This window comes from Rousettus aegyptiacus, unplaced genomic scaffold, assembly GCF_014176215.1.
Source record: "Rousettus aegyptiacus isolate mRouAeg1 unplaced genomic scaffold, mRouAeg1.p scaffold_m13_p_7, whole genome shotgun sequence".
In the NCBI taxonomy this organism is placed as follows: Eukaryota; Metazoa; Chordata; class Mammalia; order Chiroptera; family Pteropodidae; genus Rousettus; species Rousettus aegyptiacus.
The window spans coordinates 41,004,052-41,148,230 of record NW_023416310.1 but is presented as its reverse complement, the minus strand read 5'-3'; the positions used below and the strand labels follow the sequence as shown (position 1 = coordinate 41,148,230).

General features: G+C 39.2%; 3 protein-coding genes, 1 long non-coding RNA gene and 1 pseudogene across 7 annotated transcripts; 2 read left to right on the top strand and 3 right to left on the bottom strand.

Annotated features, from left to right (window-relative positions):
* Positions 1-25,652: 25,652 nt before the first annotated feature.
* Positions 25,653-85,635, bottom strand: AFTPH (aftiphilin). Of its 4 annotated transcripts, none has more exons than XM_016159836.2 (10): positions 85,359-85,486; positions 60,410-62,361; positions 49,320-49,471; positions 47,314-47,440; positions 46,867-46,923; positions 43,934-44,056; positions 38,360-38,420; positions 36,766-36,849; positions 32,791-32,914; positions 25,653-26,786 (listed from the first exon to the last, which is right to left on the bottom strand). In XM_016159836.2, exons 2-10 carry the CDS (start codon positions 62,327-62,329, stop codon positions 26,642-26,644), a joined length of 2,793 nt encoding a protein of 930 aa, XP_016015322.2. In that variant the 5' UTR covers positions 62,330-62,361; positions 85,359-85,486; the 3' UTR covers positions 25,653-26,641. The 4 variants fall into 4 exon arrangements, 3 of the variants coding, with proteins under 3 accessions (XP_016015322.2, XP_016015323.2, XP_016015324.2); XM_016159837.2 differs by lacking the exon at positions 85,359-85,486 and adding an exon at positions 72,944-74,366; XM_016159838.2 differs by lacking the exon at positions 36,766-36,849.
* Positions 77,586-77,704, bottom strand: LOC118606106 (annotated as a pseudogene).
* Positions 81,318-86,430, top strand: LOC118605508 (WAS/WASL-interacting protein family member 1-like). The gene is made up of 3 exons (XM_036225051.1): positions 81,318-81,363; positions 84,789-85,680; positions 86,128-86,430. Exons 1-3 carry the CDS (start codon positions 81,318-81,320, stop codon positions 86,177-86,179), a joined length of 990 nt encoding a protein of 329 aa, XP_036080944.1. The 3' UTR covers positions 86,180-86,430.
* Positions 86,431-100,752: 14,322 nt separating this feature from the next.
* LOC118605474 lies at positions 100,753-112,620 on the top strand. The gene is made up of 3 exons (XR_004952176.1): positions 100,753-100,851; positions 111,576-111,778; positions 112,376-112,620. It is a non-coding gene; the product is annotated as an uncharacterized LOC118605474 (long non-coding RNA).
* Positions 112,621-134,764: 22,144 nt separating this feature from the next.
* LGALSL (galectin like) lies at positions 134,765-141,931 on the bottom strand. Its single transcript, XM_016159842.2, has 5 exons — positions 141,706-141,931; positions 140,836-140,907; positions 140,596-140,684; positions 139,779-139,956; positions 134,765-137,874 (listed from the first exon to the last, which is right to left on the bottom strand). Exons 1-5 carry the CDS (start codon positions 141,739-141,741, stop codon positions 137,731-137,733), a joined length of 519 nt encoding a protein of 172 aa, XP_016015328.1. The 5' UTR covers positions 141,742-141,931; the 3' UTR covers positions 134,765-137,730.
* Between the last annotated feature and the right edge of the window lie 2,248 nt (positions 141,932-144,179).

Sequence of the window (144,179 nt, the reverse complement as noted above, 5' to 3'; positions counted from 1 at the left end):
GCTGGGCCCTCTGTGCTCACCCTCTCACTGATCCACACAGTTGTTAATTAGGGGTCTGTGTGTGCCTGTAGGACTCTGTCCTGCATGGCATGGACACATTGCATTGCTGTCCAGCGGAGCCCAGGCCACATCGTGGATCGTTGTGGAGACACTGCCATGCCGAAATCGTAGAAATGACCTGTAGCTCTCTTGGGGCTGGCTCAGAAGGGAATGAAGGGCCAGGAATAGGTTCTGGTCACAAATCGTAGCAGTCGACATCCCTGACCTGTCAGACCCCTCGGCGGGGCCACAGGGAAGAAATGAATGGGCAAGACTGGATATTTGGCTCCCATCCACCAAGTTGATCTACGTGGGTCATAACAAGACAGAGGACAGAACCCTTTCCAGCTAGAAACAACTTGTCTGCTGGCCAGTAGCAGCAGGAAGACTACGGCTGGGACAGCTGTGGGTGAGGGAGCCCACAGGTTCATCTGTCTTTTCATTCAATTAGCCTTCATTGGCTCATCCCCAGTGTCCCCTTCACAGTAGGTAGCACCACCACTCACCTATTTGATGAGGCCAAAATCCTTGGAGTCCTTCTTGACACCCTCCTTTCCCACCACACCCACTGTATCAGCAGACCCCGTTTATTCTGCCCCCCGGATGCGGGCAGGACCCACTGGCATCTCACCACCCACCAGCACGATCACCTCTCACCAGGATTATCACGCAGCCTCCAGCCCAGCTCCCGGCTCCCACATCATCTGGATCATCTGTCTTCAGCAGAGCCTCCAGAGTGATCCTTTAGAAATATAAACGAGTCTTGTGCTTCCAAACATGTGCACACAAATCACCAGTGTGAACTTGTGAAAATTGGATTCCCGTTCAGCAGGTCGAGGGGGATGCTGAGTGCCTACGCTGCTAACAAGCTTCCGGGAGATGCTGGTCCACAGGCTGCTACTGGAGCGGCCACACGTTGGTGTTAGTCTCGTGCTCCCGGTGCTCCGCTGGCTTTCTCGGAATAAAATCCCAGATTCTTGTCATGGCCTCTGTGGCCCCTGTACCTCTCCCCTCGCCCCTCTCACTTTGCTGCAGCCCCACTGGACTTCTTGTTCTTCCGGCAGCATGGCTTCCTTGTGCACACCTCCCTGTGCGTGACTGATGCTCCTGTCTCCCTCACTGGACTGCAGAGACCACGAGGGCTGGAACCGGTGCTCTGTGAGGCTATATCCCCAGTGCCTGGCATAGGCTGAGGGAGTGGACAGACTAGAACCCACTAGGTGCCAGGCTGCAGGAGTAAAGCAGGTTGGCATCTGCCCTCCAGCAATCCACAGTCTGTTTCCAAGCTTGGTTCTACATTTGTGCTTGCTGCTCCCTTCCCTTCTATCTTTGTATTTCATCAAACTCTATGAAACTACTATTTTTGTAAACGAAAAAATAGGTACATGTGATTACACACGGTTCCACCTCACACATCTCACTCCTTCTCATCATCCAAGTCTCAGCTCAAATGCCACCTCTTCGGAGTGGCCTTCCCTGACCAGCACACCTCGAGCCAGGCACATTACTCTTTTATTTTCTCCATGGCATTTATCACCATGGGAAATCATCTCATTTATACATTTGCTTCCTTGTTTCTTTCCGTTTTCCTTCTTCTAGCGTATAAACTTCCTGACAGTCACACACATTGTCTTGGTCAAAAAGCTCCTCGGAGACCAGATGGGCTGGAGACCCCAGATACTCGTATCACCCTAAGGAAGGGGAGGCCACCCAAACCCCAACCACCAAAACGTGACTAACATTATATTCTCAAACAGCTTTCTGACTGGAAATGCAGCCTCATTGACCTTGCACAGAACAATCAAGAAACATGATATTTTCCCCCGAAGTGTTGAGGGCCAAATTTAAAACCTCCACAATCATGTGGTTGAACTGTAGCATGGATTATTCAGGAAAGGGATTCTACTGGAAACAGAGGGGACTGGGTGAAAACCAGCTGTCCCAGCAACACCCATTCATTTCCTTGCTATCACCTCCTCCAGCCTGTCCCCCGCTCAACAACAGAAAAGCTTCCCTTAAACTCCACCATGTTCCTCCAGCTCCTACTCTGATCCACAACCTTTAGTGGCTCCCTATTGCCCCAAGGAAATATTCAAACCCTTTCCCAGGCTTGCCCTGTTTTCTCGTGCTCCACCAACTCTTCCAGAAGTCCCCTGCCTAGGACATCTTTCCCTCCCTACTTTCCAGACCCTGCCCATCCTTTGGCGCTCAGCCCCACGTCCTCCTCTCTATCTGCCTGTATATACCAGATGGGGAGGTGGGAGGGGGAGGGCGTCGTTTCCTGTGAGTGCCCCTGTTAGTTTGCTCACAGGGTTTCTTTGATGATTACTAAGGCCTGTTTTAGAGTTCAGGCTCCAGAAGAACACGGACTGAGTCCAGGGACTGTGAGCCTGAGCTAGCCACTGAGTGGGACTTGTTGGAGTGGAGACCGAGGGCCTCTCAGTGGGAGAGGACCTTTGTCTCCTCCATGGTGGGGCCCGATCCCCAAGAGCACACCAGTTTGAAGAGGGGGGTCAGCTCAGAGAGCCCGTGAGGGGAATCCATGTGCATTCCCTCCTCCCCTTCTCTCCCTTCCCCCAGTGTGGAGCCAGCGGGGTTGACTCAAGTGGCAGGAAAAACGTGCCCCCCCCCCAAGCTGCTGCACATCTGTGCCCGGACAAAGCCAGCTATTAATCCTAGCTTTTGTGTGAGTGTTTGGGTGTTGAATTCCACTTGGATCTGCCCGCTCTTGGAAGGGGAGATTGGAGGGGATTTAGTGACAACAAAAGGAACCCACCGAGGGGAATGGGAGGAGGCCAGGGGAGCTAAGAAACCCAAGTGCATTCACTTCTAGCCCGGTGAGGTCCTCTGGGAGCCCAACTTCAGCTAGAGCCTAGCAGGGCTCCCAAATTCCCAGGGTCTGAGTCACAAAAGGGGGCCACTCCCCGGGAGAAAAACAGCAGCTTCGCAGGCCTGCCTTCCACTCCAGATGTCTCCCGGGGCCTGGGCACTCCTCCTGACACTGCCTCTTTCTGACCCGGGCAGCACATCACCCAGGGGACTCCAAGGGTGGGAGACAGGAGATGAGGACCAGGCAGAAGGCAGGAGCCCCAGGGACTGAGTCCAGATCAGGGAAAGCCTCAAGTCACCAGGAGTCCCCAGCTGTGTCAACACAGCAATAAGGCCAGAGGGCCTGAGGCAGCAGGCTGCCTGGTGGCCCGAGTTGGGCTTTCCAGAGGGATTTTGGGCACCCCATTCCAACTAAAAGCTCAACCTCCAGGGAATCCAGTCCGCACAATCCTTAACTCTGGCTCAAACATAAAACTCTAGGAATAGCCCAGGACAGAGTCACAGAATGTGTGTGTGTGTGTGTGTGTGTGTGTGTGTGTGTGTGTGGTGGGGTGGGAGGGAGGTGGACCCCTTAGAACATCAGGCAATTCTGAAGGGAAAGATCTGCGGTCTGGGCAGGTGCTATTTGACTAGTTTAGTTAGCAGACGCTCTGGCCTCTTTTCCAGATTGCTAGGAGAGCAGCCGGCGGGGGAGAGGGGTATGAACTGAACCCTCCTGTCTGCCTGTGCCCTTTCTGCTCTGTTAATTTCCCTTTTTTAAAAACTAGTGTCCCATCTGTGGGTGCTTGACTTCAAGGCTCCCGCAATTGTCAGGTCACACCAAGAAGTAGAAGCGTTTTTTACTTTGTGTGGTGCGGAGACACACGCAGAGCTTCGGTCCCTTTTTCTTACCCAATGTGAAGTGTCTGGTAACATCATTCACTCATCCAAGTTCTGGCTTAGCTGCGGGGCAGCAAATGCAAAATGTGGCTGCTTATTGACACTCGTGTGCTCAGCTAAACTTCCAGGCTTATTTAACTATGTATTTTCTAATGGCTGTTAGCACATCCACCGATGTTTTAGTCTTTCTACCTTAATTAACTCTAGGAATAACAGAGTAAATTCAAGTCCTTATTCATTCATTCACCCTTCCCCTTACTCATTCAAGAGAGGTGAAGTCAAGGCTGGGCCACCAGGTCCTCTGTACTAAAACCCACAAATGTTCTCCCAACTCTTTCCTAGTCTTCAGGGAAGGGGGTTTGGGAATCACAGGTGTGCAACCTGCTGCGGTAAGGCTCTCTCTTCCAACACTGTTTCTGAGGACCTGGTCCCAGGTAGCCCCACTCTGGGGAGTGAGGGTGGGGAAGAGGTGGGGCCAGTTGCTGCCTCCAGGGACTAAGGCCTTCTCTGGGTCAGGGAGTGGGCACGGCTCCTCTGACTCCCAGATGGAAGAGTCTAGAAGACCACAAAACCATTCTGTTCTGATTTTGTCAGAGGGCATCTGCACTGTTGCTTAGATGCTTCTCCATGCCTAGGTGACAGGCCGTGGCCTCGACACTGACTGGGGACTCTGCACCTGGTGGGCACCACGCTCTGCACTGCAGGCCTCAGTGACCTCAGTGGGAGCTTGCCCTCTGGGCTGACACTGACAGGCGTGGAGGCACAAAGATGGTTATGGGGACCGGAGGTGGCTTTTAATCCCTAAGTCCCACATTGTAAAGAGCAGGGGGCCGTGAACAGTGGTAAGATGAGTTCAGAGGCCTTGGGTGGCCCTGATGCATCACCAAGTGGACTGCGATAAATGGAGTTACTGTAGGGAGAAGCGTCAAGACGGGGCACCGGTCTCTGAGGGCATTTATAGGGTGGAGTGACAGGGCACATGGGGTAGGAGCTGAGGTAGGGAGCCCTTGTAGCCTTCAGGTAATAGGTCCAGGCACAGAGTCTAGGAAGGCCTCTGGAGTCCCTAGCTCTGGGGCTTAGCTTCTCTCCTTGGCTTCCCTCCTGAGATAATCACAAGGGCCTCCATGGGGCTCAGAACTGTCAGAGGCTCCCTGTGGGCATCTGCTCATCCCTTGGGCAGAGAAGGACCTGGCTTCCCAAATCAGAAATATTCAGAAATGCCACTGATTGTCATGTGCCAGCTTCATAACCACCCACGAGGTCAGCACTATTATTATTCCCATTTTATAGCTGTGCCCACCAAAACTCAGAAGTCAAAGGCCTGACCCAGAGCCACGTAGCTAAACAGAGGGAAAACCAAGACTTCAAAGCCAAACTCTTCTCTCCTCTGACAGGACTCTCTCAGACCTCTGGATCCTTTTCTGCTTCCTCAACTCCACCTTCCTTGGCCATTTCACAGCCCAGCGATGTGGGAAAGGCCTGGAAGAGAAGGAAAAATACAGTCTGAGCCCCTATTTTGGCTTCTTGTTCTACAATGAGATTGCAGAAAGGGGGACGAAGGGTCAGGGGATTTTCTGGAGATTTTATGGCTCCAAGATGTTGACCCCTCCCTTCCCAGAAGAAAACACAATAGCAAATTTTGCTCTGGAGAGTAAAATTTAAATTAGAAAAAAATTTTTTTTCCTTTTGACAGAAACAAGTACGACCTTTGTAGGGCAAAGCTAGAAGATATAAAGGAGCAAAAATAAAATAATGGCCATTGTACTTCTCAGAGGTGAAGACAGTTAAAACCTTGCATGTATTTTTGTAATTTCCTTTCTAAGTTCAGGCACAAACACACACATGCTTTTTTTTTTTTTAATGAAGCAAAAACGTTATCGCTATAATTCGGAAATTTCTTTTTTTCACTCAATAATTTATCTGGAAATCTTCCCAAGTGGAGACATATTTATTCATCCACCATATCATATTTTGTGGCTGTGTAGCATTCCATTTTATTTCTGTACAATAATTCATTGAACTAACCTAATGTTAAATGTTTAGGAATTCCCAAATTTTCGTTCCTGCTGTGTTTAACAATTCTAGTTAAAATCTCAGTACATCCTATCTAGATTCTTGAAGTGAAATTGATAGGTGGAAAGGCGTGTGCACTTTGCCCAAGTGCCCTCAGGAAAGATTGTAGCCTTTTTTTGAGACCCTCCCCCCCTAACTTGCCCCCAAAACACATATATAAGCACATCTTTGCTCTTCCTGGGAATATTCTTTCATTAAAATAAAGGTTGACAATTTGATACATGAAATGTTATCCATTATTGTTTTATTTAGCATTTCTTTAATTATTAATTGGGGTCAACAGTTTTTCATGTGCCTATCAGCCATTTTTGTTTCTTCTCTGTGAACTGCCCATTTATATCCTTTGTCCATTTTTCTATCGGATAGTCTCATTTAAATGAGTTGTTCTCAACCCCGGCATATTAGAATTACCTGGAAGACTTTAAACAATGAAAGGAAGAAAAGGAAGGAAGGAAGGAAGGAAGAGAAGGAGGGGGGAAGAGAGAGAGAATGAAAGAGAGGAGAGGGGGAGGGGCTCATCATCTCAGAGTAAATATTTGGTGGAGCCTGGGTATCAGTTTTTTTAAAGTATCCTTGTGCTTTTAATTTGCAGCCATGGTTGAGAACTCTTATTATAAATTAAATTTCTCCCACTGTCTGGCTCCAAATGTTTTCATTGCAGAATCTATTATTTCTTTGACACCCAGTTTTCTCTTGTGAAAAATGGGTTGTAGAACTGTAAAGCAACACAACACCTCCCTCCCAAATTCTATAAATCCCATCAAGGAGGCCAGAGTTTCAGGAAAGAGGGTGAGGCAGATGCTGTGGTCAGGCTCTCTGCCAGGTGGATTGGAACAAATTAAAAGAACGCCCTCAGGCAATTAGACTTTGCCTGAAGACAGCCTGGGCTCCAAAAGGAGTGGACAAAGCCTGGCTCCTATAGACCACTTTACTTCCCTATCGTACCCACCTTCGGGTGCATAGCAGTCATGCTCTCTCGGGGGCTTTCGGGTTTAGAATTAAAGTCTTATCTGAGGCATTTTATCTTCTTTCAGATGTCAGCATGAGAGGGAAGTGTAGGCCCACCAAATTGGGTCCTTCAAGAGGGAAACCAGTCCCCCAGCTCATAGGCCTGACCCGCCCCTCCCCCCCGTCGCCCCTCCGCCGCCCCCGTCCCCGCCTCTGGCTCCCCTACTGGAGGATATGGGAGTGTTCCCCGGGTGATGCAGGGGCTGCCTCTATGACCTTTAGTCATCTCGTGGGGTTTATGACATTTTTTGAAAAAAACCTATTTTAAATAATTTCTGTTAAAACCCAGGGGATCTGTCGCCACTCCCCTCCCCCCTCCCTCCCCCCCCTCCCCCGCCGCCGCCCCCAACCAAACACACACACACACTTCTGCTCCATTTAGTGCTGGCCAAGTGGTCCCACCTTGGGGGACAGGAAGGTACGAAAGGACCTTTCTGGTGATTCAGTCAGAAAGGTTCCTGGAAACCCCCAGGCTGGCTCGGTGCCACTCAAGGTCGCAGACTACTGAGGCCTTGCAGAGGACTGCAAATGTGGGTCATCCAGGTGCTGCTGCTCCCCAAGGTGGAAGCACATGGTTGGCTACTCGAATCCTAGTCCACTTGGGGCTACTGTGTGATTCTGAGCCTCAGTTCCTTCATCTGTAAAATGGAGATAGCGATGCTGATGTTGATTGAGGGTTGTAGAGAGGACAAAGAAGTATGTAGCAGATCAGCAGTAAAGGCCAGGAGCTCCACCTACGCCCCTCCGCGCCCTTTCCCTACTCTCATCAGTCAGAACTAAGGGCTCCAAGTCTAACTCTGGAAACGCCATCCTCATTGTTTTCCTACAACCTCCACTTACTCCCTTGGTCAGGGGCGGAGGAGCGCCCCCCTCCGCGCTCTCCCCCCGCCCCTCCCGCCGACATGGTTTCCAGGCCTCCAGCGCTGAGCCGCGAAGCTTATACCAGACGCTGCACCCCTCCGCCTGCGCCCTGCGCCCAGCCCAGCGCTCTGCCACCGCGCCCCATGCCCTGGGCAGTACCTTCTCTCCTCCCCTTGTGAGCCTCATGCTCGCCTCGCCCCGCCCCCCACTGGTTCCTTACGACCTTGTGCTTTGCTTCCTAGACCTGATCTTAAACTTTTTACTGTAAACCTAATTTTTATTGAGCACTTACTTTGTGCTATGGTCCATGCTTCATCCCCAATCTTACTTATTGTTCACAGGAGGCTTTTTGTTATCCCATTTTACAGATGAGGAAAGTCAGCCTAGTTCAGAGTAACTTGCCTAAAGTCACAGGCATTACGGAACAGAACTAGACTCTGATACCACCGAGCTCTGTGTTTGGTGTCATATACATTGACCTTCTCCTATGTGCCTGCCCCTAAGGAGCTGAAATCCCGGTAGAAGTGTCTCTCCCTCCTATGAGCGTCCTCTGCACCTCGCTGGTCTCTTCAGGATTATCCTACCCTCCCTCCATTGGCATTTTCTGGGTACCTCTTAGCTCTTGTAACCATGGGCCCAGGACAGAAAATATCTTTGTATCTAATTTATCATGTTTCCAATACTGTAGGTATTTAAATTGTTTTTCTAATTCTGAAGTAACCTGTATTCATTATAGAAAAAAAAAAAAAAAACAGATAAAGCAGAAAACAAACATCACCTATGATATCACTACCCAGAGAAACCTTGGTTAATGTTCTGGTGAATTTCCTTCCAGGTTATCTACCTATTATCTATCTATCTATCTATCTATCTATCTATCTATCATCTATCATTCATATATTTATACATATATTTGCAATTTTACAAAGGCAATATGTATTTTGTGTAAGGCAGACATTACACAAGACCATTTTCGATGTGGCTTTTAAACCTTATCTTATGAGTAATTGCCATGTCAGAGATTCTTTGAAAGTGGAATTTTTGGTAGCGATAGCTTGTTCTCTTGTGTGATGGTGCCTTTCCTGCTGGTTCATTTTCAGCCTGATTTGTCCCATAGGAGAAATACCTAAAGTGGATCTGTTGAGACAAAGAGAAGGGATATTTCTAAGGCTCCTGATACCTCACAGTTGGCTCTGAACAAACCCCCGCTCTCTCTAACCCTCTCTCACCCTTACCCACCCAGGTGCACCCACTGACCAGCCAGAGGCCCTATTTTTAGGGCCCCCTCTGAGTCCCTGCACCTTCTGCCTTTTCAAACTGCTCAGAAGCAGGTGGAAGGAGTGGGTAGCCTGAGAGATAAAACCTGAAGGACCTGGCCAAACTATGCCCACATCTCCCCTTCTCTCTCTGATCTGGACTCCATCATCAGAATCACTCCTTTGGGTTAAGGGTAGTGTGGCTCAAAGGTTGCTGATTGTGAAATGGACCTCCAGTTGGAGACACTCCCACTAAGCCACAGCCACTAGGTTCACCTGCTCTGTTATTACATAAGCAGCACAGACTTGGGTCTTGAGGATTGGGACACATTACAGAGTTATGCATGTTGAAAACGTAAAAATATTGAAGAATTTTCTAGGGAAAAAAAGACAAAATATCACAGCCACGTCTTCATTTGTCCAGGTCATTTTTCTAGGTCAAGGAAGTCTCTTCCTATGAAATGGGAATGACCTCTAGTAACCTTAGATCAGTATCTTCGAATGTATCCCAAACCTTCTTGGACAGATTTTCATTCGGCCTATAAATGACACCTATAAAGCAATGGCTCACGTTCTCCAGCAAAAGGCTGGATAAGTAAACCACACCAGCTGCAGTGAGCCCCTCTAGGCCATGAGCAATAGAGTCAGAGTGCTTTTCCAGGTCCATTGTAAACAATTTAGGATTTAAAGAGACTGCTAAGTGGATCAATTCTTTCAGGAAATGTGTGTCAATTTCCAAGTCACTCCTGGTCATCATCCAGGAAAGACAATTTTCTTAAAGAACCCCAGGGCTGCTTGTAGGAACACGTCTCCCTGCCTCATCAGTCAATAATCTGCAGAGGTGAATGGCTGCACAGAACAGCCTGCTAACTGAGGAACAAAGACAGGATCGCTGTTGTGCTCAAGGAGGGCGGTGTGCGCTCCTCGACAGAGCTCGACAAGGCCTTGTCCGTGTGCCAGAGCAGAGGAGATTCTCTAACTTCAGCAGTCGCGACCGTCTCCTGCAGGCCTGTGGCACACCCTGGTGGCACACCCCTTGCTGGGGCCAGAAATTCTGATTCAGTTAGGTCTGGGCTGGCCCCAGAGTTTGCATTTCTAACAAGTTCTCGGGAGACGCTGGTGTCGCTGGTCCCAGGGCCCCACTTAGAGGACGCTTGCCCAAGAGGTCGGAGGCAGAGACCCAGTGATGGCGCCCCAGGGGGACGGGCGGGGTTCAGACCCCAGGGTAGAGCAGGGCGGAGAGTGCGGGCGGATGGAGGGAGGTGCTGTCGCAGGGCCTGGGGGCCCGGGAGAGGGACTCGGAACCGGGCGCTGGGCCCGGGAGAGGGTGGCTGCGCAGCGGATTGGTGGGTTTCCACGGCGCGGAGCTGCAGCCACCCCGCAGGGTCCGACGCTGTAGCCAAGCGGCCCGGCTGGTTGTGGAAGGCGGGGTGGGGGTCATGGCACAGGGAAAGACGGGGAACAGCGGGACCCGCGGGGTCAGCAGCGGGGCTGTCCCGTGGGGGCGCTGCCCAGGGAGAACCTCCTCCTGCCACCTGGGGCGCGCCGGCTGCCACCCTTCCACACCGCGCTCAGAGCCAGACCCTCTGCGCGTGGGCTTGGCTTCCCTGTCCTCTTGTGCCCCCCGACAGAGGAGGAGCGGGAGTCCGACGCGCCGGGACAACGGAGCAAGGAGGGGACTGAAGTTTCCCTCTTGAATGTCCAGACCGACTGGGTCCCTGACTCAAACCCTTCTCTTCCCCAGCTACCTGTCGTTGGAGCGCAGGTCTCCCTTTCTAGTCCTCAGGGGCAGAGAGAGGCTTCAAACGCACCCTCCCCCTCCCCCAAGACCGCTGGCCTCGGGTCTAGACCTGGCTTCTCCCTCTAGAGCTGCTCTTCACAGCGATGTGACCTTTAACAGCCTACTTCACCTTCCGGGGCTCAGTTTCTCCTTGTGTAAAGCAAATGGGTTGAAGTGGGGAGGGCGGTTTCTGGGGCTCCTTCAGTTCTAAAGAGCTGTGATTCTCCACTTGACCACCTTAAATGGCAGATGATGGGATGGGGTCTAGTGCATAAATGAGAACGGGGGTGAAAACAGGCAGAGGCTATGAGGTGGTGGAGGAAAGGAACAGGGGAGGCAGGAGAGGGAGCATCCAAGGAACCTTGGCCAGCCTAGCCCTGCAGTCCTGGTCTCCAAGAGCCAGCTGGCAGAGCCCCTGGGGCCTACACCAGGAAGGCCCCCATGGGAACCCCCTCACTATCTGGTGCCTGTTTTGCAGTCACATGTTTACTAGAGGATGAAGGAACAGGAAGGAGCGTGCAGGCCGGACTGGAAAATCCAGCTGGGCAAGAGACAGCCCTTGGCTGTGCCTCACACTGGAGGCTAAAGCCCCCATGTCACGCGCCCAGCTGGACCTTGGGGAGCCGGTCCAGCCACTTGGCTGCCATTAAGCCGAGAGCTCCTGAACAGAAAGTCTGCTAGCTTTTAGCTTTGAGGCCGAACACATGTGGTTCCAAGACTGTGTGGAAAAGGCATTATTTTTAACTTAAATTCATTTTCCTATAGATTAACTCTGTGAGTTCAAAACATACAAGCTTGATGGCAGCTTCCAATACATTAACCTAACTGCCTTCATGTCCTCCCCAGTCCACCCCTGCCCCCTCTGCAGGAAGGCAAAGCTCCCACAAAATGTCCAGATGGTCCAGAGAAGTATATAAGACAGTCTGGTCACAAGTGGCAGAAACAGCCCCTCCAAGTAGCTTAAAGAGATGTGTACATATACAACATAAAAATATATATAGCATTATATATATATGTGTATATATAGATATATATATTTGGCTCACAAAATCTAGGTAAAGCCTAAGTATTTGTAGGAAGGTCAGGGATGTGGATGAACCCTGAATGTGATAGGACTGTCCAATGGCAGCTCCCAAGCTCAACAACTTAAAATCTTACTGGCATTTTTCTCCAAATATCTAGAGCAAGGGAATCCTTAGCAAACGATATAGAATATTTGAGTCAACTCCACTGGAGGCCTAGGTCCCGGGTAGGGCTCCTCTGGCCCTGATGCTGTACGGGACATGGGGGCAATGTCAGGGGACATGGTGGATAATGGCTCTAAGACACAAAGACTCACACCCCACAGCACTGATGAAGCCCACACAATTCTCAGGCTGGGACCCAGCAGCCAGTTCTGCCGGAGAGCTGGGACCGGAGGGGCGAGGCCAGCCTCCACGAAGTGTCCAAAGCCCTTGTGTGCAGTGGTGTGGGTGTGCACTGCAGCTCCAGGGGTGCCATAGACTCTGTGAAGGCGCCCCCTGGAGTTGTGCAGTGCACAGTGCGTGTGGTCCTGGAGGGATTCCTGTGGTTATCCAGAACAAACATTCAGCTCTGTGATCTTTAGAAACATGTTAGAAACGGAGCTTCCTGAGGTGTCTGCACGCACATGGCCTCATGAAAGAGAGGTCAGGCAATGAGATGGTGACTTGATTTCTCTGGGGGGCACGCTGCACTCTCCGTGTGTGATACACTGCACTGGCCATTGCTCTCAACACGAACGAAAGCCTTACCTCTAGCCCCATCTGCCATGAACCCCTGAGAGCTGCCTTGCAGCAGCAGGGTAAATTCCGACAGTGGACCAAGCACTGGATTTGTATTTAGAAACCCCCAGTCTCTGTGACAGAGGAGCCACATGACCTTGGTCAAGTGTCACTCTAAGGATTGGTTTCTTAGCTCTGAGTAGTAACAAATCACCACAAACTAGGGGGTTTCAAACAATAGCAATCTATTTTCTCACGGTTTTGGAGGCCAGAAGTCCAAACTCGAGGTTTGGTTCCTTGCAGAAGCTCTGAGGGAATCTGTCCAAGCTTTTGGTCATTGCTGGCCATCCCCGAGTTCCTTGGCTTGCAGACACAGCACTCCAATCTTTGCCTCTGTCTTCACATAGCCTTCCCCTCTGTGTGTCTCTTCTTCCTTCCTCTTCTCTTTTTTTTTTTAAATTGAATGAAATTTAATTTTTTACCATGGTAAATAAAATATGTATAGCATGAAATTTACCACTTTAATTATTTTTAAATTGCAGTTCCATGTCATTAAGTACATTCACTTCCCTTCCTTTTTTACAAAGACATTTGTCATTGAATGTAGAACCTACCCTAATCCAGGAAGGTCTCATTTTGAGATCTTTATCTTAACTATATCCGCAAATACTTTTTTTTTTTTTTCAAATAAGGTTATATTTACAGGTTCTGGGGAGACATATTTTTTGGGGGGGGTCACCAGTCAACCTGGTATAGCCTCCAAGCCTCAGTGTTCCTATCTGTGAAATGGGAATCATTGTACTTCCATCTCTACCTCCTTTGTAGGATGGTTGTGGGCACTGAGGTGTCATCTTGCTGAGGCGTCAATGGCAGTAGTAGACCTGACCCATCTTGTAATTGTGTGGCCCCTAATGAGCCAGGTCTCCACATGGCCCGAGTTCTGGCACCATGAGGATTCCCTCTGCCCATGAGAGAGAGGCTTTTCCAGCAGAGCTGTAAGTAGGCACCTGGTCAATGAAAGTTGGACAACAGGCCTGAGGGGGAGGGTTGGGGTGGGGACAAGCTGGAGAGGCTGCCTTGCTAAGTAAGCGCTCTCTAACCACAGAAGGCACTCCTGTAGGACCCCTGCGACTCTGATGCAGGATGGGGGATGAGAGTGAGAGTTAACCTTGAGAGCCGGGCTCCATCCCCTCCTTCATAAGCCACCTCTCCTGCTGTTCAGGGGGCTCTGGAAAGAGGCAATGCCATGGGGCAGGGACCAGGACTCTGGCTTGCTGGCCTCTAGCAGCTGTCCCTCTGGCACATGCATCTGGCCTTCCAGATGCCCACTGCCCCCTTTCAGACTCCTCTCCAGGTTACTCCAGCCCAGAGTGACCTCTTGTCCTTCTGAATTCCTCTGACTCTTCTTTGGTTCTCAACCCTCATAGCGGAAGGTGTGTAATGCACAGGGTGACCTTGGCAAATTGCCCAGTCTCGGTGTTATCACTTGCAGACTGGAGGTTATCATAGTAGATACTTCAGTTTTTGGTTGTGAGGCTCAAATGAGATAACAGAACTTAGAGGGTTACATAGGTACATGGGCCTGGAGCCAGGTCCTCTGGGTTTAAATTCAGTCTGCTGTGAGCTTTTGGGCAACTTACTTAACCTCTCTGGGCCTCCGTTTTATCATACGTAAGGCGAGATGAGGATAATGGTACCTATTTCATAGGACTATGGGGAGATTAAAGGAGATAATACACAGAAAGCACTTTGAAGAATGCCTGCCACTTACTCCGTGCTAGGTAAGAGCCAGCTCTTATCGTTGTTGTTATAGAGTCTAACACTGTGCTGTACATACAGGAAGACTTAAAGAAATAATGTAAGAAAAAAACAAATTAAAATCCAAATACTCCCAACCTGCCTCCTCCCATTGGGCCTGATTTTCCCAATTAGCCTGAGCTTCTGGATAGAATGGGGGCACAGCAGGAGTTTGACACAATTTTATTGGTTCACTATTCAAAAAGCTGCCAGGTGCAATCTCTGTGATTTTCTACCTTTTTTTTTTTTTCTGGTGGTGGTGGTGATGGTGGAGGGAGGGGGAGGCGGTGTCACAAACTACATTTGGAAACTGACGAAAGCTACACAACTTCTCCAAAGAAAGGTGCTCAGAAGTAAATGTTCACAATACGTTGCAAAGCTTCAAGGGATCCCTGGACCCCCTGAGGGCCAGGGTGAGATGTCCCTCTAGATGACATACCCTCCCGTTTGTTGGTTTTATCAAAACGAAAGCTAGCCCCGCTCCTTCACTCATCAGTGGGCAGCACCCTGGCTTCCACCCTGGCTCCCAGGCCCCCCAGTACCTCTCCCAGGCCCCCTGGCTCAATGCCACTCTAAGCCACAATCCTTGGCTAGGAGTTGAATACAGCACCTGTTCGGCATTTGAGGGCTAAAAAAGAAAAAGAAAATAGAAGCAGACTCGACTTAAAAAAAAAATCAGACAGAGAACTCATCCTCCCAGCCAAACACCATAATTCACAGAGCTCTTATTTGCCGAGTGGGACTAAATGGTATTTATGGCCAAGAGGGCCTGGACTCACCCTGAGTCGAATGATTCAGGAGTTGCCCAAATTTTGGCAGCAGGAATGACTCAGGGCCGGGAAACTGGGCAGCTTGCAGGGAGAGATTTTATTGTTGTTATTCACAATGATGTGATTTCTTCTCCTACTTAAAGTAGAGTTTCAGAATTTCAGTATATGTTTTTGGAACGATAATCCAAACAATATGTTTACTTGAGGTCAATTATATGCTTGGAATTGGCCTTTTTGCTGTGGGGTTCATCCATCCATTCATTCATTCATTCATTCAAGGTTTATTAAATGCTTTCTTAATATGAGAGGGTGTTCTATGCACCGGGGTATTAACAGCGAACAAGGCAACGAATGTCCCTGCCTTAATGAAGTTTACAGTTTTGTCAGGAGAGATAGATGTCACAAAACATGACAAATGTATATTGGTTGGTAATGGGTGCTGAGAAGAAAAACACGGCAGTCAGAGGGCTAGAGAGGACTGGGGATACTATTTTAACTAGTGTTCAGGAAAGGCTTTTTTGAGCAGAGGCCTGAAGGAGTGAGGAAAGGAGCCATGCAGAGGTCTGAGGAAGGTCCTGGGAAGGAAAGAGGGCCATCCAGGAGGTGGCCATTCCTGGTAGAGTCTGGACAGTCCAGCAGGACTGATGACTCACAGGGCCGGTTCCCACAGTTGGGGTTTCTAGATGCCCCCAGTCTTCTGCTGGAACCTTTTCTGGGACACATAGGTCCTTCCTGGATGTGTGCTTGAGTCTCCCTGCCATGCTGAGAGCACCCTAAGGGCTGTTTCTTCCTCATTCTTCTCCCTCCCATTGTACCTTTGTTTTACAGAGCCTAAAGAGTTCTGCTGAAAGCTGGATGAAGTTGGAGACATCTCGAGACATTGACCTTTGAAAAGGCTATACTATTTGCTACAGACAATGTTTGTGTCCCTTGCCCGCATTCATATGTTGAAATTCTAATGCCCAGCGTGGTGCATTAGGAGGTGGGGCCTTTGGAAGGTAATTAGGTCATGAGGGTGGAGCCCTTATAAATGGGATTAGTGCCCCGGAGAACTCCCTCACCCATTCTGCCAACTTAGGACACAGTGAGAAGATGGCTGTCGATGAATCGGGAAGCATGTTCTCAGCGGAACCCAGCCAAGCAAGCACCCCGATCTTGGACTTCCCAGCTTCCAGAACTGTGGGAAAGAAATTTATGTTGTTTATAAGCCACCCAGTCTATAATATTTTTGGCAAAGCATTCTGAAAGGACATGAACCCTATTAGAAGACATATAGGAGATAAAAGGACGTGCTTATTGACACCAGGAGAAAACAATTAGATAAATCCAGAATGTGAGACATTCTATAAGAAAACCAGCCTTCTCTTAAGAAAAAATCAGTGTAATGAAAAATGAAAGAATGGGAGAAGTGTTCTGGATTAAAAGGAACATACAACCAAATGGGATGCATACTCCTTAAGCAGACCCTGGTTTGAACAATCAAGCTTTTATAAAAGACATTTTAGGAACATTTGGGGGAAATTTGAATGGACTGGCTTTTAAGTGGTATCCATAAATTATTAATTTTCTTACATGTGAAAATAGTATTAGCAGGAAAATATCCTTTATTTTGGATATTATATTGATGTGTGGGGTGACATGTAATGATGTCCATAATTTATTCAGGAAAGTAAATAAGTAAGTAAATAAAATATAAGCTATCTAAGGTTCATCATGGCTCAAGGGAAGAGAATGAGATGATCCAAGGGACATGGTGAACCTTCTGGGCTTAGGCAGCCCAGCCCCAGAGTGCTTGACAGATCCCAGGGTGTACACTCTCCATGTGATCAGGGACGGAGTGTGCACCAGCACCTGGCACATAGTAGGTGCTTAATTGAAGTTGAAGGAATGGATAGTTTTTGTGTGGTTCACCTCTTAGGTTGGACTGTAGCTGAGCACCCCCTCCCAACGTGCTTACACCCTTCACCCATCCTTCAAGCCCACCACAGGACAAGTAAAAATAAGGCATGGGCGGAGTGTCAAGGGTCACCTTTTATGGAAATGCCAGGAGGGCCCTCAGGTCTCTCTGGATGATCGCCGGCACTGCTGCTCCCTACTTCCCCTCCCCAAGTGCCCTCAGCATCTCCTGGAAGCCCTGTTATGGTGCTCAGTTATTTCTGTAGCCTCTTGGTTCAGGTCAAGAGTAAGTTGTTGATAATCAATAAATCATGAATCAGGTGTTGCATTTTAAACAGCCTGCACCCTAAAAGTCTCCCAAGTCAGGCGAGAAACATTGTAAGAACCCAATAAGAACCTGGTGTCAGTACTACTACTATTACTACGACTGTGACTACGACTGAGACTACTACGACCACTACTACTACTAGCTAAAATTTATTGAGCACTTAGTATTTCCAAGTATCATACTACGTTATCTCCTAAGAAACCTGTTTTGGTATTTTTGACTTTAATTCCTATCCCATTTTACATGGTTCATAGTCATACAATTAGGAAGTGGCGGTTCCAGGATTCAAACTCTGTTGCCTCATTCCTGCTTCTCTTTCAGGAGGGATGTTCAGGCCACACCTTCTGTGGCCCTGGAAGGCTCAGGATTCCTTTGTCCTGAGGCTGGTGAATGCTCGAGGACAGCCGCCTGGGAAAGCTGGGAGCCACCAGGGCACAAGAGCTGCAACTCCAGTTACGTCCTTTGTTCCCTACCAAGCTCCATGATGAAATGTTTATCTGAAATAAGAGCTCATGCTCCCTCTTTCACCATCCTTCAGAAGCACAATGAAAGACAGTGAAAAGCCAGGCAGATTGACAAGTGTCACCTTGTATGGAAGTATGTAGGAGGACCCTTCCCCAGGGGTCAGCCCAGGGAGGGTACGCACCATGGTGTAGATAGACCCTTCGGCGGGTAAAGTGGTCTTGTCTTCAAGCACCTTTGGCTTTCTGGTTATTCATTAGAGGAAGCGGTTCCTGGCAGGACCCCACTAGCATCTGAGCCAGGATAGACGGCCCTTTCTTGTCTCTGTTCCTCTCTTGGGACTGGGTGCCTATCCATCCCCGAGTTGATGTAGGCCAATATTAGATAAATTCTAGTTGTCACTGGTGGGCTCTGCCTAGATTTTCTACCTCTGAATGCACCTTTCCAACAGGTATCTGGTGACCAGGGCCCATGAGCTCCTTCCTCCTTGCCTCACAGATGTTAACCTCCAGCGGCAAAACCAAAAAAAAAAAAAAAAAAAACCTGGGTAGGAAAGAGGAGTCCAGATTTCACTGAAAACGAAGCTTTCCAGAGCTGCTGACTAAGGAGTTTTCCCTTCCAAACATCTGAAACAGCAAACAGATTGTAAATTAAGAGGGAGTTACAAGATAGTAGCTGGAGGGAAACAGGCCTCCCTGTTCTCTGGGTTCTAGCTGTTGCCGCACTGACAGGACCCGAGCAGCCAGGGAAGGTGATGAAGCGGGTGGGGGAGAGGGGGATGGAATGGGATAGAGGTGCTGGAACGGAACAGGGGTGCTGCCGAGGCGAGTATCGGGTCACTGGGAAAGAGCTCAGGGCTCTTCTCTGAGCCAAGGGAGAGCAGTTAATTCTGACGCGAGGTGGAACACTGGTCTGTGTCACTCTCTAGAGCCAATGAATTAAGGACTCCCACCCAGATCGAGTTCAGGCTCCCAAGGTAATTTAGCAAAAATAAAGTGAAACAAAATGAACCCCACTTGATCGGTGCTTCCCCTGACCGGAGCATCAATCGAGGAGCTAGACGGTTCTCGGGCCACACTTCCCTCTCCACACTGAATCAAAATACTGCTTTCAGTAAAATGTCTATCCAGCTGAGGTTTGAATTGATATTAAAAGAAAAGCCCCCAGTATAGCAATAATCCTGCTGGATTTGGGGTCCCTGGGCCATGATGGGTAGCCTAGACCTGGAACCTCAAAGTTAGGAGCACCATCGACCCCCTCCGCCCACCCCTCCTTCCCCACGCCATGCCCGCACCACCTCCAGCCCCAACACGGAAGTCATGCTTTGGATAAGAAAAAAAAAAAACAAGGTGGAGTAAACGGGATGTTGAAAGCAGACAGGTGGCTGGGCAGGTTTCAACACGGAGCATGCCTTCAGGGCCCCTTGCCATGTCACTCGAGTTTAACTACCATCAGCACAATGTCTCCTTTCAGGAATGTCAAGCTTTATCTGAGGACTCAAGAGTATGGCCATCTGAACCCCTGTGAGCCACACGCAGGCCTTGCTCAGGGCCCCAGAGGCATGGGCGGGATGGTTGCCGGTTTGGGAGGCTCCTGTAAAGTTGTGTGCTTCTCATCTAGGGGCTACCAGGTGGTATGGGCTGTGGAGCTGTGTTCCAGGAGCCTCCGAGATCCCCCCCCCCCCATATTCACAAAACAGGGATTTAGACAACAAACAAACCCAAACAAATAGTTTTTGGCAAAAAGGAAGCCCCATGGGGAGTGTATTGGTGTTTGGGGTTGCTTCAGAGCTTGGGGAACTGAGCTGGTGATTGATAAAATAGGATATTTTTGGAGAGAAAATTCAGATGGGGCTTGAGGAGGGGTTCACCATATTTGCCAAGCACAGATTCTGGAAGGATCACTGCCCATTTCATGGAGGGTCTCACGCAAAAACTTGCTAAAGAAGCAAACAAGGCGGAAATCTGCCCATGGCGAGGCACCGTGCCAGGGACCATTGGACAAGCCTGACCCAGGCTTGCCCTCAAGGAGCTCACAGCCGGAGGGAGAAAGATGAGCAAATTGGTCATCATTAAGTAAGACGACAGGTGCTGCTACAGCCCTCATCGCGCGGAGAGGCTGATACTCTGTAGTTAAGTGTTCAGCCTCTGGGATCAGACAGACCTGAGTTCCAGGCTCTTCTGCGTCCTGAGTGACCTTGGGCAAGTTACATAATGTTCCAGGTCTTGGTTTCCTCACCAGTAAACAAGAGATAAGTACAGTTCAGGTACCTCTTAGGGAAACTGGGAGGATTCAGAGAGAGAATGTGTGCAAAGCTCCGTGTCTGGCGCTCAGGGGTGCTCTTAATAAGTGTCAACTAGGCTCATTCTGAGTGTTCTACTATCAGAGAGGTTTGCTAAGCACTCTGGGAGGCTGGAGAGCGGCGTGTTGGGGGTTGGGGGCAAGGAAGGTCCAGAAAGGTTCCCAGAGGAAGGTGGCACAGGCTGAATGGTGAGAGCATTTCTGGGAGAGGTGGTAGCCTGGGCCACCTCCGGGGTGTTTGGTCACTGGCAGTGAGGAGCTGACCATTCAGGTAGGAAACCAAGGCCCAGACAGAACAAAAACCCCAGGTGCTTTGTGACATGCCAAGAAGTTAAGGCCTTGTCCAGAAGTCATAAAGGTACCGTGAAGGATATTTAACAGGAAAAGAGTGCTGCATTGTCGTAATGGAAGATGAGATGGGAAGGGAGGAAAGATAGGGGAAGATGAGTGTGGGGGCTGTTACAGTCACCATGTAAAAGACTCAGGGGACCTGAAGAGAGAGGAAATAGGTATTTAAGAGGTACAACTGATAGAATTGCAGAACCAATAGGACTAGGGTTGAGGAAGGAGAGCAGGCCAAGAGTGAGTTTGAAGGGCACTTAGTGGAGAGAGGGCTCACCAAGGCCAGGAGTATGGCAAGGGTGTGGGCAGAGGGTGGGAGGCAGATAGGAGCGTGGATTCGTGGTAAACAGGCTCAAAGCCTGGAGTTCGTGGGTTGTCTGGGTGGGGATGGCCAGGGGCCTGTCAGAATCATGATGCAGAGCTCCAGGGAGGGGCAGGAATGGGGCTCTTGACCAAGAACATTCATTATCTGTTTTGATTGAGGATGCCAGCCAGATAGGAAATACTATGGAGAAGACCCAAAGAGTCCTTTTTCTGAGGCAGACACAGCACTGATGACTCAAGACCTCATTCTCACTCCTCGAGCCTGTGATCTTTTGTAACCCTAGTAAGTGACCCTCAGGAGAAAGACAATGGTACAGGAGAGGAGCATGAGCTTGGGTCAAAAGGGTAAAAGCCAAAGGAACTAAAGACACAGCTCACGATGTGTTTCAGAGTATTCATAAGGTGACCATTGTTTTAGTCCCTAAGTCTGGTTTTGGACAACCGAAGGAAATGAGCAGTTTTTGAAAGAAGTAAATTTCAAATAAAATATGGTGTGAAGTGATTTGAAATGCTGTCCTCAGAGTTAGTCCAGGCCGAAATGATAAGTTAAAATGATGGATAACTGAAATATAAGCTCTATCTTAAGGGCAATTGAGCATTCTGGAGGCCAGGCTGCCCTTTTGACAAACTGTCAGGAAGACAGCCACATTCTCCTGCCATCAGCCTTTTATCTGCGTCATCAGATAGAAGTGACGTAATACTGACCTGGATGAATGATGATCCAAAATATTTACTTAATGCTCACTATGTATCCATGATTTTTTTGGGTTATCCTCATCTAATCTCCTATCCCATTTTATCTTCTATTTGTTTTATCACCCTCATGCTTTTTTTTCTTTTTTTTTTCCGTAGCCCTGGGTCACAGAAATTTTCAAGCTGAAGAGGTGTGGGAGATCATCTGTAGAAATGGTCAGGATGGCCCATGAAATACCCACAGGTGTAGTGGGACTGGATTTGGCCAAACTTCACCTGTTCCTAGGTCTGTGGGCAGGATGGAGAAACGAGGGTATCATTGCGTTGAGAAGCCATATGCCTAGTCTTCCTGACACACTGGAAGGTGAGTTGCAGAGCTCGCACTGGTTAACGTTTGTGTCTGTGATTTGGATCCTGAAACTTATTTATCCATCCGTGGATGACAACGCTGAGGAAGGAAGGAGAGTATGCTAGGTGGCATGATTAAGATTTGATGAGATAGGCCGAAACAATCATCTAAAGCTAACAAGTTGTAAAAGGATAAATGTAAAGCTGTTTTTAGATCTAAAAACTCAGTGACACAAATAGATTATAGAGAAAATCTGGTTTGATGGCAGTTACGGGGAAAACGTTGTTCACACAGTGAGTTAAAGAGGAAATGTTGTTGCCATATACAGTAATGCAGTTTTCAGCTACATTTAAAAGAAGAGCCTAAAATAAAATAAATATGAGCCCCATGCCAGTAATGAGGCAACATCTTGTCCAGTCTGGGGAGCACATTTAGAGGCTTTTTTTGCAAATTGGAACAATGTTCAGAAAAGAATGATGTATATGGGAAAGACATGGAAATCATGTCATCATAGGAGACCTGGTAGAAGGAGGGGACAGGTTACATGATAGGAGTCTTTGGATGTTTATGGAAAAGGAATTAGGTTTATCTCATGCAGCTTGGAGGGGATAACTTAAACCAACAAAGGGCAGATTATGGGGAAGCAGATTTTCACTCAACAAAAGTCCTAACGATCAGAGGTGGATGGGGTTGGCCGTGGGAGATTCTGAGCCCACATGAAGTCCCTATGAATGTCAGGCAAAGGCTGGACTGGCCACTCATTTTGAGGGGAGATGAAGGAGGGTGTAAATGAAAAAGCCGAGAGTCAAGAAAACTAGATTCAGGTCCTGCCTCCGGTTATAGATGTGTAATGTGCAAGTCGATCTCCTTTTCTAGGCTTCAATCTCTCAGCTCTGAGAATTTAGTCATCATTGGCTTTGAAATTATGGTAGCAATGGAAGCCTTTTATCATATGCAATCTCCTGCAACTCCCCCTTCCGCCCCAAAACGTAAGTCCAACGTGTTACTGCTGGACACTCCTCACCGCAGGGCTGTCCTCCAGAAACGCTGCAGCAGGGCTCCTGGGAATGGGCTGCAAAGGGATGGGCCAGCCAATCTTCCAGCCCTAAGATTTTGTGATTTTCTAAGGTTTCTTCCTATTTTAGTTTTCAGTTTTATAGATTTGAACCCCTCATTTATTCATGAGGTACCAGAGACTTAGAAAAGGGATTTATCCAAGATCTTATAGCTGATTCGTGGCAGAATTATAACTAGAACACACAACTCCTAGTCTGATCCAGTGCCCCTTCCTCCACCAGGCTATTTCCACCTTCCACTCATGTTTTCTCTTAGCATTTGTCCCCCCTGAGGTCCTAGAAAACTGTGCTGCCCTCTGTGAATTCTTTCCCCCTTGGAAAATGAACAGTAAGGCAACAGATCCAGTCTGAAGCATTGTTGCAGCTTGAGAGTGATCCAGAATTTGTTTCTCTATGTGTTTCTTTAGCTCACTGAGACTGTTTGCATGGGCTGAGAAGTGAAAAGTAGCTGTGGCTCAGACTTCTGGTTGTCCTACATTATCTGTTCTCTCTTTCCTTTTGGATTGCTGCCCAGAATAAATGTATTTCCCAGTCTCTTTTGCAACTAGATATAGTGCTGCAACTAAGTTCTGGCCAATAGAGTGTGATTGGAAATGTTGCGTATACTTTACGGAAAGTGTCTTTGATGAGAGGGAGAATGCCCTTCTTCCATAAGGCTGGAATGTAGGCATGGTGGTTGTACCATCAACAGCCACCCTGGATCATAAGGTAGAAAATGTGTGTTGAGAATAGTGGAACAAGATAGTAAGAACTTCAGTCTCTGATGATCCCATGAAGCCTCTTTACCAGCCCGACTATTTCCTCTTGTCTTAAAGGCAAGAGAAATAAGCTTCTATTGTTTAAGCCACCATTACCATTTTTCAACAACTCTGTCATTGATCGTTAAGAAGGAATTATTTTACATATCACTAAGAAAAAGAAACTACTGCCAAGTAAATGGGTACCCCATCCAATTGCATGACACATTCCAATTTCAGAGAAGTTCCAATGTGACAAAAATGAGTCTTATTACATGAAATGCAGTATTTTGTTACTCACAGCCAAGCCTAATCCTGATTCAAGAAACATCAGGGATAGAAAAGATGTCAAGTTCTATATAAAGAACATGATAATCACGTAGAGGAAGAAAACGTTTCTATATAAAAGAATGACTCATAAAAATAGTGACACATGACTCAATTTAGGGAAGTTTCTCCTATACTTCTCAGTCTGGTTTGGATTAACTGGGGAATTATGTATGGCTGTTTGGATTTGGCCATCAAGTGAGATGAGATTTGGGGATGAGTGAGCTGGTTTTAAGATGTCAGGGACACAAAAATGAATGCTAAACCAGTCTTCACTGTGTGATTTGGCTTTTAGAGTTGCTGACTCCTTGATTTCTTCTCCCTAACTCTGCAGGGTGCTCCTAGGTGACTTTGAGAAAGACAAATGGGTGGCTGATGACCAAGACAAGCTTGCAGCCGACAGGCTCTCCCTTAGCTGAGATCACGAGATGCTCAAAGCTTTTCTCATACCAGTCACTGCTACTGCTTTCTGGGGCAATTTGAGCCCTGGTCTGGTGCCAAAAGGAGGTGAGCACTTTTGGTCCTCAAGACTAGAGCGATGACTTTAACCTATGACAATCCAGTATCAATGTACTGTTGTGATTAAAACGTTAAAGGCCAGAATGACAAAGGGAAATCTAGCTTATCCAAAAGTGGTTTCGAGAGGAAATGTGCATTCTGTTAGTCATTAAAGCAGGGTTACTTTCATGAGGAAGGTCTACTAGACTATTTGAATAATGTAATAACTTTTGTAATCTTTAGTGCTCCTGTTTCTAAAATCTACCAGGAGTCCCAGGGTCTTCATAGATTTTGCTGACTCCATGCGCTATCATTTATTGACTGTACTAATGTGACAAGTGTTTTACATTTATGATTTAATACATCAACCCCACAGGTAGGTAGGATCATTCTCATTTTAAAAGATAATATAATTAAGGCTCAGAGACGTTGATTAACTTCTTCACAGTAACACAGCTAATAAATGGGCTCTGAACTTAGGTTGGTGAAGGTTGCTATCACAATTTAATTGTACTGTAGAAGCAGCCCTTTAAGCTTCAGTTACTGAAATATGTAAAATTCTGCTGAGATTAATTTTCTCCTTCCATTGAGAAGGTCACTGGGCACTGAAGACTTATGACTATTCTGAAGGAAAGCCTTCTCTGAAAAAGACCAAAAAAAAAAAAAAAAAAAAAAAGTTGGGGAAACAGTGAGAGATGGACTGGAGTGTAAGCATGGTCATTCCAACCTGTACTTAAATTCCACGCAGGCAACTGTTCCAATGGCCCGTGATCACCTGGCAGCACAGGAAATCTGTCAGTGATGGAGGCGCACAAAGATCCACAGTAACATTTCCATAGCAGATAAGGTGCTGGGCTGTTGGGCTGACTGCTTATTTCTACTGAAATACATCATGTGACTTTTTTGGGAAGCAATATTTAATGACAATATTTTAATATTACTTTTTAGAAATTTTCTGCTCAGCTAATTTCATGCATAAATTTTCTTGGAAAAGAAAAAAAAATCCCTACAAATCCCTATTTAACCTTGCCAATTCTGATGAAGATACATTATAATGAATCATGGGAATTTCTTTTGTGATCTCATGTTCTACATAAAAACAGCTCAGCTACTAAAAGGACTGAGCCAATTTGTATTGGCCAGATTCAAATTCTTCCTGGTTTTAACAAAGTGGAAGCCCTATTGAATGATTTCCTCTAGACTGAAATACATTAAAATGGAATAAAACGCCACATCCAAATTCATTACATTTCCCCCCAGATACCAAAGTACAAAGACACCAGGCTAAATTTCTTTTAAATTATTTTATTTTTGTGTAAGCTAAAAGGAAATTTACACACTGAAATCTCAAAAGACCTTGGGCATGCACATTACCCTTGTCAGAGGTTCTTCTACATGTCTCTCTTTTTTCCATAGGAATTTCCCCAAACATTTAAAACCCATAGTTTTTACTGTATATACAGCCTAAACCATAGCAATCTATGATTATGTAATTTTACACTGTGCAAAATCTTCAAAAAATAGTGGTATGAGAGAACAAAAAAATCAGTAACAAGTAAATTTCATTTTAAGACATTCATATAATTTGGTCCTTCTCCAAACCAAACTGATTTAAAACAGACACAATTTCTTTAAACCCCTCCAAATCAAGTTCTGACAATGATCCAGACCCTATAACAAAGGAGTAATCAATGAAGTACCTTCAAAAGGTCAAACAGCAATATACCAGATTGAGATGTAAAAAAATAGCACAAAAATGTTAACAAAAGCCAGATCTGAAACAAACTTACCACACACAAAATAATAATAATAAAAAAAAATTAAACAGGGACTTCGGAGCTTATTTATGATAGCAAAGGTAATTGAGATGATATAAAAAATTAACAGGACAGTCAATGCAATCTGAAAAGACTGAAGGGGATTTCACAGACAGTGGAGATTTGAGTTTTTAATTTTCTTTTTTTATTTCAAAAGTTTTGTAAGAAGGACACCACCAGTGTATTTCACAAAGACATAAATGTATATACCCCAGCAACACAAAAAGAATAAATCTTCAAAAATGTTCACCCCGATTATTTACATTTTTTCTAATATAAATTTAGGACTTCAGTATGTAAATAAATATACATTACTATGTATATCTTTCTAGTGCGGCTTACCAACAAATCAGCTGAACTTGAATTTTTTTTTTAATTACAGCAGGTATGCTTTTGATGGTAGAAGAGGGATGGGGGGAAGGAAAAGCAATTGAAACTGTCCAGTTTACATCAGTTATTAGTCTGCTTTCTCCTGGGAGCTTGTGGAAGGTGTTAAGGTAGCTGGGAACATCAACACCTTGGCATGCATAAACGTTAAGTCAGGAAGGCTAGCAATCACCTTGATGGCTTCTTCACTCAGGTGCTCTTCTCTTTTCGGTTTCCTATTGATAAATGAAAAAAAGAGAAGTGTGTTAATGTGACTTTGCTGTAGGTAAAATGGGAGAAAATCCACTCTAACCATAGTTAGCAATCTGTGAGGACCTGAGTCTCCTTTTCTCTGCCAGTTCTTGAATCTCATAAAACTGTTGTGTTGTGTGCTTCCTGTGCCCTATTTATGTATGTTAATTATAGCTAGGCACATATGTACAGATATTCACATGTACCCATGTACATATAGCTCACAGCTTTACTCAAGGCTAGGAGCATCTCCCCAGGCATAATTTTAAAATGTTACTAAGCAGAAATATAATTCAGAAGACCTAACAACACTCCGCCCAGCTGGATTTCCCCCTGCTCCCTGTGAAACTACCAAAATTACCTCAACATAAAACAAAGTATGTCTGGCACAAGACCTTGTAAGCCATTTTAACCTCAGGCGCTCTTCATCCCCAAGGGGGAATTCCAGGAGAGAAAACCCTTAGCTCACAACCCAGTCTCAGCCTCATTGGGACACAGAAACCTGGTCCAGAAGCAGCAGCATTAGGGCTGGCAGCTGATGTTGAGGATGTACATGGGCAGGAAGGACCTAGAAAGAGGGCCAAATCCTGTGGGTTCTCTAGATGAAGTACATGTTACTACACTGGCCCTCAGTACTAGAAGTGAGCAGTCTGGTGCCTAGTACATATATGAGGAAAGCTTGGTGACCCATGTCTTCCCAGCAGGTGACCCACGAAAAATGCTAACTGAGCTTCAAATATAGCTCAAATTGAGCATGTGACTGTAATTCAACTTTTATTTTTTCTAGGGTGTTAAATTATTGAAAGAATAGCTGTAGTCATAAAGATATTAATTTTAGATTAAAGTTCATTTAAAATTGTTGACTCTAAAAAAAAGTCCAATCTCTTTTATGGTAAAAGATATCTGGCACTCTGTTAGGTGTGACACAGTTATTTCTTCCACCTAAATATTTTCTTTGCCCTTGGGATGGGAGCAGGAATTCAGAAGATAAAACAAGAAAAGACAGATTCAGACTTTATTTTATAAGTCAACATTTATGTTGTTACCACTTTTGAAAGCAGGCTGAAATCAAAAGATTCTATAAAATTACTGAAAAATCAAACATCAGACTTTTAGGACCCAACTTTTTCAATGGAGGGTCAGCTTTAGGCACACAGACCATCAGCAGGTCAACCAACACTGAGCTCAGTTCTAGGGTTTCTCAGGTGAATGGAATAGCACTCCAAAATTTTTCTGATTAAAATCTTCATTTAATTGCACTTAAATGATGGCAAAATGATGAGGTGGTTATTTGATGGGGAACTGGATATCTGCATCATTCTAAACTAAAACCAGATAAGTCGACTTTTTGGTCTCAAAGTGAAAAACCAAATTACATAATGGAAAAGGTTAGCCTCTCACCAATGATCAAACTTAGCATCACTAATGATGGGAGTCAACATGTTGTATGTCTTCTGACATGATATAACACCTATGATGTATTCTAGTCAAAATGGTTTATCTGACTCCATCAAAACTTTAGATATAATTTCCAGTTTATGTGAAATAACAGGATTAGAGAAACATATTAAATACTACTTGAAGGAAGCAAATAGACAAATACAGAGGTTGGGACATTCTCCAGGACAACTGGATTGATCTTTTTAATAAGCTAGTGTTATTAAACCGAAAAATAAAAGGACTGAGGATAGACATTCTAGGTTAAAAGGGACTTAATAGCCAAAACAGCCACATACAATAGTCCAAGATTGATTACTGGTTTGGACAAAGCAGAAAGGACATTGTTGGGGAAATCTGAATATAGCCTGGGTTTTTAATGAAATGAAAATTTACTGAAATTGAAGTTGGAGATTACTGATTGCAAGAGTGGGTTCAATGCACCATGATCTATCAAATCTCATTTTTGGTTAAAGCAACACACATACATGTATATTTGCATAGAAAAAGATCTGAAAGAATATGTACTAAGGAGTTATAGTGATCTGAGTGATAAGAATGTAATACCTAAATTTAAAAAATTTTGTTTACCTGTATCTTCTAACTTTCGATGATATATCTTATGGGTTCTATAATGATAAAAGGTTATTAAAATACTAACAAAATTGCACCTAAATGTATTTCTTTCCTCATTTGTGGAGTGCAGTTGGGGTGTGGGAGAGTAGAGGAAGAAGCTTCCACTCAAGGAACAGTAGGTAAAGATGATTCTAGGGTTTCTACCAATTGCCTTATTTTAGAGGCATTACTTGAAGGCAATATGAAGCTGTGTTTAAAAATAAAAAAGTTTACATAATTGTTTGTGCATTTATCCGTAGTCACTGCACACTGATGTGATCTAGTTTTTCTAAAATATAAGAAGAAAATGTTAGAAGAGAAATTGAAAATTAAAAGTTACATATTATGACCTTTATACAAAGCCACAGGCAGTGACCTAATTTTGATTTATATTCTGTCTAGTTAAGATTTATTCTTTTTGTCAAAAGAATACAATTAATAGTCTAGAAATACACCCACACATTTATGGTAAACTGATTTTCAACAAGGGTGCCAAGACCATTTCATAGGGGAGAGAACGGTCATTTTAACAAACAGTGCTGGTACAACTGGATATCTACCTGGAAAAGAGTAAAGTTGGTCTCCTATCTCGTATCATATTAAAGAACTCGAAATAGATCAAAGATCTAAATGTAAGAGGTGAAACTATAAAACTCTTAGAAGAAAACCTATGTGTAAATTTTTCCAACCTTGAGGTAGGCAATGGTTTCTGAGATATGACATCTAAAACATGAGCAACAAAATAAAACATATATAAATTGTATATTTCATCAAAATTAAGAAACTTTTGTGTTTTTCAGGACACTATCAAGAAAGTGGAAAAAAAAACCCACACGATGAGAAAATATATTTGCAAACCATATATCTGATAGAGATCCAGAATGTGTAAAGTATCCAGAATACGTAAAATTCTTATAACAAGAAAGACAAATTACCCAATTATAACAATATAGACCAAAAAAAAAAAAACTAATAAAGGATGTGAATAGGCATTTCTCTAAAGAGATACAAATGGTTAATATGCACCATACATGATGCTTGACATCATTAGCCACCAGAAAAATGCAAATCAAAATGACAGTGATATATCATTTCATACTCACTTGGATGGCTATAACCCAAAAGTCAGACAATAACAATTTAGTGAGAATGCAGAGAAACTGAAACTTTCATATGTTACTGGTAGAAATGTAAAATGGAGCCACCACTTTGGAAACAGTTTGGCAGCTCCTCAAACAGTTAAACAGAGTTACCGTGTGACCCAGCAATTCCATTCCTAAGAAAACTGAAAACATCTGTCCACGCAAAAACTTGTACATGAATGCAGTCAGAAAGTGAAAACAATCCAAATGTCCAGTAACTGACTAATGGATTACAAAATGTGGTATATTCATACAATGGGATACTATGCAGCCACAAAAAAAGAATGAAAAGTACTGATACATGCAACAAGATGGCTGAACTTGAAAACATTATGCTAAGTGAAAGAAACGAGACCCAAAAGGCCATATACTATATGATTCCACTTACATGAAATAATCAGAATAAGCAAATCCACAGAGACAGAAAACAGACTAGTGATTGCCAGGGGCTAGGGAAAATGGCAGATAGACAATGACTGGCTAATGGGTATGGGGTTTCTTTTTGGGGTGATAAAGATGTTCTGGAATTAGACAGTGGTGACGGCTGTGCAACCTTGTGAATATACTAAAAACAACTAAATTATACACTTGAGGAGTGTGAATTTTATGGTACATGAATTATATCTCAATTAAAAAGTTAAAAAAAGATGTATCCCTTTTGACTAGTTCTTTGGGCTTGTATCAACTTAAATTAGAGGTCTATGGCTACTAACTAGCAGGTCATCCACTGATTAAAATTAGGAAGTAATTTTTCTCTATATAGGAAAAGGTAAGCAAGAAGATGAAAGTATTTTAAAGCTAAAAACTTGCATGTCTTTAAAGAGTAAGTCACTTTCATAACCTATGTATTGAAAGAGAAGAGCATATGTACTTTCTCTTACACGTGCAAAGGCACTTGACTTGTGAATATTTGCACTTCTCACCATTTTCAAACAATTGATTTCTCAAAACATAAAATACAAAGCTGGCAACTTACTTTCCTTTCAATTTATTGGTTTTAAATATGAAGCCGAACAGATACTAGAGAGTTAATTCAAAGTAGCTACAACACTGGTCCTAGGATATATGTTATAGCTTTATTTCATTCCATAATAGTATAAAATAAGGGAAAAAATGAAAATAACTTCTTAAAGTGATAGGAGTTAGAAAAGTTCCTAGTGTACAGCATGTTTCAAGGATGAGTTAAAAAGTTAGGAGAGCAAGTTAACAACGTGGTTTAGAGCTCCTCCTAATGGCCCAAGGAAGGAATTTGCATCGTCGAGATTTCCAAAATTAGTTTGTTCAGTGACACTGAAGAGGAAAAAATACAGGATTGTCCTTAGATAAGACTGTCGGAAAACAGCAGGGTAAAGCCCAGACAATAGAAGCATTGGCGTTTTTGTTGTTTTTAAAGCTAAATGTACACTAATTTTGGCTAATATGTATATAAAAAAATAGATGAAAAATTTGTATGAGAAGAATTACAATTTGAAAATATGATTTGGTAAAAGAAAAAATTAGGAAGCAAGCAAAACATCCATAATGGTTTCATTTACAAGTAAGTTAACTTAATAGCAGGCTTTAAGAGTGCCAGGCAGTGTTACTACAAAGAAATAGGGGTAATGAGAACAATGGTGGGAATCTGTGGACAAACGAGAATGTGCATGCTACAAATCCATTCCAGGGAAAAGTTAAAGGTATCCAAAATTATAAAACAAATAAGAATAGCTTTTCACAATTATAAGTATTAATAGTATTAATATTAATTATTAATATCTGTTGAATGAATGGATACTTAAGTATACATACATTTTAAAAGGCAATGTGATGATTCAAGCCAAAGTTTTAAGACAGGTGAGCATTTATTACTTTCAAGAAAAAAATCCTTTTACATGAATGCTTTTCTACAGAATAACTGATTTAAAAGATTAATCTGAATTTGACAAGTAAGTTGAATGTTTTTATTCAGGAGAAAGAGCTAAAATACTTCTGCCAAAATGGGCAACTAACAGGTAAATAAATATTTCCACTTTAAAATGCTGATGTTTCATGGATTTGGGAAAGCAGAGCTGGTATGCCAATCAACCAATACTTGCCTTTGCAGTAGTGATTTATTGGCTCCATTTATTGACTAGTTTCTTCTTAGAAAATGGTTTATTCTTATGGCTAACATGTCAAAGCAATGGCTTATTCAAGTGCTTAATTATGTAAAACTAAAGGTTTCCTGATACCAAACACAAGGCCCAAGTGACATTCCTTCTATCTGGTTCTGACACTGGGAAAAACTGCTTTTCTAAAGTCCTGAAGGGGATCCTAGAAACCTTGGTAAAGCAATCAGAGGTGCTGCGTGTCAGTAAAAATTCAGATAATAAAATAGTGGCTACCCCCTGCTCTACCTTAGTCTGGAAATGGAAAGATTCGCCCAAGTGACTCTGGGAGTGTGAGACTGGGTTCTCAAAGATGTTCTTCTCAGTAGGTTATGAAAAAAAACGGGGGGGGGGGGAGTAGTTCTATAATGGCTTTATGATCTCCATACTTAATTAGAATTTTTTTCTACAAAGTTAGGGTGGGGGTGGGGGGGGGAAACCACATCTGTTAGCCCCTTCCAGTCTCATGAAATAGCCCTGCTCTAATAAAGTTCATAGTAAACATAATTTGATACTATTTCTTTGGAATTAGAAATCTATTGGTTTTTACAAATATCAAGTGAATTTTAATACAATACACTGAAATACTGCCAACTTATGTGTTTTACCATTTGGGCTATTTTAACATAGAATTCAAAATTAGGGTGTAACGAGCACTATCTGTTTACCTGGTGGATGTGCTTGTCTTCTCTACTGTGGACATGAGTCTTGCAAATGCATCAGTCACTTTGAGGCTTGAAGTGGAGATTTCCAGTTTAGAAGTTGTTAACTCATACAACTCTGGATCCACACCTTGTAGTATAAAATGACAGTCAGTGATGGCAAGCCGTAATAGGTCACTCAATAGCCACAATCCAAGATGCAAAAGGCAATTATTCTGTAAACATCTGAGTCTTTTATAAACACATCTGTACTATTGCATTTATTTTTTAAATTATAAGTTCCACTTTTCAGAATTTTTATTAAGTAGGAAAATACTTTTAATATTCCACTTTGATATAAATATAGCCCTTATCTAACATAATACCATCCAAGTACTAAAAATTCTATCTGCTATAGAAAACTCCCTCAATTTTGTATTAGTTTACACTATGAAACAATATTTTATAAAGAGAATACACTGACTTGTTATATGATAGTATACCTCAAATTTTAAACTGACTGATTAATCTCTTTTGAACTTTCCTCTCCTCCTACCTCCCTTACCATTTTTCTCCACTATTTTCTTTCACATCAACAAGTTTGGAAGCTAATATAATGTTTCAAATGTAATTTGGTTAGTTTAAATATTCTGACCATCTGAGGACATATTACTCAAAGCATCAAATTATTACTAAAGATAAATCATATAACAAATTGTTCTTTCTTTAGGTAAGAAGTGGGGAGGGTATAATACTCTCAGAAAAGTGACAAAAAGAGAACTGCTTTTAGACAAAATAAAAATTATCTCAAGGGTTAATTATATTTCCATAGTCTCATATCTAAATGCAGTAGCTAAAAGTTCAAATATCGTTAGAATTCAAAGTGAAGCTATGTTAGAGGATTAGACTTACTGTAAAAGCCTATAAAATCCTCCCCTTATCTGATTTCACTAAAATGTACATATATACTTTTGTATTTCCTTTGACTGGAGATTTATATTAAATATGACTATGAAAACACTGTAAAGAACAATTAAATATTTCTACTCAAGCCAAACTTGGGGTAATGAAGATAACCAGATAAAAAACCTTTTTAATCCTACACTCTCTTTGGTCCAGCAAATCAGATGAAAAGTTCAGCAGTTTCAGGGTGTGACAGAAAAGAAGGCTTTAAGGAAGGATGTCTTATAGCTTCATCAATCTTTACTTATTATTTCTAAAAAAGCCCTGATGATGAGCTGATAAAATTACATACAAATGTAGATATTAATATTTACAAGTTTCCCCGTTTCAAAATATTTCAAGGTTAAGAAAAAACTCAGGAATTGCCTTCTATTAACCAACTTTTCAGATAGATGGCTAGCATATGTAAACATTGATCTCAGATGTTTACAGAAATCAAACAAGCAAAAGCGGCTTCCACAGTTACTGTGTACAAGGGAGGAAGGCTATAGAAAATGTTGACTCTCCCAGGTTCTTAATATTTCATTAAGGTACACTTTCAAAATATATTTAAAAGGTCTTTTCTTTGTATTTCTATAATAATTATATAGTTTGCAATTAAAGTGTAAAAAGTTATAGATGCCTGTAAAGGGACCAAATGAACCCAAAGTACCACCTTTCTTCACTGTGAAAAGTTAGAATCCAAGTAAACACAAATTTTAGTAGCTGTCTAATGCATAATGCAGAATAAACAACTACATTCTAACTGGCAACAGGAAAGTACTAATAAAAATTTCATTGGGTTTGTACAATACTGGCCATTTGGCTGTCAAAGAGCAAAGTGGGAGATTTTAAAAAAGGAACACACAAAAAAATCAACCTCCCACAGCCCCAAAGACTATTATTTAAAAAATAATAAATAATAAAAAAAGAGTACTATGGCTATATTTTTCAAAAACAAGATAGCTACCTACTTTATACTAATCATTAAGAGAGTAATTTTTTTAAGGAAGTTTTTCTTAACAGAACCTTAATGAGGCATGGTTTAGTTATGTAACTAAAGCTAGCCAACCAAGTTCTATGCCAACCTCCTAAGTCTCATACACAAAATAATTAAATAACTGCAAGCTAAGACAAAGTGACTTTCCCAGAAACAAGTCAGAAAAAGTGGAAGCAAGTGGTGAAATGGAATACTAAGGAAGGTATTGATACCTGTAGCACAGTGGTAAGTTTTAATAAAACCCAATAGCAATCAAAAGAAGCCAAAGCTACTTTATAGTAATCAAATTTATACAGCGGCTAGAGCATTTTAATGAAAATAAAGAACAAAAATATTTAAAAGTTTCCAAAGTAATGGGGACCGCATTTGACCATGCTAATTTCACTTCCATTACAGCTCTAAGCTTCTGAAACTGCTTGCTCTTCTTCTAGGAGCTGTGTACACTGAGCCTGGTTATCAGGTCATTTCTGTACTTCTTTATATGGGCAGATTATTTGTGCTCCTATGAATAATTTTTAACTGAGTTTGAAATATAATCAAAAATTAAATTTAAACCAGGTTTTAGGCATCCAAAAATAGTGACCTCATTTAAATTATAATATAGTTCATGGTAAAACAAAGCTGAGAGCAAATTAAAAATAAGAACTTGGTAATTCATTCTTGGGAATACAGTAATAAGGAAATGGATATACAAGCTCCCTCCTCTCCTCATTAAGTATTAAAAACAACTAATTAGCTCACGCAGGTCATTCCATAGCTCAAATGTATTTAGAAGTAATTTAAGTAAATAGTGAAATATCATAGATTGGTTTTTCACATGCTTGCAAACTTTTGGAAACAATCAACATGATAACCAGGGGCTTAGATTTGAGGAACCCAGTTCTTCTACTTAATGGTTTTGGAACTTCCTTATAGCAGGATTGGATTTCCATAAGCAGACCTTGCAGAAGGGCATCCACATCCCAGGTTAACTCTTAGCTGACTCTTTTACTCTTCCCCATTTTCCATTATGGCACCTAAGCTGCTAGAAGTGGGTAGCAGGGCTATCTAGCTGAATAGAACAAACCCAGCAAATTCTCAGAAACCAGGCTGGCTGTGTAACTGACCACTAGTGGGGACACAGAGGAATCCTCACTAAGCATTCTGGGCATCAGCATCTATATAGCAACCCAACGGCTGTCTGGCTGGTGATCAGGGGGCATGATTACCTAATCACAAATTGAGATGACAGAGACTCATTAAAATCATTTAAAATAAAATGTAAACATAAAAATGCCATTATATTTTAGTCTTTTATTCAGTTAGAAAATAACAAAGTACATTAGTTCTTTGGTCAATGAACTGAACTGTTGCAGGTCTAAACATTAATTTAACAGGCACTCCAGTAAAGTTTAATTTCTAACTTTTAGTATCTCATTGTAATTATTTTCTACTATTCACTTTTGTAACTTTTTCTTTTTCTCCATGGAAAACTGTAACAGTGTACTTTCTATTTAAGAGCTACATAAAAACAGTAATAGTTCTATGTGGGACTATATAACTAAGTGCTAGACTCCTATAGTTTGGGACCTAATTATACATTTAGCAACACTAATAAACAACTAATTGAATGTTAGAATTGGTAAAGGTTCTATTATAACAGGCACTACAATGTAAAGCCATCTTTGTGTACTAAAATATTCTTATCTCTAAACTTATATTTTTAAAATGACTTTAAAGAATATGCTTTAAAAAATAAGCATATAAAACATCACATTTTTTCACTTACAGGGAAAAAAACCCCCTGCCTTTAAATGTCTAAGGACATTAGGGCTATTTTATCCCTAGAAACTACTTTCAGCTCTGAGTAGTACACTCTGAGAAAGCTTTCCTTAAAACACATTTCACGTAAGTCATTTGCTATAGTCAGTTACTAGAAAACAACAATAGATGAAAAAAAAGTATTAGAAAGACATCATAGAGAATACAATCTACTTGTTTCCTTGTTTATAGGAAAGTCAAGTGATGTGGTCATGCTTTTAGTAAATAAACTAGAATTGTGGTTTTAACACTCTGCTGACCTGGGATTGTGGTGCTGCTGCTAGAGCTACTGTCATCCACGGGCCCAAAGAAATCAAGGTTCAGAAGAGTGGAACCTCCACTAGCTTGAAATTCAGTGACCGTGTTGATAGCAGCCACACAGAAGGTAAGCCAAGGGAGGAGGGGTTATGTGTAAAAAGGGGTAAGACACACACTTGAACATGCAGGTTATAATTAGTAGTCATTATACATTTTTAAATCAACATTAAAACAATGTGTACAGTATTAGTTTTCATTACTAAGGACATTTCTGAAATAACAATTTAATTCAATGTACATTTTCTCATGTACAATGTAAGTAATTAACACTTATTAAGGTTTTAGTTAGGAGTTCAGTTCTTTCAATCAAAACTCGAAGCCATACCAGAAAGACCAAAGGGAAAATATATCCGTTAAAGGGAAACAATACTTTAATCTCAACCGAACATTAAATCACTGTACATGCCCAAATCAATATTTCATGTTAGTAATGTTGGTTTCTAGTTAATGATCTTTTAAAATCGACAAAGCTGTCAGTTTTAGGACATGCACCAATACATTAACTTAGTTTAAAATGACATAATAAGGAATATCATAACTGCCCTACCCTGATGTGTAACCTCAAGCTGTACTGTTCCCCTTTAACTCTGAAACAGTAATCAGAAATAATATACATTTTTAAAGAAGTTATTTGTTAATAAAAAGCACGATGATTTGACTAAATAAGACACCAGACAACACCAAAAGGTGCATCCAGGCTTTCCTTCAGTACTGTTATTCAATTGGATGCTTTCCAAATAGCGTAGGATCCTCACTCTAAGGCAAAACTGAGAATGACAGGTGTTTTAGGCAATAGCTCAAACAACTGATGAAGTATGAGGAGTTAAGAGTAATTTTATCTTAAGAGTCCAATTAAAACTGTGGTGTCAACACATTGAAAGACAGTTTTTGTGTGATTTTAAAGACCCCACATTACTGGAATAAGTATCCCCTTTTCAGGAATTTCTCTTAAAGCCTCTAGTGAAACCAATTACTTCTGGAACTACCTCCTACTATTTTGAGATAAGTTTTAGAAAAAGATCATGAAAATCATTCATTTCCATTTGCATATAAGTGCTTTACAAAATATTATTAAATCTGAAAACTACTTTCAGTCAATAAATATGGATCTATTTGCACATTGTTTTTGGTTAAATAACTGTGCTTTGTGGTTTAAAGCAGCCTCTAGCCACAAAACTTTGCATTCAAGAAAACTCTATAAATTAAAACTACAGAAACAAATTTCAAATAAATTGTTTCTACCTAAAATATCATTTAAACACCCTAGATATTTGTAAAAAATAAAGAAGCTGGTTTTTGGCTTAAACTAAAATTTTACCTAGCTACTACTACCTATATTGAACATTAATACTGTTAATAATAGTAATGGCTGGCTTCTTGAGCAATTACTATTCAGAAAGAAAGCCTGAATTTCCAAAGATAAGAATAAGAAGTTATATTGAAACAAAAAAGGAAATCAGCAGAGAGAAGTCTGTCTGAACTTTGTAGCTTTCTTAACTCTAGCTCTGGTGCTAGAGGCTCTACGGAGAGACGTACCATCTAAAGGGTTAGTAAGGCCACTGCTACTCCAGTCAAACTGGACGGGTGGTAGAGACTCCTAGAGTTGAAAATCAAAAAATCAGAATTAATCAGTACAGGTTGTAGCAACATAAAGAATCCTTAAAAATATATATTATAGCAAAATAATTGGGCAATAAAATATCTAAAGACAAAATTGGGATACTTTGCAATTTCAGAAGGTTATCTGCAAATATTAACCCAAACTGAAACTGCAAAATTTACACATGGTACAGACTGTTGACATTACAAAAGTATCTGAGAAATGGAATTATCTTCACCTTTTCAGTATACATTTATGGACTGATTCTATGTCAAGATTTCAATCTATTCTCAAATCATGATTTAAACTATTGGCTTGAGTACACTAAAAACATTAAAATATTAAAAAAAAACACTTTCTTTTTTTACTAGTGTAGTTATTTTAAATGATTAGCCACTTAAAATTTCTTGATAGATAGTATAATTCAATCGAGAAGGTACCGCACTAAAACTGTGGCGTTCTGGGTTACTCTAGACTGAGTAACTCCTAAGTAACTAGTTGTTTGACCATGTATGGTTAATTTCATTGGTCTTGTCATATACAAAATGAGAAGGTTCAAGGTCTAAGGTCTCTGGTTTTTTACAATTTTCAATATTATAAAAGAAATTATAGGCTTGTAAATAGGAACTACAGTAAAAAATAGATTTTTAAAATTTAATTGATTTCTCTACATTAGAGATTAGTTATAATCTGTATCAGAATTTAATTTTTAAAATAATGTACTAAAAAGTATACTTAAACTCATTTGACTATAACAGGTTTTAAAACATTGTTAACTGCCAAACACATAAAGACAAAATGAAATACACATAAGTACAAATAAGATGGATGGTAGTACGAAACATTTTTTAAATGAGCCTTGCTCTATTTTAAGAATATTCTTGATGAGAAAAAATAGCGGTTTTCAGTTTTCTTTTTATTTTGGGGTGCTGTTTACAACACTTACTGAAATAATCTTTTATTAGACTCAGTATTAACATGTCTTTTATTGCTTTCCTGTATATATGTATATGCTTTACTGTAAGGTAGGTACTATTAAAACTTTGTACTCATTTTTTTTTTTCTGTGTAGATAAAGACACTGTTCCTTGTAGGAAAGGAGAATGAATTGGTTATTTCTGAAAGCCTAATACCATGATATAATAACAATTGTCTTGATAACGGGGATGCCAATGATAGGTATGTTACTATAAGCATTTAGTTTCCCCCAAACAAAGTAAGGCTTGGAAGTTGGGGCTGGGGCGAGGGGGGGAGGTATAAGCAAAGCAAAATGCTAACATTAGTGGTTGCCAGCAGTTAGGGATAGCTGTGGGAGTGGGGCAAGGTAGGGTCAAGTGGGGAGGGAACTATTAAGGGAGTGCTTTGTGGTGATGGAGAGAGTTCTGTATCTTGATTGCCGTTGTGGTTACATGAATCTATCCAAGTGATAAAATGACAGGATGATACACATATATTGTTCAAACATCTTATTAATGGTTGTGATATTGTACTATAATTACATAAGATGTAATCATGAGGGAAACTGATGCAGGGTATAAGGCACATCTTCTGTATTACCTTTGCAGCTCCCTGTGAATCTATAATTCTAATGAAAAATTCTAGTGAAAACCTAGTTTATAACCTACTTGAAGACTGACGAACAACATTTAGAAAAGATCTTTAGCTTATCTCAAAAACAAACAAACAAACAAACAGCTCTGGGCACTCCAACAGATTTCATTTATATTATTTTACTTCTAGGTCAGTGACATCTTTAGTCATATTCGACATCAACAAAACCCAGGTTTATGCAGTAACAAAATTTCTGGATAAATGGAGCAGAGCTCTTCCATTAACATGCTTAATTTAAATGATGTCAAATAGCTGGGTGCTCAGAAATATTTTGGTGATTTGCTAGGATTTTACCCTCTCATAATGGTGTATGGCATTTTAAAGACATAGCTAATATTAAAATAATGAGGTACTAAAACATGAATAAGCATTTAGTGGAAGTGAGACAGATGAAAAACTGGATACCTAAGCAATTATAGGCTAATGGCATTGACCAGGCAACTCAAAGAAAAAGCACTAGAATGAAGTATTTTAAAATAACCTGAAGCAATGTAGTATGAACCATTACTGTAGAGACAAAAACACTAAGGAAACAGGTCATAAAAAGAGCAAAGAAAAACAAAAAACAAAATAGAGACTAGAGACAGGAGGCTTGGGTTGTAGTCTGAGCTGATGTATGATTTTGGGTATATCACTTAGCCTTTCCAAATATGTTTTCTTCTTATAAAAGGAGAGCACAATGGTAGATAATAATTTTTTCTTTCTTCTAACATTCTGATTCACATTAAGGAGCCTAAAAGAAGAACTTTGCTAGTGGTGACTAGTTGCTAGCCAGAGAGCTAACTCTACTCAGCAGTGAATAAAGTGTGGTTAAAGCAATGATTCTACTAAGAGGGGAATCACTAATGACACCATGAATGATGTGTCCTTGAAATTCAGTGGATAAAGATTTAAAAAAAAAAAAAAAAAACAAGTAAGAAAATTACCACTACTGCTTTTACTGATAAGCTGCCTTTTCAGGTAAAAGTACAAAAAAAACACCATTAACAGTTGTTGATAATTTATTAAATTCCTAAATAAGAGATGCAATTGTTACAAGATGATTGAGTACAAACTAATTTGGAAGAAATAATAAAAATTCGGTGGGCACCAAAATTGACATAAACAGATCAAAAAGCATGTAGTATAATGAGAATTACATAACTATGCTAAGTTTTAAAGTCAATGTTTAGGGCTGCTCAAAACAAAAACTTTCTGAAAGGAAGGTCTGGTATATGGTTTTTGAAAAAAACAAATCAGGTATTAAACAGATCTTTCCTGACACATTTTGTTAAGCTTCTATCACTAACTAACTGCTATGGCTGTTTCATCTGAAAATTATGATTAGCACGAAGATGTAATAGCATTACTTCATGGCCAAAAAGTAAAGTAAAAATAATACGTACATACCATGGCAAAGAATAGTGGCAAGAAATATTGCTTTCTATAGAGAGAATTTTTAAAATGCATTTCATATGATTGTTAAATATTTTGATCTGAATCACAAGTGTGGAGCCAAGCAAAGATCATACAATTCAGCAATGGAGGTCAGGCATCTCAGCACAAAATTCGAACATGCCTGCTGAAATCTGCAATTTGTGTGTGTGTGTGTGTGTGTGTGTGTGTGTGTGTGTGTGTATGGTAGAATAAAGACTTATGCGGGCTCAAGTCAATTCAGAAATAAGTTTGAACAACTTCCATTGGGAAATATTACTTTGACTGGTTCCTAGAAAAGCCTAAAAAGTAAAAGTCACGAGGATCACAAACTACAAGAAAGTACAGAATAAACCTGTTAATGCAATACTTATATGTGTACTTTTTAAAAAGAGAAATGTGTGCATTAACAGAATAACAGGATGTATTTGATTAATTATAAAATTAACAAGAGACCAAGTTCTGTCTTCTAACAAAAAAGTTAGATATGCTTAAATGGTGTTGCAATTTCTATACTTGCCTATAAATAGGGTGACAGTCATACTTTGATTACAAGTACATAGGAGTGTATGTGTGTGTACAGAGATGGCAGTAGCTGAATACATACATTGGAGCTGCAACTCACTTCCATTAAATTAACACACATTACTTTCCATTAAGTCTTCCATTAAATTAACACACGTGTTTTTATTAGGACATCTAGACTTTTAGTCAAGTCTATAATTCAATTATATCATAAAGATGATAAGTATGAAGTATGACTAGAATAAAATACATAAGATCAACCAAATCAGCAAGGGGTAAAATGACCAGTGACAGTTAATTCTGATAAAATAAGCAATAGTTTATGGAGCTGTAACAGATGGAAATGGTTGGATGGAGAAGAAAAGGGAAGGAGGCAATCAAAACAAGCAACAAATGGCCTCGAGTACCATTTTCGGTAAATGAACCAGGTAGTTATACTCAAGTAACTCTCCTAATACCTAGCCCTGTAGAAATAAGAATGTTGATTAAGGCAGAAGTGGGAATGTGCTATGGGAGAAGTAATTTTGGAATCTCCATAGAAGGACAGGCCTAGGAGAGCGGTTCATAGCAAGAGGACAATGAAAGGAGGATAACTAAAGACAGATTATACCTACTGAAACATTTTGCCCAAGGCACCTTGCCTGTTGTCCAAATATCAATAAAACCAGGCATTTTAGCATTGGGTCTCTTTGCTCACAAATTCAGTGCCAGTAGTAAACTGGCTTCAAAGGGGTGTTTGAGCTGTGCCAAGTAATAAACCACAGTGGAACACAGCAGTAATATCAGATGTTTTTAGAAACACACCCGAAAGTGCAGGACCTTGCTTTATATCATTATTTTCTAAAGTGTGTTCTTTAAAACATTAGTGACATGAGTCTTATGGCTCTCCTCCTCCATTCTCTGCAGAAAAGGGTCCCATAGCTAAGTAAATTTGAGACATTAATTAAAGTTAAATAGAGTAAATCACTACAAGATTCTTCAGAGTCCTTAATGTGTGCTGTGACTGTCCAAGGCTGGTTGCAGGGTACGACATGAAGTATTTCCCAAACTTACTTTACCCTGGAACCTTTCTCTAGTGGAGCTTCTCTGGGGATTAGTATTCAATGGAACACATATTTTGGGAAAGGCTGTCCAAACATACATTTTTGTGTTAGATGTAAATGCAGATGATATTGTGTAAGATATAACTGAAGGTTAAGAAGTGACAAACATAGTTAAGAATAAGTTTTAGAAATGGTAACGTCCTCTTTAAAACATTCCCCCAGATAAAAAGTGAGATAATATGTTTAATATTAAACATATTAAACATATTAGCTTTGATATTAAACATATTAGACTGAAATAAAATTTGTGCTTAAATGTGCCAAGAAGATAAAGAATAAGAAAAGAGAGCTTCCTTTTGTTTTTAATCTATAGAATGTTTTGTTAAATGTCACATCAACTTAAATAACATTTTTATTCGAACTCCCCAAAACAATAGTTTTTGGTGTAATAAACATGCCTAAATTTTATTACTTTATAAAATTTTGCAGGACTCAGGAAAAACACACAAGAGCAGACTTGAAGAGCTGGCATATAAGCAGTATTCCCCACTTTTGGGAAATCCAGCACTTATCAGATTTGTGTATCAGTAATTATTGATCATACAATATTCAAGCTGCAAGGGATTTTTAGAGATGCTTGCTTCAAAGTCCTCATTTTATATGTAAAGAGATTAAAGGTTAGATAAGTTTAAAGGACTTACCATAACCAGCCAGTTCTCAAATTGCGTTTTTTGGAAATTAAAGATAATTTGTTCATTGTATTCCAAGGGATATTACTAAGTAATTGAATCACATCCATCATGAAATCACATTTTAAACATATTTTAAAAACTGTAAGTTATATATTAAGAGAAACAGTGTGTGTGGACATATCGATATCTATGCATGAACATATCTATACAAATACTAATATATTTACCTGGAATTGGTCAGAAGTACATGTGTTCATTTCTGGTGCCATGGTGGTTGTCTGACCGATAGAAGCAATTTTTTCTGCAGCAGATAGTGGTTTCAATGGTTCCTTGGTGGGTTCTAACATACCCTGAAAAAGATACATTAGCCATTAATTTTTTGGGGGGGGGGTGTGGGTATCAACCCATAAACTTCACAAGAAGTTTAATCTTGCAGAAAGGAAAAAAAAGGTCATTTGTAAAGTATTAAAGACAGAAAAAAGAAAAAAAAAACCCAATCCTAAACTATTCTTAATTTTGTTTAGAGAAAATCTTAAAGCATATTTCACAGTATCACCTTTGTAACCCAAATTTTCTGAATTAAGATCTTGTATTTTAAATCACTGTCTCACAAAAGCAAAAGCGTAAGTTGGAGTAGAAGGGATGGGGAGAATGAGGAAGAGGTGAGCACAGCAGTATATTGTATCCAAGCCCTAAGGATCCAACATTTTTATGTTTTAGATATTGAAACTGCAGGAAAGGGCACCCTTCCTACACATTACACCTTGGTGGTGCTTGGAGAAGTGAGGGCTGATTTTAAAACACACCACATAATGTGATGATGTCTACTTAGTGTTTGATCCACTAGCTCCTCTAAAGGATGGGAGCCTTAATACTTAGTTCCTTGAAATGGTGTAGCAAAGAGACAGCCATTTCAGAGGGAAAACATCTTACATATTCCATTAGATATGTTATCAATCTAATAACTTTTTGAGTAAGAAAGGAAGACAGTCAGGATGGGTATAGAAACAAAGGAGGAAAAAAATCAGCATTTTACATCAACACTCTACCAAACCCTAATATTAATGGGTAATAATCCAGGTTAATGGCCTAAAAAAAAAAGCCAAGCTTTTACACATTTAAAAATTATACTTGATAAGCTCTTGAATATTTACCAACTAGACTAAATAAAAGTTTCCCTTTATGAGGGTATTAAAAAAAAAAAATCAAAGCTGCTAAGTTAATACTAGAATCCGTAAATTTCCAAAAAGCAAGTTTCCAGGAGAATCTCCTCTGCTCCCCTTTCCAAATAGGGCTTAAGCTAAAGCAATTTACAGAGTCAATTCTTAACAATGGTGTATGTGAAAGGCTTTAATCTAGCAATTTGAAAAGAAAAATAAATTCATGGTCTAATTCAGTACCATATATAGGCTTTCTAGTGTGCCCCTATGCAAGGAGACAAGGCATGTGGCAATTACTAGTCTTAGCCATTCTAATGTGAATCATCATTTAAACCAGCGATTCTCAAAGTATTCCCCAATCAGTAGTTTCTACATCACCTGGGAAACTTGTCAAATGTGCAAATTCTCAAGCCTCGCTCCAGACCTACTGAATAAGAACTCTGGGGGTGGTGCCCAGCATTCTGCATTTTTAAAGTCTTCCAGCAACTCTGAAGCACAAAGTCCAAGAACTAGTGACTTAAATGATCATTTCTGGTACTATTCCTCCAGATGATATGAAAAGATAGTTAACATCTCATATGTGTAAAGAACCACAGGAAAAATTCAGGTATAATTAAAATTTTCATTAGATATGAAGGAGTAAGTTGCTAAATGTAAGGCATCAATAAAATGGATGAGGAAATAATGTATCTACTAAATCAACACGTTTTAAAAGGTTATATAAAAATGGTAAAATTATTACTAATACTGTAATTAAAGTAGCAAAATAAAACATAAATATTCATTTCTCATTCCTTTTAAAAATTCAAGAACTGGCTAATGTGCTAATCCTACACATAAGCATTAAGTAGGTTACTGATGAATGAAAGCTCCTACAAATCTAATGCATACTTTTCTATTTAGAATGTGACAATAATACCAACCACTTCTATAATACTACTTCTTGAGGAAAAAAAATACAAATAACCAAAAAGAAATGTTACATTAAAGAAATTTTCTGGATTATATTTACCCACAAGAGAAAAGAATGTAGGGATAATCAGGTGTTTTGAAAATACAAGATAACCATTTCCAAAGGAATAAGAAACTGTTAAGAAGCTCAAGCACAGAAAACAAAACTACAAAAACAAAAAGCAAAATGGTCCAATTCAGTATCAATAATTAGAGATTATTTATGGAAAAAGTTTGTAGATTTAAAAAAGGTCAAATTCCACAGCAAATTCGTTTTCACATGCACATAAAGGCCTGTACAATTTAAATTCCATCCCAAGGGTTCCTTGGTTATTTCTTCCTTATTTTCAAGTTACTGGTGAAAAAGTTCAAAAATATTTTGTTTAATAGAACATTTATTCACCAATAACTCAAAGACAAATCCAAAACACAAACACATCAAACTTTAAAATGTGACTGAATCTTGATAAGGAACAGAATGAAAATTTCTCAGTTATTCTGGACTACCTGGCATATCTGGAAAAAAAAAAAAAAAACAAACCAAAATTCAACACATGTAAAACATTAATAGAAAAACTATGAGCTCATTTTCATTTATTATAATTTGGTATTTCCAAGCTCTTATATACACCCACAGTCTCAATACTGCATTATTTAAATTGATCATATTAATTAAACTAAATGTTATCTAAGCCTTCTAATACTTCAGCTTCTTTTTAAAAACAAATTTAGAAAAAGGAAGGAAAAAAAAAAAAAACAGAGAAACTGACCTCCAGTGGTGCATTTTACAAAGTTCTAAGTACTAATATTACTAGAATAAAAATAATTTTCAATCTAAAAATAGTTTGTAACTAATGGAATATAGAACAAAATATCCTCGGATCAAGACTTGAAGGGATTTATGAGACCAAAAAGAGTATTTACTTATTCCTTTAATGTTCCCATACTAAATGACCCTTAAAATACACTTCCATACCATGTTATGTACAATGATTTTACAGAATAAATGCAACAATGATAAATACACACAGAGACATTTTTGTACTTACCAACCCTGCTGCATACATGGGCACTATAACAGGTTGCTTCTTATTGCCCGTGAAGAGCTACACAAATGAGAGAGATAGAATGTATATTTAGAGAATGATCTGTCATACAATGAAATATTTTCCAAAACATGCTTGCAATGCTTTGTTACATATATCGTGAATGACATGCCTACATAGAGTATATTTTTATCTCCTAGTCCAATTCCTTCATCTTATAGTTAAGGAAAAACACTTAAAAGTTTTTTTCTAAAAATAAGAAATGTTGGAGAAAAATTTAGATAGATGTATGTTTAAAAGTTGGCATATTCAAAATATATGAACATTTATTTACACTAATATTTATTTTTCTGAGGAACTAGCTTATCACAGCTTGAATAGAAGTGTTAATGGAATTTAAAAACATCCATAGATTGATTTGAAATTTTTCCAAGGTACTAACAAACTCACAATGTTTCGAGTGTCTATTCCCAAGGAGCACAAAAGCTTTTTGTTGCTATGGGAGCCACCCCATTGATATTTCAAGCCATATGCATCGTGGATATCCTGAAGCTCCGTCCACACATTCAGCAGTTCCCTGTAAAGGTTATAATGAAGCCACCAACAACAGGTTACTCAATAGCTTTAACCATGAATTCTACTTTTAATGTGACTGTGAAATATTATACATTCCAATTAATCCTGAGTCGACATGATTTTTCTGAATGAAATCTAAATGAAATCAACAGCCAATACTTATAGTAACTAGAAAAGTAACTAAGTTAAACTCATTTAAAATAATATGCCAATGACTTAAAATTTAGATAGTATGTTTTTTTAAAATATTAAAACAAAAATATTTAAAAGAAAGAAAGAAAGAAATCAACTAAGCATTCTACCTTACTACAGCCATTTAACATTTATGCTTTCTCCTTGAGTCTCGAGCTATAAAAACACAGTTGCAATTACAGTGGATATATAATTGTGTTCTTTTTTCAGAATTTAAGCATATTCTCATCTACATATGTATCTTTTTCAATGGCAGTATAATATTCTATTAAGACTGATGCACCATCATTTATTTAGCCATAATTCTATAGTTTTAAATAAGTTGTTTGTACTGTTCAGCTCCTACTGTTAGTAAGGCAAGAGTATCTTCCTGTATTTTATAGTATGTGCTGCTGTTGAGTTGTTATAACTTTAGAATGAATTTCTTGAAGAGAGATTCCTGGGTCTAAGAGTATGAACTATTTGTACAACTAGCAATTAAAAAAAAAAAATGCATCCAAACAGTTTTAAGCTGGCAAAACATAAACTTTTTTGTTCCCTTCTCTTCTCAGAAATCACCCCAAAACAAAAATCAGGAAGCAAAAATAATCTCCATCGTCAATGAAATTCAGAGATATTTAAGACTCTTAGTCACAAACACTGGGGTCACAAAGAGAGATGAAGGAGAGACCTGCAGAAGAAGAGAATGCCTCCAGAGAGTAAGGAAATGCAAGAGAAGAGTCCAGGAATAAGAATAACATTGAAATTAAAATGAGAAAGTCAATCTAGACCCTCTAACATCTTATAATTAATAGGAGTTCCAGAAATAAAAGACAATGAAGAGAATGTCAATACAGGAGAATTGCCCGATGCTGAAGAGCAGAAGCCTCCAGATGGAAAGGTTCTACCTGGTGCTCAGTCCAATGAATGAAAAAAAATTCGTGTCAAAGTATTTCATCGTGAGATTTTAAAACACCAGCAACAAAACATCCTACATTACAAATTTAATGTGAGGTAGAATAAAATAAAACTTTATCTCCTATGTATTTTTTTTTCCTCAGGAGGCTATTAGAGGAAGTGCTCCACCAAAATGGGATCTTAGTGAAAGGAATGCCCCAAGACAACATAAGTTTAAGAGGCCTAGACTGAATCCATTCCAGATTGAAAAAAGAAGATGGAGGACCCTAGGAAAAAAAATGGAATGGCCAGCTTGATAGACTTGCTCACAAATAAAATTATATTTAACAGGCTGCTGGATGGTAGGGAAGACTTTGAAAATAAAAAAAGGAGAGGTAATTTTTAAGTCCAGGAACAAGTTGAACTGTAAAGAAAATAGTAGCTAAGCAGTGAACACAACACTATTTACATGATTATATTAATGAAAATGCCAAATCAAATTTAACCGAAACTCTAAGTTTATTGGGATGATAAAGGGAGAAGAGCAGATGTAAGATCTAAATTCTCATCTATCATATAATGAAATCAAAAGAGACTTGTAAGACTGATTAGAATACTGATTAAGAAATATATATATAAAAAAGCTCATACATAGAGAAGCAGGGAGGTTTTTAAAATCATGTCTTTAGATAATAAGATTTTCAAACTTTAACACAATAATGTTTTAGAACCATAATATTTTAAAGATAATCTTATAAATTAAAACAGTTGAAACAAATAAATACACATGCTAACAAGTGTTTACTACTTACCCATTTCCAGCTAAGGCCTCTCTTGTTTTCATGGGCGAGGTGCTTGTTTCCAGCAAGTGCTTCAGGGAAGTAACTTCCTCTTCAGTACCAGGGATAAATATGGAAGGAAAGCATGCTTCGAAAATTCGCTCCAGGCGGTTTAGTAAAGCTTTCTGTATCAAAACACCCCCCAAAGGTTTATTTTCATTTCTCTAATTTTAATAATATCATAATTTTATCATTAACAGACACAAAGACACATACATACGCCCTACTCACTACTGTAAGAGAGGAAAACTACTACCAGTCAGGTGCAGGAAACACTGAGTAAAAGAAGCATAACTACTCACAGAACAGCTGTTTCAAATGATTAAATAATCATGGTGATATAGTGGTGACAAATAAGTGTAGTTACATGCCAAGCACCATAAATGGTACTTTATAAACATTATTTTACTTAATCCACTTGAAAATTCTACAAAGAAGATATTATTACCCAATTGTAAAGTGAGGAAGCAATCACAAAGTTTGAATAATTTGGCCAAAACAAAAACAAAAAAACTAGACAGCATTCACATTCTATCACACTGGGATGTTTCTTACTACCATTCACATACTCTAGATTTAGGAACAAAGAGATGCGATGCTTGTAAAAGTATTATGCTATTATAGTTGAACAAACCTTTTTCTTAGCCATAAACACTTATATTTTGAAAGCCTTTCAGAAATACCTCTGCTGCTAATAGAACAAAGTAGGAAAGAATGTCTCAATTTTTACTGAGAAATTCAATAACTAATTTATTTGGATGATGTGTTATCTTTTAGAAATTCCATTTCTCTACTCATCTATGGTAAGTTCATATGTATTTTTTAATAGAACACTGCTTTTCCTCCAAGCAAAGCCTGTGTGTTCCTGAGTAATTTCACCAAGAATACTGAGATTTTGTATTATTTTCATTAATTAAAACTTGTTGGGTTTAATTTACATTTTTGGGGTACTATTAGGTTTATTCTACCTACAAATGCAACCTACAATAACATTGATTCTCACTTTCCCAACTGCATTTCAGATACATGTAAAATTGAGTAGTAGCTCAATTCACTACATAGACATCAAATAGGAATACAAATTGTTAACAAGTTAAAGCTTGTTGGATGGATAAGTATTCTTCTGAAAAGACACCCAGTGTATAAGAGAACACTACATCATGGTGCTACTTCTTGCCAAGTAACACAACTTAACACTTGATTTCTGCCATTCCGTATAGTCAGCAAACAGAAGAATGAAAACCAAAATATGTTTGTTGTCACAAACATATTTTTCAAACTAAAATCTCTTTTGAAAGCAGCATCAGAGCAAAAAACTTAACACTGCATAGTCTCAGAGTACTCTTCTGTTATTGCTCCAAGTTACTTTAGCGTCTTCTTTATATTCATGTGTGTGATATGAGAAAAGTTCTCAGTATCAATTATGAAACCTACAGTAAAGAGTAAGCTCAAGATCCCAAGGCTTGTGAAACTTGAGTGTGTCAAGGGGGACTGATGCTTACGCACTTCAACAGAGGGAATGGACAGACTTTACTTTTAAAGGGATCAGATAACCATCTAATTGGAAACATGAGGAGCGTTGGCATCTCCTGGGCAGGGAAGGTAAACAAAAATTCACATATGACCAACTTTTATTTCTCTGTATATTAAAACAGAATATTTTTGATATCCTCTTTGTTATCCTGTTAATGGGATAGAAAAAATATTAATCAAGGGAAAAAAGAAATGACCCCAAAACACATTCAATCACATGGGCATAACTACCAGGTCTTTTAAAATTAATGGAATGTACCTGAAGAAATAAAACATCACATTGACCTAATCGACTTGTTTTTATTTCTTCCCCAATCTATTCTCATAAAGAACACAAATTACATGGAAATTTTAAAAAAAAGTTCCATATGTCCTTAGGATTACATATTACATATGATTGCTTCAAATCTTTTGTTGACTTAAGTGGGCAACTTCTTCTACATAGGGCCAGATAGAGAGTAAATATTTTTGGCTTTGCAGACCATCTGTAAACAAATAAGTAGGTGTGTTCCAGTGAAACTTCACTTACTAAAATAGGAGGCAGGATAGATGTGTCTTGTAGGCCATAGTCTGCCAAACCAAGATAGAACAATAAATAAAGAACAAATAAAGATTTTAAAAAACCAGAGTCTACTAACTGAATAGCATTCTTTAACAATTCAACAAGAAAGCAGCTAAGAGAATTAACAAAGAGTTTGATTAAAATTAAATTTCCTCTGACATATTACTTTTAAAAGTATATCAATTGCCAACTATCTACCAGATCAGTTTGATAGTAAAAAGGCATCCTCTAAAAGGAGTTTCTTAGAACCATATTATCTTTTTCATGGTAATAAATAATGCCAAATTTCATTTATTAGTTACTTACTGGTTAATTCCAGTAAGTAAATGGCTGATGTAATTATAATGCTTCACTAGAGGACTGTGGACCCAAGGGGCTGAGACTCAAAAGGTGGATAACCAATTAGAGGATTCAAGACTTGGTACCCAGTGTGTACTCAAGATCTGGTAGCTTTAATTACTACTAGGTTATTATATAAATAACACATATGCACACAGTGGCCTGCTAGGGAATAAAAATGTCAAAACTAGGTCCAAATCTCACTAAGGATGTTTCTCTATCACTATTTGACACTCTAAATCATTTTGAAAAAATTTGTCTCAATCTATCAATTTATACCATACAGGAAATTAAATCAGCCAAATATTTTGCATCCTCCCCAAGATCCTCCTTATTGGATTGGGGGAAAAAGTACCTAATTTAAAAATATCTTCAAGAGCTGCTTATATATAGAACCTGTTACTGCTACTCCTTGTGGATTTTAAACTTCGGAAATTGGTGAACGTTTTGGTTGACTTACTGGCATTTATGACTTAAAGCTTGACCATATTATGAAATACCAAGTGTATAAACCACACATTAGGTACGTTTAAGAGTGCTTTACTTTCCAAGAAGCACAATAAAGTTAAAAGTTCAAAAATGTGATAGAACATAGTCCAAGTAATATGGAAAGTAAAACTGGTACAAGAATGTAACTAACATAATGCTCAGAAATTAACCTACCTTAAGAATAATTTTTCTTGTGACCAAGCAGACATGTTTTTTTCAAGATAAAGACTTCCCAAAACAGGTTATACTCAGACAATATTTTTAAAAATCACTGCTATTTTGAGCATAAAATTTGAGCATGAGATAAAAGAAATTCAAAACTATACTGGTAAAGGTTTGGAGTTTTTTGTTTTAAAAATTTAAATAATTTTAACTGTTTTAAATATATATATAATTTTCCCTCAACACTATCAGCCAAGGATAGTTTAATATATACAACAACCTTAAACCAAATCAGTAATACAATTAATACTGCACCAAAACCAGAGTCAATGAAGTGAAATATTATTTAAACTTGGATTTATTCTACTGTGCATGAGTAAAAAGGATTTATTCTACTGTGCATGAGTAAAAAGGAACCTTATGTTACCCTTATTATATGAACTCTTGTTTCTATATAGAGTATATCTAGCCATATAAGAAGTCTACTCCTGGTTTTGATTAAATGAGGACACTACTCAATTGTTCAAACTCTTTGTAGCAGATTAATACAGAAGAAGATGTGAAATGAACAATAATGTTTATTGACATGTTACAGTACATGTAGACTTAGATTTAAAATTCCCAATGCTGTATTTTATTGTTTGAAATTTAGTGGTAAAAGTCAGACTGGCTGAGCTAGTTTCCCTAGGCAGACAAGACGGCATATGTAAAACAGACAATATCAGTATAACCCAGTCCAGAAAGTGAAGGCCTAAATTCTGCAAAAGATTAAAAGATATTCTCTGAAATACAGCCAGAAACTGCAAAAGCCTGTTATGGTGCATTATAGTTTTATTGAACACTTACACAGTCCTTACGCCATGCCAGGCATTATTCTAAATGTTTTACAAATATCGGCTCATTTAAGCATCTTAAGAATTATATAAGGGAGGTAACAATATCATTACCCCCATTTTCTAGATGAGAAAAATGGAACACTAAGAGGTGAAGTTATTCATCCATGGTCACGTGAATACTACATGAGGAGGCTGAATCCTAACCTAGGAAGTATAGCTTCAGAGTCTGTGCTCTTAACTACGATATTATGTTGTCATCAAAACAGTTCTAAATTCTAAAAAAAATTGAGGGCAGGGACCGTGTCTTATCTTGAAGCTCCAGTATGTAGGTTCCTACACATAGTTTGTATAGGAATGTTAACTATATTAATGTGCAATATATATATTTTTTAAAGACGTACTTCAATTATATTCAAGACTGCAATGGCGTGTATCTGTTCTATTTACAAAAGTATATCTTATTGTAAGACATCTAAATCATTTTTGTACATAGGTTGGATATATTTATGTAATTATAACATGCATAAATAATAATAGTTGAATACCTTTACGTACTAGGTACTATGCTTGATGTTCTACATATATTACTTGATAAAAATCTCCTTAAAAAAAAACAAGAAAGATAAGTATTTCTGTTTTCGCATTACAGATAAAGAAACTAAAGCTTAGGGAGATAAAGATAACTAACTAGTCTGATGCTGGTATGGTGCACAGCAAGGACTTGATTCAAAAGTCAACTCCAAGGCCTACTTTCTTTCCTCCAAATCATTCTTTTACTGACTTTGTAACATTTCTAGCCATTAAAGAATCCAACTATTAACTGAAGTGAAGACTATACTTAAAAAAGCAAATTATTTCATCTAACACTACAATTCACAGTTTTCAACAAAGCAAATTGTAAATTTTTACTAAAGAGTCAGTGCTGTACTCTAAATTAATGTGAGGGTAAGAAATAAATGCACACGCACTTAGCATACTAAATATTTAGATGAGGTTATAATAGTAACTAAATAAAATAACATTCACACCAATTACTTGAATTTTAAATGCCTTTGACCTCAAAGAGGAAAAACAGTCATCAGTTCTCCCTTGAATTTGGAATTAGAAAACTCATGACTGATTAGCTGAATACCAGTTTATGTAACTAGTCATGTCCTTTAATTCTTACAGGTCTTAAATTTAAGCCTGGCAAACAGCAGCGCATTTAGCCATTAAACATTTTAAAAACTGGTACCTCTGATAAATGTAGGGTTGAAAGTCAAATGCTCTTCAAAGCAGGTGCCAGACTCCCTTTTGATTTTCTCTATTTCTGTCTAGTGCTAGGAAGCCAAAGGAAGAGGTCTGCTACTTGCAGAGAAGAGCACTTAGGTTCAGAAGAGTTCCTACTTGTCAAACCTATTCTGAGAATGGAAATTTGCCCAAAGCAGCAGCTTTGCTCTCGAAATAGTTTGGTGAGTGAGTATATAGCCAGAAGTAGAAGCTCTCCCACACAAATTCTCATTTGCCTATTATTCTCACTATTTGCCAAAAAATCCAGTTGGCAACACTATTTCTTTGAAGACCACTTTCCAAGTTCATTTCTGAGATTATTAACACTTACTGAACACGTATGTGTAAAACATTGTGCTAAGCACATTTACATGTGCAATTTCATTTTATCTTCATAATAAGAGTTTTGAAATAAGTACTTTTATTATTCTTTAAGTATGAGGTTCAGCAAGTTAGTGCTGAAACATGAATCTGAACTTAGCTGTGGGACTCCAGAGCCTTGCTTTTAAGCACTATACTACACCCAGGACCAACTTACCCAGTAGGCACAGTGCGTAGGGCCCACAATAATTTTAGGGATTCATGAAAATGTTTTAATACCTAATAGTAACATACTCATCTTTATATCAAGTTATAAAATTATAACTATCTTTTATGGGCAAGGGGTTCACAAAAGTCATAGGCAGCTTTGGGTATACTACTCTCCAAAGGTATACTGGCTTTTATAGTATTTCCCATTTCAGATGTATTTGCTTTCATAACAGGGGCCTTTTTTACCTTGAATGTCTTTACATTTTAATTTTTCTCAAACCAGACAGGATATCTGGGAAAGTGAAAACAATTAACTACCCAATGGTTTAATTCATCAATGGGGGCAAAGCATCATCCATGAATTCATTTATACTCACTCCCAGTTCTGTCATATCTTCTCTGAGGTTGGAGGAAAAAAGCCCTGGATTACATAAGCAGGAATTTTCATTTTACCCACTTGTGCAAATAAATCATATTATCTAATGCAGAGCTTCCCAACTGGTATGGCTTGGTAATAAACAGGTTACAAGTTTTCCAAAAATCTTGAAAGCTACATAGAGACACATAATATTAGGTGTCAACTTGACTGGGCCATGAGGTGCCTAGGCTTTTGGTCAAACATTATTCTGGGTATGCTTGTGAAGGTGTTTCTGGGTGAGATTAACATCTGAACTGTAATACTGAGTAAAGCAGATTATCCATCCCAATATGAGTGGGCCTCATCCAATTACTGAACACAGCTTGCAGACTATAGATCTTGGGGCTTCTCAGCCTCCAAAGTCTCATAAGCCAGTTCATTATAATCTCCCCCACCTTTAGTCCTTCCTTTTCTTCCTTCCTCTATCCATCCATTCACCCACTCACTCATCCTCTTGGTTCTGTTTCGCTGGAGAACACTAATACACCTCTGTTTTATAAATGTCTACGTTGGAGTACAAAAAAGATTAAGTGAATTGAAAGTATTCAGTTTTTCAAAGGGGTGTGTAGGACCAGCACTTAAGGTCTTATAGACTCTGGTTCTTCTGCCACTCAAATGCAAACCTCCTTTAAAGTATCTTGTATTTAAGGTAATTCCTAAAATTCCTTCAACATATTTCTAGTTAGTTTTCCAGAAGTTAATTATTGTCAATAGTTTTAATATTGACAAGTATTAGGTCTTGCTCTAAGTGGATGTATGTTTAGAAGAAACATAAATCTACTGGGTAATTTAATCTTCCATTTAAGAGGATATCTTATGCCTCACCATCATTAAATATTAAATAAGATATCAAGTACAGCCTACAATTGTATATTTATCAATCCTCAAATTCAAGCTACATGAGTGACCATGCTCTTGAAAGACGCTTTGCCCTTTCTGCACAATTTCTGGATAAAGCTAATGAGGTATTTCCAACTATTTTGGAATTAAAGCTCAGAATTTCAAATTTTCTGAGGGAAAAATAACAAAAGGAATTGCTATCCAAGTACTTCAAGTAACAAAAGAGCTATAAGACCAAAATCATAATTTCTTTCTTTTATGAAAAAATGAGATATAATTGACATATAACATTAAATTACTTTCAGGTATACAACAATTTGCTATATGTGTGTATTGCAACATGATCACCACAGTGAGCCTAGTTAACATCCATCATCACAGAGTTACAAATTTTTCTTGTGATGAGAATTTTTAATATCTACTCTCTTAACAACTTTCAAGTATAAAATACAGCATTATTAACTACATGTAGTCATTATGCTATACATTACATCCCTAGGACTTATTTTAAAATTAGAAATTCATATCTTTTGACCATTTAATTTCTTTATTTTGTTGCTTACTTCTGTTTTGTCATAAGTTCAAGTGTTCACCACAGAAAGGAAAACTTGCATAAATCTTAAGCAGGTGATTAAATAAAGGTGAAAAGTAGGATTAGTTATCTCAGTTTGAGAATGTTGACTTCCTGGTGAACAAACCAATAACTTAATCTCAGAATAACATAACCCAAAGTACTAGTGAGTCTTTTTTTCTTTTTCTTTTTCTTTTTTGTAACACTCTTAATTTTTAGAGCTCTCAAAACAAATCTTAATTTTCCTAGTAGCATTTTCAATGATATGGCTAATAAGAAAAAATTACTCATAGCTTCCTTTTCTACAGTCAATAGAAAAAGATTACTCATTAATTAGCTAGCATCTCAAGTAACATCCAGAGCAATATTTTTTGAATTTTATAAAAGCTCAAAGTTAAATGCAGTGCTTATAATATTTACTATACATCTAAGAAAAAGGCATCTTGGCTATTTCAATCAAGGTTTCTGTATGGAACATTAATAGCCAAAATAAAAAAAAAAAGAAGAAGAAGAAAGAAAAGAAAACTGTTAAAACAGTATATATAATGGTTTTCTGGAAAAAAGTACTGCTTTGAAAGTAAGGAGGATTTTGTTTTTGTTTTTGTTTTGTTTTGTTTTGTTTTGTTTTTTGCTGTCATTTTGTTTTGTTTTAAATCTTAGTCCAAAAAGTGAAGAAGAGTTTTGATCTCTTTCCAATTTGGACATAATAGAGATATCACTACTTGTTTTTCTGTACAATTAATATAAGAGAATGAAATATACCAAACTCTGGGTTCTCAGAAAAAAACATTCACTGTAGAGGAAGAATATTTCTCAATAAATGGGCATGTATGGCTCTTACATCAAGGCTTGAACCATCTTGAGGCTTAGTTTGACTAAGAACGTTTTATAAGTTTGAAAGATTTCTTCTTTCTGATTTTCCTCTACCTCAGTAACAAATTATTGCAATAAAGTTGCAATAACTGATTGTCTCTTGACCCAAAAAAGACATATTTTATTAAAATGTTGAGATATCTTTTTGATAGGCTAAAAAAGGAAAGTACTAAAAAAATAGGGACGTGGACAATGTCACACACCAAATACAGTGAAAAGTCAAAATTTGAAATGATATCCACACAATTTGTCTGACTTCACAAAGCAAAGAATTATTCTCTATGTTTGTTTGAACTAACTGAGCTTTGAATTCTAAGACTCTCACAGCATTCTGTTAAAGCTGAATTTGCACAAAACCACTTGATAGTACTCTGTTCAAGATAGAGTTGTAGCATCCAGGTAAGGCTGGACAGGAATAGATCATTAAAAATTTTACCATTAAAAAACCTAACATTTACTGTCATTATACGAGGATTTGTGTGCTGTCCCTAACACTGTAGCAACTGGGAGAAACATTTTAAGAAAAATATTAATAAATCTAATCTGCAGATTAATGTACTTATTCCAAAGATCCTGGAAAAGGAAGAAACTGCAGGCCACAAGCCTCCTGCACAACGGCAGGATAAGAATAAAAGTTACTTTCAATTACTCAAGTTACTTACTCATGATGGGCTTACCTATTTCCCTACCTGCATTTTCTTCTAAACTTTTCTTCCAGTCCCTTTTAATAGTTTCTCCTTTCTAACTCCAAGTTCTGCTCATTTTGCATAACCCATACAGCACAAATAAAAACCTAAGGACTGAGCCAAACAAATCTCAGGAAGTCTTAATGCATCTTGCCATATCAATACAGTTTTTGTTTTATTTTTACAGAACAGAATCGTACTACAAAATTCTTATTTTTTTTGTCAATTTTTTCCCCTAATTTTAAAATTTACTGTCATTTTATCTTCACAAAAGTCCTTTGAAGTAGGGATTATCTCTTTTTTTACAGACAACTGAATTCAGAAGTAACTTGTCCTAAATCATAAAGCTTATAAGAGGCTGAGTCAAGATTCAAACTCAGATCTGTACGATTCCACAAAGTCTATATAATTTATTACCTCCTATATTCAGTTATCAAATTATACATAAATAACTTCGATCAACTCGTATGATGCAGAAAATTCCTTTCTGAAGTGGTCATATTTTTAAGAATTCATTACCTGATGATGTTAAAAGTTTTAAGGCTATAAATTAAAGATCACCTAATACTAGTGTCACCTATACTCTGGTAAGATGAAACTAAACAGGGAAAGGATTAGGTCAAAATCAACAGTGTTTGCTTTGTATTATATAATTAATACGCTTCTTGTTTAAAATGGCAAGCTTTTGCCTCAATAATAAATTCTCCATGAGAAATAATACACATTAGCCAAATCATGTATGTAATAACTGAATTAACAAATTAAGCTATTCAGACACTTAAAGTCAAATGAAAGTTATTAACTGTGCACACCAACTGGTAATACCATCCTCTCAACGATATCTTCATATATCAAAGGCATCAAAGCAATGATGTATAACCATTTCAATTAACATTCAGACTTTAGATATATTTCCAATGAAAATGGTTTGCTTAGTAAAAGATAACTGGAGTAGAGTTTGTAGATTCTGATTTCATTCTCGGTATCTTTAAAATAAGCTTGTCAACCAAGTGCTACATATATCAATTATATATAAAGCAGTTATTTTCAAGTGTTCTCTTCCACACCTCTGGGGCTGAGAAAAACTAAAATTTAGCATATGGTACAACTCAGGTATCAAGCTGTACTTCTAGGGGCTACTTTAGGTCAAAATAAATCGTAATAAATCTTCTCTGAGTCTAGACCTGAAAAGGATAAAAGTACAGGGGCTGAGAGGTAAAGAACATTTTCCCTTACATACCTATGCCTTAGGAAGAGTAATCATAAATGTGCATCTACACGCAATTATAAGCAAATAAATACAACCACAATAAGTCACCCATGGTTGTTTTTTGTTTTAGGTCTAAACCTTAATCCATCTTACACCTTTACCCCGGGTCTTTTAGTAGTTGTCAAATTATGAGTTCTAAATCTGCTTTTTTCAAATTTTATCTTTCAATATCCTATAGCCTTTTAGCACAGGGTGAGGTTTCAAATTCTGTTTTGCTCTCTCCTGCAATCAAAACAATACCTTCAATTTCCCAGGTCTTTGGTAGACGAAATTAAGAGACATTATTTTCTGAAGTTTAAAAAAGTCTTCTAAATCTCAGTTTAACCTTTTAAAATTACTATAAAGGTAAAAACAGAAGAATTCAGTGGAAATTGACTAGCTAATTAATTTTTTACATAAGTGATATTTATATTCATCAAAAAACCAAGTCGATGTATTTTGGTAAATATTAAAAAACTCACTGAGATAAAGAAAAACCTTACCGAGTATTATTATAGGATTGTCTATCTAAGGTTTACCAAAGGGTTGTGAAAAACGCAACTAACCTACAAATCAGGAAACCATTCCATATCATAAAGAGACTCCTTTAACAGGTATCCAGTTTAAAAATATTTTTGAAAAGCTAAGTTCGAAGTCTCCACAGCAATTGATATATCACATAAAAGAGAGAAAATTAGTAAATACCTGAACCGAAGTGGCTGTTTCCTGTAAATGATGACCGGCAACTGCTCCTTTGGAAGTTACTAATGGGACACTGTACATTGTGGGGGTTCCCAGAGTATCACTCTTTTCATCTGTCCTATGTGACTGCCAGGCTTCCTTTTGATGAGATTCAGCAGCCTCCTGGTCTCCAAAAGCAGCCCAAGAGCAACTATCTTTCTGGCCATCCTCAAAAGCATTCCACTCTCCAACTTGGCTAGGACCAGCTGAACTGAAGTCCGCAAAATCATCAGAGTCTTGAAAAGCACTGCAGTCACCTTGAATATTTGGCACAGAATCAAAATCTCCAAACTCACTCTCAATTTTCAGTTTTGAAACAGGTTCAGCACTTGTAGACTTTCTTGCCAACTTACATTCCTCTGATAAACTATCAGAAGTCTGTTTTTGGTCTGATTCGGTAAATATAATTTCCTCTTGGCAAGAAACAGCATTCGTATCCCCAAATTCTCCAAAGTCATCACCTGTTTCACTAAAATGTGGAAAGTGCTCTGAGGATTCTTCAAAAGTGACATCACTCATTGAATCTTGAGTACTAGTAACAATAGGTGGAGTTGTGCCACTGGCTGTACCAAAGTCACCAAAATCATCCTCATTAGTATCATTGCAAGTCACAAAGTCGTTACTACTATCATCATTTTTTACACTTATAGAATCATCCAAAGCGTTTTCTTCTGTAGGATCAATGCTGGGGCTCTGGGAATCAGTAAACTTTCTACTGTCTTCTTTGGAAGAACTAACTTCATCATCAGCATCAAGAGTTTTAATAGAATCCATGCATAGGTCAACACATTTAGTAGTAAATAAATCAAGTTTTTCCTCAGTTTTGCATTGTTCTCTCCTACTGGCTTCTGAATTATCAGCTGAGTCTACCAAACTCCAAGCCTTTGATTGAACATTTGAATTTAAAAATTCATCTGGTTGCAATGTTGGAAGGTCTTGTTCTTCAGTACTGAAACCTCTGTTACTCTTCATGCTTGTTTCTGAAATGCTAACCTGCTCCTCTCCATCAGTGTCTTCTTTATCATCAAAGCTTCTACCCAAAGATGCTCCTTTTATAGAATTCAGTTCATTGGCTCTATTAATTTTATTGTTTTCCTGTATGGTTAGTGCTTCTCTATCATTTAAAGCTGCGCATCCTATTTCTTCTTCTTGCTGTATCCTTTCCTTTTTGGAAAATGTGGCAAAATCTGCAAATTCCTCAGCAGGACTATGTGCACAGTCTAAATTATACTCAGTACTGTGACTGCTAAGAGGCTTTCTTCCTTTTGAATCAGTTACAGTGTCCAGATCATCTGTTCCCTGAGGATTTACAGTTTCCAATACTGCAAACCCATTTGTTAGAATCTCCAGACAAGGAGGCTTTTCACCATTGCAGCTCTCTAACTGTTTGTTTTGATGAACAACATTCATATTAGTTCTAAAATCTTCTGGAGAGAAACTTTCAAGTGTTCCAACATTCTGTCTTTGCTCCACTACTTTACTTAAATCTCTTGGCCTTTCTAAGCCATCAATGGAAGTATCTAAAGTTTTAGATGAAATTATTTCTTTGCTGGTGGTAGAGAGTAAAACATTAGACTGCCCTTTCACAGGAGAAGAAAGTTCAGCAGTGATGTCCTTATCCTTACCATTTTTAATGGACCTAAAGTTTGTAAGGCTGTCTACATTTTCTGAGAAATCATGAATTGGCATAAAATGGTTTGAAGGTACAAACTCTTGCTTGGAACAAGTATAATCTGGTGTATCAAAATCAACAAACCCTACACCAGAAGGGCTAACTTCTGAAAACCCACCAAATTCCCCAAATTCATCATCATCTTCATCCTCGGCTCCATTGTCTAGTGGTGGTGGGGATGAAGAGTACATTCGAATGATGTCTGGCTCCATTCTTCAGTTGCTTTCAAATAATTAATTTACACCTGGAAAAAAAAAAGATTTTTTTTTTTTGGATGGGACAGGTGACATATAATAAGATCTTTAAAAAATTCTCTAAGCTACTGTAAAACAATGTAAATTTACAATGCTTTGTATCTTCTAAACTATTTTTCTCTTGGGTAAGATTACTTTTCTCAGCTATCATAATATGCCAAAAAAAAATAATTTTCTCTCTTGCAGTGTATATTTCCAAGGGCACTGGGTCGTATATTACTAAATTTGGGGATTCCAGAAAATTTCCAATAAACACTTACAAAAGTACATCTATGAAATTCTCTCTAGGGGCACTTGTTCTTTTAAGCTCTCTTTCTAGTTTATAGGGACTCAAGGCTTGCCATATGGATTTATATGAGGTTTATATATATATATATTAAAAAAAGACATGAAAATTTTATCTCTAATAATTGCTACAAATATTTTCTTCACTTTGCTTTTCAATGTTTATTTCTGACCCAGTTGATTTTGTTGTTTTACTACCTTTTTTTAGAGTAGTTTTAGGTTCACTATGAAAGGGCAGAAGGTATAAAGATTTCCCATATGCCCCTGCCCCCACTCATGCACAGCTTTTTCTATTATGACCACTTTCTACTGGATTGGTATATTTGTTACAATTGATGATCTTACATTAACACATTATCGTCATCCAAAGTCCATAGTTTATATTAGGGTTCACTCTTGGTGCAGTATACTCTATGGGCTTGGACAAATGTATAAGGGCATTTTTCCATCATTATAATTTCACTGCCCTAAAAATCCTCTGTGTTCCATCCATTTATCTCTTCTTCTTCCCTGCCCCTAGTAACCACTGATCTTTTTACGGTTTCTATAGTTTTTTGCCTTTTCGAGAATATCATATAATTGGAATCCTACAGCCTATAGCCTGTACACTGTATGACTGGCTTTTTTCACTTAGTAATATGCATCTAAGGTTCCTCCATGTTTTTTCACAGCTTGACAGCTCATTTCTTTTTAGCACTAAATAATATTCCATTGTCTAAATATACCACAATTTATTTATTTGTTTTTATAACTTTCAATTTTGAAATCACTTAGTACTCACAAGAAGTTGCAGAGAGTTATTGTGCATATTCCAACCAGTTCCCTCCAATAGGGTAAATAATGATAGTACACGATCAAAACAGGAAACTGACATCAGTACAACACTATTACCTCTGCTACAGGCCTTGTTTAGATTTCACAAGTTGTTTTTGTGTTGTGTGTGTGTGTTAGTTTTATGAATTTTTATTACATGCATAGATTAGATTTGAGTAACCATCACTACAATTGGGATAAGAACAGTTGCAAAAATAGTTCACTAATATTCATATATATAAAGAAAACTCCCTCGTGTTATCTCTTAATAGTCACATTCTTCCCTAAACCCTAACTCCTGATAACCACTAATCTATTCTCCATCATTATAATTTTGTTACTTCAAGAGTGTTACATAAATGGATTCAAATACTGTGTAACCCATTGAAGTTCACTTTTTCCACTCAGCTTAATACTCTAGAGATCTATTCATGTTGTTGCATGGATCAGTAGTTCATTCCTTTTTATTGCCAAGTAGTATATTGTAAATATGTACCAGTTTGTTTCTCCATGTACTCCATGTAGGACATTTGGGTTATTTTTTTAAAAATATATTTTATAATTACAAATAATTGCTATCAACATTTATGTACAGACTGTTATAAAATTTTATTTAGACATGGGTTTTCAAGGGAACATGAGTTTTCATTTCTCTAACATAAATACCCAGGAGTATGAATGCTGAGTCACGTGACAAGTGCCAAACTGCCAAAGTGTTTTCTCAAATTAAATTTTAAGGAGTCAAATCAATTGATCATTTCATTGGTAATTTTCATCATTACTTTCCTATCATACAAACAGATTTAATAAATTGCATTCACTTTCATTTTACTTTCAGAGTATTTAATATTTAATTTTTAATACATCTAGAACTTATTTCAGTTATGATCTAAAGCAAGGGTCTAAGTAAAATATTTTTTCTAAATAGCCAAGCAATTACTATAATCCCATTTACAGAATGATCCTTCCCATACCCATTAGTTTATCATACTTCCTTTCTTTATACATTTAATTCTTAAATGGAATCTATGTCTTGGTTATTCTGTACTAAAATCAAAAGCACCACAAGACAAACTAACATTAAGAGCAAAGGGAGGATTAATAAACAAAGTCCTAGAATAAAATCAACCTATAAACAATGAATTGGTACCTTCTGCAATTCAGTTGTCCAAACGGACACACGAAGAAAAGTTTGCTAAAAAATTCAACCAGTTTTGCAAGCTAAAAAGCAAAAATCACTTTCTTCCAATTTTCAGAATAAAATTGCATAAGGTCTTCCAGTTTCAGGGAGAAGGTACCTTAAAAATCATATTAATTTAGAGATGAAGAAGAAAATGGGGCTTACTGGTGACCAACTTTCTCAAAGGTTACATAGCTGGTTACTAGAGATTCACTTTAGAATTTTGAAAAAGATCTTTAAGGTCAATGACTGGTCAGTTGCTGTGAGTTACTCTAAAGAAATAAGCTAATCAGGAGAGAAAAGTCAAAGACCCCATTGTAATATGTCTATTTTAAAATTGTCTTCCTTACAAAATTAGCATCATCAAGGAGGAAACAACTGCTTTAGTTCTGAGATACCTTCTTTTTCTGCTATGATTTAAAGAGAAAAAAAAAAACAGTAAAAGATACACATAAATCCTATTTTCTTCTCTTGTCTAGAGTCCTGATAACCTCTTCCAAATGTTTAGTGTACAAGGTAATTTGACCTCTAACACTTTCCCTGTAATTATGAAGTTCCTATTATTTAAAAATATTCAGTTAATAAAAGTGTGGAGAAATGAACACCTGCACACACATACTGATGGTGTGTATATAAATTACTACAAAGCTTCCAGAAGGCAATCTGCCTATACTACACAAACTCTTAAAAAAAGGCGGGGGCGGGGGGAGGATAAAGCAAAATGCTCCGAAAGAATTATTTAAACAAATTATGCTATAACCTTACGATAGCATACTATGTAGTCATTAATATCATGATTTTTTAAAAAAATTTAAAAGCATTCATAATGATGGGAACATGTCAAAAGGACATAAATGCCAGCTCGACAGGGCTCCAACTAGTTAAATTGGTGACAACTTGAACATCAAAATAAAGATAATTGATTATGATCTAATGAATAAAATAACAAACTATCAGTCCTCACAGATAGGAGCATGTAAGTGAATAAATTGAAAGTTAGATGAGGAACAGGATATTGCATACCCTCAAAATAGCTCCTTACAATAAACTCAATTATAAAGGGAAAAACTTTACAGTGGTAAAGCCTGACACTTAATCAAGTGATCAACATGAGTATCACTAGTAATGGGAACATCGAAATCATGTATCAAGGGACAAGATGCAATGAGAACACAGGATCACTTCCAGAACATTCCTGCCAAAAATACATAATCTGAATTGATTCATGAGGAAACTTCAGACAAACTCAAATTGAGCTGTTTTCATCTTTTGGCTACTGTGACTAATGCTGCTATGAACATGGGTATACAACATAGCTTTTTTTTTTTTTTTTTTTTTTTACTTTTTATTTTGAAATAATAATAGACTAAAAGAAAGTTGCAAAAATAGTGGAGTCTTGTTCACCCTTCACCCAACTTTCCCGAATAGTGACACCTTATATAGCTCTAGTATAATAGCAAAACTGGAAATTGACATTGTTGGTACATTATGATCAACTAGACCACAGACCTTATTTAGTTTTCATCATTAAAAACAAACAAACTTGCATTCATTTGTGTTTGTGTGTAGTTCTGTTCAATTTATCGCATGTACACAGATCTGTCTATGGGATAAATTGAACAGAATTACACACAAACTACATCACTATCAGGATACAGAACTGTACCTACTCCCCTGCACCATCACTGTCCCTGAGTAACCATTAATTTGTTCTCCATCTCCATAGTTTTGTCATTTTAAGAGTGTTAAATAAATAGAATCATACAGTATGTAACCTTTTGAAGTTAATTTTTTCACTCACTATATGCCCTTAAAGTCCATTTGGTTGTTGCATGTATGGATAAGTCAATCACTTTTATTGTTGAGTAGTATCCCTCTGTACAGATATACCAGTTTGTTCAACATTCACTAACTGAAAGACATATGGGCGTATTTCCAGTATTTTACCATTATAAACAATATATGTACTACATTAATAATATATGCTATTTATATTTAACTAGTATATAAAGATGTTAAGAACATTCATACAGGTTTTTGTGTGAAGACAAGTTCTAATTTTTCTGGAATTAATGCTTGAGAGTGTGGGTCCTATGGTAGGTGTGGGTCCTATGGTAGTTTTTTTGTAAAAAAAAAAAAAACAAAAAAACTGCCAAACTATTTTCCAGAGTGTTGTACATTTTACGTTCTCATTATATGTGAAGAACCTTCATCTGTGATGTACATTTCCATCATACTTTATATTTGAAGAAACATCATTTGTGATGTTCATGGTCAACATATTGCTTTTTCTAAAACTTTTCATTGTTTGAAAAATGAAATATTTTATTGGTTCAAGGTCTATTTCAAACTTGGATATTAAGGCAAATACAAAGATCTGAATCAGGAACTTTGTAACCAAACCAACAACACAGAAAGTAATTTTTCTTCCTGTTGCACCTTGGCAACGTACATTCACTTTTACTCTTATGTGCAACGGGCTCTATCAGCCTCCCAGACTACGAGCATTTCTATATTTCTCAAAACTGCGTCACCTATTGATGGGAGGAACTTAGGTGCCCATTCCCCTTCAGTAGGTCTTGGCTCTGGCCCAACTCACCCTCTAGAGACCTAAGAGAGTGCCACTCCCAAGTTTCAGCCAAGAATGCCAACCAGTCAGTATGGAGAAGGCCTAAAACCTTCCAGAAAATTCTTCTGTGTCCAGATCAATTCAGTAAAATTAAACTAAAGTTATTATTTGTTGTTAATTGAAGTGTTATTTGTATAAGGAATTTACCTATTAAGTTTGACTTAGACAAATCCAATTTTTGTCATAGAAAATATGGACTTTAAACAGTTATTCCTACTTAAAAGGAAAAAGGGATAGATGAACTACTTTAATACTATTCCTGGCACACAGTCACCTCAATAAATGTTTCCTTATACTCCTTAATGGACTATTTACTCCACAACACAAGAAATCTATAATTTCTTTATAACCTGATTAAGTGCATGTGCGTGTGCATGTGCATGCTCAGGAACGGGTGTTTATTCAACTTGCAATTTATGTCTGCTTATTCTAAGACCACTTAGAAGGGAGAAAACAAGTAATGGGGTATCCGGAAAAAATTCAAGCTATGATATATACGAAGAGTAGACATGAGGGTCTTGTGATTAGTAAATGGAGTATCTTAAAGGTAGTCAGAGCATGAAGATAGAGAATTTGGTCAGGGCTGTACTTTGGAGATTTGTCCATGAGGACAAACATTTTTATAGAGAGACTAGTGGACAATAATAGCCTTTTCAACAAATAGTGCTAGATCAACTGGCTATCCATACAGGGGGTAAAAAAAAAAAAAAATCGTCAATTCTACCTAACATCTTACACAGAAATCAGCTCCAAATAGACTGTAGGCTTAAATGTGAAAGATAAAACAATCAACCTTCTAGAAGATAATTTCTAGAAGATGATTTTCTTGACCTTAGGGAAAGAGAGATGTTTTTAAAAAGACAGAAAGCAGTAATTGTAAAAGAAATAATTGATAAATTGGACTTCATTAAGATTTAAAAACTGTGTTCATCAAAAGTACAACATTGAGTAAAAAGGCAAGCACCGCATGGGAGAAGATATTTGTAATACATGTAACTGTCAAAGAACTCATATCCAGAATACAAAAAGAATTCCTACAAATCAATACAAGACAACTCAATAAAAAAATGGTCAAAATATTTGAACATGAACTTCACAAAAGCATGTCCAATGGCCAATAAGTATATGGAAAGTTATCAGGGAAATGCACATTAAAACCACAAGAAATAACTACACACCTACCAGAATGGCTAAAATTAAAACAAAACAATTTTAACCATAGCCACTGATGGTAAAGATGAGAAGCAACTGGGATTCTCATACTTTAATGGTGGGAGTGTAAACTGGTATTCCCATCTGGAGAACTGTTAGGCAGTATCTGCTAAAACTGTACCAGGTATATATATATACCCCACAAAATGAGGACATATATGCACTGAAAGACATGTACAAGACTATTCGTGACAACTTTATTCTTAATTTAAAATAATCCAAATGTCCATCAATAGGAGAATGTCCATAAACCATGGTATATACATACAATGAGATACATGGTAATGAAATGAATTATTATTACAGGAAACTACATGGATACTTATCATATAATGTATGAAAAAAGCCAGATAAACACACCTACATACTGTATTGATTCCTTTATATGAAGTTCAAAAGAGGCAAAACTAGTCTATGGTGGTAATTCAGAATACTGGTTACCTATAGGCGGTCGAAGATGACTGCAAGGGACAAGGCAAGACTGCTGGACACTAAAAATATTATCTCTTGATCTAGGGAGTAGTAACAGGGGCACGTACGTTTGAAAAAATTTATCTTGTTATATACTTAGGATTTGTGCATTTTGCTGTAGGTACGCTATACATCAATAAAAACAACAAATGTTTCTCAGAAAATCAACATAAGACTAACAGCAACTACATTACAAGTGAATGAATATATGTATGACCATAGTTATACATATACCATTCTACTAAAAGTTTGCTTGTTTATACCTTGCCTTATTCTCCGATTGAAGGCAATATATATATACATCTGAGTAGTAGTTAAGATATTGGGGAAAGATCTTGGGTTTGGAGTCAGACAGATCCTAGGTTCAGATTCCAGTTTCCTCATTTACTAATCATGTGACTTTGCCCTCTCTGAGTTTCAGTTTCCTGTCTATAAAAAGGGGCTAGCAGTCCTTACCTTTCAATGCTGTAGTGAGAATTACAGAAAGCAGACCTTTAGTACTTGGCACATTCTGTGTACTCAGTAAGTTATAAACTACTATCACATTTTAACTTTCACCAACTCTGTGGCTCAAATCATAATCTACCCTTTACAAAATCTAAGCCAATGCTTGCTTAGTTGGCACAAACATTCACAGGATTCTGCATATACTTTAAAAGGTCACTGAAAGAAAAGTCACTTAAGAAAAATAATACTAACTATACTAAAGATACATGAAGTTGACTTCATTAATAATTTCTATAACCAATCCTTCAAAAATAGGAAACGATGCCTAAGGTTGAAGGACCAAGACCATAACATTTGAACCAACTCAGGGGACCGGTCTGTTAAAAGACGGAAGTTTTGAAGTGGAACAGGATAATGCAACCTAGGAGTTCTCACTAGTACCTTAAGCAAACTGGCAGTAGGTACTATCCAGATTGAGGACACACCACAAGAATAAAGGCTTCTAAGAAGGTGCCTGGTTGAGATGTAAAGGATTCATATTTCTCTAAGACACAGAGGTCCCTCTAGGAATCTCCCAGAATCGAACATTGAAGAGTTCCTTCCAGATAAGCTAAAAACTCACCAGAAAAACTTTGATCTTTTTTTACAGGGCACCAACTCAGCAGCATCAATGAGGACATCAACTTTCAAGGCCAGATAAGCACAGATTACACAATCTAGCTTTACTGAAGACTCTTCACTCCAAACTAATTTTTATAGGGACTGGGATGGGGGCATGTATGTAAAGAATACAAGGAGAAAAAATGGTGGTAAGAAAAGGGAAAGACAATCAACTGTACCTGAAGTTAAGCTACTGATGTAAATAATACAAACTACAATAGTAAGGTTTGTTTAATGGCTCACACACAAAATGTCGCTACCTTTTTACCACAATATGTCTGAGGTTTATAATTACTTACTTGTTAAATCATTTGAGTGAGTGAAAAAAAAATCTGTATTTCTTTAGAAAAATTCGTGGAAAAGTTACATAAGCAATTAACATCAATTTGCATTACAAATGTTGCCTGCTATTGCAGTAGTTCAAATTATTCAAATCTTTACTGTAATATCCTCACGAGAATTTCAAGATACTATACTATCAAAACGTACTGTCAATGAATCTGCCAAGCCTATATTCCTGCTTGTTATCTTGTCATAAAGAAACAGAAGAGCCCTTCTGAGTCATATGACGATCTGGATTTTAGTTAACTTTCTGATTTTCAATTCATCTACAGATGACTGAAACGTCAAATAAGTTTTCATTTTTATTTTCTCTTTCTGAGGGCTTTGTCCTCAGCACGTTAGCTCAACAGCAGCTAACAAAACAGGGAGAGCTCCTAAAAATAGATGCTTTTTAGTAAAGAAGTAAGAAATATTTTGTTGTTTTGTTTTTAGGACTACCACCCTCCCCTTCAACGCTGGCTGCAAACTTTAAGACTACTTAATCAAACGTCCACAATCTCAAAGCTGAATATTTTTAAGAGATCTCATAGTTCTTTCGAATTTGCCAATTTAAAAACAAAAGCCCAAGATTTCATAGATATCAGCTCTACCAATATGTTACTATGTTCTCAATTGCACAATATGCAGTATTAGTTTTAAAATTTGTTACAAAATAGTATATTCCATGTGCTTTCATTCTCCGCTTACACCAATATCAAATTAGTATTTATTAAATGCTACGTGTCGATACTATGTTAAAAGTATTCATGAATTACCCCATTTAGTCCTCACACTACGCTAAGAGGCAGAAAATATCATCATTGTTTTACAGATGAAGAAATAAAGCTCACAATAGTACAACTAGTAAGCGGGGAATCAGTCACAAGCCAGTAAAATATTTGAAAACTACCTCATTGAAGATATAACTAACTGACAGTAAATGTTAGAATTAAAGAGTTCTCCCTAAAATGTTTGATTGTTCAGAAAAAGGTTTCTGAAACTACCACAAAAACTTGGAAGGGGAAAAAAAGATGCTTACAAGCTAAGATGAAGAACATATAACCAACAAAAATGCCAAGAAGTAACTCTCGTTTTAATATTAATGTGGTAAAAATGCAGCAAATGAAAATAAGTAGCAAAATATCTTTATACCTACATTTATCAAAATGTCAGACTGCCAAAAGTGACAACCAAATTCTCTGTCTTCCTTGTTCTGATGTCAATGAAGATGATTCATAAAAGTAGAAATATATATATATAATGTAAATGACATGAGCAGCAACACAACTCTTCAATGAATGTTGCTAAACAGCAATACGAGATCATTTTATATAAACTAGTTTTCAAAAATCCCCGTTTTTTTTTTACTGCATTTTAGCCTTCTATACAAATCCAGAAGCCATTTTACTTGTGTTTGTATAGTTTCACAATAAAAATTAAACAAGATAAAAACATTAGAAACTGTTTTACTTTTTAACTTGTCAAAACAACTGACCTTATTTGAGAGTTTACTAGTTATTTTTCACAAAAGGTACTTATAACTGAAATCAAATAAATGACATTGGATAACTGTTAATAACAAAGGCAACAGAACAGAAGCAGCAATGAGGATAGCTGCATTAGTCCTTGGAAAACATTTTTCCCCAGGACTCTCTGCTCTTATTATATTGTTGCAGAATAAAATACCCACTCTAATTTCTCACCCTAATATTCCTGAAACTTTACAATCTCAAAGCAGGAACTACTTCAATTTCATGTTCCTTTACTAATATCTTGCTTACATACATGACATTGTCTACAGGTAATCACTGGACATTCTGTTTTCTTTCTCAATTGCTTGCTCAGGGGGCTCTTTGAATTTCTCCATTACTACTGATGCTCTCTCATCAGCCTGTAAATGTTCAGGACTCTTCCATCCTCAAACAAGTCAGAGCAAAACAAAACAAAGCCCTCCTTTCCATGCCCTTCTAGCTCTCCTTCTCACCACCAAACTTCTTGAAAGGGCCCTGTCTATTCACTATCTCTACTTCCTAAGCTCCCACTCACTCCTCAACCCAGCATGATCTGGCTTCTGTCCTATAATTGAATTGCTCTTACAAGAATTACTTTACTTGAGCACAAAAAAATGGAAATGCATAGGCACAAGCATAGGCCTCTGTTGTTGACCATGTGTCCTCCAGAACCTGGCTCATAAGTAGGAACTGAACACATTCCTGTATTAGTGTTCTTGCTCGTGCATTTATTCCACTGACTACTCTTGAACTGACTCCTCCTCAACCTCCTTACAACATTTCTATACCCCTAGCTCTTTTCTCCTAGTGCTCCACCAAATAAGTTAGGAAATATCTAAGTTCAATCTAAGTAAGTGTGATCTAAGGGAGGCTGGCCTGAAATGTGACACATATGAAAGAAAACAAATGCAATCGTTTGTGCTACAATATGTCTGAAGAAAGAATATACTGAAAGGGGTAGTATTCATATGCAAGCTAGGGAATAAAAACAGCTAAAGGACAAAAATGCGTTCAGATATTTTTTAACAGGCCATAATTTTTACCTTTAAATCATGTAAACAGTGAACACTTGATTGATTTGCGGCAGTTTCTCAGCGTAAGTGGATACGTCAACTGTTGTCATCAGAACATGATGCTACTCTGGATGTCCATCTAATTTCCCATGCTCTTGTTCTCTGCTGTCAGTGACTTTCTTTAGTACTTCATGTAAAGTTTTCCACAGATTTTATATTGAGCCGACATGAATAGCAGACATGCTTTGAAAGAAATTTCTTGCTATAAAGATTTAAATTAGCATTCCGGTCAAGACTAATAAGTTAAATAAACCTCAAGAGCCCAGGGAGTTTGGGGGTAAAAATGCCTACCTACTTTGTGGACTTTCAAAACTAAAGACACAACTCTAGTCTGTAACTAAAATATATACACTTTGGCAGGCCCTTACCAGCTGCCCTTCCCTTAACAGTGCTACTCTCTATGATTTTAAATGTCTACCATGAGAGCAACTCATTTTTTAGGAAAAAATGTATCTAGTAAAAGTTATAAAATTGCAACCAAATATACTTAGAATTTGATTATCTGAGCTAATGTGAAAGGAAGCAGACAATGCCTTAAATAGTCTAAAACTCACATATTTGGCCTTAAAATACAACCTATGTAACAGCAGATTTCCCTCACAATCTATGTCTTTGACAAGTGCTGTTAGTCTTACTTTATTTAATTTGTTTCTTGACTACCCATCAACAAAAAAAAAGATGACCTAGAGACATGTGAGGAACAGAAGGAAACCAGATAATGATCCAGGCTTAAAAACAATCATTAATTATTCACAGATAATAACATGTAATGAAATTCCTGGGGTGAATTATCATAAAAGTTTTGTTTGGTTGAAAAATAAAATATAAACACATTTCAAAATTGTGCTCATGATAGTATGTGTGTGTGGTATACACAGGTAATGCCACAAGTAGGTCTACCAGTATCAATAACTTTATGGGAAACTATGGAAGGAATTCCTATGGCAAACAGAGTTCTAGCTGGTTGACTTTTTAATAGTGTTATAGCTTGGTTTAAAGTTTTACTTTCTCTTGAGAGACAGAAAGGCTAAAGGGTAAAAAGAAAAAAAAAAACAGGCAACATTTATTATGTGCAATACACCATTATACCTTTGGTTAGAAATTATTTGAGAATTAGCCTGCCATATAAAACAGAATGTTTCAACCTTTTCCCCCTGTAACCCACAGAAGAAATACATTTTGCATGATGGTCCAAGATATACAAACGTGAATTTTAAAAAAAGTTTCTCCAAACAATATTTACCCTTACTTTCTGCGTACTGTTGATATTTTTAGTTCTCTTTCTCATCTTAAAAGCTGGTCATGATCCCCTGAATTGTTTTTACAAACCTAAATTTATAGACCAGAAATAGGTCACTGCCCAAAGTAAAAAAAAGAGAGAGAGAGAGAGAGACAGAGAGAGAGAGAGAGAGAGAGAGAGAGAGAGAGAGAGAGAGAGAGAGAGAGAGAGAGAAGAATCTGGCAAAAGGGACATTGAAGAATTTAGAGAAAATGATTAAAACTTAGAGTCAACTTCCCCCAAATACTGTTAGTATCACTGAGGTTAGGAAAAGGCAGCGAAGATTCTCCATATAGATGTTGTGAACAATGTGAGGTAATTAAAACAAAAGAAAAAAACAAAAAAGAAAAGCTGTGACATTTGTCGATAGTTTTTCCCTTTAAATTATGTAAGCAGTGTAATTTTGGCAACTTAAAACTTCTGCAGTAGTTCTACTCCGGGTATTTTCCAAGCCATCAACTCTCTGGTAGTCAGTTTTACAAGAATAACTCATTTTACAGTCTCAAAGCCATTGTTTAGTGTCTGCTACAAGAAAAAAATTTTTCAAAATATTTCTGTAATAACTCTTAGCACAGAATTTGTATTGCTCATGTCAATAAGTCTATGACAATTACAAGAACTGTTTGCATATATCAGTTTTGTTCTAGGTTTAACCCACCTCGCAATAATACTATCATTTTCTTTCCTTCTGATCCACTTCTTCTAACTCCAATGATTTCTTCCAGCATATAAGAGGAGGGAACAGAGTTTCTTTTAGAACAAAGAACTCCAGTCCTTGATCTGGTGCTTATAAGGACAAAATATATTCTAAAATCACATTATTTAAATGAACCAAGTAATTTGATAAAATGAAAGTGTTCCTTTTCTGTTTATAAAAATTTGCATAAAATAAAAATACTATTTATTTTTCAAATTCATACTACCCTCAATCTTGGAAGCAAGCCACTTTAAAGATAAAATTAAAGATATTATTGGTGGGAATACATATTGGTTCACATACTCTAGGCAATTTAGTAATATATCAAAACTTTTAATACACATGCTTTTGACTAAGCAACTGCATCTGCAAAAATGTATCCTATAGATGCGTTCATATATGGATAAAAAGATATTTCCATAACAATGTCAATCCTCCATTGTTTTTTAAAAAGCATGTGAAAACAATTTAAAGATCAATAAAGAATAGGGTAAATAAAAAGTATAGCCATTAAAAAAAGATAAAGCTATATGCCTAATAAGGTATCTATTTCTAATAAAGTAGCATTTCTAAGAAGCATTCTCTCTTGATTCTCCTATCTTTTCTTTTTTCTCCTTCAATGGACCTGCTTCTTTTGCCTACCTTATAAATGTTAGTGTACCCCAGGCCTTGGCCTCCCTATATTCTTAGCCCTGAAAGATATTATTCAATTTGTTTTTATACGCTCATAATGCTCAAACCTCCATCTGTGAGCTGCCCAACCTCCAGTTCAGCTTACCCAAAAGCCTTTTTAAATATATCTACCTTAATGTTCCCCAGATTATCTCATACTCTCCAATTTCGAAACTGAAGTTCTCGATTCAAAAAACAAACAGAAACCATTTGTTCCTATAAAATATTCTGATTTTTACGTCCAGAAATCTGAGTATTACTCCTGACTGCTCTCCCTTTGCTAATCCCCTCCCCCAAATTAAATAAACTACGAATTAAATTCTTAACATTTCTTAACTATATTAATACCCATGACCAATACTTTATTTCAGGGCCTCATTATTTTTGGTCAGGATCACTGCAAACCACTTAAAACTCTATGTTGGCTAATATACTCCTTCTTTGCTTCAGCCAGACAAAACTACCCCAACTCCTCCACCAGCACGTTACCTTTAAATTGTCACATATACCATTTCTTCTAATTTCCTATTCTTATCTGTCTGCAGAACCCATTTATTATGTCTTCAAAACCTATTGATGCATGAAGTTTTCTGTGAAGCGACATCACCAATATTTAGCAAGTCACTATGCGATGGGTACTGTGAAAGGTGCTTACTCATACATTAACCAATTTAATCCCAACCATCCATTTTATAGATGAAAGAACAGGTTCAGAGAGGTCAAATAATCTGCTCAAGGTCCCACAAAGAGGAAGTACAGAAAGTAGGGCTCTAACATTAAAGTCAGTGTTCTTATTGTGTCAGGTTGCCAGTCTGAATTAAGCCTTCTTTATATCCATCTTTTTTATTATATTTAACAAAGTGAATCAAATTTGTTTCCATGTTTGTCTCCCCTATTAGACCACAAGCCAATGCTTCTCAATTTTAGCTTTGTATTAATTTTTTAATAGAATAGGTTGGGCCTGAATATTTGCATTTAAAAAAAATTTTTCAAATATTATTTTGATGGTTAGTGAAGGTCGAGAACGGCAATGTTAAGCTTCCAGAGGATAAGACTATCACTAGACTTTATAACTCTGGGGATGACATAATGTCTCTAAACTCACTGCTAAAAGTAAATTAAAAAATAGTACTTTTTCTTATAGTTTTCCTTTACAATTATTTTGATTATACAAATATTTTTTAGTTCTGTCATACACATTTACCTGAGACTATCACTAAGAAATTTAACACTCTTAAGACTTCAAAAACAAGGACGTTACAATATTAAATCTTCAATATCTTTCATAAAAATGAAACTTGGAAAATTTCCTTAAAGGATCAAATTTAAATTACTGCAATAATCCTTGAAACAGATATAATAATGTACATAATTTAAATGTTATACAATTCTCAGAAAAAATAAAGCCACACTTAAAAAATTAATGTTTCACTCACAGTTGACTGTTGAATGAATATGTGAATAACAGTAACAACAAAGAAATTTTTTCCCTTCCAGAAACCAAGGTCACTTGATTAAATTTCATAATTTTTATTTAGATGTAACACTTGCACTGTGCTTCAAGTTAACTTCTGAAACCAAATGAGATAGAAAGCGATCATTTGCTGATTTATTATAATATAGGGAAAAGAGTCTGAAATATGAAAGGAATGAGAAGAAATGTTGATTTAACCACAAATAAAAAGTACTAAATATTCAAACATTCTGTTTGGGTTTCGAGTAAGAGAAAATTTGAATTTGATACCTGAAACTGTTGGTACAAATTTTTTTTTAGAAACAAAGATGGTATTAAAAACATTCAGTGTAAAAAGAGTTAAATTATTTCTTAATAATGATAGGTTCATTACTTATATTTATCTATCTATCTAATCATTTACTTATTTATTTTTATTTTGGGCGAGGCAATCCTCAGTTAACCTCACAGATTGCAAGGACCTTGTCAGTTTACAATCCCTTACTTTTTATGCCTAGAGCACCTGGTCTTCCTAGGTGGTCTCCCATCCAAGTACTGACCAGGCTCAACCCTGATTAACTTCCAAGATCAGACAGGATCGGGCTTGTTCAGGGTAGCATGGCCATAGACGGAGTCATTACTTTTTATAAGTAGCTACTAAAAACAAAAGCCTTAAAAAAATAAATCAATGCTTCAGATTTTGATTGTTACTGCAGCAGAAATATTTTATCTGCAAATTGTCCAGGTCAGCATTTCTGTATCTATACCATAAAGATGGGATATAAACCAAAGCAAAACAGAAAATACTATAGAACATAAGAGATGACTAAGAAGAAAACAACAAAAACACCTAGGGAGGGTAAGTGAGGCAGAAACATTATTCATTTTTTTCATTTAAAAAACTGTGGTTTCATTAAGATGTATGCAAATTTAAAGATCCTACGCTTAGAAGTCTTGCTATGAAAAGTATTCTTTAAAGTCAGCATTTCAAGAACAAAAAGATATAACTTAGGAATGGTCTACTCTATTAACAAAATTGTTAATTTTATTTAACATAAAAATAATTCTTATTTTAAGTTGTTTTGTTAAAAAAAATGAGAAATGCATTTTTAAATGCTTTTTCAGTATTTATGAAGATAATTACATAATTTTTCCTTAGATCTCGTAATGTAACAAAATACCAATACTTGTTTATAATTGTTTTCAGCTTATTCAATATTTAAGGAAGCCCAGTTTGTTTTCTGATGCAGGAAAAAAGTTGTTTCCAAATAAGCATTGTGTAAGATTACTCAATTGCACATGTTGAACAGGAGTATATAACTTATTTGACCTAATTTACTCTTTTCATTTTTATAAGTAGGCTTTAGTAAAAGGCGAAAGATTTATACAATGTGAAGAAAAACCAGAGCATTGAAATTTTCTTATAAGTATTAAACATAACCAAAGTAGCAGTAAAGTTTTTCAAGATTTCATCCAGGTTCCCTTTTTACAACTCACACTCACACAATCTTATTCACCTAAGGATTTAATTGCCACATTCTAGGACTCCCAGATTGATCCCTACAGTTCAATCCTGAAACATGAGCTTCAGTCCAGTCAAGCCAACTTTCTACTAGGTCCTCTCTACTTCAATTCCTCAAGACCTCTACTGAGCTTAACACAAACAGAGCTCAAGCTCTTTTTCCTCAAATCTGGTCTTCTTTCACAGCCCTCTAACTCAGTGAGTGAATGACCCCACCATTCATGCAGTTACTAAGCCAGAGACTTAAGATCTACCCCCCTCCCCACTATCTCTAAAGAATGATTTTTATCTCATAAATCCCTCAATTCTGGAATATCTCTTTCCACTTCCCTTGACTCCATACTGGTCTAAGCAGACTTTTATCATCTAAGCTAGTCTCCTTAATTCATTTAATCATGCCCAACACAAGTAATCTGCTAAGTTAATCTGATCATGTCAACCCTGTGCTTGTGATAAAGATTTTTAAAAAATCTTTAACAAAGTCAATAAGCCAATCCCATCTCTTCAGCCATATTCCTTCTCCCTTCCCTCATTTTTTTCAATGTTCTAACCTAAGCCTTCTTTTGAAAAGCAGACAATAACAATTTTTTATGCCACAAAGCCTTTGCACCTACATTCCTAGTGCCTAAAACATTCTCACATATCCTTCAGTTCTTAGATGAGGGATCAATTCCTCAGGTAAGCTTCCTAATACATTGCTCCCAAGTCCTCTTACATATATTTCTATCAGAGCATGAGAACTGTAGTTAAGTTATAGTTTGGAATCAAACGCTTATAATTTAAAAAATGACTATGCAAACTGTGTACACTGTAAAAAACATAATGACAGGCTTAAATAATTTTTAAAAACCTATTTACTACTTTCCAGAACAGAGAAGTCAATCTTATATTTCTTCTTCATAGACAAATCAGTGCCATGCTCTAAGCAACACTGTCCACTTGAAATACAAGATTTATATACAATTTTAAATTTCCCAGTAGCCAATTAAAAAGAAACACGAATTTAATTACATTTTATTTAACCCAAAGTATTAAGAATATTTTTATTTTAACATGTAATCAAAGTAAAATATTGGCTTTTACAATATTTTAAGTGTATTTTACACTTAAAACATTGGACTAGCTTTATTTCAAGTGCTACATGTGGCTAGTGGTTACTGTACTGGACAACACAGTTCTAGAAAATATTCTATTTCTTGTACTTAAGTAGTCAGAGTTATTTTAAAAGAGCGTTAAACAATTTTAATCTCATATTAAAGAAGGGCATGTCTCACATCTAAACCCTTCAAAAAATTTAAATTATGCAAACCTGCATATTTATTGATCATCTGAGATTACAGAAAGATGACTTCTCTCAACTCCTGCTGACAGCAGTAATATTGTTATTACAATCTTTTGGCAAGCAATTGGTTTTTCCTTTGACTTAGCAACTCCACTTATAAGACTCAGTCCTATGGAAATAACCAGGGACAAAGCCAAAGGTTTACATCCTTTGTGTTCAGAAATGCTTTTCTATGATGGCAAAACTGGAAAACCCCAATCTCTAAAAAATAGCAGAGATAACTTAAAATTCACTGGATGGCATTCTACACAGCCTTAACAATCATGTTTTAAAGAATACTTTATAACATGAGACATGACTATAATTTAACAGTTATGTAGAAGAAAAAATCTATGCGATATGATTCATACATATATGTGTATATACATATATGTATATGAATAACATATATCCATGGGGGAGAACAAAATTAAAAAAAGAAAAAACCAAAATATTAATAATTACCTCTTTGCAGTGTGATGACTGATGATATATTTCTTCTATTATTCCTTTTAATATTTTTTGATACTACTCTGCACTAGGCATTAAAACAGATGGGTCCTTGCCATCAAGAGGCATACCAGTTTTCCTTATACTTTCCCACATTTTCCAAATTTTCTATAATAAGTATATTATCCTTTCATAATCTTAATAACCATAAAAATAATATGGAGGGATGCTAATTTTGACAAATCGGCTATAAAGCGACATTTTGGGGTCAGCTAGGGAAGAATTTGAATAAGGCCTTGAATACTGGTTTAGATGAAAGCTTCCTGACATGGTAAGAGGAGTCTAGTACACTAAAACAAAACTAAAAACCTGAAAAAACAGTATGTTCAATAAGATTCATTTTGGTAAAAAGTGTACATATAGAAACAAATATAGAAAATATGTGGAAAGATACGTACTAAACAGTTAACAGTGGGGATCTCTGGGTGGTAGAAATTTTTGTTTGTTTGTTTGTTTCTATTTTCTATAATGCCCCTGTATGCTTCTATGCTAAAAGACTTTTTAAAAATTATTTAAAAAAAAAAAAACAAATTCATCCACTATTACTGAACTTCTATGATATACAAAACTGCTAGATTCAATAAATAGCAGAACTGAGAAAAAGGAGTCATCACCTTTAAAAAAACACACTAACGATTAAGGGGAACAATGAATACAAAAGTAAAAATAATTAATACAAGGCAGAATATAAATAGCCTATTGAGTAAAAGGTAGTTATAAGGACTCTAAGAAGATCTCACTTGATTGGGAAGAGGAAGAATGATGAAATGAGAAAAAAGCATGAAGGAGAAAGAATTTGAAATGGGAAAAATTTGAAAGTAGATAAAGCATGGGGCAAATGTCAAGGAGCAGGAAGTTACATAATAAAGTTTGGTTTGAATGTAGGATATATGAAGGGAGTGAGGCAGTATTCCAAGCGCCTTGAATTTTCAGAAGGTAATAACTAAGTTTTTGAGTTTAGCAATGGGTAAATTATTAAAGGTTCCAATTTGAGAAACTGTCCTACCACTTCTCATCACCTCTATTGCCACTATCATCTTGTTTCAAACTGCTACCATCTCAGATTAGCTGCATTACTGTAACCACCTCCTAACAGAATTTCCTGCTTCTACTCGTGCCAGACAGATCCTTTTAAAACATAGATTATGTCATACATCTACTAAAAACCCTCCAATGGCTTCCCACCTCACACAGTAAAAAGCCTATGCCACTGGAATTTCTACCAAGTTCCTATGCCACTGTGCTCTCACCCTCTAACTCTGATTACACCTACTGTTTCTCCACTTGCAATTTCTTGAATATTCCAGGCATACTTCTGCTTCTACCACTCTTCCCATTATTCCATCCACCTCCTTCAAGTCTTAAGACTTCTCTGACCCAATCCTATATGAAATAGCAATTCTCACCAACCTCCCACCCCCCGCTCAATGTCAAAGTCTGTGCTCCTCTATTCCCCTAAACTGATTCTATTTTTCTCTATAATACTTAACATCATTTATCATCTCTATATTTGTTTCCATACTCATACACAAACAAGCATGTGTGCACACAAACGTATATAGAATTGAAGCTCCACAAGAGTTTTTTCCTTGTTTGTTCATTTCAGACACACAGAACAGGGCCTGGCATCCAGCAAGTGCTCAATAAGTATTTGTTATATGAAAAAATAGGAAGAGAATACATGCCGTTAGTATTTAGTTGAATGGTTTGTGGCATATTTTAAATATTTACACAAATAGAATCTATGGTGGATTTATTCTAATTTACTTGATTTTCCTCTGGGAACTATTCACCAAAACAGTGCTTGTAAATTAAGCTTTGAACATACCGCCTTTAAATTATTAGCAATTTATCTTTGCAAAGTTTACTTAAGTTAGTTATTTGGAATGGATGATAATGACTAAGGAATGCTAGGACGGAGTCTTAAATCTCCTTTTCTTCATATTTTATTGCTCCCAAACTAATGAGCAATGACTCCCCACCTCCCAGATACTGTATACTTTTACACCTTTTCCCTTTTTCAGGGAACAGATCTAATACAAACCTATGAGCCCCTATCCTAGGGTAAGGCCAGAAATAGAAACTAGGAGTGTGATGCAGGGTTGTTGAGATGGTTGGCGGCATTAAGAGAGCCAGGCAAAGGGAAATTATTGCCAAGAAACCTCAAGAGGGCAACAATACTTAAATACTTTCAAGTTAAAGGTTCCTTCTATTTTAAAAGGAAGTCAACACAAAATGATATTCATTCCTTCCCCATTCTCTTTTAAAACATACTATCCTGAAAAATATAGCAATACTTAAATAGCTTTTTAAAAGAAAAACTTGAACTTTTTAATTATGATTTCATACATACAACAAAGTTTATGTAAAAAATGATCAATAACCATCATCTGGCTCTGCTGAATCTTAATCTTTTTACCAAATCTGCTTCAGATTTATTTTAAAGACAGTAAAGTAATTGTTGAAAATTCATGCCCTCCTAGATCCTTATCTTTCTCCAGTTCTCCAGAGGTAACTTTTATTCTGATTCACTATCATTCCCATACATGTTTTTATACTTTTGCTACATACTACATGATTTCAAGAAAATATACTGCATAATTTTGTATGTGTTAATAGTATATTATTTCCTGTCACCTAAAGCTGTTTGACTTTAGGCGAGTTACTTAACATGTCTGTGCCTCACTTTCCTTTCTGAAAAATGGGGATAATACTATCTACTAGCTTATAGAGTTCTAAGGACTGAATGAATTAATACACCGTAATAAATCACTTAGAAAAGCATCTTGCTTATAGGAAGTAGTGTATATCAGTTAGTAATCATATAAAGTTGCAAAAGGACCTGTGTTTGTGTGTATGCATATATGTATGTATGTATATGTGTGTGTGTGTGTGCGCGCGTGCGCGCATGGACTGAGAAAAGATTAATTACCAAAATGATACATGTAATCCAGATAATACCAGGTATTTTCAAAATAGAATAAAAATTAGAAATACTTTAGAAGTTCAGCCTACTAAAAAAGGAATTGAAAGTGCTTACAAATGGTTGGTAACACTAAATTATAATACAAACATTTGATTTAAATAATTTATAACTGTTTAAAAATACCTAAATACTTAATGGCCTCCTGTTTTGGGTGTAGGGTTGGGAAAGGAGTATAATCTGTCTATATAATGCTATTTAAAGACTTCTTAAACTCTTAAAGGAGGCACTTAAAATTTCACACAAAATTAAACATTATTTGATACTGTAATTTTCTAAATTTGTTTTTAACTAACTGTAAGTAGAACAGATTAACATTTTAAATGATATAATACAATTCGCCTAGATTATAAGATTTTCATAAAGGCAACTAGATTCCATAAAATTTATTAATGGAATCATGGACACATTATCTTTGTTGCAATGTGGGATTTTTTTTTAATAAGTCTCTAGATCAAAACCTTGGAAAACATCAAGACTTAAATGCTCTACGTATTTTGTGAATTCTAGTCAACTTTTTTAGAGCTTTTTTAAGATTTAAAAATATATCCGTGCTTTGAAGATCAATTAATATATCTGGCTGATACAAAAATAGAGGAATTAGGTCTAATGAACATTTACTAGGTGCCACTTACTGGGCTAGATGTTTCACACAGGATCTTTTAATCTGTGTGAAAATACCTTCATGGACAAAATTAGAAGACAACCATAGATACTTTGTTTAAACACGTATACTTCTGCAAAGAGTTAAAAATGACTACTACAAAAGCCAACATTCAAGCCGGGAAAGAACATAAAATGTAGATAAATTGTACAAACTTGATCAACACAATTGTGTTGAAACATTGTTTCCCCTAGAGTTAAGCACATATCTGCGTCTAAAATGTTAACTGAAAGCAACAATTAAATGTAACATTAAGGATTAAACTGTCTCCCCTTCCCATCCTCCAAAAAACAAACAACTCCCCCCACTCCCCCCAAAAAAAATCTCGAGTCAGAGATCGTAGCTAGTTTTTTTAAGGGAAGATTAAAGTTCAAAAGTAAAGTTCTACTTTCTTCTCCTAAAGTAAGAACTTTGCTTTTCATTTATCTTTTCCCTCCCCTGCAGCCTACTAATAAAATATTTACGAGTTAATCCTTCCCTGGCTCCAAAAGACGATTCAGTGGGAAACCAAGCTATAACTGGCATTAACCTACAAGAGAAAAACCTAGCCATTCTCGGTACTTTCCTAATGAAGAAAGGGTCCTATTACCATTCACCCTATACTGTGCCCCTTGCCCAGGCAAGACATTAGCACCTGCCGAACTGGGAGCTTCAAGAATGGCCCAACTTTTCGAACGCAATCCGGGGAGAAGACGCAGATTATTTCTTGAGTAGTGCAAGAAGGAAGCCGGTCCTCTCAGGGCCGTCTCCTCTGCCTGCTGGAAGATTCAAAATTTGCTTGCTTCAGAGACCCTTGGAAGAAGTACACTCCAGTCGCGGCCGGCCTCCGGCCTGGGAGAAACAGGCAGTGTTTACACCTGTCACGAGGAGGGGCGGGGGGTGGGGGGAGAAAGAGAAAGCCCAAGCAAAACCCCAAACTTCTCAGCAGCTCGGGGGAGGGAGCGGCCGGCGAGGAGCTGCGAGCAGCTGGAAAGAGAGGGGCAGGGCGAGTCCGCGGCGAGTGGGGAGGTGGGGACAGCTCACACTTCACCGGCGGGTGCCCAGGGCAGCGAGGAGGAAGCCGTCGGCTTCGGGCGCCGTCGCTGGCTTCCCCGCACCCGCCGCGGAAGAGGGCAGAGCCCAAGCCGGGAGCCCGCAGGCCCGCAGAGCCAGCGCCGTCCCCGCAGCCCTCAGCTCCGCGGCAGACAGGTGCCCCCGGCCGCGGCGTGGGGCTCCGGCGGGTGGGCTGGGTCCCCTTACCCTCGTCCCCGAAGCGCGGCTGGGGGAGCAGACGGTGGCGCTCACCTGGCTCGTCCGGTGCGGCCGCGATGGGCATGGCTCAGGGGCCCGGGGAGGAACTAGCTCCCCGGGGAAGGACCGGCTGTTCCGACGCGGAGCTGGTGAGAGCGGAAGGCAAGATCTTCGCAGCCCTGTCAGCGAAGCAGCGCCATGGACGCCCACCCGGAGTTTCAGCGTTGCCGCGGGACCCCCATCCCATTACCCTCCGCCCTCTTCCGTCGCGGCCGCCTCCACCTCCTCCTCCGCGGAGACCCCCCGCCCACTCCACACACTCTCCCATCATGCAGCGGGGGAACCGCTGCCGCCTGTACGTCACTTCCGGCCGCAGGTGATTAGGTCGAGGCTGGGAGCTGGCGGTGCTGGGGGGACGGGGGGAGGACACTCCAAGGGAATTAGTGTCACAGTAAGCTTACCCCGCGCAGGCGTTGTCGCGCAGAGCGCCGGCCGCCATTTTGGGTGAGGGCAAGTTGCCCTTTTCCTTTACTTCCCTGCGAGTCATCGAGCTGGGGAGGGCGCGGGGCGGGGAGGAGGAAGACGTCCTTCCTCTGCTGTGCAACGAGGCAGCGCTCCCCCCTGAGGGGTAGGCGCTCTTCAGCTGGTTAACGTTAACGTTCAGCTTAGGACCAAGAAAAGCCTCTTGCTCTCCAAATTGCAAAGGGTTTGAAATACAGAGTCGTATCTTCTCCACCAAAAACCTACTGGGGAGCACTGCCCTTTTCTCCCCGAAAAACGACTTTTCATTCACCGTCTAAGTCTCTTCCTCTTTTTAATTTAGGTATCCGAAGAGGAAGCTGATAACAAATAAAGAGGAGATGGTTATAAATTAAACTTAAGATAGGAAGAGAGAAAGCAGCGCCGTACCGACAAATCGTCTTCGAGACCAATAAAAACAAAATCATAATTGGGGATTTTGCTAATGAATGGAGAAAGAGGTCATTTTTCATAGATGCTGTCGGAGACTCTGATGAAACTAAAGAAATCAAATCAACTGCATTTCTCTACCAGAGTTCATAACATCCTTCTATCAGTCTTGAGCAGTTGATCATTTGCATTTTTATAAGCCTTACCACTCCTTTATCATGAAATATTAGAAAACTGGCCACTGTAAAAATCAGACTATAAGGCTACAAAGATTATTGTTATCGTCCAGGATGACGGGGTCTTACCCTGCAAATCAGGAGCCCTGTCGGGGACTCTTTCTGCTCACGGTTGACAAACCTGTATCGGTAACCTAAATGATTTAAAATAGTTACGAAGAGCAAAGCTCAGCTGCTACGCAGAGAAACAAGGATGGAAAACACCCCCTTCAGCCACCGAGAAGTGTCCACCCCTTTAAGTGGAGGAATTACACAATTCAGGGAAGGTACGGACAAAAGCAGTTCATCACGGTTTATCCCGCCTCTGCAAATGTTCTAGACAAATTAACTTGGAGCGCTAAAATAGACCGGCATTTGTCTCTACAACCCAATCACTGTAAGATATATGGAGACTGCATCACTTTAAATTGGAGTATCAATTTCTTTGTTTGGTGCTGGATATTTTTGTTATTGTTCAGTCACTAGAGCGAGAAAAATCTATATGGCTTGTCAAATTTATTCCTATTGTATTTCGCCCCCTGCTGGTTTAGCTCTCGTGCAAGCTTAAATATACCCATATATATGTCACTGTAAATGTTTATTGACCAGAAAGAAAAAAAGTATTTGTGTGTGTGTGTGTGTAACTGGAAATTAATTGATTTCAGATGAACACATACTTGTTTAATCCAATAGCTCTACTATCGGAATAATGAAAACATATGGCAAAATCTTAATGCAGACCCTAGAGTAAGAAAATGTTTAAACTGAAATTTAAATATGAAGGCATTAAAAAGAAAACCCTGATTTCAGAAAAATGTCTTCCTGATTTTTTACATAACATGTAAATGCAGACGCCAATCACTTGAGGACAACAATTAAGAAATTAGCGTCCAACTTTGTCCGTGGAACTTAAGTAGCTATTTGGGCAGCTGACTTGTGAGTGCAATCAATCAAGTAATCTTACACGCGATTTTGAAGACACCATTTCAGTACTATGAAATCATATTATAAAGTAAAGTCTCTATCTCCGAATGTTTTTAAGATGATGAATCTGTGGGAAATATAGTGATTAAAATTTATTGCATTTGGGTCCAATGTGTTTACTTTTAAAAAAAATAATGACTATAACTACATTACCTAAGATTTTGCATCAAGAAAAGAATAAATAAATGACCAATTATCATTTGTTGTATTTACTTTGTTTTTTCCTCCAATGCAGACTTTTTACAAAGTTGTAATTGTAACATTAGTTGATTTCATATCCCTTTTTTCACTTAAATTATGTCGTAAGCATTTCCCCTTATTAACATTTTATAACATCTTAATTTTAATTACATACATAATATTGAATGAAGTAGACATACTGTAATTTATCCATTATTAGTGAATTTTTTCCATCTTACAAATAGTACTTTAATGAATATTTTTTTGCATGTAGCTTTGTCCAGTTTTAGGAATTTTTTCACAGTATAAAAGTGATTGAGCCAAAGGCTATGTATATTTTATTGGCACTCAATCTCATATTGTTTTCCAAAAGACTATCAATTTACAATGCCACCAGTAATATAGAAATGTACCAAATTTAGCACCTCTTCACCAGCAGTGGATAATAATTAAAAGAAAAAAAAGATTGAATTCTACTTTATAGACTAAAGGTTGAAAGGAACTTAAATTCATAATGTTGTATAAAAAATCAACAAACAAGCAAAACCCCAACAATGTGTTCTTGAAAAGTAACATACATACACCTATACCTATGAACAAACTCTATTCAAATCACTTTTTATTCAAAATCATTATGATTTTGTATAAATTGCTTAACCTCTCTGGACCTGAGTCTCCTTACATGACAAATGAGAGAGTGAAACTAGACCACATATTTTCAACTCTATTAGGACAAGTAACTACTGTATTTAGCACAAATATTTCTTTGAGAATATGGCCAATGTTTTGGCCCTTTCTACAGAAAATGCTCACCCCACACATATGCTCAAATTTCTTAGACCCCCTAAGGCTCATTCATGGAAAAGCGTCTGTGAACCACAGCTTAAGAAACCCTGCACAGATGATCTACAAGGTTCTTTTCATATCTAAACATGTTTCTGTGATTTTACTTTATAATCCAGTAAACACTTTCTAGCTAAATAGTATTTTTAGTGGGTAAATGAACTGTGATATATTCATAGATAGATTACTATTCAGCAATTAAATAAATTAGAGCTGTAAATATCAATATAGTTAGATTATAAAAACAAAAATGAATAAATTTTCAGAATGAACAAGAATTTTTCAATAAACATTACTTTAAAAATAAACCAATACTTTTTTATTTTTGGATATACATTTTTATGGTAAAATGTAAAAATATGGACTGGAATTGATATACACAAAGTCATTAAGGGCTAATATAGAACAGGTCAGAAAGCACAAAAGAAGACTATCTGTAATTGCAATGTTTTATATCTTCTAAAAAAAATCTGATGCAAATGTGACAAACCATTTACGCTTTTCCCAGTGTTATTGATATATAATTGACAATAATCATATATATTTAAGCTGTGCACTTGATATTTTAATCAAACCATTTACATTTAATTCTATGTGGAGGGTACACGAATATTTGTTTTATAATTGTGTTACATGTTCTATATTCATTTTTTCTTGGTTAAAAAATAACTTTTTCAGAACTAGTTAATTTTTAACTATTAATTGTGAACAACATCCTAGAGATAGTTCTTGATGTATTACATTAGTGCTAATATCTTAGATTTGCAGAACTTTTTAAAGTGCTTTTAAGTATCTTATCTCTTCTGATTCTTACACAGACCTCTGTAGAGATCATTAATACCAATTTACAGAAGATGTGATCACAGATTTTGGGATTTATACAAGTTTAAAAAATTAGAGATGGAATTAGGGCTAGAACCGTGATCTCCTGATTCATAATTCTTTTCCCATACACCGTTTAGCCTTCTTATTTTATAGAAGAATAATAATATAGTCTCTTCGTTTCCTCATAGGGAAAGAAAATTTGCCTCATTTTATAATTTAATATACTTTCCCCATTTTCCTCATATTTGAATTATTTTCTAATGGAGTTTTTTTCTTCTCAGAATGATTATGGTTAACAAGTGGAACAAACCTTCACTATAATTTAAAATATTGTGGAAATGGAATTTAAGCCATTGAAAAATTTGCTGAAAAAGTTTCAGCAGCTTGAGAAATCATCTAGTCCAAAAGCAATCTCTTCTCCTCCTCCTTTTCCAATTGTATAGATAAGATTAATAATGTCCTAAGAGGTTAAATGACAACAATGTCCTCTAGTTGGTTTGTAGAGAACCAGAAACCAAGTTTTATTTTTCTAATCCAGAGTAATCTTTATTTTTACTTCATATTATTTCTTGTTTGTTACAATCTTCTCTTTTTCACCAAAGCACATAAGAAACTAAAACTATTTGAGACCTAAATAAACTCATTTTTTATATGCTTAGCTGTCTGAGGCCGTAATATAAGATGTGTGGAAGATAAATATTTAGGTTAGATATAAATTATGTTAATCATATGGAATAAAAGTATAGAAAGAAACTTGTTTTATAATAAGAATACAATTAAACTTTTCGTTGTTAGTGTTTTCATTGCTGGTCTGATGGGGATTTCACCATTTTATACTTAGTAAAAGTTTGATGAGCAACAGAAGATTTTGTTTCTTAATCATTCCTACTGGTCTTTCTTGGGCTTGCTTATTAATTTTATTGCATAAATGATGAAAATTACAATTTAATGTGATAATTTCTGGACTACTGGATTGCTAGAACATTCTGGAGAAATATTCAACACATCAGAGCAGTACAGACCTTTACAAGGATAAAGTTTTGAAGGATAGGCTCCTGGGGGTAGGAATTCACGTTAATATGTAACATTTAAGTTCAAGACCTTAAAGACATTTCCTAAACATAGAGGGAGAGGGGCTAATGCCTAAACTTGACTCCTCATCAGCTGGCATTATTAACATGTTGAAATGACCATTACAGAAATAATTGCCTAATCAAATGTACTACTTAAAAAAAAAAATAACTGGAGCTACGTTATTCAATATGGTTGTTGAATATGCAGTTGTTAAGCACTCAGAATGTGTATAGTCTGTACTGAGGGGTGCCACAGGATTTTGAGGACCCGTTACAAAAATTAATGTAAATGATCTCCTTAAAAACTTAAAGGTATTAATTACATTTTAAATGTTATGTTAGATATAGTTGATAAATAAAGTCTTGAAATTTGTTTCCTTTTATTTTTCTAAATGTAGCTACTAGAACATTTTACATCACATATGTGGTTTAAATTCTATTTCTATTAGACAATGCTAAACTGGAGTATTATCTTTGTGAAAAACTTTAGCTTTATGTGGCAGTAAGGTCCAGGAAAATGTGACAGAAATAGTTTCATGCAATGTATACTTGCACAAAGGCAGAGATTACTGTCTTATTCACTTCTATATTCCCAACTTCAAGAGCATTGCCTGGCACATAGTTGATGACAATAAATATTTGTTGAATAAATGATATTTTTTTAAATCAATGGAATGAGTGTTTCTAGAAAAAAATTTTTTTTTACATATTTAATTGTTACTAGCTTTTTTGAGGCTTTGCTACTTATTGCGTTCTTCAGTGGTTTTATAGTTATCCTATCTTTAATTATTTTTGTAATTTGTCTTTTAAAATTAGTTAACATTTTACTGAATACCTTTATGTACTCAGCATTGTGCTGAAGAGCTATAAAGAAACAAGCCTTGGTTCTTGTCCATAAACAAAAGAGTTTATAATCCAGTTAAGGAGACAAGACCAACATACTTGAAACAACTGCCATCTTGAAACTTCCAATTCTACAAAATGAAGAACAATTAAAAACTGTGCTTCATAGGACTGACAATAAAAGTAACAAGATTTCAGAGAAGAAAAAGATCTGCTGAACTAGCTGGGGAACGCTTCACTTCGGATGCCCCAGTGTATCTAATTGGTTCTGCTAGAGGGGTGCTTTGCCAGAGTGCTTCATGCCAGTGCATCAGGCCCGTCCTTCCCCAGCCCCAGCCCTTCCTTACCAGGGTATTCAGGGAGCTTCTCTCAACTCAATGCTTTTTACTTACATGTGGTCGATCCAGGTCTACCGTTCTTGTGCTGCAACTCTTGAATTCTTTTAGGGTCCTTTAGAACCTAGGATATTCTATATTGCTTCAAGAACTTAAGGATAATTCTCTCATTGTTATTTCTTAGGGGCCTGCTACTATTTTCCTCCATGTTTTTAACATATTGCATGTTCTTCTGACTCCGAAGCCATGTTTCTGTGACCCTCGTAACTATCCCTTCTTCAAGTGATTGGTCAAGCCAAGTAGCAGCAGTCCCATGAAAACCACCAGTGACTCTTCCCTGCACCCTTGAAAACTCCTACCAATCCAATGCTGCTGAGCCAGAAGCTGCTTCCTGGCCTAAGCTAGATGTTCCATCAAGACTGCCCCTCACACTCCTCAGCTACTTTGAAGCGCATTGCCCGTAACCAGGCCTGGAGTGCCGGCATTCTGGTAGCTGCTCTGGTTATCATAAAGAGAAGCAGCTTAGTATATGGACAGAGAATTAGATATAAAGTGGAACAGACCCAGATCAAAACCTTAGCAACAAAGTTTGGAACCTTTCTGAGAACTTTCCTTAATTGTAAAAATCAAAACAGGGCCCTTTCCTCACAGAATTACTATCTAGATAAGATGAACTAATGTATATAAGAGATTCCAACACAGAGCTTGGTGCTGATCCCTTAATGCAAAACCCTCCTGACACCCAACTGACCCTTCCCCCAGACCAGTGGTTCAAAACCAGGAGTGATTTGCCCTCCCCTACTACACTCCCACCCCACGACATTTGGCAATGTCTGGAGAAACTTTGGTTGTCACAACTGGGGTGGGGATACAACTGACATCTAGTGGGTAGGGGCCAGGGAAGCCACTAAACATTCTGCAGTGCAGAGGATGATCCCTACAACAGGGAATTATTCAGTCTCAAAGGTCAGTAGTGCTAAAGTTGGAAAACACTGCTCCTGACCATCCTGAAGTTGCCAGTTGCTACTGTACTGTCTTAGCTAATTCTGTCCAGTGTGGCTGCTAATCCTGGTTTCTTCAAGGGTCTGCTACTGCTCCCAAAAGCTTAAAATCAGTCCAGGAAACAAAGGGCCCCATCTACTTTCTGGAGAACTCCCTACTGCTATTTTGAGTCTCTACTGGTGTGTTAGAGCTGAGAAAGACAATAATTCCAGTGTTCTGGCCTCTGGGCCCATATTAAGTGCATCAGACCCTTAATTCTTATAGCTCTGTAGATCCCATGAAGTAAATATTGCTATACTGCCTTTCTTATTAGGAAATCAGGCCAGATTTCTCCCAGAGCAGGCCATGAGAGACTTGTGCAGGGACTCTGCTGGTACCTTCCTATTGTCTGAGTTGTAAGAGGACTTGTCCTCAGACCCCAGCCAAGATATTTGCCTCCCTTCATTAACACCATCAAGATGTGTGCGTCTCCTCTCAAGTGAGTGCGTCAGCCCCAAGTCTAGGGCTGGGAAGCAGATAGCATCCCTGGGAGCTGGCTATCACTTCTCTCCATACTTTTAGTCCCACTGTGATCCTGAGACGGTTTTGCCTCATCCAACCTGGTGTACATTACTTTTGATCACTGCTCCCCAAACTGAAAGTCAAAGACAATTGGACACAATAAGTCTCCTGGTGTGAAGCAATGTGAAGTATACAGATCACAGATAAAACAGGCAGATCACAGCAGTAAGGTGATGGCAGAAGTACACAATATTCGTGCCAAATATATTTAACCTGAATCTAACTAAACTTTTACATTGCCTTCAGTTTACAGGAAATACTGGAGGAACAGGTTAAACAGGACTACAAAGAAACAATTATGCTGATCCAGTACTATTCTACAAAACAAACAACTTGGTCTTTTCAAAAGGTATAATTCTAGATTAAAAGAGACTACAGAGAAATAACAACCAAATGCAATGTGTGGTTTTTGATAGGATCCTTACTTGAATAAGCTAGTTATAAAAGACATTTAAGGGATAATTAAGAAATCTGGATATGGACTGGCATTAAATGATTTTGAAGAATTACTATTAATTTCTACAGATATAATAATGAAATTATGGATATGTATGAGAAAGTCCTTTTTGGAGTTGCCTAAAGTGTCATAATATGTATAATTAAAAAAAAAAACAGAAAAAACCCTATATACAAACAAATAAAGAAAATATGGCAAAATGTTAGCAATTATTGAATTGAATCTTGGTGGTGGATATGTTAGCATTTATTGTACTATTCTTTTTACTTTTCTGCTATTTTAAATATTTTCCTAATGAAAAGTTAAAATAAAAAACACCTGAGTCTACAGATGAGGTCTGGATCTCCCTTATGTTTATTTTCAAATTGCGTAATTCTCTAGGCAATCATTGTCAAACGCATAGTTCTGATTCTGGAGCAGCTCTTGTAAACAGTGATTTTATAAAGGGTTTTAAAGCTGTAGCAAGGAGAAAACGAGCAAGGACTGCAACTTCCAGATCAATTGTAATTAGTTTAAACCCTCTAATATGTACAAATATACTAGAATTACAACTTTGCTCAACAAGAAGCTGTTCTAATGCAGTGTTACTGAGAGAACAGTGGGAATTATATTATCATTAGTAGTGCACTATTTAAGTGGCAGTTCCAGCTGACACTTCTCTGTGACTTTCCAATACTGTTCTCCCTACTTGGAATGCTATTCTTCCTGCTTCTTATAGTGAACAATTGTCTTTTTTTTTTTTTTTTTTTTGAGAGCTCAGCATCTGACCTTCTTCCCTATATCTGGGAAAACTGCCAGTTTCTAAGTCTAGATGGGAAGAAAAGCCTTCCTCCCAGTATAAAAGCTGAAAGTTCCAGGGTGGGGAATTAAAGACAGCTGCAGATTGATTTGTCAATCTTTATATTTTTGAGACAGAGTTTTTCTTGCCCCCCACTTTTTTTTTTTTTTTTTTTGAGTGTGTGCTATTCTGTGGCTTGATCTGACACATAGAATGGGTAAAAGTGGTGCTGTGTACCTTTTCAGGGTGAGCATTAAGATATCTGAAACTTCTGACTTTGCTGCTTAGAACACTCTCTCTGGAACACAGAGACAACATGTAAAGCTTACAACTTCCCTGAGAGCACCATATTGTGGGACGCCCGATCTATGTAAAGAGGTCCTATGGCAGTGAACTGACCTGCTCTGTTCCATTTCTTTCTCACTCTTATTTTTAACTCAACCAAGTAGTGCTCAGCCAGTCGACATTGGCTGATTAAGTAGAAAAGAAATTCATTTAAATGATGTTAGCTAGCTCGTAGAAGGATATTAGGTAGCTGGCTGAGCTCCCAGTTCACAGCTAGCCATGTGAGTGAGCCATCTTGAACATTCCAGGTGAGCCTTCAGATAATTTTAGAGCCATTAGATACCACCTGGAGCAGGACTGTCAAGTTGAGCCCGGTCAACCCACAGAATCTTGAGATATAACTGTGGTTGTTGATGTTTTAAGCCAGTACGTTTTGAAGTGGTTCGTAATGCAGCAATGGGCAATGAAAACAGGCAGATACTTACTTTTCTAGCTTTCTTTGCAGCTAGGTGTGGCATGTGACCTAGGTTTTGCTGAGCAGATTCCTCTCCCCAGACTTTGAATTATGAATGAAGGCCACATGGAAGCAAGGACAACAGAGCACTTTTTCTGATGGTAGTGGTAACAGTTGCAGCAACTTCTGAAGCAGCAGGGGCAGGTTGTTCAATATCCAGGGCCAGTGGCGTTGAATATACCAGCTTCAGTAGCATCCTCACAGGACTAGATCTTTGACATTATTTTGGGAGATGTTTCAGACTGCATGGACTCTGATGTTGGTTCTTGAGTCATCCAGGAAATTCTGTGAGCTACCTAACATCATTTTAATAGACTTCTTTTGTAGTTAATCAGCCAATGTCAGTTTCTGTTGCTTGTGTCTAAGTATTCTGACACGCACCCCTCTTAAACTAGCTGGCTTTTATTTTTCCTTAAGATAAAATTCAAAGCTCAAGAATTACTCCTCCTGGAGGCTTCACTGACATATTTTGCCCAATTTCTTGCTCCTCTTTTAAATACCTACAGTGCCTTGTGTAAATCCATAATATTGCTCTTACCATATCCATTATAATCTCCAATTTCCTAAACTGTGTTTATTCCATTGGTATTGTATCCTTACCAACTGGGAAATAGAGCCAATCTCTTTCTGCTATAGAAACTGCACGGTGTTTGATATAGAAAAGTGATGCCAGGAAGAGGAGGGTATACCTCTGAATACTGTGGCCCATCTCAAGACTCTGAACATGGGTTCAAGTAGATCAATGTTCTAGGTGTCTCAAACTTCTTTCTTCCCTGTTGTTCTCAAAGCAGTTCCTGAAGTGGGGTGAAGCAGGGTTGAATCTTGTGTTATACTCAGGTATAAAAGAAAACCTATTAAATCAATACACTAAGAAATTGAGGTTGGTGGTTTGCAGCCCCTGGGAGCTTTTATGAGCTTACCATGGTGCTTTTATCCTTCCATGAGTATAATGCATGTATGATGCTCAAATGTTTATTGAATGAATGAATGCATATGTCTTGAACGAATGAATCATCAGTGTTAAGACTGTTACCTTCCACAAAAATATGTCCATCCTGATCTTACCAAGCCACTTGCTGAGAGAATGCAAGTTTTCCATCTATTGTAACATGCAACCTGGAGAAGTGTGACTGAAGCTCCCTCTTGCCAGCTCCATCACAGATCAGCAATCCAGATCTACAGTCATGCAGATTCTGAATCTCTAGGCCGCATAGAGCAACTGCTCTCTGGTGGGCTATTTCTCAAGACTTCTTTTAGTGACCCTGGTCTGAAGGTCACTTCCGGATATGCTGACCACCTTGCCATCTGTCAATTTTTTTTTGCCAGTCCAGCCTCCTTCAAATTCAATCTTGAAACTGCTTCTAGAGTGACCTATCTATATTACAAATGTAATTGTGTCATTTATTACCAAAAATACTTCACTAGTTTCTCCCAGCCTGCCTGAATGTTAAAAACAGAACTCTTTTGCTTAGAAAATAAGATCTTTCATAATATGCTCTCAGTTTCCTGTTGTGATACTTTATGTGCACTTAATTACTTGGAGCTCCCTAAACGTTTTTAAGCATGCTTGTATTTTCTCATTTGATTCCCTCTGCCTAGAACTCCCTTCCTTTGTCTGACTGGTTAATGACTGTGAGTCCTTTAAGACTTGCTCAGACATCAACTTCTTTGGGAAGATGACTCACCCATCTCAAAATGCCCTTTTCCTATGCCCCACACCATATGGGGTGACACTTATCATGTGGCACAGTAATAGCTAAGCTCCTTGAGAACAAATAAAGTAGGATTAGGGAATATGAGCTATTGAGGTTAACACATTTAATATTAACCACACTTGCTGTTAAGGTCCAGGGAACATTCAGTCTACACCAGTGCTGCTTAAACTTTAATGGTACCTTGAGTTCTTATTAAAATGCAGAACCTGATTTAGCAGGTCTGGGGTGGCACATAAGATTCTGCATTTCTAAAAAGCACCTAGGTGATGCCAATGGTGCTGATTTGAGGTACATACTTTGAATAGCAAGGGGGTTACACCAATTAAAGGGCACCCTCTTAGCTGCTGGGAATTTTAAGGAATCTAAGGTGTAGTCACTCTTGACAAGTGGCTCATGGTCTAGTAGGGGAGATAAAATATACACATAAGCTAACATACCTTAAGGGATCAAACTATACATATTCAGAGATATTTGAACCACACATATTCATAGAATGGTGAATATGTTTTATGAATAATAAGTTTTATTTTAATAAGTAAAATATTCATTTAATGTTTCAGAGTTTATTATGAAGAAATTCAGAAAATATCTATGCCAATAACTCCCAAGAACCGTTCCAGTATCTGTACCCAAGGAGTAAGTATAAGAATATCTATTGCAGGTCTGTTATAACAGAGAAATAGTGGAAGCAATATGTTTACCTGTAGGGGGATGGGTAAATAAAATGTGGTTATTCACATTTAACATGAACTAGATCTACATGAATAGTGGATACATCTCGAAAACCAGATTGGTTGAAAAAGCAAGTTGCTAAAGGATACATGTAGCATAAACTAGTCCATGTAAATTTAAACATGAAACAGAACATATGCTATTTTACAATATAAAAACATGAATGGGAACTGTTACATGCAAACTTTAGGACAATGGAGCTAGGTCTCTGGAAAGGAAGATATGGGGAGGATGGGCTGATCTCTGGGAAGGGAGATAAGAGGAAGGGTTGAAAGGGGAGGCCTTAGTTTTGTTTGTCATATTTTATTTTTTAAAAAAGAGAAATATCTGTAGCAACTAAGGCATAATGTTAACACCTGCATAATCAGAGGTGGGCAGGACCAGTGATAAGGAATCAGTCCCTTTGTAATCTAAGGACTTCATGCCATACATTCTAAAAGTTAAAATTAGGACGTCCTTAATGTTCTACTGATGCTTGTTCTTCAGAACAGATATTGTGGCTTCCTTTGTTTCCAAATGTATATTTTTAGTTTGTCCTTTCAAATAAATGTTTCAAATTTGTTAATAGGCATGTCATGGGTCCCTGGCCATCTACCAATGCCAAGTATGAATAGGTCTGGTTCTCTACTACCTCTACCTCTAAATCTGCTCTCACAGATAAATAGGGAAAAGGTAAACATCCCAAAACAGAATGAAAAAGAATATTTTTTTTATTAAGTTTATTGGGGCAACATTGTTAAAAACAATCATATAATTTTCAGGCATACATTACCATTTGACATCTGTATATTCTATTGTTTGTTCACCACCTAAAGTCAAGTTTCCTTCAGCTACCATATATTTGACCCCCTTTACCCTGTCTACCTCCCCTCTCCTCCTCCACTTCGCTAGTAACCACTATTCTATAGTCCCATGGTAACCACTAGTCTATAGTTCATGTCCACGAGTCTCTGTTTGTTTGTCCTGCTCGTTTGTTGCTTTTAGGTTTGCATCCACATATAAGTGATATCATGTGATTTTCAACTTTTTCTGTCTAGCTTATTTTGCTTAGCATGATTATCTTGAGGTCTATCCATGTTGTTGCAAATGGCAGTATTTCATCTCTTCTTGTGGCTGAGTAATATTCCATTATATACATGTACCACAGCTTCTTTAGCCAATCATCTATCGTAGGGCACTTTGGTTACTTCTATGTCCTGGCCACTGTGAATAATGCTGCTATGAACACTGGTGTGCAAATATCTTTATAGATATGAGTTTTCAAGTTTTGGGGGGTAAATACCCAGTAGAGGGATTGCTGGATCATATGGTAGATCAATTCTTAGTTTTTTTGAGGAACCTCCATACTGATTTCCATAGTGGTTGTACCAATTTGCAGTCCCACCAGCAGTGTATGAGGGTTCCTATTTCTCCACATCCTCTCCAACATTTTGAACAAAGAATATTAACAGGTTATTCATAGAAGAAGAAAATTCAATGACCAATACACATAAAAAGATTCCCAACTTTGCTGGTTATCAGGAAAAAAAAATATGAAAACCACAGTAAAATATAGTTTAACACCGATAGTTTGCCAAATTTAAAAAAAAAAATTGATATCACTGAATGTTAGTAAGAATGAGTAGCAACAGGAATTCTCATTTTTCCTGCTAGTAGAAATACAAACTGGTATATCCATTTTGGAAAGCAACTTGCTAATATCTAAAACAAAAAAGCACACACACCATGAACCAGTTGCAGCTCTACCTCAGAAGTACATCGCAGGGAAACTCTTATGAGCCAACATAATGAGACAAGAATACGAATGCTGATGCAAACATTGTTTGTAATAGCAAAAAATTGGAAACGACTTATGTCATCATTTAAGAGAATGAATAAATTAATTATGGTTCAATTTTTTAGTATAGAACAGTCAAAATGAATGAACTACATGGAGCTACATATATAAACTGCATATATTTCCTAAATGTAAGGTTGAGAGAAAAAAACAAGTTTCCAAAGGATACATACAATATAATATTATATGTATAATATCTGAAAATCTTACGATATCATTTATTAGTTAGGAATGTTTAACATATATAATAAAAGCATGAAGACATACCTGGAAATGATAAACATCAAATTCAGGACAAAGGTTTTAATTGTCTATGGATCTAAGAAGGGAGTATAATCACGGAAAGGTTACTCAGAGGGCTTCACCTGTGTTTGCAAAGTTTCATATCTTCTAATGGTGGATGCATGGGTAGTCACTATATTACTCTTTATGACATCTTGTATTTTTGAAAGTTTTTTATAAAGAAACAAACCTTCTCAGAAGGTTCAGTCTGGAGGGAGCATGGAGTTGGAGAAGGTGATTAGAAGAGGTAACAGTAGAGTGGTGGCAGGGTCAGATCAGGGTCTATAGAGCTGGCTTGGGCTGCACCTGAGGATCCTGAGGAGCCATTGAGGAGCTTTAAGCAGCAGTTTGGGACTGGCGTGGAGGCTGGTCACAAATTACATGGATGCTGTGCAATTCGAGTGGCAGGCGACAGTGAGTGGGTTAAACTAGGAATGGACATGGTGCCTCGAGGGTCCCTTGCTTATTTCCCAGGCTCCTTTGCCAATTGCTTCTGGGTAGCTTCAGTTCATCTGAGACATTGGTGAGAGGTTGGGTGGAGGACAAAACAGAGAAGCCTAAATATTTCTCCTCCATCGCCTTTACGTGCTTCAAGTGGCCTCTCTAACAGGGGCTGTGCTCCATTCATAGCCCAGCTCCTATGAGAAAGCCTCTCTCTGTGGAGCCACCTCTCACCAGGCAGCCCTGGCTTTGGGCTCTGGTTATCATTTTGTCCTTCCTGCCTAGGGGAGGTGGTGGCTTCTAACTGTTGCTAATCCTTGGGTTGCAGCTCTGCCCTGGTTGGTATCTCAGCTCTTCCAACACCTTGGTAACTAGTTATCTGTATTAAATCCCCCCTATTGATCTACTGTTTCTTTGATTGGACCCTGACTGATATGTAAACTTTTTGGATGTGTCACACTCTGTCTTCTATGGGAAACAGAGGCTACCGTGACAAAATGAGCGAAGCCAAAGGCAACTGAAGCTCTCTGACTGAGGCACTTTTTTTTTTTTTTTTTTTTTTACAAATGACAGAAACTGCTGAGATGAACTGGCTTCTTCCAGGGATGTCAACAACTGCCACCAGTCCAGCCAAACATATCGAGTCACCAAAGGCGACCCCACTGATAAAATCAGCCTTCTTGTTTGAGGAGGCAGCATGATTCTTCTTTGGGAGGACACAGCAGTGGAGAATCAGGTATAGACTAAAGTTTTTTAAAAGTAGTATCTTTTTGTTATTGATCTCTACTATTTTTAAAAATAACTTTTATTGTTATAAATTAAAACACATATATTATAAACATTTTGAATATTTGGAAAATATTATATTTAAAAATAAAACACAACCAAAGTGTCCTATGATAGATGACTGGATAAAGAAGCTGTGGTATATACAATGGCACATTACTCAGCCATAAGAAGAGTGAAATACTGCCATTTGTGACAACATGATGGACCTCGAGATAATCATGCTAAGTGAAATAAGCCAGACAGAAAAAGTTGAAAATCGCATGATATCACTTATATGTGGGATATAAACCTAAAGGCAACAAACAAACAGGACAAACAACTAGAAACTCATGGACACGGACAATAGACTTGTGGTTACTAGAAGATAGGGGAGAAGGGGAAGGGGAGAGATAGATGGGGTAAAAGGGATCAAATATATGATGACATTAAAGAATTACAAAAAAGAAAAAAAAAGAAAGAAAAATCTAACTATGGGAAGATGAATACCCAATGTAAATATATATATGCCTTACTGTTAAAATATAGAGCTGAAACTTATTGGATTTCGTTAACCAATGTTACCATAAAAAAAAAAATTCAAATAAACAAATAAATACTATACAATACAATACTAAAAATAAAAAATAAAAATAAGCAAAAATAAAGCACAAAATCCCCCAGAAGTATATTTTCCATTAAGAAAGGAATCTGTTTTCATTTAATGGAATCTATAAAACAAATCACTTGGATCGAAAATATTTTGTTTATTCACTGTTGTGTTTTAAATGCCCTGCTCTTTGCTGATAAGGAAGCTGAAATGAGGACCTAATGAACTAAACAAAAAGCCTTTGTTAGCTGACTGCTGACTGCTAGTGATGAAGGTCCCAAATTAGAATAAATTTGTCTGTGCACCGATATCCATCAAGGTACAGATTTTCTCATTAATTATAAAGGGATAAAAATACCACTGTTGTCAAACGGTTTTTCTACAGAGCCTTATCTGTGTCAGTATAAACCTGTTACATATGTATGGTCATAAAGACTTGTAATACAGACTTAGACAGTCCTCGGGGATAATAAAACAATTGCAGGAGATGATGTTGGTTCACATATTACCTATTACTATTCACATGGTGATATGCACATGAACTTCCATTAAATTCAAAGCATTTTGTCTTCTCCTCTCTCACCTTTCTCTAGGTTTTTCTTCTTTAAGAAAAACCCCTGTGATTTCTGGTGTTCGAGGCAGCAGACACCAGTTCTGTTATCTTCCTTCTGTAGTGGTTTAAAAATAAATAAATAAAAGTTCTGACAATTTATAAACCTACAACTCACTGAGGAGTTTTATTTTTCTAGAGTGTGATGGAAAATATATATATACATAGTTATATTTAGAGCTGAGAAACTGACTCTAACAAATAGCTGTTGCACCACAGCCCTTTGCGACTTGCAGAGTCACTGGGAGGTCATCCCTTGAGTATTTCCTCTCCTTACGGCAATTATTTCTCTCTCCTTTTCTTTCCTATTGCCCATTCTTCTCCTAGACCTGCCTCCTCCCGGTCTTTCTGAGCCAGAACTTGCTCTGATTGTCCACCGCCTCCACTTCTAAATCTCCTCAGAGTGTGTCTATTCAACCCAATCCAGCAAGATGAGTTTTGAGCCTTAGCCAAACAGACCACCTGTTGTTCCTCAAACATACCCTTGGAGTCTCAAGACATTTATGAATTTTTAGTTTTGTTTTATTTATTTTACAAAGTTGAAATCATCTGATTCCCAAATTGGTTTTGGGCAAATTACTTAAAAAAAAAAAAACCCTCAACACTATATTATGGATATTTCTTCTGTCAATTCACAGAGTGCTTTCTCCCTTTTTTATGGCTGCATAGTACACCATAATGTGCCAACTACAGTTTTAAAAACCAATTCTCATGTCGATTAACATTAAGCTATTTCTCCTATGTTTTGTTGTGACAAATAATGTCATGATTTATTAATGGACTTGTCTGGGGAATAGAAAGTAGAAGGAAAGGAAGGTTAGTAAGTTTGGAGCATGTCAAAGGGCTGCCAGCCTGGTTTTGGATGTGGTGATAACTCTAGCTAGGGAGGAAACAGCTCCAGAGTACATCTGGCTGCTTTGGAAATGGAGTGAGACTGAAGGAGGGAGAAAGTGGAGAGGGCAGCAGAGAAGATAGTACATTGACTGGACTGATGGGCAGCCCTGTTCTTTTCATAATCTCCCTCCTTTTTAGGCAGCCAGTAATTTCTATCAATTACCAACATGATGGTAGAGATACCCAATGTTAACTCATCATTTCCCATCCTAATGCATTAATGAGTGGCTCTTTGGTGCTTTAGTTTGGGAAAGCAGGTTGAGACCAGTTGGTGGAGGGTCTTTAATTCCTCATCAAAGGGTCTAGGAATAGGGAGGCTGTAAGTGGACTGTGCTTAAGTTGTGCTTGATTTCAGCTGTCAGTGCAAAAGTTTGCTCTGCAACTACTCAAGTGTTCTCAGGAGATGAACAGCACAGTTAAAGAACAGTCAGCCTTGGGAAAGAACACAACATATCACCTGTCTGGTTGTGCTTCAACTCAATAGTTTACCTTTATCTCCCAGGGGTGGCCCCATTCTATTCACTTCACTTTATATGTCTTATACTCTTTAACTGCCCAAACAGTGTCCCTACAACATCATCCTTACAGCCCTTGCTGATTCCTTCTCTTCTTCTTCTTCTTTTTTTTTTTTTTTTTTACCATTGGTGGGTTCGAAATGCACACTTGCAGCATCCAGCATAGCTTCTAGAGATAAATACAACTTGGTCCCAAGCCTGACTTTTTCTAAAGCATTTAACCTTACAGTTACTATTTTTTTCTTCACGGAATAGCTCTTACAATCATCACTTATTTGTAGGTTATTTCCCACAAAGCCCATTTTGCAAACCTCAAAGTAATTCTAATAATTATAGCAGTACGTAATATAATATGATCTGTGTATACTAAACTACACATCTGATTGCAATTTAACACCAGTTCCCTAATAACAAAATGCTGCAACTTCTCTATTTTGTCGAGTATATTTGAGTCTATTAACTTAATTCTGCCTCTGTGCAGGGATGACTACACAGGAAGGCTTTTTTCCCCTTTCCTTCTTTTGTTGTTCACCCTTTGGTCAAAGCATACATGGCTCTGCTTCCAAACCTCCTCCAACTTCCACTCCATTCTTGGGTTCCCCTTTGGGCAAATTGCCACAGGGCTTCCGTTTGAACTGGAGCTTCCCAGGTTGAGTTACCTAGTTTTTGTTCTCACGACCAAGTAAGGGCAACTCTCCTCACTGTTGCTTGCATGCTGCCATTTTCTGAGACCTTGAGACCACAGAGAAGCCTTTTAGGGACTGGAAAAAGGTATGATCAATATTTGGTATTTTGCTTCTGGTGTCAGTCAGTCCCTTACATTGCTACCCCTGCAAACCTTTTCCTACCCCTCTCTGGATAACTGTCTCCTTCCTGCCAGAGTTTTCAGCATTCATTTCCATGGGAAATGCTTTTCTCAGTCTCTCCACAAAATCCCAGTAGGGGAGGAACTGGACTTTCATTCACAATTGGCCACAGTATGGTATGGGAGGCTGTGGGAGTAGGCTGTGGGAGTAGGAGTGAATATTCTCCAGAGTTGACAAAAATGTATCTTCCAACAAAAACCAGCTGCTGCTGTCACTGGAATGGATAGAAAGCTTTCTTTGGAATGATCAATGATAGGATTACCAGAAAGTCAATGTGTCAAGGAGTGACTTAGAGTTGCTACTGGATGAGGAAATGAAGATTGATTTATTTTATTCACAGTGTGTATGAATGTGTGTATGTGCGCGCACATGTGTGTGATTTTCTTCCTTCGTAAGGGAGCTAGTTTCTGAAATTGAGAGGACCAGGCTCCGAGGGGATAATTAGGATTTTAACAGCCTACTGTGAGTGGAAAATTTCATTTCTCTAAGTGTTGAGAAGTGCATGCTAATAGTTATCCCAGCCATTAGTCTGCCAAAGATTTTTATCAGACTCAGACGTTCAGAAAGATGTTCCAACAAGCATTACAATCAGCAGAGACCTGTAAAGACTTTTCTGCAGGAAATCAATTTGTACCCAATGCGTTATCCAGGCATGTTTGTTTTTCAGATTCATAAGTCGTTTTATTGTCAGAGCAGACTTTTTATTCCTCTTGACTTCCTGTTGAATTCTTCATGCAGCTATTCCAAATCCTTTTCACTCTTTTAAAAAACTCCGACCTCCTTGCCTTTTCACAGGTGACCTCCACCTGTGAGGTCACTGCCTCAGCTTTCCTCCACTGTCTCAATTTTGTTTGCATCATCATCCATCCTTTGTTTTTTCTCTTGAGTCTTTCTACCTATTTCCAGAGAAGTCACATCCTATCTTTATTCCTATAGCTAGCATTTTCTGGGGTTCTTTATTTTACCAATAATTCTCTACCTCCACTTCTATTGACTGTTATTTCCCTCTTTCTGGCATCTTAAGTTCATATTCTTTTCTAGTTCTTTCCTTCAGTTCCTTGAAAATATGCCCTAACATTTTGACTGCAAAAGCCTATACCATGACTAAGCTTCCTTCGCAGATTGCTAACCTGTCTTTGTGGAAGGTGTAGGCTATAGTGAATATATCAGGAAACATCACAATTTTCATTAAAACTGGCCTCTCAAAAGTCATCAATGAACTGCTTAAACATCACTTTCGATGACCTTATCTTGCTGATTTCTGTAACCCTCTATACTGCTGACTGTGAGACATGCTTAGAAAAGGGGAATGGTGGGGATTAGAGAGTGTGAAGGGGGTAAATGGGGTACTAGAAGGGAAGTGTGGTTTTTGCAAGCAGCCATTGAAGGGGTAGAGCTGAGTCATACACCAGGGCCTTGGGCTTTGTTCTTTCTCGTGAAAGATGAAGGGGGTAGACTTGGTGGGTTGGCTTCAGAGCCTGGACAGCAGGTTCCTATATCCTGGTGGACTTGGATGCAGCACTGCTTGGGCAGGGGAATGGCCATGTGGCTTTTCTTCTGGGGATAAGAGTTGGACAGATACCCCGGAGCCCACAGGGAAGTGTCCCCTTACTTCATGGATTTAAGCATATCAATAATGCTCACCCCAAGATTTTTTAATTTAAAGAACCTAAGTTACTCCAAATCCAAGACTATACCCAGGAGTGGAAGATAAATTTGGATGCTCCCTCTTTCTTCAGGTTCTTACCATGGTTTCTATAATACCATGCTATCCTCCCTCTCCAGCCTTTCTCCATCAATCACTGGCTCATCTATTACATGTGCTGTAAAAGTTAAAACATCCCAAGGTTCCCCTTCAGGTGGATTCCTCTTCTTTCAGTTCATCTACTCATGATTTCTTGTTCATTCTCATGCTTTCTGAAAGCCTGGTGAAGCTGTCTTTGATGTGACCAAGAGTATATTAGATCTCGAGAGGCACAGTATATTTTGGATAATTTCAAAAGATATGTAAATATGCATCAAGCTACCTCACCTTAAATCACCAGTTTGGAAGGCCGTGGGTAGTGATGGTGGCCACATACATACATGTTAGAAATTACATTATCAGTTCCTATGGAAACGATAGTGCCTATTTTGTAGGTCCCTTGGTGTTGCTACATTCTTTCATTATTCGTGCCCTTTAATTTAATGGCAAGTGTACTAGTCCTATACATGAGCACCTATTCCTTTTGAGAGGCTCAAGATGCATTGATATATAATGATAACTAAAGAGGAAATGTAGAAAGAATGATGGCATTCCACAATTACCATTTGGCCACCACCATAGTAAAAATTGCTTCAGGTAAGATTCATCAATAAAAGCTAAAATTAGTGAGCAAAAGTATAATGAGAAAGGGGATATTTATGCAATATCAAAGTATTGTATAGATATATATTAAATACATACCAAAAGATATGTATTATGTATTTAATACATACCAAAAGATATGTATTAAAAAAGTAAAATTAGTAATTTTACAGAGGAGAAAACTTAAGCAGATACCGCCTTAACCAAGTGATCAAAGGGAACTTCACCATTAATGGGATAAATAGGCATCATTGTAACCTCTTGAAGTGAAGAACTGACAAGGCCATTATATGGCTCCTGGGACATTCCTGACCAAAAACAAACAAACAAACAAACAAACAAATAACTTAAATTCAATTATGAGGAAATGTAAGACAAACCCAAACTGAAGAACATTTACCAAATAACTAGCCTGTGCTCTTATAAAAATGTCAAGGTCATGAAAGATAAATAAAGAAGAACTTTTTCAAATTAAAAGGGGAAATGTGACAGCTAAATCCAATACATGATTCTGAACCTGATCCTGGGCCAGGAAAAAGTACATTAGTGGAGTAACTGGCAAAATCTGGATAAAATTTGTAGATTAGATAATACTGTTGTTTCAATGTTAATTTCTTGATTTTGGCAATTGTGCTTTGGTTAAGGAAATGTCATTTTTTAGAAATACATACTGAAATATTTAGAGTTAAGGGGGCATCATGTCTGTAATTCTCAAATATTTTTTAAAAAATGCATGTATATAGAGAAAGAATAATAAAGTAAGTATGATGATGTATTAGCATTTGTGGAATTTGGAAAGAGTATATGGAATATTTTTGCACTGCTTTTGCCACTTGTCAGTCTGGAATTACTTCATAACATAAAGTTTAAAAACATCTCATAATAATAATATTAACATTTATTAAAGACCTCTTGGTAAATTCTTATTAAGGATTCACCAAGTACTCTTCAATGTACTTCGCAAGTATAATCTCTTTCATCTTCACATTAACCCTATGTGGTGAGTACTCTTATTATCTTCAAGTTAAAAATCAAGAAATAGATTTAGACAGATTAAAAAACTTGGCCAAAGACACACTGTTAGCGATGGGAGATCCATAATTTAAAGAGAGGCTATCTGAATCCAGAGCTCAGAAACGTCACCACTGTATCATGTATAATTTATTGAAGATTGCTTAGATAAGGCAGCCACTTGGCTGGCTAGCTCAATTCTTTGGAAAATTTCTCAACAACATCTCATCATATAGATATAATCAGGTGGCTCTGGCTGAGACTAGATGCACAATTTTTAAACACAGTTTTAAACAAAGGGTAAGCAAGAGACTTCTTACTTCTATCTGGTTCTTTCTCCTTCCCTGGACACACTAAAGGCTGCACCTCTCAGCTTTCTTGCAGTTAAGCAACGCCATGCAACTAGTTCTAGCTAATAAAATGTGAGCAGGAGTGATGAGTATCATTTCAAAGGTGAAGTATTTAAGGGCAAGTACGTCCCCTCTGTCTCCTCTCTTCCTTGTCTATGGCGGCTACGAAGCTCACGAGTTGAAATAGTAGAGCCACAAGATGGAAATAACCTGGGTCCTGGAGTCACTGCATGAACGGCAGATACCGGGAAAAATCACACCACCTCTGTTGGCTTTTGTGTGAACAAGAAATAAAACTTGCATTAAATTAAGCCACTAAGCTGTTGGTATTTACTACAACTACAGCGTCACCTAGTCCATGTAGATAGACTACAGGGCTTAAATTTCTGCAAGGCCTTGACTGGCAGGCAATTAAAACGAATGAAGTAGCTAAGAGTGAGGCTAACAGAAGGAACTAGAGGTGGGCAGGAGGACTATATTGCCTTGAGAGGCATGTCACATTATAGAAGAACTCCTACTTAAGTCTAGCTCTTTCCCTTATGAAATAATTTGGGGACAATATTACCAGATCTTAACTGAATATTTCTTTTCAAGAAAAATTGGAAATTTGGGTGTTGATGTGAAATCTCCCAATTTTTAAATGTTGGCAGTTTATACAGATTACAACAACAAAACTGAAAACAAAACCAAAAACAAAAACCAGACATCTTTATTGTTTCCTAAGCATCACAGGTATGTTTCTGCCTTAAGATTTTTGCACTTGCTTGTCCTTCTACCTGGAATGTTCTTTCTCTACATACCTACAAAGCTTTCTCCTTCTTCTCTTCAGGTCTTTGCTCAAATGTCTCCTTCTCAGAGAAGCTTTTCCTGACAGCCCTCTTTAAAATCTCAACACCCTCTCCTTCCTACCTTATACTTTCTCCCTGCTTCTCTCTTTTCTTTATCTGTACTATTTATCACCTTCTAAATAAATATTTTTTAAAACTTATTGGTTGACCTGCCCATTTCCTACCACTATAATCAAATGAGGCTAAGATTTTTTGTCCTGTTTTGTTCACTTTTGTGTGCCAAGTACCTAGAATATTATCCAGCACATAGGAAGTGCTCGGCATTTATTTACTTGTTAAGTAAATAAATTTCTAAAAACACCCACTACATGGTTCAGACGAAGCCCAGCTGGAGATTTGATTCAGTTCATGGGCCATCGGTTTATACCTTCTGTTTTAGACTGTTATTACACAGACCTTGGAGAAAAGTGCCATTTAGCATTGCAAGCAGTTTCCTGCCTCCCACAAAGTAGACATTTGATTCATTTTGTTCTGGGAAATGGACCACAGAAAGTTTTAAGAAAAATCTTGTAAATTCCAGGGAGCCACATGCATCCCTATGTCTTCACAGAACACTGGACAGCAGTCTACTTTTCATCTTGTCTCTGCTGTAAATTCTGGATTTGTTCACACCCAAATTTCTGTCTCTTTCTTGGTGTGTGGATGTTGTAACTGGTTTTCACAGTTACGAGAGCCAATACATTTTCTTATTGCTTATTGAGGTAGTTTGAGTTGGGTGTCTGTCACTGAGAATGTGACTTTTGACAAGCTGTTTCATATTTCTGAGTCTCAGTTTCCTCACTTATAAAAAAGAGGGGGTCGGATCAGATAAGCACTAAAGCTTTTTCCAGGATTTTAACATTTCCGAATTCTAACACATTTAAGGCCCCTGATCTATGAAGCACAATCATTTTGACTGTGGGCGAACTGGGTTTCCTGGACCCATGCTCTGCCCCTGTCACCACCAGCCCTTCTGACCTATGGTGTCTATTGCTCTCACCTTCTTTGGCAGTTGGTTGTTCTGGACATACATTCAGGACTTGCCTCTGTTGACAGAGCCATCGGTATTTCACTTCTGGTATGCCCAGGTATGTTCTCCAACATGATCCTTGTTGGAACATTTTTCTTCTTTCTGACCCCAACTTATTTTTGCCTCGTCCTCACCCCTGTCTCATGCAAGTCATATCTACTTGCTGATCTGCAGCATTCAGACAATTTTCAATCTTTCATTCCAGGACCCTACTGTGTATCTAGATTGTTTTTCTTTTCTCTCTCTCTTTCCATTTTTCTCTGGGATGAGCAGGAGTCTTACTCTATCAATGCAGGATAGAAAACTACATTACTTAATTTTCTTTAACTCATAATAGAATCTGACGCTGAGTCTCCATTTGGCAGGGCTGGAGGGAAATTCGGTCCTAGTCATTATTAGGGATTCCTCCCCTCATCTCAGAATCAGACAAAGTTTCTGGGGATCTTATCCATAGCAAAAGAGTTGGAGGGGTCTTCCAGTTCAGAGTATGCTAGTTACTGTCAATATGCTTCCTTTCCCAGCTCACGTGGTACCCTGCTGTCTGGCAGCTGCTAGGCAACACTTGGGCATGAAAATAACAACAACGACTAATGTTTATGGAATGTTACTAAAGTGCCAAGGACGTGGTTGTGTTTTACGTGAATAATATCACATGAGCCAACTACTCTTTGATCTAGATCATACTTTTCCCCAGATAACTCATAGTTCTCCCTTATCTTTTTCAAGTCTTTGTTCAGATATTTCCTTCTCAGTGAGGCCTATCCTGGCTACCTGCATCTGTGGCTCATCCCCCACAACTCCCCATTCCCTTCTCGTGCTTGGCTTTTGTATCCATAGCACTGATCTTCTAACATATCATGCTATGCAGATTATGAACTAATAGTGTTTTCTGTCTGCCTGCCCTAGAATGTAAGCTTCATAAGGGTAGGATCTTTATTTTGTTTATTTCTGTGTACCAACTCTCTAGAACAGTTCTTGGCATGTAGTTCAATAAATGTTCGTGGATTACATAAATTATCCTCATTTTACAGATGAGGACATTGGGACATATAAAGAGAAGTAACTATCCCATGTCATACAGTCGGCAAATAGCAGAGCTTGGGTTCAAACTCAGGCCACCTGATTTTTTTCAACCACTATGCTATCTCTATGTGATCTGTGTAGCCCCAGAGCTAGATCTAGCCTCTCTGGGCACATCCTCCTCCTGGAGGGCCTGCCATATCCCCTGCTATATCCCCAGGACACTGAGAGCACAAAGTACAGGTCCAGCCCTCAATGAACCCACGAATCTTCCTCCTCCTCCAGCTCAACCCTATTCCTTCCCCAAGCACCTCCCACTTCCAGAATAATATAATATCCTCAATGAGATTAAACTTTCATTTAGGCCAGAAAAAAAAGAGTTTATCTTCTAGAAACACAGCTTCCCACTGAGCAAGTGTTCCTAAGGCTAAGAAATATAAAGATTGACCACTTTCTTGGAATAGAAAGATGGGATATCCAGAAAACAAAGCAGAATTAGTCTTGAGCGTGTGCGTGTGTGTGTGCACATGTGTGAGTTAAGCATGCCTTTTATGCCCTGGGCTCCTATTTCTACACCAGTTGCAAGTTCTTCTCTTTCTCTTTTTTTAATTCCAGTCCAAAATTCCAACCATGCTACCAGTACCTCCTGAAACATCTCTGGATGGAACAGGCTCGCAGAAAACCTACCTCTCAAGAGGGCTGGATAGAGCGTAGCTCCCTCTGCAAGTGTGAAAAAGAATCGTTTTATCACTAGATGATTTCCTCCACTGCTCAGTACCTTCGGCTGCAGTATTTGATTAAAGCCTCCTGCGAATTTGGTGAGAAAGGATAGCTTTTCCTTTGTGTAAAGTTCGCTCTGCTCCCCTCACTGCCCACTGGGTAAGGGATGGAGGAATGTGTGTGGTAGTGTTTTGAAACAAAGGAGCATTGGACCTGTTGCAAAGACCATAACAAGTGGAGAGGGACAGAAAGACCTTCTGTAGCTAATGCAGCACTACGCGGACAGTGCTTAGAAGGTGTGTGTGAAGCGTGGGGAAGGTTTCCGACCTTAGAAAGAAAATTGTGTCTTCAAAGTACAAGCTCCCTTTTGACGATGTTAAATAATAATAAAAGAAAGAAACCACTAATATTAATAAGATGCTATTCTTTTCTTCTCCCTGCTAGAAAATCAACACTCGTGAACATCAGGGAGAAGGAAAGGCAAAATAGTCCCTTAATTCCACCTTGCCAAAAAAGCCGCTGGTACTTATCTGAAAGACATCTTTAGCATGTGACCAGGCTGAAGGGGATGCATTTCCATCCTCGAACGTTTCCTGTCTTTCTGATGACTTCCTATCTCACTGTGATTCACAAGTAGTTTTACATGCTGGAGACGATTAAAAACAAAACTAAATCCTGTCGTTATCCGTTCACAGCTGTCTCCTTCATGGTCCATCTCTGAGTGAGTGACAGGCAAGACCAGTGTGGTCAAAGAGAAGAAACCTGAGTGCAGCATCACTGCCCAGGAGAGGAAGATGAGGCAAGGGGCTAAGAGAGCCTGCGTGGTGGGCCCGGAGCTCTGAGGTACCCCAGTTATAGGACTGGAAGAGGTGGTGCCACATGAGAGGCTATGCAGAGCCCTGAAAACCAGAGTGGGTCAGTCTGAGGAATCCCTGGAGAGTCACTTTCACGGGTCTTGCTTTTCCTCTCAGGTAAGTTGGGAGGATTGGGGGGCTTCCCCGACAGGATGCACCTCACTGTTCTCATTCACAGCAGCAAGGGGTATGCAGTAAGTACCTCTGACATGCTGTGCTTCTGCGGCTAATAGAAGGCAGGAGAGAGGCCATGTCTCAAGAAGCCAAGCTGTCAAGTAGGACTCGCAAAGGTGGCCATACCTCTTTATCTGGACCAGTGGTTCTCAAACTTGGGAGTGTATCAGAATCCTCTGGAGGGCTTGCTAAAGTACAGACTGCTGGCCCCACCTCTAGAGTTGCCTTTCTGTAGGGCTGGAGTGGGGCCTGAGAATTTATATATCTAACCATTGCCAGGGAATGCTGCTGCTGCTGAGTCCAGGGACCTGTGTAGGGAATTGCTGCTCTAGTCCTCCCCGACCTAGTGGAAGGAGTCCTCTGAGATTAAAGATCACCTGGGTGGAGCCCCACCTGTAGAGGGCAGCCTGGTTCTGCCTCAGTCTAGAAGAAGGACTGGACTAACTGTGAAGTGAACTCCAGGTAAATTACTCCCATTTCCTGAAAATTCTAAATACCTCACAGGCCTGAGTCTGGACCCTGGGCTGGGGACCCCCTTTAGACTGAGCGGTTCCAACCTGGACTGGCTAGGGCTTTACCACCCCAAAGAGTAACTTCGCTTATGCTGGTTTCCCAAGGGCAAGGACTGTGTCTTGTCCGCCTTAGTGTTCCCACTTAGAGCAAAGGGCTGGCTCAGCATCAGGGTCAGATATATGTACCACAGACGATCAAATTAAGACCCTGCATATTTGTGCAAAAGCTAGGGAAAGAGAGGGGCAGAACGTGATGGAATGAGTTTTAAACATGATCAGTCTGCCAGGGACACAGGTGATTGTTTCTGAAAGAAAGAGTATCTTCTGAATCTGGGCGATTCTCTCTTCCCTATGAAACCGCACAGGACTTCACATAGGCTGAAGTGGTCAGAAGGAGGAGGGCTGCAGGAGCAAAGCGGGTCAGCAGGGGGAGCCTCTGCCTGTGCTCCCCAAGCTCAGTCCCAAGCAAGGCACCCCACCCCCAGTCCCTCTGTTTATATATATATATATATATGTGTGTGTGTATATATATATATGTATTGTGTGTATATATATATGTATTGTGTGTGTATATATATATATACACACATATATGTATATATATGTGTATATATATACACACAATACAATGGGGCTTTATATATATGTGTGTGTGTGTATACACACACGCGCGCGCGCGCACACACACACACACACATATAAAGCCTCGTTGTATTGTAAGATGCCTTAGACTTTTACTTAAAACAATGTGAGACTGAATAAGCAACACACACAAAATCCCCACGCTGAATAAAAGGCTTCTATTTGGGCACCAATCAGACAGTCAGGGACCCTAGCCAGAGATAGGTTGCTCCAGCAACTTTCTCATTTAGGAAGCTTCCGGTGAACAGACTTGTTCAATGTGGAAAAAGAAGGCATTCTGGTGACATGGAAGGCGCATCAGAGGCTCTGAGATGTGTAGAAGGTGTGGTGGGGGAAAGAGCAAAGACAAGGCTGACTGGAAAGAATTCTTTTCCCACTGTGATCCCTCAGGCCAGGAGGTCAGATCTGAGCAGAGACTCAAAGCAGGGCCTGAGGACAGTCATAACAGCGAGATCATCTACCCAAGTATGCTGTTTTCCCCTATCAACAGATTACTGTCCAACCTCTGGATTTTTAGCAGATGCGAAAGTGGCACCACACGGGCCCACGATCAGTAGGAGAGGCCTTCTGGTTGGGCGTCTTGGGGTGGCCCTACGCTTGGACTGTTTCATTCCCAGGCAGTTTCGAAGTTTCTCTAGTGACCATAGTGACCACACCATGGGGCACAATTAGCACGTAAGACAAGCTATGGGTGTAACACAGAGCAACTTCAAGTCATGCAGCTGGAAATCAACCAGCAACAGACACTGGAGCAACAAATGACCCTCATTTGCAACAGTATCTGTCCCCTACACTGGTAACTGGACACATAATTAAAGTCTTAGCATCATTATGTGGCATTTTTCACTAAAGCAGTTCCTCAAACTTTTTATCAACTCTTCTCCAAAACTGGTCGTCTTTTTGTATGGTCAATCTGCTTTTAATATTGTCATCATTCACAAAGTCATCTAAACAAGAAACTTCCTAGTTGTTTTTTTACTCTCTACTATACACATTCAGCCAGCCAAGAATCTTGATTAGTCCACCTCATAAATAATTTCTATCTTCTCCCCTCCATGGCCACTAGCTAGGACTCATCGGGATGGCTATTAGCCTCATGTTCTTTAATTCCATCCTCAACACTGATCCCAGATGTTCTAAAAGTCATATTTGAACACGAAGATCCTCTGCTTAAAATCCATTGATAGCTCCCCAGCACCTCTAGAGTATGAGGCTGCATTGCTTTTAGGAACAAAGCAGGGTATGAAACAAACTGATAGGGAAGAGTAACTGGGGGTAAGAGAGTTTGTTTGTTTGTTTATTTGTTTGTTTTAATTCCTGTCATGTGGGAGACCACCCACTGTGATCCTGCAAGCCCTATCATGCTCTAGAGTTGAATTCCTATCAACACAGGGGAATAAGAATTGTATTTAAAATATTTTATTCCATTATTCATGCCTCTCCAGCCAGGTATGTCTCTCATTCCCTTTCCCACTCTCCTTATGTATTCCAATAGCACTTCACACAGTTTCCCTAACATTTACACTAATGAGAAACGAGGTGCCACATGGTCAGCCCCAGTTAGATAGCAGCCTTTCTGTGGTCAGTTGAGTGGATAGTTCTAACTAATTTTTCTATTCTAGCACTACCCAGCCCCTAGTTGGAGGAAAAAAGAATGTGGAGACACATTTCCTTTTTAACACAGAACCTTCTCTACTACTCACTTTAAGAAAATATCTTTTTCTGAACATTCATGCACTGTTTGATTTCTTGTAAAAACTACTGTTACTGTGTTTTCATCCTTAACATTTGCATTTTGGGGGTGGGTGGCCCTTGCTCTGTACATGACAGGATCTGACAAGTAACCACTTGTGGGTATCATCAGTGCTGTGACTGGAGTGTCTCAGGGATGAGGCTATGAGAAGCTGGTTTTGTGTTTACACGCCCTGGCAACCGTTGTATTTGCTGACTTTTTGGTCAGCTTCCAAAGCAGCAGCGCCGCACCCGTTAACACGGGCCTCCATGCTGGTTACTGATGGGCTGGTCTGCCGGTTGCAAGGAATTGTTACTTTTAACTTGAGCAATTGGTGGTTTCATCTGAGGAGCAGTTTTACAAACACACATCAGAGTTTCGCCTGACAAAAATCCTAATGCCCAATGAGGCAATGAAACCAAAAGGTGTGGCCAGGTACCGATCAGACTGTCGGCTCTTCTTCTTGAGACACTGATAAGTATTGTGTTTATCAATCCATGTGGATTTGTTGAGATCCTACTACGTGTTTGTCATTGATCTAGGCTTTCAAAACCCAAAGATAAGTAAGGTATGGTCTGTCAGCTGTGATAGGGGTGTGAGCAGGTCAGTGTAATGCAGGGCCATAGGGCTATAAAAGCAGGCTGAGGTGCTGTGGGAATGGGGATACAGAGGAGGCAGAGGGCGACTGAATGGGGGTGGGTTGGGGGAATATAGAATAGTTGATATTTGAGCTGGGTGTAAGAGGCAAGGAAGAACATTTTATTTTTTATTTTTATTTTGTTATTTTTCCCTCTTTAATTCTCCTGCTGCCCCCCACCCTCCACCCCTTACCCCCTCCCCTCTTCCACCCCTGACCTATGGATGTGCTGTTTTCCCCTTAGGAACTGGATCTCTGAAGGCGGGGCATCTCTTCCCATATGCTCCACACGCTCCATACGCTCTCTCCCTCTCTTGTAGTGTGCACCTGGGGCCTGGTGTACCTGGCACACCGGGAGAGAGGGGGGGGCCCCAGAGAGAGGTGGGCCAGGAGGGGGGAAGGGGAAGAGGGGGGCGGAGAGGGGTCAGGGAGCGGGGGGGGGGTCAGGGTGGAGGGGCGAGAGGGCAGGTGGGGGGGTCCTGGTGCACCCGGAGGGCCTGGCGGGCCTGGCGCGCCTGGGGTATGGTCTGTGGCTCCATCTGGGGGCGTGAACCCAGGACATTCTGCATATAAAGCAGATGTGCTAACCACTGCACTATGGAGACACCCCAAGGAAGAGCATTTTAAAAACAGCACATGCCAGGGACTTTGTTCTGTGTTTCTCCTGCACTAATATGCAATGCTCACAGCAGCGCTGTGAGAAGGGAACTCTTACTTACCCCCATTTTACAGATGAGAGTGCAGAGGCTTAGGGAGATTAAATCATTGCCTAAGCTCACATACCCAGTAAGTCAAGGAGCTGGGCCTTGAGATGCTGCCAACTACATAGTATTTCCTTAGTAAACTTTAGTTATTGTTATTATTACCTTATTATTATGACAATTAAACCCAGGGCCACAGCCTCTGAAGCGCATGCTCTTGATAACTGTGTTATCATGGCTCCAGCAGCATGTAAAAGAAAAGTGTGTCTGGGCCTTACTCTGGATTACTAGAGGCACGGGTCCTTTTTGGTGGCATTCTTAAAGCTCTGAGTTAAAACTTGGAGGCTTGCCTAAATTACGAAGAAGCCAGACTTGATCTTCGGCTCCCATTAGTCACAGGAGTGACCCTGTCTCCCTCTTACGCATGCCCCCTTTTCAAGGCGGCTCCTTTCGTGCTTTCCCCACTTTTGAAAAATCTATTTTTTCTTTCTTTTTTTTTTTTTTTGGTAAAGAATGAGACCGTTTAAGTCAGAATCTTAGAACTTTGGAGTATGGAAAAAAACCCACAAAGGTCATTCAGCTCAGCTCCATTTTGCAGATGTAAAAACTGAGGCAGATTTACCAAGATTCTTTTTACTTCAAGGAACAGAACCCAATTCAGAGTGTCTCAAGTGAAAAAAGAAGATATGTTAGCTTTCAGTGGGGAAACTCACTTTACGGATTCAAAAAAATGTCACTAATTTATTTTTGTTCTCTCTTTAGTCTCAAATCTTTTGTTTCTACCTCAGAATGTGATGTCTTCAGTTGCTCCTGATACAATTGGAATTCTTTATACAGATGGTGGAAGATATGGCTATGGTAAACCTCAGGCTACATCATTTCATGTTAGTCATTTAAGAGAAGAGAGAGGGAGAGAGGGAGAGAGGAAGAGGTCTTAATCTTTTTGTTCTAGTGTCTATACTTATCAGGGAAAGGCTCTAATTGGCCAAGTGTGGGTCACATAGCTACTTTTTGGTCCAATCACTGTGGTCAGTTGGATGTGTTATGATAACTGACCAGACCTGGGTCTCATGCTATGCCAGTGTGGGGGTTGGATGGGAATGGCAGATATTATGGTTATCAGCCCCACCAGAATCACGTATCTTTATAGAAGAAGGAGGATTGCTTTTACCAAAAGGGCAGTTAGTAATCAGTCTTCTAAGATGGTCCCTGGTGATCATTACTTCCTTGTATCCAGGTCTTCATGTAATCCTCTCCCCGCTGAGTGTGAACTTGATCTAGTAACTCACTTCTAAGGAATCATATACAACAGAAGGGAGATCCTTTCTGACATTATTTTACCAAAATCTGTGATCTTCCTTCTCCCTTATTCACTCTGATGAAGCCAGCTCCCATATTGTAAGCTGTCTGTTGAATGGCTCACGTGGCAGGAAGCTGAGAGTTGTCTCTGGCCAGAAGCCAGCAAGGAACTGAGACCCTCAATCCAATAGCCCACAAGGAACTGAGTCCTGCCAATGACCACTGAATGAACTTGAAAGTGGATGTTTCCCTAAGTATGCCTTGAGTGAGGGCAGCCCTGGCCAAACCCTTGATTGCAGCCTTGTGAGAGACCCACGCTGGATGACTCAGCTAAGCCACACCCATGTTCCTGACCCATAGAAACTGTGAGATAATAAACGTGCATTGCTTTACACTGCTAAGTTTTGGGGTAATTCGTTATAGAGCAATGGAAAACTAATACAAGTAGGAAGGACGTTGGGTAGACAGAAAAACGCACAGATATTCACCACAAAACCTTCTAAAACACAAAATTGTTCTGGTTTATGAATGTTTTAAGCTTCTCTTTTCAGACTTTTCCTTCCAGCTCTGTCTTCCTCTCTGCCTGGATTATCCTTTTGTTCTTCAAATCTTTTATTTCTTTTTATTCTCTATGCCTTCATAAGAGCTAGCAAAAAAAGGACAAGGAAGAGAGAAATGTTAAGAAAGTAGCAATAACGAGGGTCTACCGTGTGTCAAGCACTTTGCCAGCCACTTTCCATGATCAATCTTATATAATCATTCCCCCAAACCCTATGAGGCTGATTTTATTAGTTTTATTCTACAAATAAAAAAATTAAGCCTGGGGAGTTGACATAACTTGCTCAAGATCACGTATCTGGGAAGTGGCAGTGTCGAGACACAAGCAGGGTGCAATCATTCCACTGCAGCATGCTGCCTCCTGGCACACAAGTAATTGTTTTTATCCAATAATAGGCCCACTTGTTCCTGCTGATAGGGCATGGGGCTGACTCCAACATCAGGCCTTCACTCAGAGAGGGCCGACCAGTTTGATTGTACAGTTTTCACAGAATTACTCTGTTCTTTTCTTTCTGTGCCAACAGGTAAATGTCTAACTAGACCTGCTGTCAGCTAAACAAATCCCCTGAGAAGGAATCCCTTCTTTACTCTCCAAGTCAAATTGCTTCCGTGTTAAACCAAAGGCTGAGCATGCCAGGGAGAACGCAGTGACACCTGCTCCCACGAGCACCTGCGACAGCTCTTGTTTAGTGAGGGAGGCTGCCCATCCCAGGGGAGAAGACCAACCAGGAATTTTGGAGTCAGGAGAGGATGTCTCAGGCTTCTATACCAAGAAGCAAGAGACGTTAGTGTTGGCTTCTTCTGACACATCAAGTGGAGACATTCGATGGAGAAGAAAGGCTCAGTTGCAGATACATTTCTGATTCCTTCACCAAGACAATGTCATAAAGTCTCATCAGCTGAACAAAAGAAACCTGTAACAGAGACTAGACTATAGGCCTAGTTTCAGAGACAGAAAAAAGTAGTTTCCCTGAGATGCTATTTGATGTCATGTGAGTCATAGCCGAATTGCCAAGGGAAGCATTTTTAGAACACTGCAGCGGGGACAGTCATAGGTCCAAACCTTTAAAGAGCTACATCTTTAAAAGGCCAATTGTTTTTTTCCTGGAGGGGGTCCTCCTAATAGGAACCATAGATATGATATTGAGAAAGTGGCCCGAAAAAGGAAAGAATTACTCAGAGCCAGCTTCTCACCCAAGACCTGCCTCTTACTGCCCTGTATGGCTCTGATCTAGGGATACAAGGATGCTGCGAAGCAGACCCTAGCTAGCTCTGACAGTCTTGGTAGAACTGAGAATCCCATTATAGCAGGGACCACTAGCATGGAAGTATATCATAAATTCCTTTTCTTCCATTTGTATTTTCAAGATTTCTTATTAATTGCCATAATCTTTTCCTTACAGCGAATGTGTGATGTATTTGTGTACTCACCAATAGTGAGCACATACCTGGTGAGTACTGGAAGCCTAATAAAAAAAATTGGGGAAGGAATTGTATGAATGAGGTTTGAAGCCAGAGGTGCCTCACCATTTCTGGGACAAGTCATCCACTTTCGGTTTCCATTCTCACTGTGAGGATTTCTCCAGGCTAGTTTTTAATCCCTACTGTCCTTGAATTCCAAGCTTTTGTGTCCCTGGAACTTGAGCTGTTCTACTGCCTCCTATCAGATTACCCAAGGCACCCTCTCTGCTGGGACTATGACCTGCCGAGGCCACATACTCCCAATCTTGTAGCTGGTCCAAGAATGAATGAGATGCTTTTTACTCAGCTCCTGCTGTGTTCTCGTAAGGCTCACCCTATGCCAAAAGTAGTTAACAACGAATGCCCTTATTGAGTACTCAGTATTTGCTGGGCTTGTACTAAGCTCCTTATGTGCATCATCTTCATTAATCCTTACAAGAAGCTTGTCCTCCTAGTCATCTCTGTTTTACAAATGAGGACAGCAGGGAACAGAGAGGTTAAATAATATGTACAAAGTGACAAATCTAGTAGTGACACTGGAAATTGAACCTAGTCAACATGGCTCCAGAGGCTGTGTTCTTCACCACAGTGCTATGAGCTGGTTCCAGATTTTAGTCCATTTCCTACAGGGTCCTTTGGGTCCTAGTTATCTGGGTCATGTGCAACAGTATGGTAAGACTGATAATAAATTCTATTCAAGAATCGTGTGTTGACCTTCTACCGGGAGCATGGCACTGCTCATTTGCACACCTGGGGTGTGGGTTTTCTTGTGGAGAGGCATGCTAATTGTTCATTGAATAATTGGGAAGAAAAACCTTTGGCTTGCAACAGTACTAGATCTGATCTGAGATAAGATTGTGACGTATCTGTGTCCCATTGTCTGGCCTTTTTGAACCTCTTTCTGTTCTTCAACTTAGGAAGCTTTTCCTTTTCCTCCTCCGAGGATCTTCTCCCCGCTCTTCTGCATCCAGCACCGCACTCAGAAGTAGGTCACGTGTATCTCAGTCGTCTTCAATGAAAGCTTTATCGTTGGATTATCCAGGAGTGCGTACTTCAACATTTATTTAGTCTCCTGGTTCTGGAGAGGCCACAACAGGTCACAGTATCCCCAACTCCACTGAGCTTATACTTTGGTAGGTGAAGGCAGACATGAGTTCTTATAATAAGGTAAAATGAAATAAGAACTCTGAAGGGGAACACATAAAGCGAGGTAAGGCCCCAAGCTGACAAATAAAAGGCATTGTTCTCTCCTAGGTGGATGGAAATGTTATAAATCTTAATTGGGATATTGGTTGCATAGATAATATATTTTCCGAAGTTCATCAAATTGTGCACTGAAGACCTGTGCATTTCTCTGTGTATAAATTTTACTTAAATAAAAATGTTTTTGACTAAGAAACAAACAAAAAGGCATAGCTCTTAAGGAACACTGATAAGTAGGCACAGAGGTATTTCTGTGTCAGAGGCAGATCATCTCTCTACCAGCCATTCATTCAACAAATGTTTATTGAGCACCTAATATGTACTGGGACTGTTCTAGGATCCATCAGAGAGGAGATAAAAGTCCTTGTCTTCAGGAGCTTTCATTCTAACAGGACTCTGTAAAGGGCAGAGTTGGGGGGATTTCTGCTGGTCTCACAGGAGCAACTGAAATCTCTGTTCTCAATGGGCTCAATGCACAATGAAAAACGAGATTAGTGAAAAAATTCAGAAAGCAGAAAGCAAAAGAGAACTTTCATGCTTCAGAGATTAGGCCTACTCTTTCAGGTGGGGACCCAAGGGAAGAGCCTGCAAATCTTCCAGCTTCAACCCTAGAGTCTCCCTAAGTCTTCAGAGGGCAGCGTCTACACCACCTCCCGCCAAGCAACACCGCTGGGCGGAGAGGAGAGCTCCTCCGCCAGACCCCCTGGCTGCTTTCTGCACCACACAGCAAACCAAGAGGTTGGAGACTCATTTTCCAAGTGCTGGGAAGGGCTTTTTGAAACCAAACCTATATCCTTAGAAACACCACAGAAAGACTCGGCAGATCCACCCAAGAGCTGGATGGTGCTGCTGTGAATCGTAGGATCCCTGGATGAGAAGAGGCCACCTGAGAGGGGAGGGAGGTGCTTTTGAAGTCTCGAAATATTTATTTAAAAAGCATTAATGTAATAGCTAGGTAGAGAGCCAGAGGAGAGAAAAAACAATTAGGGGGATTGTTTTATAAACTATATAAATGTTTCACCAATGTACTATATACTTGAAACTAATATTAATAAAAAAAGGATCTGGGAAGCCTCGATTATATGGCAAAATTTGATATCATTATATGTATAATAAAGGACAATGAAGCAACGTATAGTCATTGTTAATTAAAAATGACCTAAGTGACATACATAGTCTCTGAATTTACAAGGATAGCACAATTTAGGTAATGAATCATACCAGTTAGTCTTTTATCAGTGACGACAGTACAATAAAATTGGAGGAGTAGAGTTGGGGCTGTGTGTGATGACACTTGTCATAACATTTTCCACCTCTCTCCCCAATTTTTGTTCTTCCTATAATCTATTTTTTGTCCTTTAATTGGCTGCACACACATTGTTTGCTTTCTGTTCTAATTAGTTGAAAACGTATACGGCATCTCCAGGTGATATGGAAACTTCATATGGATGTTGACTAAGAGAAGGGAGTAAAATTCAGAACGTTTCCTTAAACCCAAAAACACGAAAAACTTTAGAATGTTATGAAAAAGACCAAAATGAACCCCAGGAATATGTGAGCATTCAAGTTTTTCCCTAGCACATGGGATTCTCTAGAGGTCGTCCCATCTGCTGGTTGACCTGGTGTGGCATGCTGACCTCAAGGAAAGGGAACGGGAGAGGCAAAGACACACTCGGGAGAGAACAGCACACTTTTGGAATTTGGAAAGCTGATGCATCTTTGCAGGAGTCATCACATTTTTTTCTTTAAAGGTCCAGAAAGTAAATAGTTTAGGCTTTGTGGGCTATAGGGTCTCTGCCAAAACAATTCAACCCTGCCAACATAGCATGAAAGCATGGTAGACAGCAAGGAAACAAATGGGCATGGCTGTATTTTAATAAAACTTTATTTACAGAAATAGACCAAGTGTTGGATCTGGCCCATGGGGTTCTTTGCCATTCCTTGTGTTATTGGCTAAATGACAGCAGGCCAGAGACAATTGAAAACTGGAGTGGAGAAGGTGGGGCTGGAAAACGGAGTCGAAGACTGTTATGTATTCACTAAACCCCGTTTTCATTTCCTTATGGACGTGTAGGTGGCCTATACTTTTCCAGCCTCCTTCATAATGAGGCTGGGGACATTCGACTGAGTTCTGAATAGTAGAATATGGATATAAATAAGGTATGCCACTTTCAGGCCTGACCCCTTAAAATCTTCCAGGGAGACCTTCATGTTCTCACTTGGGAAGCAGAGACCTTTATGTGCTGGCTGGGTACAGAGGATCCAGTGGAGAACTCTGAGGCCTTGGAAATTGCAAAGTCACTTAGTAGAAGGAATCGGGTTTCTCAGATAATGGGGTTAAACAGAGCATCCCTGCCAATGCTATCAGACTTTGACATGAGCTAGGCATTAACATTTTATTTTGCTAAGTCACTGAGAATTGTTTTTTTTTTTTTTTTTTTTGTTACAGCAGCCAAGGCTGCTTGTTGTAACCAGTGTGGATCCCAAAGATCATGTTACTTTGTGCCACAGACCCCGAAAGCCTAGGAACTGGAAGCAGCATGTACATGTCTTTGAATGTGCGGTACACATGGAGACTAAATCAATAGATTGTTTGAATTTGGGGATAATAAACCAGTCAGATGCTGAGATCCTACTCTAACTCTGCAAAGTCAGGAGACAGGCTTTCTATAGGAGTTTTCAAATGTTTCATACAAAGTGAGTCCATTTGATTCTCATAGAAGCTTTGTGAACGAGGGTATTAGAGCCCTTTAGTTATGAGAAAGAGACCATTTAAGCTAGTGTAAGCAAAACTGGAGAATTTATGATAAAAACATAGGGAAATTCCCTCAGACTTCTCTTCAAGAATAAAATTGAAGTGAAATAAAGAATAAAACTGGCATCTCAATTGTCAGGCGTATCTTAGATTATTTTCCTTGGAGTAAATTCCTAGAAGTGGAATTCCTGGCTCAAAAGCTGATGCACTTTTGATGCATTTTGCCAAATGGCCTGCCAGCAAGGCTGCTCCAGTGCACGCTTCCAACAGTAGTGCTTGAGAGTGTCTATTTCCAAAAGTCTGATTTTTAAAAAGTGTTCTCTTCTGCTTTATCAAATGCTTCCAGGAAGGTACTATCTGGACCTTTAAAGAAAAACTGTGATGACTCCTGCAAAGATGCACCAGCTTTCCAAATTCCAAAAGTGTGTTCTTTCTGTCCAGGTGAGACTCCTGACAGGGAAGATTGGCTTGGGCATCTTAGTGCTTTAGGAGGCAGTGTGCTGACAGGTACATGGGAAGCCTGTCAGGAGAGTTTTGATGTTGGTCCATAAGCTGCCCTTTGCAGTTCAGATAAGGAACAAAATAAAGGAAGTCTCAGTGTTCACACACTCTGAAGCTCCAAAGGGTTGTTTGATAAGTACAGGGACTTCTTACAACGTTTTCATCAGAAACTGAGCCTATTTGAGACCCAAGGCCACAAGATATGAAGGCTGCGGGAACGTGACATTGACCGAGTGCGGTGTAGTATGAATCCAAGGACCACACAAGGCCTGGGAATGGAGATGGCCTTGAGTCCTGCTTGGACCCAAGCCATACATGACCAGGCTCATTGTTAATGTCCTGAGAACCATCAGTGAATTGAGAAACAAAATGTATTATGCCTGATGACAAATCTTACATCTTATAACACATTCACATTGAGGATAATTTAATCACCACAGTGACCAAAATCAAAGCCACAGAAATTGTTCACAACATGTACGAAGTGCCCTATGTCACACAGCCAGTAACCAGCAGTTTTAAAATTGGAGGTCAGTTTCCTGAATCTTTACTGTTTGACTTTTCCACTGCCCTGTGATGAATATTCTCCTTTTCTCCATCCCTGGTTACACCATCTTCAACAGAACCATACCATGGGGGAAAACCTGCTCTACAATAAAAATACTAAATTCATTTATTGAGTGCTTACTACCAAGATGACTGGTGACTTTCTATATGATCAAGTCTCCATCAGCCTGGATCTTTTAGTGAGGATGGCATGGAGTCCAACATCCTCCATCAACCTGAGAGACATGTAACAATGAGCAGGAAATAAACCTTTGTTGTTTTCAGTCACTAAAGTGAGGGGTGACGGAGAGGTTGACAGGTATGTTGGTGAGAAAGTCACCCAGCAGCAGAACAAGCCATTCTTAGCACCTTTTCCCTCAAGACTGGGGATATACTTGGCGTTGGGGTCTGCTACCATCTGCAACTCTCAAACGAAGTTATTGGTCAGTTATTGGAAGGAGAATTAAAAAGCTCATCTTCCTGGGAGTGTGATGGGGAAGAGAAACCCCGAAACTGAGGGTCTGGCTGTGAGAACAAACGTTACCTCGCAGAACCACAGATGCCCCAGTAGAAGGTGTCTGGGACTGCCACACCCAATGCTCTCTGATCTCAGCCTCGGTGACACGTGCAGTACGACAGGCTTCCACTCTGTGGCAAGCTCTGTAGTTTGGCCTCCTGCACGACAGGGAGCCAGATACACAAGTTGTCCCTTTCCCCACATGGATTACTCAGGGCTCTTTTTCAGGCTATGAGTGGGGGCCTCAATATACTTAGAGAAACGTGGGGTCCAGCTATCCTCCTCATTGTCCCCACCCTGCATCCTCTCAGAGTCCATATTTCCACTTTCTGACCTAATTTGGAAGGCCCCTTAGGAGCCCATGTCATAGGGATGTATAGTCCTCCACAGGGTGGAGACTCCAGGACCTGTGGGTGAGCTGTCACTACAAGCAAATGCCTCTTTGGAGTGTAGACAGTGGGCACACCTGGCAAAGTGGGCCCTTGGCATATGTTTTTGGATAACTATGTCATTTTTAGTTATCACGGATGATAAATTTATTTCTGTCTCTTTCAACAGACTATCTGCTGGAAGCATCTCTGTAGATCTGAACCATCTACAATGCTTCCAGCAGACTACCATATTTGCACACATCTTTCCAAGTTCACCTTCATCTCAGCCCTTCTCTTTTGTAAGGCATCTAACTAAACCAAATAGGCCCTTCTCTCTTTCTGTATCTGTTTCCCTTACCCTTGAAGCAAAATTTAATTTCTTGGAGGATCACCTTCATTACTCCCTAAACTGGGATAATCTTTGGAAAGCACGTTAGGTACTTGGAGTACCCATCTCACCTCTGCTTCTATGCTGCCTCCTGTTTCTGGCTTTTCTCTGGCAAAGAGCCCTGGCCTAGGAAGCAGGAGGTCTGGATTCCATCTTTACATCTCCCTTTGGCAAACTGCGTGATTTTAAGCAGTTGACTTTATCTCCCTGAGCCTCAGTTTTCTCATCTGGCAACATTAGATCACCTCAGGAATGAGCCCTGTGCCTCTCTCTGCTCCCTCTCTCACTTTAGACCTGCCTTCCAGGTGCCAGTCCTGCAGGGCCGATATGCTGTCCTCCCAGATATTTTCTTTGAATTCTTCCCAGGTGCCTTTTGAAGGCAGGGGCTTATCTCCAGAGTGGGACTTTCTTGGTGGGAACACCATGCCCTGCATCAGGCATGATTCAGAGTGATATTCTGGAGCATTGTTTTGTGATTTCCACCACCCATTGCAGTCAGTTGCTGAGACACTTTCTTGTCTAATTGGTCCTCTCCTGTGCCTGGATATTTCACTTGAAGCAAACTTGTGGCAAAGTAGTTTTTCTTCTTTTAGGCCATAGGATCAGGTAGGGTGTATCTTGAATCTATTGTAATATGAACCCAGATCAACTTTTCACTTAACTTTCATGGAAGAGGCAGCAGGTTGTATTTGATATACAGAGTTTTCCATAAAAGCCTGTGGCAAGGCATTGTTTCCCATACTCCTGACATAGAAATGGTCAGGTATTTTGTTCTTTGCTTAACTAGGGAGTTACTTTTTGTGGAAAAGAGAAAATCTGGCCCTTTCTCCTCTAGAGCCCTGGGTACATTATAATAGGTTTTAGAGTGAATTATAAAAAGAAGTGTGTGCTCTTTGGGTTAAGAATGGAACCATTCAGATGAATTAAAGAGAGCTTGAAATTAGGCAAATACAGTCTCATAACCTCACATTTGCAAATGACTGAAAATCCACCCAGAAAGTAGGATGTGGCAGTATGGATGACAAATCAAAGCAAGAGCCTGACTAGTAAGGAAAACTTTAAAACAAAACAAAACACCTAACAACAACAATAGAAGGATGGGATAATTAGTGAGGCTCTCAGGGCTCCCCAGAATTATAGCGAGCAAGCTCGTTAAGGCCTAAGTGGTTGTTTTCCATCTGGCGGCTGTTGCTGGATACACTCGGGTGGCTTATTGAAATAAGGATGCCCTGTCACTGCTGTTTTACCAGCCACTAATTAATCTCTTCGAACCATTGCTGGGAGGTGGGTCAGGCACATGCGCATACCCTGAAGAATCAACCAAGACAGTAACCAGAGTCCCAGCTCACTCCAGAATGGCCTCAGGAGCCCAGACAGGACATTGCTGTCTAGGGCCACTCGTCACCCTCCCAGGATGGTTCTCGCTGTCTTCTCAGAAAGCCCTGCCCGGGATCCCGACAAGCAGTAAGAGCAAAGTCACACCATGGACAAGCCACCTAAGCTCTCTGGAACTGTTTTTCTCATCTGCAACGTGAGAACCTTACAAGCTCTACTATTCAGGTCGCCTCAGAACTGCTGAATTGAGGTCTAGGATATAAAATATCTGGGGAGTGTGATCACTGTGATGTAGTTCTAACAGCAACCATTTACTAAATTCTCCTTATACACCAGGAACTCTGCTAAATGTTGTATGGAACTTCTTTTGCTTAATCCTTACAATAATCTTGCAAAGAAGATTTTTACAGCCATATATTACAAAAGAGAAAAAGGACACTCAGACTGGTCAAAACTTTTACAGGGAGATCACAGAGCTGGCAAGCAGCAAGTTTTGAAATTTAATCTGTTTGTCCTTATGCTCTTTTCCTTTGCATAGTATCTGAGTGGAGAGAAACTGATTACCTTCAAATACATAGAAGGCCCCCTAATTACAGAGTCCCGCTCAAGCCTTCAGATGACTGACAGCTTAACTGTGATATCATGAGAGACTCTGAGTTAGAACCACCCAGCTAGGCTGCTCCTAAATTCCGGACCGACAGAAACTGTGTGAGATATTATTTATTGTTGTTTTAAGCCTCTAAATTTTGGGATAATTTATTGCACGGCAATAAGTAACTAATACAGCATCTTGGCTACCATTTATTCATCCAACGAACATCCATAAATTATTTACTGTGACGAGCACCATGCTACAAGCTCGAGATGCAGTGAACAAGATTAACACGGTACTTGCCCTGATGGAAATGGTCATCTAGCAGGAGAGATGGATGTGGAGTGGGAGGAGGCAATGTCTTTAAAATTAAGTTATTGGGGAAACTGAAGAGGAGACATTAAATGTGCATCTTGATTATAGAAAGAACCAGGAGGTTCTGACATTTCCCTCTCCACCTGTCTTGATGTCACTTTTTGCTGCCTTGAATTCTTTTGGAAATGACTCCGGGTGTTAAAGAAACTAACAAGTGAAATGATAGAGAATTCTTATTTTCCTTTGGGGCAGAATCTTTCCTATAAAGAAAATGACCTCTGGTGAATGAATGCTTTAAAAAGCCCCTGGGAAAGCTTATAGAGGTCAAATAGCTCTGCCTGAGGAAGGGAATTGGGGGAGATTTAGAAACTGCCTAGGAGAGGGTTGGAGAGGGCTAGAAACTAAAGAAGGACTTTGGGAGAAAAAATGTCTACCAGGGATTTTTATGCTTTTGTTTGTTGAGTGGTGTGTGGTGAAATGCTCTTCTTCCCACGAAATGGCCACTAAAACTCTTGCTCCCTAATGCTTTCTGCAGTAGGTTGGTTTTTTGAGGATATGACCAAGCACTGTGTCCACCTTCGAGACTGGCTTCAGGTAAATTCAGGCTGTTCATAGGAGACTGGCCACTTATGGGTTAGACAAACACATAAATATAATGGCGTTATCATAAAAATAAATAAGTGCTTCTGATTATCACTATAATTCCAAAATGGACAGCAATGTCCTTGATGCTTATCGGAGGCATCAGTGTTACTGCTGACAGCTGTATAGAGGTTGCCAAAGATTGAGGTCCAGGCAGGTGCTGTGGCAGCTGCCAACACTGTTACTGGCATCTTGCACCATGCCTGGCACTTAGGAGATGCTCGGGAAGTGCTGGGTGGATGCAAGACAGTGCTGGCCATGCTGCCGCCACCTAATTGTTCAATGTTCCAGGGAGGGGAGTTCGCAGGAAAGCCGGGTGCTTACTGTAGCCCCTTATTCGAGGATTCAGGTGTGGCTCCTTTGAGCTTGGCCTAGGACCATGTGACAACCCAGAAGTGAACACAGAATTGCCACTTTCTTCTGAAGCTTGCCTGCCTTTCTGAAACAAACTGCCCTGTGGACTCTTTCTTCCTGTGGGTGAGTTTTTCCCAGAGGCACCTTCACCTCTTATATGAATAGGCCTCAGAAAGTGCCTAGACCTTCCCAAATTTGGGAGTGAACACAGTTTAGGTTTGTTTAAACAGGAACTTTTGCTACCTATATTTCCCCAGGATCTAGACCTAACATAAGCCTAGCAGGGTCTGATGGTCTAGACTTACACTAATATGACATGATATATATAATATGATAGCTGTTGGCCACACGTGATTATTTAAAGTTAAATTAATTAAACTTCAAAAAAAAATAAAATTCAGATCCTCAGTGACACTAGCCACATTATAAGTACTTAATAGCCACATGTGGCTGGTGGCTGCCATATTGGACAGTGCAGATGACAGAACCTCTTCAACACCACAGACGGTTTTATTGGACAGCCCTGTGTCTAGGGCCAGAACTCATAAAATAGATTCTATTATCCAGGATTTGGCTATTATTTATAAACAAGAAAACTATCCACTCAGGATAAACACCCATGGATTAGGAACAAAGGTCAGCAGACAAGGCAAAAATAGCTTAATGTCAAACTTTCCCTTGAAAAATCACTTAGGAAGGGGTCACGTTGGAGACTACCTCTTAGTTAATGTAGCATTGCAGTTTTTCATTCAGCATGGGAGCAGATCTTTCTTTTTTTGGTTGAGCACCAGAGGATCTGGTTGGTACTTAGGAGCAATGCACAAGACATATCAAGGGTGTCTTTAAGCACTGGTATGGTGCTGCAGGGAGAGAGAAGGTTCACCTATGAGAGACCCAGGTAACAGGATCAACTGAAGGCACGTCTGCATCCTATACCTATTCTCAGGCTTTCTGCTTTCTCGATGGGATAGCAGGTGGAATCGTCCACCATGTTTAGTGCTTCTTTTTCTGTATATACTTGGTGCTTCTTGTATTGTGTTGTGTTTTAGTGCCAAATGTGTGGAGCTATAGTTCTGAACATTAAATGTGTTTATGATACAGTTTCCCCACAGATATTCCATGAAGCAGTCCTTTCTTTGCTCAGAGCTTCATTAATAGAAAGGTCTCCTCTCTACCATAGACCTATGTATTTTGTAATTAAAGAACACCAAGTTCCTCCTTGAACTCTTCCTTTGGGAGGCCAGAATTTCAGCTGTGTCACTGAGCTTTAGAAAACACCACACTGGCCCCTCAGATCAAACTCGAAGTTGGGGCATTTTAGTGCAGCACAAGGGTGCAAAAGGATTTCAAGCCCTTAGGAGCCCAGCTGAAGTCCTTTAGACCTAGACACAAGCTCTGTCTTCTGGAACTCCGGTAACATGCAATGTTCTGCCCACTTAGTCCGGCCCTACTTATTGACATTCATTTTTATGTATATTTTATATGTACATGACCTGTATTTCCAGTTAGGTCGTAATTCTTCAAGGGCAGTTGGCATATGTCTTTTATCTCTTTTTATAATCCACAGTTTCTAATATTGTGCCTTCATATAAAAGTGCTCCATCATGTCTAGCTTCAGTTAAAAGAAATTCTCTCATAGGAGACAAGAACTGTGGGCATGAACTAACTATATAGACATGCTTTAAGAGCACAATCTATGTTTTAAAAAGCCAGTATTTGCTCTTTCGACTTGGCGAGCTGAATTCTAAAAATCATTTACTTAATTTTGAAGTTGCAGAAGATTGCAAGGGGACCTTCAAGTCAGGAATTTACATTTACAGAAGCAAAGAGAATGTTAGTTGCCTTAAAAATAAAAGCAAACTGTGAGGTAACCCCAATATTTGACTTCAATGGAGGCTTATGAGAGCAGGTCTATTTCCAACCTTCTCAAAGAGACTGTGGCCTCATGCTCCAGTGTGTCTGTCTGAGTTTTTTATTTGAGGATTTAAAGATGCGGGATAAATGGTTAATAAGAATCTTAGAGTAAGAGACCACAGTACTCTATGAAGTTTCTCATTGAAAAAAAGTTTTTATAGTTCATCATTTTGTGCATATTTTACTTGTTCACTTTTAAAAATAACATCGAAAGTAATTTTATGCTGAACTAAAGATCATTTTATTGCATTTTTATTAAAAATTAGAAACTCATGCTTTCTAATACTGGAACAGCTATCATAATTTAGAGTAAAAAAACTCGTAAGACTATTTTAAAAACATCATTCTAAATATTGCCTAATACACTGCTGATTTTGGCTAGAATTTAAGTAAAATGAATTAAATGATATTCTGATGGATTAGACAGTCTCAGGATTAGCACTTTTAATTCCGTTTCTTTACAAAATTGTGAGGATTAGTATAGAAATTGGAATTGTTACCAGTCTAACGTCAATGTGCCCAATGCTTTGAAAGGCCAAAAATCAAAACATCGGGGTTTGGAGTAAGGAAAGATTTATTGATCAAGAAGGTGCCAATCTGAGGAAAGGGGGGCCTTAGTAGTATCTCAAATTCATCTTTAAAAGTACAGGGTTCAGGCATCTTTTATGCCAAGGGTAGGGAAAATGGGAGGGGCTGTTTGTGTAAAAACTCAAGGCCCAAGCAGAATTCCTCTGACGAATAGCTTGTCTAAAGCAGGAGCAGTAAGCTGAAGGCCATGGGAAGCTGCAGACTTGAACAAGATGGAGTCAGAGAGATGCAGTATTTCACTCTATTACAGTATCATGATTATTTTAACTCTAGCCTCATCATCTGTAAGAAATGTTTTACTCCTGTACAACGTGTTGTCACCTCTGATTCTCCACAGTGTCACAAGTGTCACGTCCCACCAGAAGCAAATGAATAACTAACTGAAATGTTCATAAGAAGGAAAGCAGGCTTCTCCCAGAAACTCCACCTTTCTCGGAGCATCCACACAATTTTTTTTTTTTTTTGGCAGAGCAGGACATCCCAGGGTTGAAATAAAGTTTTCACAAAAAGGTAAGAATTCACAGCTCCACACAATTCGACAGTGAATGTTCATGGAATCCCTGAAGGCAGAGCTGCTTAATTTGGGATCCAGGATGTTTCTTAAAAATATAAATTCCTGAGACCTGCTCCAAACCTAATGAAACAGAATCTTCCGGGGGTGAGGCTGGACTTCTGCTCTATAAGGAGGCTTTCTGGGTGATTCTTAAACACGCTAACGTTTAAACCAGAGACCTTTGTCTGTTTTACTCATTGATGTATTCGGATGCCTAGAATAGCAATTGACACAGTTCAGTAAATACCTGCTGAGACAAGGCCCTAAGTGACTGAGGCACTTGGAGGCTCCAATTATGGATATCTTCCATACTATCTTATCTAAAATGCCGCCATAAGACAGGTAAATGTTGAAAGAGACCAAAGTTTTTCCACCCCAAAATATGACTTTTGGGATACTTATTTAAGCGGGTTATTGAGAAACAAAAGACTCATAAAGAACCTTCCCCCTTACTTGCCTAAAAGAATTCAGATGGAAAAATCTGTTTAAAGGGAAAAGCACCTTAGCATCTCAATATAAACTAAATGTAGCAGACAGGGAGAAATCTAGCAAAGCCTGTTGGTTGAACTTCTTTCTGTGTCCTATCGTTTCTGGGTGGCCCAGAAAGAATTTGTTGACCACATATTTGCTCTTTCTTGTCTACCTGTAAATTACCTGCTTTCCATTTGAAATCCCAGACCCATCTCCCTCTCCTTTGTCCAAAGCGCATATATTCCTCAATCACCCAACACACCTTTAGGTCTCATATTCTAACAGCAACCCCTCTGCATGTACATTCATAGTAAATTTTGGACATGTTCTCCTGTTAATCTGTCTCATGTGGATTTGATTATTAGCCCAGCTAGAAGAATTTAGAAGATGGAAGGAAAAGTTATTTTTTGCACCCCCACAAATGTTCTATCCCCCAAGAGATCTTCTTAGCTAGGCTGGGGGGCAGGGGAAGCTCTTCTACTTCTGCCTACCAGCTTCAGCAAATTGTCCCCACCTTAACAGGCCTCTCCCTGCCTATACTTACTTAACCGCCAAGGCGGTGACATAGAGACCAGCCTCACAGCTTTGTATCTTTAAAAAGTTTTTCAAAATAAGGGGGTTAATAAAACAAATTAAGATATTAAGTAGAACCCTAAATCCAGCATGCGAGTAAATACCTCTCTGCTCACCACTGTAACTAAAGCTATGCGAACTTCTAAAAGACTTAGTTTTACTTGTAGGTAGAACAGCCAAGGGATCACATTTCCTTCCTAATCATTAAAACCACAGGAAAGAGAAGGCAAGAGAAATGTAATCTTGCTTGTGTCTATACATTGTGCTAAGACTGCATTTTATGATTTAAGATGCATCCTTAATAGGTGAAAGGATAAAGAAACTGGTAGATCTACATAACAGGATTCTACTTAGTGATACAAAGGAAAATTATTGATACACACACGAATCTCAAATGCATCATGTGAATGGAAAAAGACAGCCTCAAAAGAGGCAACTTCACTACAGGATCCTCTTAATATGACACCCAGAAAAAGGCAAAACTATAGGGAGGGGGAATGGATCCGTGGCTGCCCGATTAGGGTTAGAAGTAGGGAACAAGGTTAACTACAGGGGAATTTTAGGGGGTGATGAAACAATTCCATATCCTGATTGAGTTGGTAGTTACATGAACCTATGCAAGTGTTAAAAATCAGAGAACTGTACTCCCCAAAGCTAGTGAAATTAATCTATGTGGATTATATTTAAAAAGAACCCATTGTATACACAACAAACTCATTAGGTCTCTGAGGGGCCTGAGATGATTTCCTTCCCTTGATCAATTTATCAATGTGGGACACAAAGGAACACACAGTCTTGGAGTGTGAGTGTGAAAGTCAGGAAACACTGCTACACCTTATGGTCTGTGCTACGTCATCACACCTGGTGCCAAGTTCAGCATGTTATCAACTGGAAACCATTTTGTAGAAAATTCCTTTATTATAGTGCAAATAACTTTCAGCAGTGACATAATAATGTAAGAACACATTTAGCACATTTTACACCACACAGTAAATAAGAAAGTGTTTCTTTGAAAATATCTCATCAGAGGAATATTATTTCTACATGAATGCCAGAAAATGCCAAGGCTGTTTCTCTCAAGGCAACAGGGCTTCCTCCCTCTTTCTGGATATTTTCTTTTTAATACAAATGAAAGGATTTGCCATTTTAACAAATCACCATCAATTCTAAGAGTGATCTGTTAGGGGGTTTTGAGCTGAGGTTGGCAATATTTGAAACGGATTTTCAAATTTAAAAAAATAATGATTTTAAGACAATTCTGGGATAGCCCAGGAAGAAGTCACTTCTATTAACTTTTAAGTAGATATACACACTTATTCCAATTTTGATGCAGAAATGGACAGATTGTCTAAAGCCTACCTTTTATTCCCCCAGAGCCTGATTGTTAGTTATATTCCTTGGTTTTGGTCATATTGTAAAATGAGGACTCTGGTCAGAAATAACTCCTTACATACCCAAACGCTTTCCTGTGAAGCTTTAAATTGCACTTTAGATCCTGAATTCCCACCTTAGACCTCATGCCTGAGAGGATATGAACATTGTTTCTGGTTTGTAGCTAACAATTAGTACTGTTAGATTCGGCCCCCGCTAATTTAGCGATATCTCAATCAAACCATCACATTATTTAGATTAATTCCAATAGGCTTAACCAAGAGGTTCCCACTGACCTCACAGAGAAATGAAGGGTTAACACTAAGCTGCCTAAAGACTTGGCTGCTAACCAGTTAGCTGATAGGTAGAGTACAGAATGTCAATTCCAGTCAGTTATACTCCCAACTCCTCTAGTTTCTGCTGAATTATGCAGTGGGTTGGAATGGAAGGCTGCTCAAAGGAAAGCTCCCCCGAGGGACTTCCACTATAGGTAGAATCAAAACCCCTACAAATATATTTCTGGGTGCCCTCTAAGTCTCTCTACAAACACTCCTCAAAATCTAGTGGCTTTACAAGTCATGAGAAGTTAATCACAGGCTTGAAAATACCTGGAGCCACAGAAGAGCCCTCTTGACTGAATATGGCTGATTAAGTCAGCTGGTCCATAAAGCTTTTCAATGCTCAGTCTTGTTGGATAAAGCATCTTCTTATATAACACAATGGAACTGTGCTAAACAGTTTCAAAGTTGAGAAGAATCCAAATATATCACCTATAAAAAATTCACAATTTTAGTTTGCCTCTTCTTAGACTTTGGTACTGAAACACTGTCTATAATCTCGACACGTGTAAATGACGTGGCCACTTCAGTGCCTCTGCATGTTGTGTCAAAAAACTCAAAAGCAAAGCAGGACAAGGACATGTCATAACAAGACATGGTATGCTACACAAACAAAACCTAAATTATATATAAATACTCCCCCACCCAGTACCCCATTTCCCCCTATCCTATACTACCTGACCGAAGCAATGACAAGGGTCCTTCTCTCCAGGACCAATGCAATTTGGGAAGTCCAGCGCCCAGGGCTCCACTCATCCCTTGCCTCTCAGTGACATTTACACTAGTGCAGGCTCTTCCTAGAGACACTTTGCTGTCTGATCAGTTCCACAAGTGCAGGGAAACTCTTACAGCTTAATTAGAAGCATTCACTCAAAGACCTGGAGTTCTGGGAGTTAACCTTTCAGAAAAACTAATTGGATCATTTCCTAATCTGGATCCTGTCTTATCCTAGTATCTCAGCAGAGCCAACAAAGTAGGAAGAATCCTATACTCTGAAGTTGCAAAGTCATTGCTTAGGGATACTAGTGAGGGTCACATAATAAAAGTGATACAATGAATGGAACAGCTTAAGATGATATAAATTATCTGCAAGTAGCTATTTGGGGACATTTGCTTCTACTTTACACTACATTCCAGAATTATTTTCATATTATACTCTTAAAAGTTTATATAATAGTCATTTAAAAGTTGTCTATGCAATCACCTCTATATGTTGTCAATTAGTTTAATAGCAATTTAATGAGCTATTATGTAAATCTAAGGAAAAGTAGCTAGTTGGTCTTAAGGAAGCCAATACTGTGCTAATTCACAGTAAGGAGAAAAAGCGATGTAAACAGAATTTTACATAATTGTCAATAACTTGAAAAGCAGTTTTATCAAAACGTTGCAAAGTCTTCCCAAAAGCACTTAACAGCAATTTATATCAAGAGATTTGAAGTTTAGGGGTCTGGATATGACTCAGTTTTTTAAGGGAGAAATTCGCCTGTTTCATGGCTGTAATATGTACTTTTCCCCCTCCTAAGATATTTGTACATTCAAAAGTTCATAACTTGCTGTTTTTGAGACATTAATCATTCTCTAATACATACACTGAGTATAAATAAATATGAGAAAGCTTTAAAATCTGAATTAATATTATGCTGTGCAACACCCCCCAAAAAAACAAAAACAACCAAACATACTTTGAACAATCTATATTCTATGTAAGTACCCTGACTAAAATGTTGGTTGTGCTACGCAATTCTACTTCAGTGCAGAAATGAGTTGATTTCGGTGTACCGTCTTTGTTGTTGGTGTTTTAAATCTTTAGCACTTTTGTTTCTAAACATCACTTTGCTTTGAAAAGATGAATAATTTGCTACCAAATCACAAATCATCACGAACGCATTTCGGTTTAGTCTGAATAAAATCCAGCATAAATGTATTACTTTGTTCTAGGAATAATGGCTCGGTGTCTTTGTTCCGACAGCTTCCTAAGGGAAAACCATGGTTGAAGTAGTCATTTTGGGTTTAAACTGCACAGAAAGAAGAGACTGTGAAGCTTGCCTTTTGTCTGTTTTCTTTTAAAGTCTTCAGATCTTGCTAAGACACTTTTTCCAGACCGATAGTTGTGGCACCTGATCCTACTTGAAATAGAGGTGGTTTAAACAACATCAGCCAAGCTTAGTGATCTGGAGGTCCCCGTTTATCTTTATGGTGTCAATTGCAGATAATGTTTGAATGCGATGGTAAAAATCAAAAAGTTGGTGTCCATCCACAAACACTCTGAAACGTGGGTGCTCGCAGAGAATTTCCACCTGGAAGAAACAAAATAATAATCTTAGTTCACAATTTCAATGAACCCTACTGGGGAAAACAAACAATACTTTATTTTAGAGCGAGAAGAGAGACATCTTTAGTGGTTCCCACATGTTGGAACGCACTGGCATCATATAGAAGGCTTGTCAGAACACAGATGCTTGGCTCCATAGCCAAATTTTTCAACTTAGTAGGTCTAAGGTGAAGTATAAGAACCTGCATTCCAACCAAGTTCCAAAGTGATGCTGCTGTTGCTGGAATGAGGAAATCACTTTGTGAATTGTCTCTCCATACTACTCAATATCCTTTAGATTTAAAATTGCTTATGCATGCACCCTAGAGAGTGATGTAAAGTAGCACAGATTTGTTTATATGGCATTTAATGTGTCCATTGTCATCCCTGCACAATTCTATCCCACCTTCAGAGGAGCCCCCACAAGGCAAAACTGGTACCAATTAGTAAAATATAATAATAGTCTAGACACTCATACCTGGTAAACACTAAAACAGAGAGAAGGTTACACAGTAATTACCATTGGACCAAGAATATGTAATTAATAAGGCTTTGTTAAGCTGAACAGAAATACCATATGGTAAAAGCTTTTTCTTCCTCTTTTTCTTAAGTAATTCACCATTCAGTTTAATCACTGGTTCTATGCCATGTATTTATTAAAATCATTGGTATTCACCATGCAAGAAGACTCCATACGTGATATTAGTCACATTTAATGCATATAATTACTAAAATTATTGTCACCAAGAAGGGCCAACTTCATTTCAATTTTGTTGTTAGGGAGCATTATACTCCTCTTGGCAGTCAGAAGCTCTGGTTACTCATACTCGAGCTATGCATTGAGATTCACAATTAAGAAACAGTCATAGTCGAAGGGAGCCTAAGGGGCCATTACCATCCTTACCACCCTAGAGGAGGAGGGCAGGAAAATTAGGTAAGGGTGCCTTCTCCAGACTATGATTAGAAGGGCAACAATCTCAATTCTATCACTGATGTGAAAAGTCATGGATTCTTACTTTTCCCTCAGACTGTAAAATGGGAAGAAAAATAACTATTTCTTCAAACGGCTCTTAGAAATTTCTAGATGAAGAGCGACAGGTAAAGGGTAGCTCTGCTTTATTAAGTGTACAAGCAACATGGATGAGTTGTCACTATTGTGATTTTTGTTAAAAAGGTATAATGCAGACAACTTCATCAGCAAATCTGACATTTTAGTAAATCCTTTCCTAACACATTACTGAGTTGCATTTCTTACTTGGCACTGGCCTTCACAAAAGTGTTGGTAATGCTGCTTAATTGGACGGGAAGTTTGGGCTGTCCTTCCTGCCCAATAGATAGTGGGGAGAAAATCTATACTCATCCAGGTGCAAGGGAAGGAATTTGTCAGCCACACAGTTGACATAACCCAGAGGAGAAAATAAGGATATGGCCAGGCCTCATTAGCAAAGGAGACAAGAGAAAATGCAACGATAATTACTATATTCTTTAAAAAGTCATACCTAATAAGATTTATTGCTATGTAAAGTTTGAGCAAAAAAGGAGGAAAATTCATATTTATTAATCCATCAGTTATTTTGGGATAGGTATCTATTATAAGCCTAGTACTGTGTTAAGTACTACATAGAAAAGCATTTATTCTTGACAATATGAACATGTAAATACAGACTTATCTTCTAAATAAATCCACTAAATAGAGCCAAGAACTATCATAGCAAATATTAATTCATATCATAAACATAGCTCTTCTTTTTTTTTTTTTTTCATCATCATCTGACAAATTTCCTGGACATGCAAAAATTCTGGCTGCTTAAAGCGTTCTTGGCACACACTACAGGAGCAGAACATCATCACCCTGCCAGGGGTTGGAGCTGAAGCGCTCGAGGTACTTACCCTGAATGGCTGGTCTGGGATGAATGGAAAGTAAGGGATTGCTGACTGTTCTTCACCCTTTTGACCAGATACACAAGAATTTCTGAGGAGCTGCCGATCCGTGAACACAGCTCTGAGTTCAATTGCCACATCAGCAGGAGGATCTTCCGAGTCACCACAGGTCAAGCTGATAGCAAAGCTGATAAAGAAATTGTCTCATTTATTCAGGGTTGTATATAAAACATTTAACAATGACCTAGACTCCCATATTTTCTCCTTCTTCTTGGGGTTTGTGTGTTTTTAATGGGACATTCATTACTCTTTAAACAGGAGATTAGATTATTTATGGAGAAGTAATATTACAATCAAACCAGTTATTTTGTTACCTAAAGGAGGCTCTGGTGAAGTTGAAAATGACTAACATTAGAGATTTCAGATACCCAAAGCCACCCACACATGTGTCTTAATTCATTACCAAATCCTCAAAAGACAGCACCAGAAATTGACCAGGGAAAATAATATCCTGTAAAGTTTGGTTCTCCTTTATATTGACAGTTCTTGCTCTAAGCACCATATTTAAAAGCCATTAAAAAAAAAAAAATCTTTGGCCTCCCTAAGGGTCAAAGAGAAAATGATGTGGGCCTATTTTTATAATCTCTGATATAAATAGCTGTCTGGAGAAATGATGGCTGGGATTCATATGCATTCTTTTCATGGGAACATGGTACTTTCTTGGCACTTCCAACTAGCAACACTGGCCACAGGGAGAGAACAAACAGTAGTGGGCAGGGCCTTTTCACTGCCTGACAGGTCTTCGGTGAGGAGGACCCTGGCTTACCTCTCCGGGTTGACATCAACTATGCCCATTACTAAGACCTTCTTGCCTGGTCTCATGCCACCTTTAATGTGCCCACAAAATGGAACTATCTGCAAAGGATGAGAAGAGAAACAAGAAGTTTATCGCCTGTCAGGGAATAGCCAAACCCTTAGATCCTAAGGATCTGACCCATTAGAAAATGCAATTAGAAAGGAAAAGGGTACAGGCAGGGACACAGAGCACAGAACAAAATCAAGTTACCAGTCGTGGGAAGTACACGTCTGCTTGAACTGGAGAGCCCAAGGAGTTGTTTAAATGTCCATCATCTAGTTTCTAAAAATAGAAACACACAGATTGGCTTTCCAAAAGCTCTAGTTTGGGGAGTTGGGTGGGGAGTAAGAGAGGGAGCCGGGAAGAATCTACACAAATCCGGCAGCCCTCACAGAACACAGGCAGCGTCTGCAGATGCTGCCGTCTCACAGTCCACTGAATAATCGCATAAACCCCCGGAACAAAACCCGTTCTTTCCTCCCGGTAGCTAAGCCTCTGAAGATCCCCAGACTCGTCAGACCTAGATCAAAATCAAGGTCGAGGAACACCGGGGAGCCAGAGCCCCGCGCCGGAGTAAGTCAGGCCCCTCTCCAACTGCAAACGCCTCTGGACCCGGGGTCGCCCAGGCCTGTCCTTCGGGACGTGGCTGGAGTGGAGTGGCCGCGCTCAACTTCTCTCGGGAACCGCCGGCACGGACCCGTTTCCAAGGGGGAATCCCCGGGACATCGGAGGCGGGCGCGGGGCGCGCGTCTGGACACACTCACACACGCACACCCTCACACGTGCAACGTGCATACACCTGGCTGGAGGCTGCAAGGCACGGAGGGGGCTGTCGGTCACCCCGCGCCGCTGTCCGCCCCCAACACCCCACCTCCAGGCCAGCGGCCCCCCAGCCACGGGCATCCCCTCCGCCTCCCCACGCTGGCCACGCACAGTGGCTCCTACTAACAGGTATCGGGGCGCCTTTCCACGCTGGGGCGCCGGGCTGGGCCTTAGCTCTCTCCGCCGCAGCTGGAGCAGAAAGCACGGCGTGCGGGGCCGCGGGAAGGGGGCGCCTGGCGTGTGCCCCGCCACACTCACCACTACGGCATCACTCTCGGCCACCGATCCCGCCATCTTCTTGCACAGCGCGGCGGGGTGCACGGCAGGCCGCCCGACCGCGGGGGACGCGGGGCGCAGCGCGCAGGCGGGGATCCCGGGGAGGTCCTGCGCCGGGCGGGGGCGCGGGTCCGAGAACGGCTCGGGAGCGCTCACACTCGCGGGCGCGCGCGCGCGCGCCTGGGACTCCGGCGTCCACCCGGCTGGCAGGCCCGGGGGAGGGGAGGGGGAGGGGAGGGGAGGCGGCGCCCGCCCGCAGGTCGGAGGTGGCGGCTGCTGCCCAGACCGCGGCGGCGGAGTCGGCGCTGCTTCCTGCCGCAGGGTGCTGCTGTCGCCGCCCGAAGAAGAAAGGTGGCGAGGGCCGCGTCGCGCTGGCCCTGGGCGGCATTTAAAGGCCGCCGGCGCCCGGCTCGGGAACCGAAAACAGGGCGGGGACGCGGCTGGGCTGCCGCAGCTTGCTCGGCTTGCCCTGCCCCTCGGCCATTGGACGGTGGAAGGAGACTGGGGCGGGAGGGACGGGCCTGTCCAGATAGGGGCGTGCGGAGGGCGAGGGACTTGACGGCCCTCCCCCGAGTGAGGGTGGGCGGGGCTGGGGAATAGAGAAGTGAGGGGGCTTGCCAGGTGACAGGTGCTTGTGACATCCCCGTCCCTCCCTTCCAGCCAATCCCCTACTTTCTGGGGCCAAGTCCTGGGGCAGGTGGGACTTGGAGGCCGAGGTCAAAGGAAGACTGGGAGTGGGGGTGGTATTCCAGAGCTCGGGATTTCTCTCAGAAAATGATTTTTTTTTTTCCCAGATAATTCCAATAAAAGTGAGAGGAAAGAGTCATTCGGCTCTCTAGAGTAGAAAGGTAATGAAAGGTCTCTAGGCTTGCATAAGTAAATATTTGGCCCAAAAGTCAGAGGCAGAGAGGATTCCCTGTATGTACTTTTACATCCCAGGAGATTAGATACAGAACAGACCTCTCTCCTCTATAGAATGGTGAGCAAGGCTGGGGATCTCTGGAGGCTCTTTCAGGCAGGAGTCTGGTTAAGTCTTACCGGATTGAACAGGGCTCAGCGACTAACCTCAAAGAGTCTTCACTGGGCACTGTTCTTTGCAAGACATCTGCCCAGTTTAGTGTAGTAAGTTTATCACTGAAAATCTCCTGATATCCTTTATGGGGTAATTCCCAGGGATGCACCCCTTTTTATTCCAAGGCAAAAATCCTTTATGGTGGTTCCATAATAGGATGATTATGTAACTTCTCAGATAAAGCTGTACCAACACACCTTAGGTGACATCTTGGCTTAAACATTCCATTGTGTGAATCACCAGGGTGTTTTACACTAATAAGCAGAGCATCTGTGACCTACTGCAATCCCAGAGGGGCCCTCAGAGGCTCCCTTCCAGCCACTGTTGCTGTCTGTGTGGACTGGAAGATCACTGCAGCTTTTGTGTCTTAGCTTTCCCTTTATGGACCAGAGCTAATCGTGGTAATCTCAGTCGAGTAGGGAGACTTACCTGCACACGCCCTGTAAACCACAGTCATCTGTGTGTTCTCTGAGTTAGACAGCGAAGTGCAGCACAGTTGTGGCTCACATTTTTGCTCTTGTTTACCAATCTTAGCTCAAAATCACACCTTATTGATTATTTAAAAATATTAGGCAGTTATAGGAAACTATTGCCATTTTGAAAGCACATTTCAGTATACCTCGATTTCTGAGAATCTGGTATAGGAAAAAACTACTGAAGTTGTCATTAACCTTTAGCTAAGAGTGACACAATATATCATGGTAGTTAAAAAGCCTGTGCCCTTGGTTCATAGCCTGCCTCTACCATTGACTAGCTGGGTGATCTTGGACGAATTACTAAACTTCTCTGTGCCTCAGTTTCTTCATCTGTGAACTAGAGATGACAGTGATGGTGATAAGGATACTGTCTATCTTGTATTATTGGAAAGATTAAGTAAATTGGTTCCTGTACCTTCCTCAGAATAGCACCTGACACATAGTAAGCACTTAACTCTATAAAAATGCTGAGTGCCTGCCATGTAATAGACAGTAGGAATTTAGTATAGACTTTTTTGTTGAGCTTCATTCTAGGCGAAAATGCAGTCAATAAAACAAATATATAATGTGTCAGCTAGTAAAAGTGTTAGAAGGAAGTAATGTGGAAGAGAAGGAGATAGGAAATGCGGCATTGGGTGGTCTGGGAGGCCACCTATGGAAAAGTGATGTTTGAGAAGACCCCGAAAGGGAGGGAGGGAGTCATTTGGAAGTCTGGAAGAATAAGTTGCTGGCAGAGGGAATTATAAGGGCAAAGTCTTCAGGGTGAAGTATGTGAAGAAAGTGTTGGGTGCAGCTGGGGTGCAGAGACTGAAGAGATAAATGGTTAGAGATGGAATAGGCCATGTAGACCATGTGAGGATGGACTTTTACTCAGGAGAGATGGGAAGATATTGGACATTTCTGAGCAA

Coding starts and splice junctions, on each gene's coding strand:
- AFTPH (XM_016159836.2), bottom strand. CDS start 62,329: ATGGAGCCAGACATCATTCGAATGTACTCTTCATCCCCACCACCACTA. Junction 38,421..43,933: donor GTACTTCTGACCAATTCCAG/GTAAATATATTA, acceptor TTTCAACTCTAG/GAGTCTCTACCACCCGTCCA. Junction 26,787..32,790: donor AAGACAAGCACATCCACCAG/GTAAACAGATAG, acceptor ATTTATCAATAG/GAAACCGAAAAGAGAAGAGC.
- LOC118605508 (XM_036225051.1), top strand. CDS start 81,318: ATGAAGGGAGTGAGGCAGTATTCCAAGCGCCTTGAATTTTCAGAAG. Junction 81,364..84,788: donor GCGCCTTGAATTTTCAGAAG/GTAATAACTAAG, acceptor TTTCTTGAGTAG/TGCAAGAAGGAAGCCGGTCC. Junction 85,681..86,127: donor TACGTCACTTCCGGCCGCAG/GTGATTAGGTCG, acceptor TTTTTAATTTAG/GTATCCGAAGAGGAAGCTGA.
- LGALSL (XM_016159842.2), bottom strand. CDS start 141,741: ATGGCGGGATCGGTGGCCGAGAGTGATGCCGTAGTG. Junction 140,685..140,835: donor ACGTGTACTTCCCACGACTG/GTAACTTGATTT, acceptor CATCCTTTGCAG/ATAGTTCCATTTTGTGGGCA. Junction 137,875..139,778: donor TCCCAGACCAGCCATTCAGG/GTAAGTACCTCG, acceptor TGTTTCTTCCAG/GTGGAAATTCTCTGCGAGCA.